General features: G+C 37.8%; 17 protein-coding genes across 24 annotated transcripts; 11 read left to right on the top strand and 6 right to left on the bottom strand.

Annotated features, from left to right (window-relative positions):
* Positions 1-920: 920 nt before the first annotated feature.
* Positions 921-25696, top strand: LOC108605616. 2 transcript variants are annotated; one of them, XM_033294457.1, is made up of 10 exons: positions 921-1082; positions 16606-16791; positions 19139-19351; positions 20940-21758; positions 21985-22164; positions 22238-23102; positions 23735-24229; positions 25010-25111; positions 25189-25347; positions 25408-25696. In XM_033294457.1, the coding sequence occupies exons 1-10, from the start codon at positions 968-970 to the stop codon at positions 25595-25597; spliced, it is 3324 nt and encodes a 1107-aa protein (XP_033150348.1). In that variant the 5' UTR covers positions 921-967; the 3' UTR covers positions 25598-25696. The 2 variants fall into 2 exon arrangements, with proteins under 2 accessions (XP_033150348.1, XP_033150347.1); XM_033294456.1 differs by lacking the exon at positions 23735-24229 and having other exon boundaries at positions 925-1082; positions 25007-25111.
* A 1201-nt stretch (positions 25697-26897) lies between these two features.
* On the top strand, positions 26898-27653 carry LOC108605942 (probable 60S ribosomal protein L37-A). Its single transcript, XM_017995762.1, has 3 exons — positions 26898-27014; positions 27260-27395; positions 27460-27653. The coding sequence occupies exons 1-3, from the start codon at positions 27012-27014 to the stop codon at positions 27600-27602; spliced, it is 282 nt and encodes a 93-aa protein (XP_017851251.1). The 5' UTR covers positions 26898-27011; the 3' UTR covers positions 27603-27653.
* Positions 27654-29121: 1468 nt separating this feature from the next.
* LOC108607190 (O-acyltransferase like protein) lies at positions 29122-38601 on the bottom strand. The gene is made up of 9 exons (XM_017997849.2): positions 37949-38601; positions 33296-33442; positions 32356-32591; positions 31468-31753; positions 31056-31401; positions 30630-30992; positions 30253-30569; positions 30042-30190; positions 29122-29803 (listed from the first exon to the last, which is right to left on the bottom strand). The coding sequence occupies exons 1-9, from the start codon at positions 38382-38384 to the stop codon at positions 29585-29587; spliced, it is 2499 nt and encodes an 832-aa protein (XP_017853338.1). The 5' UTR covers positions 38385-38601; the 3' UTR covers positions 29122-29584.
* Positions 38602-49469: 10868 nt separating this feature from the next.
* On the top strand, positions 49470-52026 carry LOC108606849 (probable cytochrome P450 4s3). Its single transcript, XM_017997346.2, has 4 exons — positions 49470-49710; positions 49769-50225; positions 51023-51732; positions 51792-52026. Exons 1-4 carry the CDS (start codon positions 49560-49562, stop codon positions 51956-51958), a joined length of 1485 nt encoding a protein of 494 aa, XP_017852835.1. The 5' UTR covers positions 49470-49559; the 3' UTR covers positions 51959-52026.
* A 1100-nt stretch (positions 52027-53126) lies between these two features.
* Positions 53127-73567, bottom strand: LOC108606478 (MAP kinase-activating death domain protein). Its single transcript, XM_033294375.1, has 21 exons — positions 73247-73567; positions 72340-72752; positions 71666-72188; positions 70907-71268; positions 70717-70843; positions 69617-69649; positions 68675-68769; positions 67494-68601; positions 67019-67222; positions 66785-66835; positions 66062-66325; positions 63740-64201; positions 63240-63356; positions 62770-63027; positions 62422-62661; positions 62088-62360; positions 61853-62020; positions 58923-58931; positions 55757-55829; positions 55633-55679; positions 53127-54524 (listed from the first exon to the last, which is right to left on the bottom strand). Exons 1-21 carry the CDS (start codon positions 73367-73369, stop codon positions 53667-53669), a joined length of 5808 nt encoding a protein of 1935 aa, XP_033150266.1. The 5' UTR covers positions 73370-73567; the 3' UTR covers positions 53127-53666.
* Positions 70068-70657, top strand: LOC108606479 (tubulin-specific chaperone A). The gene has a single exon (XM_017996615.2). The coding sequence runs from the start codon at positions 70176-70178 to the stop codon at positions 70578-70580; it is 405 nt and encodes a 134-aa protein (XP_017852104.1). The 5' UTR covers positions 70068-70175; the 3' UTR covers positions 70581-70657.
* A 5456-nt stretch (positions 73568-79023) lies between the features above and the next one.
* Positions 79024-81445, bottom strand: LOC108605713 (lipoamide acyltransferase component of branched-chain alpha-keto acid dehydrogenase complex, mitochondrial). The gene is made up of 5 exons (XM_017995507.2): positions 81339-81445; positions 81176-81273; positions 80101-80754; positions 79629-80027; positions 79024-79568 (listed from the first exon to the last, which is right to left on the bottom strand). The coding sequence occupies exons 2-5, from the start codon at positions 81251-81253 to the stop codon at positions 79335-79337; spliced, it is 1365 nt and encodes a 454-aa protein (XP_017850996.1). The 5' UTR covers positions 81254-81273; positions 81339-81445; the 3' UTR covers positions 79024-79334.
* A 283-nt stretch (positions 81446-81728) lies between these two features.
* LOC108607084 (translation machinery-associated protein 16 homolog) lies at positions 81729-82618 on the top strand. Its single transcript, XM_017997706.1, has 3 exons — positions 81729-81789; positions 81850-82222; positions 82281-82618. The coding sequence occupies exons 1-3, from the start codon at positions 81787-81789 to the stop codon at positions 82451-82453; spliced, it is 549 nt and encodes a 182-aa protein (XP_017853195.1). The 5' UTR covers positions 81729-81786; the 3' UTR covers positions 82454-82618.
* Positions 82619-82738: 120 nt separating this feature from the next.
* LOC108607087 (cytochrome c oxidase copper chaperone) lies at positions 82739-83281 on the top strand. Its single transcript, XM_017997710.2, has 2 exons — positions 82739-83047; positions 83107-83281. Exons 1-2 carry the CDS (start codon positions 82920-82922, stop codon positions 83189-83191), a joined length of 213 nt encoding a protein of 70 aa, XP_017853199.1. The 5' UTR covers positions 82739-82919; the 3' UTR covers positions 83192-83281.
* On the bottom strand, positions 83236-84399 carry LOC108607085 (microsomal glutathione S-transferase 1). Of its 2 annotated transcripts, XM_017997707.1 has the most exons (4): positions 84102-84399; positions 84013-84048; positions 83835-83914; positions 83236-83588 (listed from the first exon to the last, which is right to left on the bottom strand). In XM_017997707.1, exons 1-4 carry the CDS (start codon positions 84228-84230, stop codon positions 83336-83338), a joined length of 498 nt encoding a protein of 165 aa, XP_017853196.1. In that variant the 5' UTR covers positions 84231-84399; the 3' UTR covers positions 83236-83335. The 2 variants fall into 2 exon arrangements, with proteins under 2 accessions (XP_017853196.1, XP_017853197.1); XM_017997708.2 differs by lacking the exon at positions 84013-84048 and having other exon boundaries at positions 83336-83588; positions 84102-84389.
* Positions 84400-84467: 68 nt separating this feature from the next.
* Positions 84468-85698, bottom strand: LOC108607086 (microsomal glutathione S-transferase 1). Its single transcript, XM_017997709.2, has 2 exons — positions 85451-85698; positions 84468-84745 (listed from the first exon to the last, which is right to left on the bottom strand). The coding sequence occupies exons 1-2, from the start codon at positions 85675-85677 to the stop codon at positions 84493-84495; spliced, it is 480 nt and encodes a 159-aa protein (XP_017853198.1). The 5' UTR covers positions 85678-85698; the 3' UTR covers positions 84468-84492.
* A 4371-nt stretch (positions 85699-90069) lies between these two features.
* LOC108607146 (lipid storage droplets surface-binding protein 2) lies at positions 90070-93600 on the top strand. 4 transcript variants are annotated; one of them, XM_017997789.2, is made up of 5 exons: positions 90070-90554; positions 91572-92009; positions 92510-92560; positions 92866-93044; positions 93152-93381. In XM_017997789.2, exons 1-5 carry the CDS (start codon positions 90371-90373, stop codon positions 93281-93283), a joined length of 984 nt encoding a protein of 327 aa, XP_017853278.1. In that variant the 5' UTR covers positions 90070-90370; the 3' UTR covers positions 93284-93381. The 4 variants fall into 4 exon arrangements, with proteins under 4 accessions (XP_017853278.1, XP_017853280.1, XP_017853277.1 ...); XM_017997788.2 differs by lacking the exon at positions 92866-93044 and having other exon boundaries at positions 90075-90554; positions 93152-93600; XM_017997791.2 differs by lacking the exons at positions 92510-92560; positions 92866-93044; positions 93152-93381 and adding an exon at positions 92064-92092 and having other exon boundaries at positions 90071-90554.
* A 2717-nt stretch (positions 93601-96317) lies between these two features.
* LOC108606346 (T-complex protein 11-like protein 1) lies at positions 96318-99598 on the bottom strand. The gene is made up of 6 exons (XM_017996393.2): positions 99433-99598; positions 98553-98863; positions 97707-98191; positions 97344-97647; positions 97115-97281; positions 96318-97048 (listed from the first exon to the last, which is right to left on the bottom strand). Exons 2-6 carry the CDS (start codon positions 98813-98815, stop codon positions 96783-96785), a joined length of 1485 nt encoding a protein of 494 aa, XP_017851882.1. The 5' UTR covers positions 98816-98863; positions 99433-99598; the 3' UTR covers positions 96318-96782.
* Positions 99599-100985: 1387 nt separating this feature from the next.
* LOC108605378 (putative vitellogenin receptor) lies at positions 100986-107094 on the top strand. The gene is made up of 5 exons (XM_017995047.1): positions 100986-101169; positions 101297-101689; positions 101802-104399; positions 104464-106697; positions 106756-107094. The coding sequence occupies exons 1-5, from the start codon at positions 100986-100988 to the stop codon at positions 106909-106911; spliced, it is 5565 nt and encodes a 1854-aa protein (XP_017850536.1). The 3' UTR covers positions 106912-107094.
* A 1213-nt stretch (positions 107095-108307) lies between these two features.
* On the top strand, positions 108308-117440 carry LOC108606345 (serine-rich adhesin for platelets). Of its 3 annotated transcripts, XM_017996389.1 has the most exons (8): positions 108308-108473; positions 109264-109713; positions 109801-110532; positions 111867-111995; positions 112057-112749; positions 113271-113831; positions 113898-117261; positions 117326-117440. In XM_017996389.1, exons 3-8 carry the CDS (start codon positions 109861-109863, stop codon positions 117391-117393), a joined length of 5487 nt encoding a protein of 1828 aa, XP_017851878.1. In that variant the 5' UTR covers positions 108308-108473; positions 109264-109713; positions 109801-109860; the 3' UTR covers positions 117394-117440. The 3 variants fall into 3 exon arrangements, with proteins under 3 accessions (XP_017851878.1, XP_017851880.1, XP_017851881.1); XM_017996391.2 differs by lacking the exon at positions 108308-108473 and having other exon boundaries at positions 109216-109713; XM_017996392.2 differs by lacking the exon at positions 108308-108473 and having other exon boundaries at positions 109216-109713; positions 109851-110532.
* Positions 117441-123027: 5587 nt separating this feature from the next.
* Positions 123028-131402, top strand: LOC108605518. Its single transcript, XM_017995267.2, has 5 exons — positions 123028-123724; positions 130059-130188; positions 130250-130590; positions 130646-130811; positions 130868-131402. The coding sequence occupies exons 1-5, from the start codon at positions 123599-123601 to the stop codon at positions 130975-130977; spliced, it is 873 nt and encodes a 290-aa protein (XP_017850756.1). The 5' UTR covers positions 123028-123598; the 3' UTR covers positions 130978-131402.
* A 668-nt stretch (positions 131403-132070) lies between these two features.
* On the top strand, positions 132071-135191 carry LOC108605579 (secretory carrier-associated membrane protein 1). Its single transcript, XM_017995348.2, has 5 exons — positions 132071-132295; positions 132531-132749; positions 133128-133329; positions 133540-133669; positions 133836-135191. The coding sequence occupies exons 1-5, from the start codon at positions 132233-132235 to the stop codon at positions 134242-134244; spliced, it is 1023 nt and encodes a 340-aa protein (XP_017850837.1). The 5' UTR covers positions 132071-132232; the 3' UTR covers positions 134245-135191.
* Positions 135192-139410: the final 4219 nt, after the last annotated feature.

The following is a 139410-nucleotide window of genomic DNA, read 5'->3' on the forward strand; positions in this document are numbered from 1 at the left end:
AATAGATTTTTGGCAGCATTAAAATTCAAGCAGCAAAATCTATTTAAAGCCAAAATTAGGCATAAGCATGCGCGCAGCTCACACACACACACACACACATGCATAGATGGAAAGCCCTAAGCTCTAAGCCAAAAAAAAGCTTTGGCACTTGCCAAAAGCGCAGCAAGTGGCATTGGGCAGCGGCAGCGGCTGCGGCAGAGCCAACACGCATTTGCAGCTGCTGTCGACGTCGCAGTCAACGTCGCTGGCGCTGCTTGCGACGCTTTACAGCTTACAAGACGCACAACGCGACGATTTTAACTTTCAGTTGCTTTCGAGCTGCACAAGACGACGGTTGAGCTTAAAACTAAAATAAATTTATTTTTTTTTTGATAAAACAACACAGAGAGTAAGCGAAAGAGCGAAGAGCGAAGAGCGAAGAGAGAGCGAGCGCATATACGTGAAAAGTGAAAGAAACCGAACTTGAAGATCTGTGCGCGCGCGTGTGTGTGTGTGTGTGTGTGTGTGTGTGTGTGCTCTCTGCTTCGGCTTAAGCGCAACTTGAGCAGCGACTTTGAGTTTAGTTTGTGTGCCGCATGCAAAGCGAACGGAGTTCTTAGCGCAAAGCGACCTCTAGCGCCTGCTCGATGTTTTAAAACGTGTGTGTGTTTTTTTAAACAAACTCTAAATATTAACTATAGTTTTATACGTTACGCGCTTTTAAAAACTTCGCTTGTGGCTTTTTTTTTGCATATTTTTTTTCAATTAAAACTCAAAACACTGCTCAAGTTTTTGTTGCACCTGTTGCGCTTTTCTCAACTCAAAACCTTTTCTATTTTTAGTTATAAATACAAACTTTGCTAACAAATTGTGTGCGCAGCAATTTGCTTAAAATCAATATAAAAAAAACATTACTTAGGCGTTAAATTCACGCCGCAAATTTCTCAAAGTTTTTTTGTGCAACATTCGGAGAACTGCAGGCGACAAAATGCAGCGCACGCAGTCGCCGTTGACGACAACGACGACGACGACGACGACGACGTTAGTCGCGCTGCTGCTGATGCTGCTGCTGGCGCAAGCGCAAACGCAGGCGCAGAATATAGGTGAGTGTGTCAAGCCAAAGAGACGAAACACGAAAACAACAACAACAGTAACAGCAACAGCAACACTAACAATATAAGAAATAAAGATGAAACAACAACAACAACTTTGCTGGCTGGCAAACAACGAAAAATTTTCTCTCGTTTGTGGCTTGGAAGTATTTTGAACTGTCTAACTTTAGCTTTATGCGCTTTGTTTAGCAGTTAGACTTAGGCTTAGACTTATAACTGCAGTTGGTTTTGGTTTATACAAAACTCAATTTGAATGCAATTTTTTATACAAAGGAAATGAAATTGTTTTCAAAACTTACCGCATTGAAAGTTTTTGCAGCAGCTTTAGCTGTAAAGAAAATTTTTAAAAGATTGCTGCTGTAGTAATTTCAAATCAATAAATAAAAGCATAGGCTTTAATTATTAACAAAAGCAAAGGCAACAAAATAATATAAAATTAAATACAATGCTACTGCAATGCTACAAATATTTTATACAATATTTTCAATATATATTGAAAAGAAAAAATTAAATATTAAAAAGTAAACGCGTAAAAATAAAATAAATTCAATATAAACAAATTTAAAGCTTTAAAAATATAAAAGAAATTAAACTTATAAACATATTTAAAATTTTACATGTATAAAATACATATATATACAAATTTTGCTTCATAATAATAATTGAAATAATTCAACTTATAAACAAAATAAAAGTTTTAAAAATATAAACTAAATAAATTTAATAAAAAATTAAGCTTAAGTGCTGCTTAATAATAAAAAAAAATTAAAATAAAAACAAATTTTTAAATTGATTAAATAAATATAATTAAATTGAATAAAAGCAGCTCAATAATAATAATAATAATTTTATGCAATTAAAAAATAAATACGCAAATTTAATATTAAAAAATAGCACTTAATTAAATTAAATTATTTTTTTGTAGCTGCTGCAGCGCATTGAAAATTCGTTTTTAGCTAAATAGTAAACTAAAAACAATTTCCCCACTATAGCATTTATTTTTTTTCGTGTTTCGTTGTTGTTTTTGGGGGCGCACCTTAACAAATTTTTTTGCATACACTTTGCTTATGATTTCCGGTTCTCTTTGAAATGCGAGAGGCGACGCAATGCGATTTGTGCACATGTTTCCCACGCTTATAAAAGCAACAGCAACAGCAACAACAACAATAACAATAACAAAAAGCAGCCAAAGCAAGTTGAGGCGAGTTGGTTGACTCGAGTCCAAGTGCCGGCGCGAGTGGTCAACATGATTATTATATCGGTCAGCAAGCAGCAGCGTTTTGTGCACGTTAATTGCTGCGTGTGACAAAATGGGGAAACAGTTATGGGCGGGGCACGAAGCACGAAGCACGAAGTTGCAACAATGGCAAGAGAACCGCTACAAAGTGCCAAAAAGCCAAAGCGAGTGTTGACTGTAGCTGCAGTGGGCGTGGTCAAAACGGATGTTTGCTTGGGCTTAGCAGCGTCAAAATTAAATGTGTCACAAAAGACTTAGGCAACGAACTTGCTGCACGTGGCAGCACTAGTTGAGCTTGTTGCACGTGGCATGCAGCAGACAATGCCTTGAACTTGAGAACAAAAGCGAGACACTTTTACTGTTAGGCGGCAACTGCATTAGTGGCTGCCACTTAATTGAGCTTGCAACGCACCGTTATGCGCATAGAATTAATTTAAATAACAAAAGCAACAAAACTAAAACTCAAAAAAAAAAAAAAATATATATATAGGGAAAGTTTTTGTCTAACTTACAATTGTTGTTAACAATTGTTGACAAAGAAAAGTAAAAGCGGCAAAGCAAAGAGCTCAAGCTACGCTTTTGTTTAATTAAATTGCTGCCAGCTCCAACATATATATGGCTATATCTATATATCGACCGCATCATCATCATCATCATCATCAGTCATAGCTCGCTTGCATTTGCGGAAGCTTTTGCGCTTAATTGCGACGCTGCGAAAAAAGCAAAAGAAGCAAAATCAAGCATAACCAAAGCTAAGCAAAAATTGTTGCTGGGCTGCTGCAAACGCCCCACCGTTGGGGCGTGGCACTGTGCGCGCATGCGTGCAAATATTATTTTTATTATTATTTCTCGTTGTTGCTTGTGGCTGCTGCGGTAGCTGCTGCGCCCTTACATAACACACAAGGAAGTTGCAACTGGCTTGTGGCATGCAACAGGCGTTGCCACTAACGCACTCGCTTTTAACAATTTATCAATTAAAGCTTGTTGCTGTTTTTTTTTTGCTTTTTTGTGCATTGCAGTCACACTGCCTGTCAAAAGTTTCTTTGCGCAATCGTCCCCTACACACAAATTTACGCAATTTCGACTTAATTAATTTTTTTTTTTTTTTTTGTTTTTTGTTTTTGTCAATCTGCCACAAGTGGCGCACACCTTGGCACGTAGTGTGTGAAGTACTTTAGCCAGTGCATGGGGGAGTATGAAAATGAGTTTTGAAACAGTTTTGGCCTTGCCAGCCAACTGACTTTACAGTCATTTATTTTCAAGTTGCTTTCAAAATTGTTGTAGCTTCAAGTGAAAAGCAAGAGAGAGAGAGAGAGGCACTAAGCTAAGCTCAACAGAAGTCTAAGACTTCAAGTACTTAAAGTATATAATTAATATTTGTTTAGTTATATACAACTTAAATCAATAAGCTTAGTTCAATTAGCGTGTTGAAAGCTGCATTCAATATGAAAACATTAGCAAACAAAATGTTTTATATTGAAAAAGCTTTTAAATTATTTTGAAATTGTTGAAAAATTGCTTAAGCTGCAACGAAATCAAATTTAATACAAATAAATGCGCTTAAAAAAATTAGCTAGAGTTATGTATAATAAAATAATTCTTGCTATATGAAAACTTTACATAAAACTAACAAAAGCAGCAATTTATTTGATTGCTAAATTTCTACAACTAATTGTCTTGCATTAGTTAAATTTTAACAATCAATTGCATTGAAAACTAAAGCATTACGCCAAAGATTTTATATGAATAGCTCAACTAATAAAGCTGATAAATTATATTTAATTATTTTTTACAGCTTTAAAATAAACAGTTTCAATTTAGTTGCTTAAATAAAATAAATCATTTAAATGTTGTAAAAACTAGCCCAAGAAATTTTATAGCACATTTGAAAAATCTGCTTAATAAATTGCAAAGCAATGAAAGCAACAAATTGATTCATTTGAATATCTAAGATTTTATTTGAATATCGTAACTAATAAAGCTAATAATTTATATTTAAATCTTGAAAGCAATTTTTTCTGTAAAATCAACAGTTTTTTGAATAAAATAATTAAATATTATATAAATCAAACAAGCAACTGCTATTTCTATAGCTTTAAAGAAACAGTTGCTTAATAAAAAAAATGTATTATTAAAGAAATCATTTATATTTTTTTAAAAGTATAGCAAAACATTCTTTAGCTTACGCAGTTTAGAGCTAAACTCTTTAATACATTTACAAAACAGTCACCGAAATATTTTCAAATTGCTACAAAGCTTCAATTCAATTCAAAGATGATTCAATGCAATTGACAAGTTTGGCTTATGCAGCGGGTGTGTTTGGCATGCCTCATTTATATTAATATTTATATTTATTATTGCACACACACACACAAAAATAAAAAGTTTTTTTTTTGCTTTTTGTGGGCGCAGCTCATTAAAAAATCTACACGTAATTGGCATACAAATGTCAGCCAGCTGTAATTTTGTTTAAATAAATACACGCACACAAACAAACAAACACAAAGACATGCATTATATTTAAAGAAAATGTGTTTTGATTTGTTGTGTGTGCAACTTTCGCGGGTTTGTTGCCTAAGTCATTCGTTTCTATGTGCGTATGTCTCTGTGTGTGTGTGTGTCGCAGTGAAATGCGTTGAAAGTGAAACTAATGTTTAATAAATAAATGAAATTGTTTGCTATTAGCAGCCAGCGCATTTAAATGGGCAACAACAACAGCAACAACAATTGAAGCAGCATTAATTATGTTAAAGAAAAAGTTGTGTGCGACAGAATTTATGCGCGTTTTTATTTGTTGTAGTTGCTGTTGTAATTTAATTAATTGTAATTAATGTCTGTGTGTATGTCGAAATGGCAGCTGGCTGGCAAATTGTGAATCACAACACGTTTTAGCACTTGCCGCTCGCTATCAATGCCACAAGCTAAACACTTGCATCGAACTCGAAATTGTTATAAATAATTGCCTTTTGTTAATAACTTTAAACGCTGCTGCGTGTTTTTCTCTGTGTGTGTGTGTGTGTGTTGCATTTCGTCACTGGCCTACAAATATATATAAATATATATATGTTGCAATTGCTTGTAATTAATGCAGACAAAACGCTCAACAAATGAGAAAATTGAAGTAGCAAACAAATAAATAAATATAACAATTTTTTCTTTGCTTAATTATGTGCAAGGCAAAGAAAATTTTAAGCAAAGCGTTGCCATTAGTTTGGTTAATAAAATAATTAAATAAACAGCATATAAATATTAAATAATAAAATACTAAAAAATTAAGTAAATAGCAAAGCTTAAGGAAGTTAGTAAAGAATAAAAACATTTTAATATTCAACTTAATGCTTTAATATTTAAATAAATATTAAATAATGTAAAAAATATAAAAAAATATTGTAAAAATTTGTAAAATAATATAAACAAATATAAATAAATATAAAAAAATATAGATATTAATTAATAACAAATATTTAAAAATAAAAATTATAAAAAAATAATGAACATACGCAAATCGCTGTTGTTTGAAAATTAATAATAAAAATTTAAAAAAATATATACAAATATTAATAATATAACATGAAATATGCAAAATTATGTAATAATACAAAAATAATAGATAAATAATAAAAATGTTGATAAGAAATCCAGTTTTCTTGAAGCTTGGTACGTTTTAATGAATTTAATAATTTAAGTTAGTAAGCAAACAAGATATGCATACAAAATACTAATATTTATTTATATTAAAATATTATTTTTACATAGCTTATTTTATTTTTCATGCAATATTTGAAGCGCAACGAATATTTTAATTCAAATTGAAACTGCAATTTTTTATAGTTTTACTTGAAATATTCATATATTATTATTTGCATATATTTCACGCTTTAAAACTATAGCTATAGCTTTAGCTTTAACTATATGCATAGCGATTTCTATTTATTTTTATATTTCAATGCATATTTGAACGCTGCAACTTTTGTTTTGGCACCACTGTGCGCTATGTCTTAAAATGAAAATTGCCATAGCTGCGTCTGTGGCTGGGGCTGGGGCTGGCTGCTGGCATGAAGAACCCATTTGTGTGGATCATAAATGCCCAAGCGCAATTGTAATAACAATAGCAATAACAATTGCCATAGATTATGGCGCCTGAACGCCTTAGCTGCCCAAGAAAAAGCCAAAGCCAAAGCGAACTCAAGCAGGCACAAGCAGATGCAACAAACACACACATGTGTGTGTGTGTGTGTGTGTTGAATGGGCGGCTGCTAATTGCATACATGGGACTGAGGCAGGCACTTGCTGGTTCCGCAACGTTGCAGCAGCAGCAGCAGCAGCAGCAGCAACAGTTGCAGGTTGCACGTTCATTGAACGTGTTTGTTGGCCTGGGCTTATCCCCAAACAATCGGCAATCGGAAGTGATCAGCAAGCTGCATATGAATATGAATATCATCATCATTATCATCAGCAGCAGCAGCAGCAGCAGCATCATCATCATCATCATCATCATCAGCATGTAGCTGTTGTTAATGACGTTGCGCTTTCCACATGCGCCGCCACTTTGGCCAATCAATAACGCTAACGCTCTAGCCTAGCGCAACTTGCAACAGTTTGCTGCCTCTTGCTGTTGCACAGCTGCATAACAAGTTCAAAGATTTGCCTCGACTTTAGACTTTCATAAGATTTCATAATGATGCTAGCAGACTTAGCGGTATACCAAGCACACCAACAACAGCAACAGCAACAGCAACAGCAACAGCAACAACTCGGGCTTATAACAAAGTGAAATTTTTTGTTTTCAACCCACGAAATGCGGCTAAACTGCTTCTAATTGTTGTTGTTGTTGTTGTTGGCTGTTGGGCTTTTATGCAAATGAGCGCAAGAGACGCGCGTTGACAAAAACTTTAATCAAACATATACATATACGCGCAGTCGGGAGAAAGGGCCCTTCGTCACAATTATAACAATGACCAACAATAACATTTGATTTATAATGATTACAGTCGCTTCAAAAGTTTTTATTAGGCGCGTCCGAATTTATTTCTTAGACTTTTAGGGCTTCAAGTTCCGTGGAAAATTTCCAGCAACAAATATTTTCGAGAATTGCTTGTAATAAAAGCAAAAATAATGTTACTAAATTATATAAAAAATATAAGCAATTATATTCTATTCAAAATGAAGTTGGAAAATAAGTTTAAAAAAAGAATTAATTCAAAATAAATGACAGTAAATATTTCATAATATTTTGAGAATTTTTTGTAGTAAATAGAAAAGATAATGCAATATAAGTAAATAAAAAAAATATATAAAATGGTAAAAAAAATATTCCATAAAAAATGTAGTTAAAAAAAATGTAAAAAATTAATTAAAATAAATGACAGTAAATATTTCATAATATTTTACACAAGCAGCAAATATTTTGAGAATTTTTTGAACACATTTAAGTAATAAAATAAAAAAATTTATATATATTTAATTAGTTTGGCAGACAAGACACAAATGAGAAAATATATTAAAAAATGCCAGAATATTTTAAAAACGTTTGCAAATATATTAAGAATTTTTAAAAATAAGCGAAAACTAATTTATGAAAGCTACAATTAAATAATAAAAATTATATTCTTTTTACTTTAAAAGCAAACCAAAATTATAAAACAAGCCACAAAATCAGCTTAATTTTTTATAAACAATACAAACTTTAAGTAACCGTAACTAACTAAGCAAGCAATAAAAAATTTCTCTAAGTTATGCGCATTTTACAAATTTGGTTTGGGAAACTAAATTTAAACTAAATTCAAACTGATTACTAATTTCTAAGGAGTTCTAGTTAAAATAATTAAAACTACTAATGTTTGAGCTTACAAATACTTGAAAATAAGTTTTAAATAAATTTACAGCGCATAGCCAACAGTTTGCTTTGTTATGCTTCGAGCGTCTAAAATAAAAATTTAAATTGAAGTAAAAGTTATGCAAATTAAAAACAATTTTAGCTACAATTGTATGCCTAATATTCCAAATAAAAAATTTCTCTAGCCACCTACGTTTTGTTTTAAGCGATTTTTAGCAACTTTCAGTGTGACAAAGTTGCAAATAATTTAGCAATTTATAATAGAAAAGCATAAAAAAGTGTAAGCTAATAAACTGTTTTTGTTTAATTTAAGCTTAAAATTTATATATTAAAATTTGCTCTAGTTTTAAAAACTTTGCTATTGTTGTTAATGATTACTCAGCCTTTTGCTGAGTGTGCCACATTTAGCTATTTAAATATTTTGTTAGCTTTTATGCAAATTGTTTTCATAATTTACAAACGAACTTTTGTTCTCAACAAAAAGCAGCGAGAAGAAAAAAAAAAAAGCAAGAACAACAATTGTCCAGTTACGAGCTCGCCACAAGCCACAAAAATGCCATAAAAATAAACAAATGAGCAACAACAACAACAAGAACAGCAAAAATTAAAAAGATGCCAGGCCAAGCAGCAACAGCAAATGAAAATCTTCACATAGCATTGAAAAAAAAAAATTAACAACAACAAAGTTGGCAGCAGCGTGTGCAACAAATTAGGCACAAACCAAAAATAAATGCAAAGCAAAAGCAACAACAGCAACAACTGACATAAAATTGCTGCCAGCAACAACAATGCAACGAAAATTAGCAACTGCAAGCAGAACGCACACACACACACACACACACATACAGATGCGCGCACGAGCCGTAAAGCGAGTTGAGCATGCGCAGTGGCTGTGAATTGCTGCTGCTGTGGCTGCTGCTGCTGCTATTGCTGTCGTGCGTGTTGCAGGTGTTTCGCATACAGACGACCGCAGCTTGACTGCTTTTGGGCTCGTCTTGACCCAGTTTGTGTCCACAGCAACAGGCAGCAGAGAAGGACGACAGCAACTGTTCTGGTTGCTGCTGTTGCTGTTGTTGTTGTTATTGTTGCTGCTGCTGCCAACACCTTTCTTTCTACGCTTGCACATTGATTTGTTGGCTTGGCGCGGAATGCGGTCAACTGTTGCTGTTGCTGTTGCTGCTGTTGCTGTTGCTGTTGCCGTTGCTTGGCCTTGCTTTGGTCGTAGCGGCAATCAAGCGTTTCCTTTGCGGCAAAAGTGCCGCAAAATCGTATCGAACCTGTTATAAAATATGTCTCCAGCACATTCTAGACAGCGAGAGAGAGAGAGCGAGCTTGTCAGCATTTGTGGCGCAGCTTGGCTGCAGGTGAAAGATGTTGCTGTTGCTCTTGCTGATGCTGTCATTGTCTGCAGGCATTGTTGCTGTTGCTGTTGCTGTTGCTGGTTCTATGCGGCCGCTTGTCAACGTTTTATGTAACTGTTTAAGCTTGAAAAATTTATTATTGTCTGCGCGCTTTTTGCTGCTGCTTTATTATTGTTGCTGCTTACCGTTATATAAAGTCCAAGTCAACTCCAAGTCTACGCAAGTCAAGACAACATTAACTTCTACGCATGTTTATTTAATACGCTTAACAGCTTTTACACACACACACACACACACATAGAATTCTATATAGTTGCCTTTTTTATGTTGTTGTCTGTTTTTGTTAATGTCTCATTTAATTCGCAATGATGAGCAATTTTGTTAGGTAATTAATGCTGTTAAAAGAGCACAACAGCAACAGCAGCAGCAGCAGCAGCTGCTGGCTTCAGACTTTGAGCGGAAGCGCAAATCAAAAGACTTAGGCAACAAACTAAGCCAGCAGCTGTCTGCAATTGTTTATTAACAATGCCAAACGAAAATAAACTGCGCTCTCAATCTTTTTGCCAGTTAGTGTATAAACAAAATTTTGCGCATAGCAGAGCTTAGAACTTTTTTAACTAGCTAACTGTAATATAAAAATGCCAGCCAATATATAAAATTCAATGCTAAAAATATATATTTAGGCAAAATATTTAAAAATGTAGCACATATATATTAAAAAATAAAAATTGCTGCGCATAATATTTAAAATAAACATATTTATATGTATTAAATCATTTTTAATTCAAATTAAAAAAAAACTAAATTGCTGCGCATAAAATTAAAAAAAAATATACGAATACGTATTAAATCATTTTTAATACAAATTTAGAAAACTAAATTGGTGCGCATAACATTTAAAAAAATATATATTAATACAAAATAAGCAAATTCAATTATTTAATGCAAAACTCAAAATCAATTCAATATTAAAAAATTAAATAGATATGAAAGAAAATGCTAAACAAAAAAAAACTCAAAATCAAATAAATGCGATGCAATTAATGCAATAAAATATTTAATATTAATAAAGAAAATAGATATGAAAGAAAATGCTAAACAAAAAAAAAAATTAGACATTTTAAAAATAGGAATAAAAGCAAAGCGAAACGGCAAACCAAATTAAATAAATGCAACTACAAATATATAAAAATAAAAATGTAGAAAAAATAATGTACATATAAAAAAATAATGCATATCAAAATATAAAAACAAATTTAAAAATTAAAATATTAAATAAATATTAATGCATGTTGCAATAAAAATATAAAAATAATTTAAAGCATATAAAATTTAATTCAAAGTGCACGTACACTAAATAAATAGTTTATTTAGTTATTAAACATAAGGCGCTTAGGCTAAAGCAGCGCATACAAAGTTCCATATATAAAACTTTATTTTTTTAATACTTAGGCTAGTTTTTTTGCAGTTGTTTTTGTTTTTTTTTATGCGCATCTATTGCACATAAAACGCGAGAACAAAACAAAAACGAAACGTAGCGCAAAAAGCAGAAGAAATAGAAACAACTTAGAAGCACTTGCGAAATGCTTTAACAAGCTGACGCTAATTTTTCGTAGCAGACAACAACTGCAACGAGCAACTGCAACAAGCAACAAGCAACAACAACAAGAATGAAAAACTGGGTCGCAGTTGGTGGCAGCCACAAATGAAATTCTCAAAAACCGGCCAAGTGAAGCAAGCGCCAATTTATGTAAATCCAAAACCAATCAGCCTCAAACGGCATACAGAGCAACAAAAGCAACAACAACAACAACAACAACATTATAAACATGATAGGCTAACGGTTTAAGCCGTTTTTAGATATGACAAGTGTGCGTATGTGTGTGTGTCTCTGTATGTGTGTGTGAGTGTCAAAAAGAGCGCAGATGAGCGTGCGAGCGCAAAAACATAGAAAGATTTTCTTTTGAGCAACCAAACTTTGTCTATGAATCATACCAAGCTATAAAAAAAATAAACAAAAAGCAACGAAATACTGTAAAAAAGCAAAGCATCAAAAAGGGAAATGTATGGAGGCCCTTTTTTTGGCTTGTCCAGCGTACGCGCTGCGCTTTTCACTCGCTGCTATCAGTGCAAACAATTGGGTCATCATTAGGCCCAAGACAAATGACTGCTCATCTCTCGCTCTCTCTCTCTCTCTCTCTCTCTCTCTCTCTCTCTTTAGTTGCCATCGCACTTGCACTTTTCAATTTCGTAATTGAAGCGGCAACTTGCGGCAGTCGCCAGAGCGTGGGCGTTGAGCAATCAGCGCATGACGCGACCTGCAATCGCAGCAAGTTCAAACTTCAACTACCACACAGCTTCAACTTCTGCGCTCTCTATCTAACTCTATTGCTATCTCTATCTTACACTGACTGCCTTTAGTGGCACTCCACGCTGTCCAATTAGCATTATGCGCTTCAAAGCGCTGTCAGCTGTCAAGCTCATCAATTTGATTTCTTTATTAGCAACAAAATTTTTAAAAATATTACTAAAATTTTTAAAATCATCTTTATGCAATTTGCACACATATTGCTTATATATAATACAATTTAATTGATTTTAAAATAATTGCTTTAAAATTATATTAAGCTTGGCATTTTTTTTAAATATTTATAAATATTTAATTGAATCTCAATGCATTTTTTTGTACATAAATTACAAAAATTAATTTTTGTTACAAAGCATAATTATTTGCTTTAAAATATATTTCTACATTTTTTTATGTCGCTTAAAAATTTTCAAAATATAAAATATATAAAAAGTTTAATTTTAGTTAGAAAACCTTTTAAAATTCATTTATGCGTCTGATATTGTTAGCATTAAATTTAATTTTGTTTAATACTAAAACTGCAAAAAAAATTTTTATATATTTTTTAATTGTTTATACGCAGTCTATATTTAAATAAAGCTATTTTTTTCACAAAGTGAAAAAGGTCAACGGCTAAAAGAAAATTGCGGCTTGTTTGTTATGCGCCCAACTTTCGACTTAAGCTCAAGTCAAGCAGCGCAATTAGCCAGAAGTTGCTGTTGTCATAGCAATTGTTATTGTTTTTTTTTCTTATTGTTGTTGTTGTTGTTGTTGCTGCACATGTTGCAGTGCATTTAAAATGTAATTAAGGCGTCATACGCAAATTGTTGTCGTCGTGCGAATCGCGAATTGTTTTCGTTTCGAAGTAGAAAGTGCAAATAAATTGTAATTAGAGCAGCAACAAAGTTGCAGTGAAGAAACAAACAAAATGGGGCGTTGGGCGTGGCACAAAGCCAAAGCCAAAGCCACAGGTGTTAAGCCCACAAAGCAGTTGCCAAGTAATTGGAATTTTCTTTGTCAGTCAAGTGAAGGATTAAATAGTGAGCAAGTTGATAGTACAGTAAACACGCTATATGAACAACTTGTGCTGTGCAAGCAACAGTGAAACTTTTGTATAAGAAACTTTTTTGTATCAAAAGGTGCAAAAGAAGAACAAAAAAAAATTGAAGATTGAAGGCAGCTAATTAATTGCATTAAAAACTAAAATAAGGCCTGCGAGCTTATTATTTATTATTACAAATATTTTTTATTTTATTTATTGCAAAATTTAGTTGCATATAAGTTGCTTATATAGAATGCTTACTGTAGATTTTAATGCTTTGTTTAGTTCTAAGCTTTGTAGCCAAATGAAATGCAAGTTTAATTAGTTTGACTTGACATATTATTTAATTTATATTTATTTAAATTTCAAAAATATACTGACTGCATATAAGTTGCTTATATAGAATGTTTACTGTAGCTTTGTATTATTAGAGTTCAAATGCAATTTAAAGAGTTTAACTTGATCTAAACCTAAGTGAGTTCAAGTCGATTTATTAAAATTTTATATATTTTGAATGCTGCGCGCTGGTTCATTGAACTAGTTCCGCAGCCGCTTAGCTAATTGACATACATTAATTCACAGACAATTAACATTTCAGCTGCATTTATCAAAAGTAAAAAAGCAACAACAATGCAACAATTGTTGTAAACACAGCTACGACGCCACTGGCAAAAGGGGGGGTGCTTAAAACTTATTGTTTTGGCTTTGGCCTTGCTGAACTCGCTCAAAAAAAAAAGCTTTCGCTTTTGTTGCTCGCATTTATTTTGGCTATCAACGCAACTGCAACTATTGCTGTCTCTTTCTAACGCTGCAACAACAATGGCCAAGGCGTTGATGGGCAATTTGTTATAACAATAAGAGCAGCAACAACAATGTCCAAGCAAAAATCATAACTGTTGGCATTATTATTATTTTTGTAGCAAATGCATGCCACATGTTGTTGCCGCTGCTGTCAGTGACATTGTGTGTGTATGTGTGTGTGTTGCAAGTGTGTGTGCTATCACTTTCACTTGGCTTTGGCGCATGTAGAAAGCAAATGAAAGCAAAGCAAACAAAACGTAGACGCTGCTGCCAAAGTGGAAGTAAACAAGAGCAACAGCAACAGCAACAGCAACAACAACATGCAACATTGCCCTATGCCTTGCAACTGATATTTTCTGCTTGGCCGCCTGCACAAGCTTTACTTTATTTTTTTTTGGAACTTTTGGAGTTTCAGTTTGAGCGCACAGCGTGGGAGAAATTATTTAGCATGAACTTGATTTCTTAATTTTTTTTTTTTTTTTAAATTTAGCTGAACTAATTTCATTTGTGACGGCGCGGCAACAACTTGCTGCACCGTTATGATGAAATTGCCAAAGCAGCAAGGCACTTGCCACACGGTCCACGCGGCGGCGGCTACAACATGTTGCAGCTGTGTCTGTGGCTTGGAAAGTTGCTGTTGCTGTTGTTGCTCGCGCATTTATGGCAACAGCAACATGCAGCAAGCCAAAGTTGTCTAATGAGCTGCCGCTGTGCAGCAACAACAACAACAACAACAGCAACAACAACAATTGCTTTTTAGCTAGCAGAACAGCACAACACTCTAGGGGGAATGTTAATGTTGCACTTTGGTATGTGCAACAAGCAACAAGCAACAGTCAGCCGCAATTCAGCGCAACATATATATTATATATATATATATATCTATTGCTACTGTGCGGTCAAGCCAATTCAATGATGTTCATGACATGCAAATGCGCCTGGGAAAAAAAAAACTGAACGCCACGAATGTTAAATTATGCTAAAAAAAAAAAAAAAAAAACTGCAATTGGCAACTGCATCAATTGTCAGTTGTGCATTGCTCGTTGCAGCAATTATGCTATAATTAACTTTATTTGATTCTACCACATAAAAAAACAAAATAGCAAAAACTAATTAATGTTCAAACTTCAAACAATTACTGAGCGTGCTTGAGTTCAATTTAATTTATGTGCATATATATTTAATATATTGCTTGCTATATAAATAGCTTTGTTCAAATTGAAATTTAATGTATTAATTACTTTAAGCTTTAATTAAAACAAATGTTCATAAAATAGCAAATGCTTTAAATGTGCTTAAAGCTTGGACGTAAACTTTAAACGATTCAAGCTTTGACTTAATATTATATACAAGTTATTTTTGAGAATTGTTTTATTAAAGAATCCATAAAAATATGTTTTATATAAGAATATGCTTTTACAGAGCTTAAAGCTCATAAATCAAACAGATTTGAGATCTAGCCTTAATTTAATCTAAAGTATAAGTAACTTTTGTTAGTTGTTTTATTAAAGACTAAAGTATATAAATATATTTAGTAGCTTATATAAGAATTTATGCCTTTAAAGAGCTTAAAGCAGATTTGAGTACTTTGATTTTTATTATAATATTTATGCATAGATTTTATGACATACAAAGAGCTTAAAAGATTGCAGTAGCTTGAGCTTTAATTGACTTTAGCTTAAACACACTTAAGCTGCTACTAACTTGAGCATTAATTTGTATAAAGTTTAAGTTTTTATTGTTGTTTTTATATCGAATTATAGCATATAGTTTATAAAACTAAATATGCATTTTAAAGAGCTTAAAACTTGCTTAATTCAAAATATAAAACATTCAAATATTCCCATATATATTTAATTTAATGCATTAAGCTATAAAGCTATATTGAAAAAGCTCATTAAAGCTGCGCTTGATGCAAAATTCAATTTAAAACAACATAATTTGTAAATTTTTAATTCAAAGCAGCCTTAGCCCATTTAGCTGCTTTCAAGCTTATTAAACAAAAACTAACTAAACTTTAAAAATATAAATTGCAATTTGGAGCGTATGCAGCAAAGGCAAAACAAATTGCAGCAGCATCAGCAGCAGCAGCAGCGAAAATTGTTGCACAAGTCGCGGCGGCGAGTTGAAAATGACGTAAAGCGAAGAATGCCGAGCTAAACTGATGCTGGACACACAGATGCTGATGCGATATATATGCATATATGTATATATATAGCTTTGTTGTTGCCTGCGATTGTTTTTCTCACGCTTTGCATTGACAACAACAACAACAACAACAACAACAACAAGTCGCGAGCTGAGAACATTTTGCAATGTTGAATTGTTGGCATTTTTGAGGCGTTTGACGTTAACGCCAAGCAACGTGGCCAACAACAACAACAACAACAATAAAAGAACTGAACTCACAGCTTTATGGCTAAGTGGAACGGAACTTGCTTAATTGCTGCAGTCGATGCCAGTTAGCGACGTTTGCAAGCCCAAAAGCTGCTCAGCAGCGTGTTGGCCAACAAATGTGGTCAGGATAAGCTGAAGCAAGCCAAAGATGCTTTAAGTAATAAACAAAATTTTTAGCCATTCTAGCTATCAATAAAGCAATCAAAGCAACAGAACTTAGGGCTGCATAAATAAATAATTTATAAAGTTTATCAACAAATGTTTGCAGGATAAGCTTAAGCTGCAAGCCACAGCTGCTTGCTTAAGTTATAAATAAAATTGAAGCATCTAAATAAATTAATTAATCAAAGTTTAACATGCTAGCGCCTTAGGCTAGCAATAAAGCAATCAAAGCAACAGAACTTAGAGCTGCATATATAAATAATTAATTAAGTAAAAGCTTATTAATCAAACGACTCAACTTCTAATTCTTCTTTTCTATTTGTTTTTGCAGCTGCTGTTGATGGAGCCTGCAGCTTTCCCGGCTCACCAGCGCACAGCAGCGTGGTCTTCTCTAGCGCAAATCTAACCCAAGGCACTGTCGCCTCCTATAGCTGTGAGCGTGGCTTTGAGCTGCTCGGGCCGGCGAGGCGTGTCTGCGATAAGGCGCAGTGGGTGCCCGAGGGTATTCCATTCTGTGGTAAGTACGCAGTCAAAACAAATGACTTAAGACACAAACTACGCAGACAAATTAGCACCCAAACAAAAATTGCCAATGATACCAAAAAAAAAAAAAAAATTAAAAAAAAAAACTTTCACCATCACGCACGTAAGAATGGAATTCCAAATTTCAAATGCAAAGTTGTCGTGCCGCGTTGCCAAGTCGAAACATGATTAACACACGGCACACAAATTGGGCTAAACTATCTACGTGTGTGTGTGTGTGTGTGTTGAAAGCTGCTGTCACACATACAAAAACACTCGAACATATTAACAATCAATAGCAGTCAAGCTGAGAATTTTACAAAATATATTGACCCACATTTGCGTTTTTTTTTTTTTAGTAGCTTAACTTCGTTCATTGGCCTCTTTTAACGCTTCCCACTTGCCCTCACCCTGTCTCTCTCTCTCTCTCTCTCTCTCTCTCTCTCTCCCTCTCTTTTGCTCTCTTTCGCTTCTGTGTTTGCCTTGTCGACAACAACTTCCGTTTTGTTTGCGCGCCACAAACAGCAACAAAACTAAAACGAAATTTTCAATTTGATTGACAGCAGCCGTTTGCACGCAAATTGAAATGAAATTGAATGTAAAGCAGCTGCTGGCACGAAACTACACAAAAAAATTTGTTAACTGACTTGGCCAGCCAGCTGCAATAAAAAAAAAAGGCCCCCCCAGAGCAGCGGCTAAGCAAAATGTTAGATCAGTTGTGTGGCTTTTATATACAAAATTAGCTCAATGAATTTTCAATTTCAATTACTAAATACTTTTAATTAACAAATAGTTTTTATAACGTACATTTAAATTTATTAATTCATTGCTGGCAGCAAATTTATTTTTGTAGTTTTGGCTAACGCAAAAAACAAAATATGAGGCAATTGAATAAAATGCTGCTTTCAATTTATTTGAGCTAATTTTGAAAAAATCTAATGCACCAAAAATATTTCCAATTTTTTTTTTATATTTTGAACAAATTTTTTTTTATTATAATTTTTATATTTGATAATTTTAGTGAATTTTCCCTTATACAATATCAAGCATTTTATTTTTTTATTAAAAATATATAAACTTATTTGTAGTTACTACATTGCTACAAATAAATGTTACTTAATTGTTTAATTATTTATGCATTTAAATTAGCTACAGCTTTTGTCAAGTTCTTTCAAAAAAAAAAAAACCTTAACGGCTTTTTGTTGTGCTGATTTATTTTCTTTTTTATTTAATTTGTTATTTTAACTGCTTTTGGCCTGACGCTGATTGCAGACAACAACAACAACAACAACAACAGAGCAGACAAATTATGGCTGTTTGGTTGTTGGCTGTGAACTAACTGTTAACCTATAGCCAGCGGCAGGCAGCGGCAAAAGTCCATTGATTCAATTTCAACGTAGCGAGCGCACATGTATTTCTCTTTTTTATTTTTGATTGGTTTTTTTTTTTGGAAAAACAATAATAAGCGTGGCGAGCAGCATGGAGAGCAATTGAGAAGAATTGTAAATAATTGAAATTGAATTAGTGGCAATTAAAAGCATTTGTCACACAGCAGTTAGCCCAGAACGAAAGTGCGAAGTAGAAATTCGAGGGCAAGAAGCTGTAACTGACACCTTACCATGAGCTCTAAGCTGATTGTTGCTGCCGCCAACTTGAATTGCTGCTGCTGCTGCTGCTGCTGCTGCTTGTTGTTGTTGTAGAAAGTCAGCAATGTGCGCGATGCGATCTGTGAGAGAGCGTCATGGCAAGTTGACTGCCTGCCTGACTGCCTTTTTATCCGACAGATGCATCTGATTAATGAATCTCAATGCCGACACACAAATGCGTAGCAATGTAATTAAGCCCAGCTCAAGTAATGAAAGAAAAAGTTATGAGCAAAACAAACCCAAAAAAAAATTCAACAAAAAAATGAAAAACAACGAACACACACAAATTTCACTTTTGCAATTTACTTTGGCCGAAACACAATCAAGACAACAATCACTGATTACCAAATTCTCTACCACAAATTGCCCCAACGAAGGTTAAACCAGCAACAACAACAACAACAACAATTTGACAATTTTCGACGCCACTCAGAACCTTTATTTCATTTTCATTTTTCTTTTTTTTTTTTTTTGGTCTTCTTGTACTAGCCAAGAAGCATGTCAGGGCCACACAATACACTGAGCGTTTTAGCCCTGGCCATTTTGTATTGCAGACCTTCAATGACTTCAATGTGGGAAAATGCGCAACAATGCGACAAAATATAAATTTAAGCACCCCCATTCTCATTCCCATTTGCAAATTTTAAATACTAAAGACTTAACTTTTGTTACGCTTCGTTCTCTCTCTCCCTTCAGTTCTTAATGTGGCCGCTGGCAAGGCGCCTATGCAAATTTCTACAGATGGCGCCGGTGCACCACAAAAGGCCATTGATGGTTCCACCTCAGCGTTCTTTACGCCGGAGACCTGCTCGCTGACCAAGCCGGAACGCTCGCCCTGGTGGTATGTCAATCTATTGGAGCCCTATATGGTGCAGCTGGTGCGCTTGGATTTTGGCAAATCATGTTGTGGTAAGTGTTAAATAATTTCAAATAATATTGCATATTGCTGTACTAAATAATTACTGCATAAAACTATAAGAACTTTGTATAATTACTTGTAATTGCTTTAAAGCTGCAGCGTGTAATTTGTATAAAATTTTTTATGTTACTACATAAAGCTATAAAAAACTTTATATAATTACTTGTAATTACTTCAAAAGTGCAGCAAACAATTTCTATAATTTTTGAATTTGAAGTTTTAGAGCTTATAAAATTTCTAGAAATTCCACATAATAGTAAAATATTTATAGCAGTCTTCGTATTAATTTTTGATTTTATGATTTATAGCCTCATAGAAAATTCAGCTTGCAACTTGTTTTTACATAAAACTTTATAAACTGAGTAGCTTTTTTTTTAGTTAACCCAAAAGCAAAGCGCATTTAAAATAATTAAGCAACAACCCAATATTAGCCTTAAACTACGGCTTAGTACTTAGTGCATGGGATCTCTCAGTACAGTTCATTACACCTTGAGCACCGTAATCAATGACAATGGGTCGAGATATAGGAGAGAGAGACTTAAGCTGAGGCGCCACAAAGCGTGGGCAAAATGCCAAATGCTGCACGAAATTGAAAACTCACCTGACAAGCTCCCAAGCTCTGCTCTAGAGCAGGCCAAAGATTTTTTGTTTTTTTGGCCAGCAGGCAAAGGGTAGCCCAAAGTACGACGGCAAAGGCAAACAACTGTCGGACGAGTAAACAAAACTGAAAGAGCGAAAGAGCAAGAGTTAGTCTCAGTCTCAATCTATGGAGGCCAATGTGATTTTCCCTAATGCTTTCACTTGGCAGCAGCAGCAGCAGCAACAACAACAACAACATCGACAACAACTGTGTGGCTTTAACTTTAGCAAATGTTATGCGATTTTCGTGCGAAGTTTTTTTTTTGTTGTTGTTGTATTTTGGGCGCACTGGCATGGGCAACAAAATTTATGATTACTTTCACTGCCAACTGAACTTGGCTGACCCATGATGACAGCAGCAACAACAACAATTGCAACTGCAACTCGCACAAGGCAATGCCAACAAGTTGTATACCCTAAAGCTATCACAAGTGCTGACTGTCAATTAAAAAAAAATATATGACTAAAGCCAAAATAAATATAGATATAATTCCCATTCAAATAACTTGGATGAGCATATAAATAAAATATTCTAAATATTCTAGACTTTTTTTAAAAGCTGCCAAGGGCTAATTTACAATTATTTTCAATCATAAATAGCAAATAAAGTTAAATATTTGCTTTTGGCTAACTAACAAAAAATTATACATAATAATTTAAATGCATTATTACATTTGTTTGTTCGCTAATTTAATTCATTATATATAAATTTTTTTAATATTATTATTTCTTGCTTGCTGAAATTTTAGATGAATTTGTAACATGTTTTTGTAATATCAATACATTTTTATTTTTATTTTTATTTATTACGCTTAGTACAAAGCAATTTATTTTATAGAGTATTCTCTTAGTCTACTTACCACTTACTCTCCAATCTCACACACTTGTTGCTTATTCCCATCATCAACCGCTTGTTTTTCTCTTCTTTCTTATTCGCAGGCAATAAGCCGGCTACAATTGTGGTGCGTGTGGGCAACAATCGTCCGGATCTGGGCACGAATCCCATATGTAATCGTTTCACTGGTTTGCTGGAGGCGGGACAACCATTGTTTTTGCCCTGCAATCCACCGATGCCAGGTGCCTTTGTCAGCGTACATTTGGAGAATAATACACCGAATCCATTGTCCATATGCGAGGCATTTGTCTACACCGATCAGGCGCTGCCCATTGAGCGCTGTCCCACATTCCGTGATCAGCCACCAGGCGCATTGGCTTCATACAATGGCAAATGTTATATTTTCTATAATCGCCAGCCATTGAATTTCTTGGATGCGCTCAGTTTCTGTCGCTCACGCGGCGGCACACTGATCAGCGAGAGCAATCCGGCGCTGCAGGGCTTCATTAGCTGGGAGCTGTGGCGTCGCCATCGCAGCGATGTTAGCTCACAATACTGGATGGGCGCCGTGCGTGATGGCAGCGATCGCAGCAGCTGGAAGTGGGTGAATGGCGAGGAGTTGACTGTATCGTTTTGGAATCATCCTGGTGGCGATGAGGATTGCGCACGCTTTGACGGCTCCAAGGGCTGGCTGTGGAGCGATACCAATTGCAATACGCTGCTCAATTTCATTTGTCAGCATCAGCCCAAGACCTGCGGCCGTCCTGAGCAGCCACCTAATTCGACAATGATTGCGCTCAATGGTTACGAGGTGGGCGCCCAGATTAAATATAGCTGCGATACGAATCACTTGCTTGTGGGTCCTGCCACGCGCACGTGCTTGGAAACCGGATTTTACAACGAATTCCCGCCTGTTTGTAAATGTAAGTGTAATCGATATATCGATGTTAAATGTAATGTAAATGTAAACGTTTAAGCTAAGATCCTGCAGCTGTTAAGCTCGTGCTTTTCAGCACGATCGATAGGCACAACTATCGCTAAATGCCGATAGCACCGTAGCTTAACATTAACAGTGGCTGTAAAATAATTCCTTGCTGTGTTTACTTCTAACTTTGCAAGTACTTTTGTTAATTAAACTATTTATTACAGATATTGAATGTGGCTTGCCTGCTAGCATTGCCCATGGCTCTTATGGACTGCTTAATGGCACAGTGGGTTACCTCAGCCTGGTCAAGTATGCCTGCGAGGAAGGCTACGAGATGATTGGACGTGCGCTGTTGACTTGCGACTTTGATGAGCGCTGGAACGGACCGCCGCCACGTTGTGAGAGTAAGTTACTGTTGCTTATAAACAATAATAATGTTTATATTTATAATTGTATCTACTAATTCAATAATTTTAGTTGTGGAATGCGACACTTTGCCTGGCAACTACTACAACACCATTATCAGCGCACCCAATGGCACCTACTATGGCTCCAAGGCAGAGATTAGCTGTCCGCCTGGCTATCGCATGGAAGGACCACGCATGCTTAGCTGCCTGGCCACCGGACAATGGAGCAGCGCGCTGCCACGCTGCATTAAGTTGGAACCGTCTACCTTGGCTACACCACCAGCACCTGTGGCCACGCCCTCAACGCCAGCGACACAACCACCACCACCTTACAGACCCAAACTGCCGCTCAGCACAAGTCGCGCACCGCCCGCCTATCGTCCAGCCACCAGCAGCGCCACACCCAGCACAGTGGGCAATTATCCACACACGCCCAGCACGCCACAGGTGGAGATCAATGGCGAAAGCGACTCCGAGGAGGATAACATCAATGTGCCCGTGCCTGGCACAGTACGCGAAGAGTTCCCGCCACGTCGCACTGTGCGTCCCGTGCTCATACCCAAGAAGCCCAGCAGCACGCCCGCTACAAGCAGCAGCTCCAGCACCACGCAGTATGCACCACCGGCGCCAGTATCAACTTATGCACCAACGCCACCACGCACACGTCCCACATCCCACACGCTGGAGACGACCACACGCAATACACAACAGATTATACTCAACTCGCATCCGCAGGATAATGAGATTGCCGATAGTGTTAATATACGTCAAAATCAATCGCCCAATGTTAATGTGCCCTTCGCTGTCGATAATCCCGATCGCAAGGAGACCAAGGAAGCCAAACTCAATCTGGGCGCCATTGTGGCGTTGGGTGCTTTTGGTGGCTTCGTATTTTTGGCTGCGGTTATTACAACGATTGTTATTCTGGTCAGAAGGTAAGTGCGACTGTGTTATCGTAATTGTTATCGACTTGAGCCATATATAAACTGCGTTTGGAAAACTGGGAATGAAACCGTACGAACAGTTATGAAATTAGTGTGAACGATTTAATTGTAGTTTAAATTTATAATTTTGTACACTAGCTAGTTTTTTTAATTCAAATTCTAATATGCACAATTACTGCCTATCGATAATATCGATAATTCGAAATACGGTTTCATTCCTTAAAACGACACTTGTTATCTAAACCACTCTAAACCTATCCGTAATTGTTACTCCCCGCTTTTCAGTGTTGTTTTTTTTACTCTTATTAAGTTTACTTTTATTATACTTTCTGAAAATCTCTATAAAATGCTATACCCCCGGACCTTACACTCATTTACTATCTCCCATGTTGATGCAGCCGCTTGGTCTCTCTCTCTCTCTCTCTCTCTCTTTCGTTCATCTTGCCATACACTTCATACAAATAGCTGTATATAAGAGAAGTAAAAGAGATTTTCTCAGTCGCACACACACACACACACAGACACACACAACGAACAACAAACGCTTTCTCTTTTCTTGTTGTACAACTCTCTTTTTTCGTTTTCGTTTCTCTCTCTCTTCACTTCGGCAAATCATTCGTCAGCACCCCGAACAGCAAACGGCGGCACCTTGCTAAACATTTTACCAATTACCATCATCATCATCAACATCACCAGCAGCAACAACAACAACAACACCAAAGGCAGCAGCAGCGACGCCACAAGAAGCAGCAGGAGCAGCAGCACCATTTGCCACCCAGAGGAGTCGCACCACCGCTGCCGCCGGCACGTCTGCCCAGCTATGCCACAGCAACCGCCACAAGTGCCACCAGCTATGCGTCCACGGCGCAACTGACACGTGGCAGCGGCAAGGGCAGCGGTAGTCGTGGCGGTGGTGGTTTGACTGGTGGCTACCACTTGCGTCTCTTTGGTGATGGCTATGGCAGCATTAGCTCTAGCACACGCTGCGAACCAGCGCCATCGCTCTGGTATAGCGTGCTAGCATTGCCCTTTGATGATCAGAAGCTGGCACGTCGTGAGCTGAGCACCTATGGGCGTGGGTATAGAACACGCGCGGGTCTCTTTAGTAACACGCACATGTAGAAGTATATAGAAGAGAGCGCAGTTTTAGAACTGAGAGAGCACGCAAGCATTAAATGCAAAGCGTCAAGCCAAAGAGCGAAACCAAAATGGAAACGAAACAAATTGAAATGAAATGAAAGTGAAACCAAAACCGTTAACTACCTGCGAATTATAAGAATGGAACCGTGTGCCAAAGATGAGAGCTACGACCAACCAAACTACCTAATAAAACACACACAATCAAACAGCAAACAATCAATAATTATAGCGATAATTATATCGGCCATAGACGCACACACACAAATGTAAGCCGCCATTTTGTAACATATCAACAACAACAACAACAACAACACTACAACAATTAAATACTCGAACACAAACAACAACAACAAAAAACTCTGGAATACACGTTGAATGCGCTGTGGGGGCTGCCTCTTTGCTGTTTATTTCTTCCATTTCATCAATCAGTCAATCAAACAAATCAATCACTCCACACATCAACAACACTCAACGCACACGCTATTCTCTCTTTCTTTGTCTTTGTGCCTGCTGCTGTTGCTCTCTTTAATTTACTATCGCTCTCTTTCTTTCACTCTCTCTCTCTCTCTTTCTTTCTGTCATTTCATTTGTGTAGTTTTGTTGTTTGTTGTGTCGCTAACACTCGCTCGCTCGCATTCTTGTAACTAACCACGCCCTCGTTCTAGTTTGTTCTACATTAGCGCCCACTTTTATTTAAACATTTTGTTATACAACATATAATTAATTTGCTCTATCTCTTTCTTGCTTTACTCAAGCAGAAACCGCACCACGCAACATTATCGTCATCGCGCCTCGCCCGACTGCAACACTGTGGCAAGCTTTGATAGCTCCACCAGCGGATCACGCAATGGCCTCAACAGGTTTGTGTCTCAACTAAATTTAAGGGTTTGCAACTACACTACAGTTAGCTAATCTACGTTTATTCTATATGCTTTAGATACTATCGTCAAGCCTGGGAGAATCTGCATGAGTCCGCCTCCAAGAATAGTTCGCATAATGCGCTGCGCCGTAAGGAAACACTGGATCCGCCCAGCATGACGCGCTCCCGTGACAATCTGCGCGACAACATGCAACGCTCACGTGAAAATCTAGACAGGTGCGTCGCCTTTTCTAACTATGTACCACGCCCATAGCTTATAGCTTTACATTCTTTTAGATGCGGTCGCGATAATTATGGCATGCGCGACAATTCGGAAATGGTTGTTTCGGATGTTTGTTTGAAGGGCGAGAAGAAGCGACATCATCACCATCATCACAAGAGCAGCTCACGCAATGGCGACTATCGTGATCAGTCGGCTGGACGACGTGAACATCACAGGCACAGCGGTGGCGGCGGACACTATTGACCAACCATGATTATAACCATTAGCGTGGAGCAATAGCTAAAGCAAAAGTTCGGGCAGCAAACACAATTAATTGTTTATAAGCGAATGTGTGTGTGTTTATTTTTTTTTAACTATTATTATTATTATTATTGTATGTGTGGGCCAGCGCTTTAGTTTTATGTTTATAGCGAATCCAACAAAACCATTATAAACGTTCATTATAAGCTTTTGCAAGTCAATAGAAGCGCCTACCTTAGCTATATCATATATATATATATATATATATATACTATATGTATTTAGAGTTGATTTTATAGCGCCTCACCCAACGAAGCGTCTCGTCTGCAAAGTTTTTTAGCTAAAGTTTTTTTTAAATTAGTTTATGTAAAAAAAAAACAACAGACGTCTTTTAGTTTTTAAAACCACAAAATCAAATTGAATTTATACAAAGCACCATCTAAAACAAAAAACATACAGTTTCCTTTGCTCTAACCCCCATATAATTTCTCACAGAAAATTATGTGCAACTTGGTTTAGCTTGAGCTATATAAACTTAAGCCAAATCGACTTGTTCATAGTTGCAATTTAGTTATATATTTTATTATGCTAGACAACAGTTTTTCTCCCCACAACAAAACAATAATTCCATGCAATTATTTAAACAAATAAGTTTGTAGTACGCGTGCCATTAAGGGCAACAGTTGCAACAAAATATTTAACAAAACAAAAAGTACATAACTCTTTGCTGCACCCCATAATTAACAATTTTTTCGATATACATATAGTAAATTTTAATTTTTAGCGTGTTTGTTTTGAGTGTGTGTAAAAAAAAACCAATATGCAATATTAATTGTATTTCGTGCATTATTTCCAATGTAAATAATAATAATTTATTTCATAAATAAAACAATTATCATTTTAGCTACAAGAATTTGAATTTTCATTTAAATTTGAACTGCGCGCCAACAATAATAAATTACATACAGGAATTAGCATTTACATTTGAGCTTAACATAGCGCTGAATTTTAAATAGAACAAATATTAGGTTGTCTACAAGAATTTGAACTGCGCGCTAAACCTAACAGCAATCAGCACACTGCGCAATAAACGTGAGGTTGGCTGCGGCTGCATACTTAACATTCACTGCTATTAAAACTATCGCACCGTACCAATGAGCGACATATCGGTTCGCTCTGTCACGAACGCATACTGCATGGCAGCTCTGTGCTGGTATTTTTCCGTAATGAGCAGCACTGCTGTTAAGAACTATGGCACAGTAACAGTGAACAGCATATCGGCTCGCTCTGTTAAGGATCGCTCTGCAACTCTGTGCTGGTATTTTTTTTGGTAAATAAGCAACACTGTCTGTCAGCCGCCTGTCAAACTGACATCTCTCCCGCTCTTTCTTTCTTCTTCGAGCGTTCGCCATACAAGATGGTGCGTTAAAATTTTTTCCACAAATAAAATCGCCAATTATTGTAAACATCCGTGCATAATATTAAATAAAATTAGTAAAAGTGTTAAAAGCAAAGGCTAATGCAAGTGAAATTGAAGAAATTAACTTAATATATGCAGACAGTGTGCGGCAAATAAACAAAAACAAAATTGGCGATTTCATTTGTATTTTTTTTTTGTGTGTTGAAGTCACATATACTAACATATTATTTTTATTGATACTACAGACGAAGGGTACCTCGAGCTTTGGTAAACGCCACAATAAGACGCACACCTTGTGCCGTCGCTGTGGACGTTCTTCCTACCACATCCAGAAGTCCACTTGCGCCCAGTGCGGCTATCCCGCGGCCAAGTTGCGTTCATGTAAGTGACAACAACAACAACGAACATTAATAAGTTGTACTAATTATTGCTGCTTTTCCAACAGACAACTGGTCCGTCAAGGCCAAGAGGAGGAAGACCACTGGCACTGGCCGCATGAGCCACCTGAAGGTTGTCCGCCGCCGTTTCCGCAACGGTTTCCGTGAAGGCACCCAGGCTAAGCCCAAGAAGGCTCCGGCTACCAAATAAGCTAAATGCAAACACTCAACGTTTTACCGTTTTACAACAACATCTATAAAACAATAACAACAAAACATATAAAGTGAAGTTAATAAATTAACTTTTTTTTTCATTAAAAGTGACGAAATACGTGTTATTTTTTTCTTGTGCCTACAACAAGCTGCCGCAACAATAAGTGAACAAATTGAATTTTTTTCTGTGTATTTCCAACGTGTGTGTGCCTGAAAGAGAAGGCGATACTTTTGTTGTGGTATTAGCTTGCAGAGTTGGGAAGATTTGTATGGATTGGAGTAAATAATTTCAAACTACATGGAATATGGACAAGCAAAAGTCCGAATATATCTTCTGCGCAATTGCGTTGCCTGAAAGTGAGCGAGAGAGAGCTAGGTATGTTGTATGCATGAGCCATGAGCACATGTCTGCATGGAAAAGTACAATAATATGTTCCATATAGAGTTGCAAAGCAATGGCTAATAGTATTCAATCAAAAAAAATCTACGATTTGTTTTATATTGTATGTGAAATTCATTTAAAACGTGTTTTTACATACATAAACTCGTACTAATTAGCAAATGCTAATGCAAATGCAGTTACCTCTCCAAAATGAGCAAACACTCATATATTTGTCTACATTGGCAATAGTTCTAATAGCTAATTTGTGTCTTAAGCAATCCATATTCATAATTTGTTTATCTGGACAACTATAAATTGTTTCCCTCTAACCCAGAAATATTGTTTAACTTATTAGTAAGAAGCTGAACATTTTCTTATTAATATTGGTATTCATACTTTAAAGTAAATAACTTAAATCCAGTTCATTTTATATATCTTTTTTTTTTAACATATACATCAAAATAATCAAGTATTGTTAAACTAATAGGCTTACTATACAGAAAGTTCTCCTACTCAATTCAAGGTATTGAAATAATTTTTATAAATGAATCAACTAAGAATTGTTTGTCTTACATTAATCGCAGTCATTTAAAAAATACCCACAAATATGTGTTTATCCTAGATGATTAACAGGGTCAAGCTATATTAAATTATAGTATTGCTTTTTCCATTGACATTGTTTAACAGCCATTGGGATTATATTTTTATTAAACTGCTACTGCTCTTATTTATATACTAAAAGTCTTGTTTAGTTATTATATTGTTTAGAAAATCCTCTAATGCCTTTATGCCATTTAAATTATAAATGCACTAATCGTTCTTATTTACAAATTAGTAAAAGACTCGCTCTTGGTTCTGGTTTTAAACAATTTTAGTTTCGCCTAAAAAATATAATACGAATTTTTGTTGTACAACAATCGAAATTTGCAGCTCGAAAATATGCTGCTATTTTTTTTTTAATTGCTTACCTGTAGGAAAAAGCTTTCTATTATTAAATCTGTTGACTTGTTATTGGTTTCAATTGATTATGGAATTAAATTCTAAAGTTAAATCTATTACCAAATATTTATCAATATGCAGCTCTCGAAAGTAAAAAACACATTTGGTTAAACGTTAACATTGCTCCATGTTTATTAAATTAAATTACATAAAATTAAAAAAAAAAAAAGCATTTCGACCTGGGCTTACAATTAAATATCGCATAGGGTAGTTATACATAATAATGATACATTTTTATTAAACAATATAAAGAGCCACTGCTTTTGAATGGGCAGAGCTCTGTTTATCAAGCAAGATGATTGATTTATCGCACTAGAAAGCAGTGATTGGTTAGGATAGGGTTTGTTTTTGACTTGATTCGGATTCGAATTTGATTCGATCGATCTAACTCACTCTCTATCTAGATGACTAATAATTAAATTTACAATGTATAAAGCGTTTAACTAACAACTAATGGTAAATGTGTAAGCTATAGGGGTAGAGCAGTGGGATTAGGAATGAGGAGTGGCGTGAATTAAATACATATTGTTTACTAAATGCTAAAGACGAAAATGTACAAACATTATTAACATATATAAGCTTTTGATTTTGGTCGCTATTTAATCGGCGTGCGGATGCAAAAGCTTCGTTTGCGTCGTGGCAGTGCCATTTGGCATGGAGCTGGGCGTGCTGCTGGTTTCTATCGCTGGCGTCGTTGACTTCACTGCTGCTGGTGTGCTCCGGATGAGCAGCTTCTTGAGGTTCTGGAAGGGCGCATCGAAGAGCACTGTGAGCGCCACAGAGGCGAGGAATATCGATATAAATTCGTTTGTATCGAGCTGAAAGTAAGAACAGTAAAAAATTATTAAAAATAAAAGTAAAAAAAAGGTATATAAAAGTAATTTTCGAATACATGCATCTTTTTTTCATGTTTTCAACAAAAGTAAGTAGTGTAAAAATAAATGTTTGACTTAAATGATAGAAAATACTTTTGAAGTTTAAGGGACATTACAAAATATAAATAATAAAATTTTTTTCAATAACTTTTGCTAATGCTAAAGCAAACTATATGCTTACAATAATTGAGACAAAATTGTAGTAATGATGTATATGACGCCTTCGGCCCACATTATAGAAAAAGACGGGGAATTGCGTCAGATAAATGGCATAGGACAGCTTGGTAGACACCTGAAAGCCGCGCCAGGCGAACATGCGCGTAAATTTGTCTACAAAAAAATATAAAATAAATTAGTTAAGTTTAAAGTAAAGCGATATTAACAAAAAATACTTGTATAGCCATTGTGCGAAACAAAAACAATCCATGAGAAGAACAGACACCAGGCAATGGGCGCAAAGGCGGCATAAATCGCTGCATGCGTTGAATTGTAAACATAGTTAATGTCACCCATGGGCGCTGGACCTAAGAGTGAGGCCAGCACACAAACCGTAGCCGCCAGCCAGCCCAGACGCAGCTGCAGACTGCTCAGCTGTGCGCCCTGGAATTTACGTAAAACATAGCCAAGCAGTATGCCCATGATATAGACAGTAGAGCGATGTGGCGGAAAGGAGTACATATAGTCGGCAGTGCGGAACAAGCGTTGAATGCTGCAAAGGCATTAAATGTTAAGTACGATTTAAATATATAATATAGCGCGTGTAACTAACTTGGTGCCAAAGTAAATATAGTTGGACAGCTGATTGACAATTGTGGTATAATAACGCGCAGCTGTGCCCACAGTGCAGAGCAGCAACAATGCCAGCAGTCCGCGTCTAGGCCAGCGCCAGAGTGCCAATATAAATATTGGAGCAACAGCAAATAATTCCGTATCAATGCCCAGATGATGCGTATGCGTTAGACACATCTCGCTAAAGCCAAAGTAGTTGTGTATGAAGAGCAGATTGCGCCACCAGTGCTGCTTGCAAATGTCCGCATGATGACCCACAACAAGATTCCATTGCGGTCCCGAGCCCCAAAGCGGCAGCACATAGGTGCAGAAGAGTATCAAGGCGGCCAATGGTGGCACAATGCTGTGGCAACATAAGAGTAAGCATTAGTTTCAGTTAGTTTGGAGCCAGTTGCTATAGACTAACCGCATTAAGCGACTGATGTACTCATTTTTCAGTCGTATGGGCTGCTGCTTCATCAAGCGTCCAAAAAGCGAATAGGAGGTAAGCATGCCGCTAAACAATAGAAACGGATCGGTATAGAGCGAGGCAGCGCGTCCAATAACAGTCCACGGTTGTCCCAGACTCTCCGACATGGCTGTGCGATTGTTATACGGATTAAAGAACATGGCCATGGACTTGTGTGAAAAGATTAGCATCATGGCATTAAGAAAACGTATGCCATGCACGGCTTCGATGTCACCAGGACTGCTGCGTGTGCTAAACAACCAGCGCAGGTTCTTGTCCAGCGAAAAGGCAGTGCACCAAGCATCTAAAGAGATACCAAGAGAGCGCGAGTGTTATGCTGAATAGTTACTGCTGTGTGTGTGTGACTTACTCTGCGGCTGCGTTTTGGTGCAACGATCGTAAATGGTCGAGAGCACGGCTATCGAAAGTATGAGCACAAAGAAGCGCACTGCCCAGGTGGTGTTCCGATCCCAAGGCTGTGCATCACGCACCTGACACATTTGCGGCTCCACACGCACATTGAAGCTAATACCGGTGGCTAACGTTTGATTACGCAGATATTCGGCAACGCTATATTCAACATCGCGATGCGTGCAACCGGATGGCACACAGATGCCCCAGTTGACCAATGAATAGCGCGGCACGCGATGACCAGGCTGCAAAAAAAATTAATCATATGGTAAGTTATGCCAAAAGTTTGTCGCTCAAGTCTGGGTTAATGCCAAAATGGAAACAGTCAATAGACGAGACTTTTCTTTTTTGGGCTACATGTCTTCTTTTTTTTTTTTATTGTGATCTCATTGAGTTCACTGAACTGCGCGTTTAGTTAATAATTAACATACTTTATGTTCATACGCTTATGTTAATTTTTTACAACACTATTTTCGTTATAGCGCACAGCTTTTTGTCAAGTTCAATGTCATGTTTGGGTTGCACCTTATCTACGCTAGAGTGCGTATAAAACTTTTTTTTTGCTTTTTCGCTTGTACTCTTTACTTTCGTTTAGCAGCTGCTTAACAGCAATGCGCGCATGTGTATGTGTATTTATGTTAGTATGCTTTTCAGTATGTCTGCGCTTATGGGTTTGTGTGTGTGTGTGTGTGTGTGTGTGTGATCTCATTGCAAATCTCAGTCACGTGCCGCGCACGATTAAAACTGCATTAAGCTAAGCAGAGACGCAGCTCCAGCTTTGGCCAACGAACTTGAGCGACAAGGTTAGTGGGAAATTTTGTTATTTATTTATTATTTTCTTACTTACATCGTTGAATTCGCTTCTAAATGGTCCATGTGATTGTATGAGCTTAAAGAATGACTGCAAGCGTTTCGATTTATGCGGCAATACTGGCTGCGCATATGCCAAGCAATATTGCCCACGCAGCATATTGTTGTCATCTTCGCCTGGCTGTTGTATGCTAAGGCATTGATCAAAGTCACCCGGCTGATTAATATTGCCATTTAAAATGCCCGAATTGAGTTTACCGCTGGCATCATGCACTGCAAAAGAGAGTGAGAGAGCATTGAAAAAAAAAAAAAAATGGCGCTGCAATTATGAGTGAGCTGACATGCAGTGCTGCTGTAAGTAGCTAAATTGTAGCTAGATCTAAACTTGAAAAGCGACAAAAAGTTTGTAATTTCAATACAAATTTGTCTTTAGCTATTTGTAGCCATTTTACTGTTGGCACTGTTAGCGACCTTGACTGTGATTTCAGCTGCTTGTTATTGCAACTCGTTCTGATTCTAAGCTTCTCCACTTTGGTGCCAAGTTCGCACGCACACACATACAAACATGAGCATGTGTTGCTGTTGCTGCAATTTACTGCAGTTGGCAAAAAAAGCAACAACAACACTTGTTGCATTTTGGCATTGTAGCTGCATGTCAAAGCAAAATGTGGGTAAAGTTCGTAGCTTGACCTTCACTTTAGCCGCACGACAGACACATAAGCATAGCTTACATATCTATGTATGTATGTGTGTGCGTGTGTGTGTGTGTGTTTGCAATTTCAGAACTTGATTATTTGATTCATTTGACTTTGCACTCTTACAATTTGAATTCGTCTGGCGGTCACAAAGTGTTCTCTTCTCGCTGCTCTCGCTCGCTCTTGACCTTGACTCGAATTTGTTTTTGTGGCGGCAGCTGATTACCAGTTACTAACTAACTAACTATTGATGACTTAGGCATAGACATAATAAATACTTACTCTTCAAGGCCCACAGATCAAAGTTGTTCAGTGCATTTAAATAACGTTGCATTTGGGCGCGACAGCGTGGAGATGCATCTGGATTGCGAGCAGCATCAAATGGCTGCGATATGGCGAGAAACCGTTGCCCAATATTGTATAAATAAACTGCAAATAAATGTAAGTGCATAAGTTAGTTATAAGTATGAATACGTGCTCATAAAAACAGGAAGCTTAAGCTGCACTGTTGCCAAGCTAAAGCTTCAAAGATCCGCTGCAGACTTATTGCATAGAAATTGTTTTTGATGAGGCGCCACGTGTAAGAAATCGTCTTGTCGATCAATTCTTTTTTTTATGGCAGGCGTGCGCGTACGCCCCCAACCCCAACCCCAACCCACTTGCCAATTCAACATGCAATACGTCACTTGGCCAACTATAAACTGTTGTGCATATAAACAAATATATATATATATATATATGTATACATATGTATTGGTATATACTTTTTGCACTGTCTGTGCTTTGTTCTTATTAAACATTATAATTATCATTGTTGGCCTGTCGTTGGCGTCGTCGTCGTCGTCGTCGTCGCCGTCGCCGTTCGCTGTCTTTTTGTTTATGCTAAAAGCAAATCGGCAACTTGCTAATTTCGCATTCATTGTGCGTTCAACTGTGCCCCAACGTATGTACATATTCGTCAGTTAGTTAAGCTTCATTACCTGCATCCGTCTTCAAGCTGTCGATTCAGCCAGCCAGCCAGCCAGCAGGCAAGGTCGTGGGGCTGGCGAATATATATCTATGAGCTGCCTGGTGGGGGCAGGCTTGAGGCTAACTTTGGTGGTTTTCAGCTGGGCAGTCCCCAAAGTGTTAAAATGCGTCAGTCAGACATGGCGATAGGCTTAGACTATAGAATGTGCTGGCTGCCGTCATCTATTTTTTATATATACAGTAGCTTCGTTTGCTTTTCCTTTTGCCAATATATACTGTATATATATCTATTCAAAATTGCCTATAAATTCAAACGTGTGTGCAGTAGCAAGAACTAAAATTGAAAATTCACTGATCTTAACTCTTCTTTTGGAACGTATTGTTGTCTCTATGTGTTTGGAATTAAAGATCAGTTACTATGTTGATTGAACAATCTATGCTGCATGTCAATTACTTAGCTTCATTGACAATTCTTTAAACATAAAAAAATACAACAAAAGTTGCTTATGCAAAAAGTATAAATAAATTTGCTTACACAGCTATGTGCTTAAATTATTTAACTTAACTTAACTTTTATGCAAGCCATTAACAGCGCAATTTAAAAAATAAAAGCTGACCTAGTTGACTGAACTGGACTGTCCAGCTGCCTATGCCTAGACACAGATCTGTGTGTGTTAATTTGAATTCGTTTACGAATCCTGTGAGTTATTGCTTGGCAAAACAAAATTCTGGTTTTCATATTGCAAAATTAATTACAGACCGACATTCGTACATGTTTTACATTCCTACATAGCTCTAGAGTTGTGTTAACTTGGCTTAGTATAATTCTTTAAGCTAACGTTCAGCTCAAATTAATTGTTGCCAATTTTTGTTGTTACTTTTTACTTTTTAAATTATTAGCTAGAGTTCATCAGAAATTATATCAAAGCGTAATTAATCATTCGGCTTGCATTTCTAATCAAAAGACTTGTTTTAAAATGCAAATTCAAATAATTGTTAGCGGACTTATTGGAAAAAAGTGATAAATTATGAATGATAATAAGTATAAATCTAGAAATTTTTTGTTAAAATAATTTGTTTCAATAACGTATTAAAAACCAATTGAAGCAAAGATTTTACAGCTTTTATTTTATAAAATATCAGCAATTAAATTTAAAATTGAATACAAATTACCAGTAATTAAAATAATAAAAGTAATTTTAACTGTAATAAATTATAAATCTCCAAAGACTGACTAAATGAAATTACAAATGCAATAAAAAAAAAAAATGAAATAGTGAATGTTAAGTAACTTTTGATATTTTTGAAAAATACTTTATGCAATTTCAATACATAAACAATTAGCTCTAGTTGCAAGTGAGCATAGCAAAGATAATATTATTGTTAACAACAATTGTAACTCTTTGCGCAGATATGATCATGACTGCATGACTTTGCACAATTTGGCGTGTCTTTTATTTATGCTGTAATTGTTGTTGTTGTTGTTGTTGCTATTACTTTACGCCTCGCTATTTGTTGTTGTCAATTAGCGTTGGAACATTTGCCGCATCAAGTTAAACAACACATCGATTTAGTCAAAGATACTACAAACATGCATATATATAGTATATGAGCTTATCTATATGGCCAGCCACTGTGTAGAATTAACAATATTTGCTTAGCAAATTTACAATTTAAACACTTGTTGTTGTTGTTGTTTTAAATTGTGATTGGCAATTGCTTGGGACTCGCTTTAAGCGTTTTATCTTAATGTTGGCCAATAGGGCCATTAACCAATTCACTTAGACAAAGTTATGAACTCTTCATGTCTTTGGGCTAATGATTATTAACGCTGCAGTTTTTTTAATTTTTATTTTCTAGGCTGGGCTTGCTAACTGGTTTTTTATTGAGAATTGCAATAGCGTTGAATTTCAAGCTATGCGAGTTTTAACACATTGCATTCCCCAAATTTTAACCATATAGACGCAAAAACTCTATATTTGTGCATTAAATCTAGGCTAGCAATATATTTTGTACTTTACCCGCATCAATATTTATTTAAATTTAAAATCAAACAACAAGGTCGAACCTTTTAGCAAGAATAAGTGCGCTAAAATTGAAGTTAAAGAAAAGACAAAGAAGCAGCAGAAGTGGGACGAGCGACGAGCTCGCTGGCGGAAGTGGTGAGTGGGTTGAGCTAACCCACGAAATTTGTTTAAACTTTAAATCAGAGCTGTAATGTTTGTTCACCAAATTTGTAAACAAGTTAATGCCCAAAAGTTTAGTTATGTGGCCAAGGCTTAAAAATTACAAGAATTTGGTTAATACCAAAAAGAAAATTAAGTATTAATATTTTAAAAATATTATTACAATATATTCATTTTTTAAAATATTGTTGGCATTGATATTTGAAAGGTTTTTGACAAATTTAAAATTTTTTTTTGAATTTTATGTGCATTGATTTTTATAACTATTTTGATAACAGCTTTTGCTTTGCATTTTAACATGTTTATGTTAACACAAATTGATGTAAACAATTAGCATAGTGCTGTTATGCTTACAGCGCAATGTTAACTAACATATAAGCACACTGTTAAGCCGCTTGTTATCTATAGAGAAAATTTAAAAACTGGTTTCACTTTGGTAATTTATTTATAGTTTTATAGCAACATAATTGTTAACAAATCATTCAACTCCGTGGGCAGTTCTTAGTCCAAGGGTCTTAGCCACAAAACACGTACACACGTTTATAGAAACCCCCCACCCCCATATCGCTCGCCGCAAAGCCAAAGTGTTGTCCACTCTTTGCCCGAAGGTCTCACGCTTTGTCTTTTTTTGGTTTTCGGTTTTTGTGTTTTTATTGCGTACATTCAGTTGAGCTGTAATGCTTAAAGACACATCTCTGTTATGTATACTACCTATGTACCTGATATATCTGCATAACAATTTGTTAACTTATAATCGAGCCAGCGAGCGAGCAAATTGATTTTATTTGAGGCACGCGCAGGGCTTATGCAATAATTCGCCTTTGTGGCCTGTTGAGCAAATAAACGCGGGCAACGGGGGCGTCCAGTATAGTTGAAGTTTAATAACATTAACAGCTATGAATTACAAAATGTTGTTGTTGTTGTTGTTGTTATTGTTGTTATTGTTGCCTCAAGCGTTGCGTGGGTGGCGTGAGAAAGTTTATAATGAAAGATAAGGCAAATCGAATTCAATTGCAAAAAAGTGGCAATTGAAATTCATAAGCATGAGAAATACGAAAGTAATAAACATAGCTCAGTAGATTTTTACGTAAATATGTGTATGTGAAAAATAAACAAATATAAATTATCTGTCAATCCACGTAATTTATACACAATCAATTAATTGTTATAAACAATGCCAAGCATTTTTTATTTATTAGACACACAAATTTCTTATCTGCGGCCATTCAAACCTGTTCTTAAGTCTGCAGAGTAAAATACCAAAGAATTCGCTAACGTGGGCACTAATTTAAGAACAGAGCAAAACATTTTGAATTTTTTACATATTTTGAGCCATGACTTGAGCTTACGATTGAAAATACTTAAAGAATTTGATAATTTTCACTTCTAGAATTTTGATTTAGATTTTTAAAAATGCTTGATTTCAAATAGAAATACTAGTTTAAATATTTTTATAAATAAAAAATTACATTAATACAAATTTGGCAATATAATTCATTTGATATTTTTAAAGAAATTTTGCAAAATATAAAATCAAGTTAAATCAATTATTGTACCAATGACAATATTTATAAAATAATTCTAAAATATTTAAATGTTTTGAAAAAAATAAATTATTGACTAAAATATTGAAATAATTTAAACTATTTAAAGCAATTTGCTACAAAATAGGAAAATAATTCAGCTTGAAATGAATTTCTCATATAATTTTTGATTAAGAACTTTTTACATTGAGTTAAAAAATTAAACACAATTTCTACTTTCTTTTCGAGGCACTTACCACGCTCCTCTGCCTCCTCCTCGGCTGCGGCAGCGGCAGCTTCATCCTCCAGCTTGTCGCTCAGCTGGCGCTGACGCAGCGTAAAGTTGCCAACGCTGCTGCTGCTGCTGCTGCTGTGGAGTTCACTCAAATTGCCTGGCATGAGCATTTCGTGAACCTCCAGCACTGTAGTCGTTGTCTCCAGTTTGAGGCTATAGTTGACTTTATCCTCGAATATGGAGGCAATTTGACTTTCGAGCTTATCGTTGTTCGCATCTTTGCCATCGACGGCGCTGCCTGCGGCAACGGCCAACAGATTGTCACCCAAATTGCAATTGTCCTTTAAACTGCAGGTGGGATTGGCAACGGCGGCGGCGGCGCCAGTGAGCGCTCGACTGCAGCTGGGCAGAGCCAGCGCTAGCGCCAGCAGCAGCAGCAACGCAGCTAAGCAGCGCATAATGCAAAAAGAACTTTAGCCCAAAAAAAGGAAAATTTGCTATGCTATTCAGCTGCAAGGCAGGCACATAATCACGCACTTTCAAAGTAAATAATAATGATGAAAACAAAACACACGCGGCGTATGCGCAACTTGAAAAAAAAATTGTTAAAGGGTCGCGTGTGTGTGTGTGTGTGTGTGGGGGGGGTCTATAGGAACTTAAGCGTTAATTTAAACGACCGCTAAGACGCAACATTCAACGTCAACTGATTGTCCAAATGACGCCAATCCAAGCGAAGACCGCTGCCGCTGCCGCCGTCGCTGCCAATTGACGCCGCCGCCTCGCGCTGTTTGCTGTTCGCGCAGTTCGGCGGTTCGCAGTTCGGCTACAAAATGTAGCTATGTGTGTGTGTGTGTGTGTAACTATGACTCCATCTGTTTAGCTTGTAAGTGTTCGACTCTGTCTTAGCCGCAAAAATCGTATTTCAAAACCAAATGCAAACCGAATTTTGAGCTGCTGCTGTTGTTGTTGTTGTTGCTACTGTTGCTGTTGCTACTGCACATCTCTCATGTTGCTGTTGCTGCTGTTGTTGCTTTGCATTGCGTGCTGCGCATGCGAATCAGAATTGTCAGTTTGTCAAACTGTCTGTCTGTCTGTCTATCAACTGTTTCTACTATTATTATTATTATATTTTTTATTGTTCTCTCCCTGCTTTACACTTTCCCTCAACTATTTTGCACAATTGAATTTTAGTGCGCGCGTTTAACTAAAAACAATTATGTAATTTCGCTGTGAAACGTTTTTATTATTCTAGTTTGTCTGTAATTGCAACTCAAATCAATTTTGATTAGTTAACTATACGTTGCATTAGGTTTTGATTTATATGCCTACAAATTTTTATAGCAGCAATTCGTTTTGGCAGCCAACAGACTTATAATAGTTTAATATATAGCATAAGCAACGCTTAAATTGTGTCTAGCAAGGCTTAAAAATTACAAGAATTTGGTTAATACAAAATTAAAGAAAATTAAGTATTAATATTTTATAAATATTATTACAATATATTCATTTTTTTAAAATATTGTTGGCATTGATATTTTAAAGGTTTTTGTTTAGTACCAACCCTAGCAACTAACTTAACTCAGCTTTGACTCAAGCGATTTGCTTGTGCTTTGCATTTTTGCTAGTTTTAGTTAATTTCGAAAAAAATATTATCCCTAGCAAATTACTAACCGTTGTAACTCAGCTTTAACTCAAGCGATTTGAGCGATTTGCACGCTTGCTGCTATTTTTGTTGTTTCGGCTTAAGTTTTGTATAAAAAACTATCCCTAGCAATTAACTGAACTGATGTAACTCAGCGTAGAGTCAAGCAATTGTTTTGTAATTTGCACTCTTGCTTGTATTTTGCTATATTTAATTAATTTGTACTGCATTTTTTATCAAAAACTATTCCTAGCAATTTGCTAACTGATGTAACTCAGCTTAGACTTAAGCAATTGTCTTGTGCTTAACACTGCGTTTTATTTTGTTATTTTTAATTAAATTTGTATGCATTAGCTTGCATTTTTTATATGAAAAGCTAACCCTAGCAACTAATTAACTCATATAACTTAGCTGCAAGTTAAGCAATTTTCTTGTGTTTTCTACGCTTTTTAATACTTCAGTTACATAATCCAAAATATGCTTTAAAAATGAGCGAAATTTTGCTTGAACAACCCCAAAAGTTAATTGACCTAGACGCAAAGTTCTTGCCACATTTGAATTGCGTTAGTTAAAAGCCAGAAAATCTAACATGTTAAAACGCCATTCAATTGAAATTTAATAGCGCTTTTTACAATGTTGTTGCTGTTGCTGTTGCTGTTCGGCTGTTGATTTGTTATTATTTTTAATATTTATAGTTTTATGCAGTTTCAATGCTTGATAAGCGATTTTGCAACCAAGCACGAGCTGCTTGCTGGCCTGGCCAACAAAAAGTCTACAAATAATTATAGTCAAGCTGTTGGCTGTTGGCTAACAACTTGTTTGTGCTATTGCCTGTTGTTGTTTTTAGATCTTTTAATGTTTTGTTTGCAGACAAAACGACGATTAAATGTTCCGTAGCTGAAACCAAAAAAAAAACACAAAAAACTCAACGCTCAATGATTTTTTTTTGTTTCTTGGCGGGATGACTGATGCATTCAGTGATGTTTGATATATAGAGGTTGGAGGCCCAACAATGGGCCACAGCGCATTCGCATTCTGTGGCAGGTGGCAAGCGACTCGTTGCAAAAGCAAAGCTGCTGCCGCTGCTGCTGGCTAAACTGACGCAAATGCATTGAAAGTGAGCCTGAGATTGCCAATATCAAATTACTCAAGAGTCTCGACTACAACAATTTGCAGCTCGCTTGGCCATAACTAACTGAACTGCCACTAGACTTGATATTCTTGCTGCAAACAGCAAACGGAACCAGCCGCCAGACCAAAAGTCTAACAACAACAACAACAACAACAACAACAACAACAACACATTCTCTTTCGTTAGCAATTGGGTCTACTTCTTTGGCTCTGGCTCTGGCTCTAGCTCTGGCCAAGAAAGAATGTGTGGCAATTGACTGACTGAACGAGTTTTTCGTTGTTGGTTCCGCGGAACCACCAACATTCAAAAGCGTCTCATTAACGTTGCAAGCGTTTGGCGTTCGACGTTGCGCTGCGCTGCGCCGCGTCGCGTTGCATGTTGCACATGTGTGTTTTTCAAGTGGCAACAGCCAATGGTGAATGCAACGGGGCAACCTGCTTGGTGGCTTGGCAGCAGTTGCTTTAGTTGCCGACAGTTGCCCGATTAGGCAAGCGGAGCAGCGCACAGTGGGCTGCAAACGCTTGAAAAGCTAGAACAAAAATTTACAAGCAGCTAAATATTTTATTTATGCATTTATTTGTAATTTAGGCAAAGAAAAATTATAAAAAAAAAGCTTTAAGTAAAATAATAATTATAATAATGGCATAAACTTAAAAAATAATTAAAATTTAAAAATGTTAGAGCCTATAAAAATTAATTAATTAATTAAAATATAAAATAATAATTGTAAAATATTGAAGTATAAATCAAACGTAATTTTCAAAATTAAATTAAAAGCTTAAAAATGCTGCAAAATAGTTTTAGTTTTATAAAAAAAAATTGTTGGCTTAGAAAATTGCTAGAAAATATTATAACAAATTAGCTAATATATTTATTTTATAGAACTATAATTATTATTATACCACAATTATTAATTTCTCTATATTGATTTGCTAGAATTAAATTCAATTAATATGCTTGGCATGCATAAGCTTTGCCCCACTGTGCTTGGCGTTGCCAATTGAAATGTTGCTTGGCTTTTTGGCATTTCGTGCGAAATGCTCAGCTTTTCAAGACTGAAGTTTGTGGCGTGTGTGGCAATCATCGGGCCGTGCCACATCTCAGCTCAGCAAGCAACAATTATATTGGTGACATTTAGTACGCACTCTATTTGATGAATTCTTGTTTGCACAACGTCGAAAGACACCAAAGCGACAAAGCAGACAAAGCACACGCAACAGTTGCAACAAAGCCAAAGCGCTAAAGCAATTTTGAGGCAGGTCAGGCGCTGTTTGTTGTGTTTAAACTAAACTAGTTAAGTATGCAAATGCTTGGGAAAATATATGAAGAGCCCTATATTGACTGCGCAGAGTTATCTAAACAACAAAAGGCCAGAGCAGAGCGGTTGCAAATGCAACGTTTAAGCGGCGTGAAAACATCAAAAAACTAAACAACAAAATAGGCTTGACAATAAGTATAGCATGCGTTAGTTTATTCAAGCCCAAGTTGCTTAAATGTTTCAAAAAAAATTGTGAGTTTATGTTTTTGGCTGTTGGATTAATTGCTGATTTATTTATGGCTAGAGCAAAAAGTGAAGGAATTAAAAAGCATTTATAAATATTTATGCAATTTTTGTATTTAACAGCTAAGTAGAAAAGAAGAGGGATAGATGTAGAGACAGAGAAAGAGAGACAGAGAGAGAAAGATGCAAAAGTTCATTTAATTATTGACATTTTAAAATGTAAGTATAAAAAAAAAATGAATATAATATTTATTTATTACAATAAATATGCTCAAAGACAACATTAATTAAGATTAAGTTTAGATAAAAGTAATGTTTAATTTAATATTTATTTGGATTTATTTAATATTTGCAGAATAAGCTGGACATAGAGCAAGAGAGAGAGAGAGATGCAAAAGTTTATTTGAATATAATATATTTATTAATTATATTAAGGTTTAATTTAATTTATTATTTAATTGAATTTATTTAAGTATTGTAAAATAAGCTGAGCAATGAGAGATTATATAATTTAAAATATTGTTTAGCAGAAGCTTCCCCCATAATTAAAACTAATTGCCATTTAGCACAAATGAATTGTTTCTTAAAAGTTGCAATTGGCATTTTGAAAAACCAATTTGTAAAATTGTAAAAAGCTTACAGTAGTCTTAGTCTTAGCCTTAGTCTTAGCCTTAGCCTCTGCCTTGCCTGTTTAGCAGTTAAAGCTGGCTAACTATTGTTATTAACAAGTTTTATGCAAGCCCAAAGCTTATCTCAGCTTGATGGTCATGGGCGCATTGATAAAGCGCGCTTTAAGCATAAATAGCTGCATTTGAGACGCACACACACACACACACATGCACACACAGACATAAACGAGAGCTTGGGAATGCGACAGCTGCTGCAATGCCACCCAAAGTTGCTCGCCTAAGTCTTTTGTTATTGTTGCTGCTGCTCATCGAAAACGAAAGTTCGTTAATGCTGCACAATTTGTATGCGTAAATATAAAAATTGTTGTTTTTTTTGTTTGCTGTGTTGATTGCATTGAATTTTTTCTTTTTTTTTTTTTTTTTGGCTTGCCCTTGGCAATTGTAACCCATTTTCAACAACTGTGCGGACAGACAGACGCTGCAACAAGTTTACATGTGGAATTTTAACTAGTTGTTGTTGTTGTTGTTGTCGTTGTTATTATTATTGTGATTGTGATTGTTTGTTATGCGTTATTTATGGTTGGCTGCATTTTTTGTTCGAAGGGCAAATCAAATGCAGCCCACTGTGCATTTGTCTTTTGTCTTAATTAAAACATAATACGCAACTAATGCCTAATGCGCAATTAAATTTAATTAAGCATCAGAATTTTCCAGCTTTTTATATCCATTTGCTTGACTTGCTTTAATGTGCACTTAATTTTTTTTTGCTTACACTTTGTTTATAAAACATTAAAGTGTGACTCAAGCTAAACAATAAATTCTCTACCCTTAACCCTCTCAACTTGTTTGGCGCATTGAACTGTTTTATGGCCCAAGCGGCAGTTAAGACTTTGCTAAATACATGCTACAGTCTAAGCTAATTACCAGCGACAATTAAGTATGTATTTTAAATGTTAATTAGAACTACTTATCACACAAAGTCTTTTTTTTTTGTAAAACAATTGAATATTTAATGTTGTTTAAGTCAGAGCCTTATTATATAATTTTCATCATTTTTGGTTAGCTACAAAAATTAATAAACTAAAAAAAATATATATAATATTTTTAATTAGCATAAATTTTAGTAGCTTACTAAACTTACTAAAACAATTAAATACTTAATTCCGTTTGCACATTTTGTTTAAGTCAATTAACTTATTATATCATTTTTTATTTTTTAGTTAAGTAAAAAAATTAATTAACCAAACAAAATATATATATAGTATTTTTAATTAGCATACACTTAGCAGCTAACAAAGTTGTTAATTCAGCAAAAATTTATAAACTTAAGACTTAAGGCACAAACTTAGCAATGAGTTGCTAATAATTTAACATTTTTTAATTGCAATTTGAAATAAAATAATAATTAAGTGCTACAATTTGTACAATTTGTATTTAAACAAAGTATATACAAAAAATTAGAATTATTTAAGCAAATTTAAATTAATTTTTAATTTGCACAAAATGAAAGCTACAAATTATATTGTAAAATGCCCTTTGCTTGCTTTAGCATAGACAAAAATTTTTATTTGCTTGCTGGCTTTTTGTTTAAAACAAAACCTGTTCAATTAACAGGCGGCTATTGTCACCTCTCTGGGCTTTCACAGCTTTTGTTGTTAGCCATAATTGAAGTTAGTTTGAAGAACAAGGAAACACGCAATTGGTCAAGTACAAGCTAAAGAGCCAATGGCTATAAAAAAAAAAAATAAAAAAAAATTATTTATTTAAATTGTACATTTGTTGTTAGAATCTTTTTTGGCAGTAGCAACAACTTAAATGCCATAAAAAAAAAAAACAACGATTTATGATGTGCAAGTGTCTGGTCGTCTGTCCGTCTGTGTTTTAGCCAAAAATTAAACGCCAAGCTAGTTAGCCATGCTGCCAAGTTCAAGGCACCAATAAACAATGTGTGCGTTGTTTACAATTCAACAACAAAAACAAATACTACGCATAGTAAAGAATTTATTTAGCAGGCTTTTAATTTTTTTTTTTTTGTTTAGCTTAGTGCCCATTACTTTATGCAAATATTGAAAATACAAACGAACCTTTCATTTTGCAATTTAAATTTGTTACTAAAATTATTTTTAATTAGTTTCAAATATACATTTATTTATGTCTGCGGGGCCTGACCTTTATGTTAAGTTCATTGAGTTCTTTAGGCTCTTGGAATCGCGCGTGTGCCTCTTACGCTTTATTAATCATAAGTATAATTATATTGCCATAATTGTTGTTGTTGCTGGAATTTTATGCTGAGCCAAGATTTTCAAAAATTATTTGGTTCCTCAAACATGAAATAAAACATAAACGTTTTGAATGGTTTTTTAAAGTTAGCTGAACTCGCATATGGCAGCTGCTTAAATTAAATTAAGACAAGTTAACATGGCGTTTTTCACTTAACTATTTATAATTAATTTAATGCAGTTTAAGAATCATTAGAAAATGTTAGACATTTTTAAGCTTAGCGCGTTTTTGATTAAATAAAATATCAGCCTGAAGGCCTTTGTTGCTCTGGCTATACCAATTGTACCATATAATTTAATTCTAGGCTACAATAAAAATAAATTAATTAAATAAAATATATGCATATTTTTTTCATTCCATTAAAAGTGCAAACAATAAATAAATATAGCTCAAATAAATCTCAGCAGCTTCCCACTTTAGGCAGCTCTATTAATATTTAGCCGTCCTTCAGCTACTGTACATAGCAAATATTTAGTTACACACCCAACAACAAAAATATGAAGCATAAATAAATAAAAAAAAGATTAACAGCTAAGTAATGGCAAAGTGCGGAACTAAGCGGCAATAAAGCTTCAATGGGGCGTGTCTGGGCGGTGTCAATAAAGAAACCAAAGGTTGATGACAAACTTTTAGACGAATTCAGTTTATGTGCATAGAGCTTGACGATCAAAGTGGCAATAATTATGGCCAAGAGGAACTTTAGTAACAGTTGTGAAATACATTTATTTTTTTTTCAATTTGTTGCACTATACGCTTAATTAATTGCCTAATTTCTCAGGCTGCACTAATTAATGCTTTGTTTTATTTCTCAGAATTTCTCAGCATGCTAATCACAATAAACAAATGCTGTATATTTAAATTTTAATTGCACATTTTATAGCTTATTTGTTTACTTATTTGTTTTTAAGCTCAACCATAACCTAACCTAACCCAACCCAATTGCATTGATATAAAGTTTTATAAAAAACAATTTCATTGCATGGCTCATTTGTTATTTCTGTCTGCTCAAACATTTGCATAGATAATTGTTTACTAAATTGTTGTTGTTATTAGTTTTAGTAGCAGTTAGTCTGCTTTAAACAGGTTATGCGCATGCACCTTGCACAGTGGGCCCGAAGAGTGCATTTGATATTAATAATATTGCAATTTATATTTTGCAAAAGTAACTTAATGTATAAGAACAAATATATAGGAACTAAGCTAATAATAATCAAATAAATAATACCAAATTTTAATTATCACTTTTTTTTTAGGATTTTATTTTTGCTTAGATAAATATGCTTAAAGTTTTTACTAGATTAAATATTATTTTTAGTTTACTGCCATTTGACAATTATTTAACTTATTATGTGCAAATATTTACGCATTTAAAACAAGTCTAAGCTTTTAAATTAATTTATTATGTGCTGTAATATTTATGCATTTAAAATATTTGTCTAAGCTATGTGCATTTTATTTTATTGCCAAAGCGTTTTGATTATTTTAGTTAAGCTTAGTCTTAAATTTATGTTCAAAATTCTTAGTATGTTCTTTTGCTATTTTTATTGCTTTTGTACCACTGTGCCTGTGACACATGGCGTAGGTGTTTTTCAGGTTTGATTGGACCTTGCACATCGAGCGCAGCTTTGGCTGTCGCCAGCTCCAAATACAAAACAGCTCTCGGCTTATAAGTCCAAGCCTGTTGCACATCTCTCTCTCTCTTTCTCTCTCTTTCTCTCCCTCTCTTTCTGTTTGTATTCCCAGTATGCTGCAGCTGCATTTTGCGCTTTTCAGCGATTTTCTTTTGCTGTTTTTAGCTTTTGCTTGGACTTGGTATGCCAAGGTCAAGATGCCAATGCAATGATGATGAGCATTGTGATTTAAATGCGAGTTAACAATTTTTCCCAACATTTCTTGACATTCAGACAGAATCTGCTGCACTCAGCTTTGGCCGCCAAGCTATGTACATTTTATTAATAATATAAAATTAAAAAAAAATATATAGGAGTGTCAACAAATGAATTTATTATTATTTAAGCATGTACAAGTGCGTAATAGTTGGGAAGTAGCCCACCCAAAATTGGCCCACATAACACTTGGGCAATGGACTGACGACTGATGGACTGACAGTTGATAGACACACGTGCTGACCAAACTGACCACTGACATTGACCTGCAATAGGCGCGGACTTTGTTCAATACGCAAATTGTTGACGTCAATTCAAGCGAGTTCTCTTTACCGTTAGGCCACCTATATAAAGAGATAGGCAAACAATTTCTTTATTAGAAGCTGAAAGAAATGTATAATAATAATGTTTGTTACTCAGTGCGATGCACTAAATAAATTTAAAGGGGAGGGGGGGGCTTAAGTGAATTTATAAACATTTAATTATATTTTAGTGCATTTATTTAGCTCCTAACTTTCTATAAAGTTACATTAATGTTAGCCCCTTTTAACTACGCCAGTGCTTTAACTTACAAATTGCATTAGCATAACAAGAAATCAACTATTTCTATCAAAAGGCGTTGCTAAACATAGGTAGCTGTCTATTGAACCGGTTTATGTTAAGTAAATAAAAGATTCTTTTACTTTAAGATGCACAGTGGTATGCTAGGTGATAGAAATTGTTGAAATTTCAGTTAGTTTTTTAGCCAGAACTCGGCATGAGCATTAGTTAACGTATTTATTATTGATATATTATTTTATTTTTAACTCCTTTATTATTGACATCAAATTTTTTGTATTAAATTTTTATTTTTAACATTATTACAAACATTTTGTATAGACTACGCTTAAAGCAGCGATATGCAAAAATCTTAAAGCTATGCTGATTATCTGAGTAATTTTATTCAAATTTTCGAGCGCCTAAAAGTTTGCTATACAACAAAAGTTAAAAGCCCAAGCTTGTTAGACTTAAAAATTAAACTAAATTGACAAAGCCTATATTTAAATATCAGCATATATATTAAATGACTTGCAGTTTGCGTTGCTTTGCGGCTTATCAACTCAATCTTATTTATTGATTCATAACCTACGCTAGGCAACTGAAAACAAAGTTCAACAATTATAAGCTCACTCGTAAAGACAATAACAATAATACTTTCTTATCAGCTATTGGCACAGTTCTGTCTTATCATCAGCATATATTATTTAATAATTAGAAGAGCTTGACATTGATATTCTATGAGCAAAATATAAATAAAAGCTATAAATAGTTTTTTTTTGTTTGGCAAAAATTTAATAAATAAACAAGTTGAGACTTTTGCTTTTAAAATTTAAATAAATTTCACAATCCAGGTTTTTTTTTTGTTTTTTATTATTTTCACGCGTATTTTTCTAAATATTTGCATATATTTAGGTCAATTGTCTATGCATGCTAATTAATAAGTGTTTTAATTTATTTATTATTTTTTGTGCGTCATCTAATGCAAATTTTCAATGCTAACTTATTGTAGAAACTTGTCTTATTAGCTATGCTGTGTAGTCTGTCTCTCTCTCTCTCTTCAGCGCTCTCTTTCTTCCACTGCTCAATGCAGCGCATTGTAAATTGTTTTTGTATAAATTGCAGTAATTTGTACTAGTTTATAAAATGCTACCTTCAGTAACAAGCTAACCATAAATAGAATATATGTATAACTGACCTACTTGGGCTGGAGCGTATGCGAATTGCCGAGAAAGATGATTAAAAATAAAATAAATTGATTATTTTATGCAACTACACAAATTAATATTTATGTCACATTGAAATAAAATTAATTTTGCGCTGAACACTTTTTAAAAAATAAATAGAATAATAATGCAGGCAGCCAAAATTATAGTAAATAATATATATTATAATTTTAAAAAAAATATAAAGTGAAACGCAAAAAATACATAGAATAAAAACTAAAGTTTGCAAAATAATAATAAATTTTATATCAGCCATACAAATGTTACATCAGCAAAATTTTTAAAGAAATATTGAATATAAAAATAAATCGAGTAAAGTAAGAAAAATACAGAAAAAGACAAACGACAGCTGAGATTAAAAAAAAAATTAAAAAACAGCTTATAGTAAATTAAAATGATTTTAAAATAAATACATAAAGCAAAAGTCAAAATAGAATATAAAAGATTGTTTCTGGTTTAAATAGTAAACAAAAATAAACAATCTTGAATATAATTAGGTGATTCAAAAATCTCAATAAACAAGATGACTTTTGAAAAAATTGTTTACTAGCCTGGCGAGCAACTTTATCTTTATAGCGGCTCTTAGTAGCGCATGCAGCATTCGTTTATGGCCGTAACTGCGACTGCGCTGCAGGCAGCTTGATCAGCAATATTGCTTAAAGTTTTTGCGTAGTTTAGTTGACTAAAACATCAAGCGGTGTGCAGTTGATGTTTACGCGAGCATAAACAACAAATAGTTGCTGTTTTTTTTTTCTTTATATTTTTTTTTTATGGTGATTAACTGACTGTTGTTGTGAACTATGAACAGCTTGGCTTTGTTTGCATTTGCAGTTTGGGCCATATTTTTGCGCTACTTGCCGCAAATATTTCAATTTCTGCGGCTGCTGAAGTTCAGCAAGACGCTGCCAGGACCAACGGTGGGCGAACTAATTGAAAATGTTAAAAAGGGTGGTAAGTTGTTCAAAGTGTGCAATTTATGCACAAATTTCATAATTTGTTTTATTCACAGAGGTGCTCAATTGGCTGAAGCAGCTGCGTCAGCAGCATGGTCCTGTTTTTCGCATTTGGTTTGGCAAGGATCTGATGGTGTTCTTTACCTCGCCTGAGGATATCAAACAGCTGCTAAGCAACAATGCGCTCATCTACAAGTCTAAGAACTATCAGATTTTGGAGCCTTGGCTGGGCAAGGGGCTGCTCACCAATGGCGGCGAGTCGTGGCATCGCAGGCGCAAGCTGCTTACGCCGGGATTTCATTTTCGCATACTCAGCGAGTTCAAGGAGCCCATGGAGGAGAACTGCCGCATTCTGGTGAGTCGCCTGCGTGAACATGCGACCAATGGCGAAGCCTTCGATATTTATCCCTACATCACGCTCTTTGCTCTGGATGCCATTTGTGAAACGGCCATGGGCATCAAGAAGCACGCGCAGATGCAAAGCGAATCCGAATATGTGCAGGCGGTCAAGACGTAAGTAGAGAGACTCCACTGTAGCTTAACTTAAGTATAAAGCTGATAACGGCTTTAGATTCAAATCCAAATGATTTATAACAAAATTAGTTAACAACAATTTAATATAGATAAATTAATCTGATTAAATTCAATTGCGCACACTTAAGCACATAATTTATTGCAGACAGTGTATGAATTGTTTCAATTCAATTTTAATGCTAATAAGTAGTATAATTAGGCAAGCCCAAAAGACTCAAAGAATAAGTTTATGACATTAATAATTAAAAACTGCAATCAATTTAGCTGCATATTAAATTAAATTGTGGATTTTACTTAAGAACATTTCATTTTAAATTTAAATTGTGGATTTTATTTAAGAACATTTAATTTAGAATTTAAAAAATATTCGTATAGAATTAAATTGTGGATTTTACTTGAGAGCATTTTAGTATTTAAAAATTATAATTCAAGAGCTGCAAATAAGAAATTATTTTTTTATTAAATTTAATTACAAAGCGCTGCAGATAAGAAATTATTTTTTATTAAATTAAATTACTTATTAAGCAAATTAAAAACATTTAATTTAGCATTTAAAAATTATAAGTCAAAAATTGCAGTCACTGCAAATAAGAATTTATATTTTATTTCCTTACTAATGACTAAAAACGGTAGAAGCAAAATTTTTAAAATTAATTAAACTAAATATTTGTATAAATAGAATTGTGAATAACCAAAGCAGATGCGTGTTAGGCTTAGTTTTTAATAGTTAAATGCTTATTATTCTAATTATAATACTTTCGATTTGTCTTCTTCAGCATCTGTCATATATTGCACAAGCAGAGCTTCAGCTTCTGGCAGCGCCTGAACTTTGTCTTCAATCTAACTGCCAAGGGACGCGAACGCAATGCGGCATTGAGTGTGCTGCATGGCGAGACGGATCGTGTGATACGCCAGCGTCGTGAGCAGCTGTTGCAGCAGCAGCAGCGGCAGGCGGAGCAGAATGATGATGATGATGATGATGTGGGTGGCAAGCGGCGTTTGGCGTTCTTGGACATGTTGCTGCAGTCACAATTGGACGGCGTCGAGCTAAGTGATCGCGATATACGCGAGGAAGTGGATACATTTATGTTCGAGGGACATGATACGACCAGCTCGGCCATAGCTTTTGCTATTTACGAGCTGTCCCGGCATGCTGAAGTGCAGCAGCGTGTGTATGAGGAGGCGCTGGAGCTGCAGGGACGCGAAAAGGAGTCGATGCCTTATTTGGAGGCGGTTATCAAGGAAACGCTGCGTTTATATCCTTCAGTGCCGTTTTTCTCACGCGTCGCGCTGGAGGATTTGCAGGTGGGCAGCATAACTGTGCCCAAGGGTGCATCGGTTAGTCATTTGATTTATATGCTGCATCGCGATCCGCAAAGCTTTCCAGATCCCGAACGCTTTGACCCCGATCGCTTCTATTTAAACGAAAAGCAACTGCATCCTTTTGCTTTTGCTGCCTTTAGCGCTGGACCACGCAATTGCATAGGTACCCCAACCCCACCCAACCCACTGTATAGCTGTTTGTCTAATTTGCATTTTTTATAGGTCAAAAGTTTGCCATGCTGGAGCTCAAGTGCACGCTTTCAATGCTGCTGCGTCATTATGAATTCTTGCCAGCTCCTGGTCATCAGCCCATTACCTTGGCTGAGTTGGTGATGAAGAGCGGCAATGGTGTCATGGTGCGCATTAAGTCGCGCCCACTGACCCACTAAGCAACATACTCCCCTCCCTTATCTTTTAAGAGCACTGCTAAATATAGTTCAAACAAAAAAAAAAAAAAGAAAAACAAGCGATTTGATTTTGCATTAGTTTCAAAACAAAGCGAAAGTAAGTAGCCTTAGCTAATTCCAAGCATTTCATCAGCTCATTATATTAACTCACATTTACTCACAGGCTGCAAATTCGTTCAGTCTACAGAAGGCAATTAGTCATCTAGGAATTTCGACTTCATCGACTTGGAATTTTTGTTCAGTGTCACAAATTGAATCACAATTCGGAGCAAGCATTTGAATAGACTCATTGAATCATCACATTACTGAGAGCTTAAGAGATTTTCTGACAGATTTCCAAAGGACATATCAAGATCGTTCTTCCAGTAGCTGATTAAAAAGCGTATCATAAAGTTGTGCAACAGACAGCAGTAGGCGTGGCAGTCTTCATATAAGGTATATATATTTATAATTAATTGAATCAGTCATGTGCGTTTGTCATTGTTGCCAAAATTGACTGCAGCCAACTTGAGTATGCACTTTTCGCTACAATTTTATTGCAGTGTAGCTTTAGCTATTGCAAAATTCAAACAACTTGTTTATAGCTAATAAAAGCTTATCAAAGCCACGAGCGCAAAACTATTTAAAGCATCAAAACCAAAACAAAAAATTGCCAAAAGCGTCATCGTGACTTGGCAACAAACCAGGCGGCCGAAAAATAAAAACAACTTTAGTTTATAGTTTTGTTGTTTTATATTTTGGTTTCCGTTTCATGCTGGAGCTATGGAAAATACAATAATTATACAGTGTGTATAATAAATATATGCATGTAGTTTTAGTTGTAGCTGTGACGTTTCACAAATATAATGTTATAATATATTGTTGTTCTCTTTCGATTGTTAACATTTAAAGCCAACGTTTGGGTTTTAGCAACAACGCAAAAAACAACTGTATTTATATATATAAGTATATAGTTTAATATAATAAACATTTATAGATATTGCTGATCCAACTTGAAGCTGTTGGTGCTTCACTGCTTAATGTTCCCTGACAATTCCTTAACGTTCTTTTAACACTAAACAAATATAAGCTGTTCATATTTGTATATATATATATATATATATATATAGTAACTATAATAGTAAGCATTAACTAACTAACTAGATTGCCTTCAATTGTTTGTGTGTGTGTGTGAATTTGTATTTTGTGCCCAGGTTTTTATTTATACATTCATTGCCTACTATATACAGTGGCTAGCTTGCTATATATAATATTGATATGATAGCTTAATTATAGCAAAACAAGCGCTGCAAATACTGCAAATAAAATATTGAAATTGAAATTGAAATTGAAATTCGCAGCGCTTGTTGAATCAATAAACTATTTAGTTACATATTTCAATGCTTGCAGCGCATATTTAAGTTTTAACAATTAATTATTGTTTGGACATTTAAAAGCAGCTAAGTTAACAATTAACACAAGCTAGAATCAATTTCAAGCTAACTATGGTATATAGTGTAGGAACAATAAATAGCTGCGCTGCCGCAAAAGGAACTTAACTAAGGATAACACAAGCTTATAGCCAAGGTATGCAAATGGTGCGACAGACGTCGCGTCTTTGCGCTGCCGGATGCGGCGCCTCGCCATTGGGACCGCCGCCGCCATCGTCGTCGCCGCCGCCGCCACTAAATTTGAAGAACGAACTTCTTCGTCAGTGCTTGCGATGTGCCTGAGGCGAGGTGCCAGCACCAGTGCCAGCTGCTAGACTAGCACTGGCGCCGCCGCCCGACTCTGGCAAGGATTGCAACGCAGCGGACACGCTGCCGTAGCTAGCGCGCTGCTGTGTAAACAATTGTTGTTGGGTTTGGGTTTGCGATTGCTGTGCTGCTGCTGCTTGTGGTTGCTGCTGCTGGACGCTTTGTGCTACTGTCAATGTGGAGGCGCGTGCTAGTCGCTTGGGTATAACAAACTTGGGCGGCGGCTGTGGCGTATACTGCGGTGGCGTTGAGTTGGCCGAAGCTTGACGCACAAAGCTGCGTGTGGGCTGCACCTGAACTGAACCACTGCGTGCAATGGCGCCCGTGCGTGGCGGTATGGCTGGCGGTGGTCCAGGCGGTGCTGCGCTGCGTACTTTGGGCGGTGGCGAGCTAATGCTGGCCAAGCTTTCAGTTGAAGGTTGTGAGGGCACGCGTGGCGGCAGCTGCGGCAGCTGTCCATGCGCTGAGCTAACAACAGTTGCTGTTGTTGTTGCGGCTGCTGTTGTTGCTGCTGCTGCTGCTGCTGCTGCTGCTGCTGGCAGCTTTGCCAGCGGCTGCACTGTGGACATTGTTATGGTTGGCTTCTGCATTGGCACAGTATGTTTAATAGTTATGTTGCCACTTTGCTGTCTGCTGCTGCTGCCGCTGCTTGTTGTTGTTGCTGCTGCTGTCGTTTGTTGCTTTTGCTTTTGTTTTTGCTGCGCATGTATATCTTGAATTTGTGGCGTTATTACTACCGGATTTTTCTTCTGATCCTGTCCAGCGGCGACATAGCTGAAGACGCACAGCACCGAGTAGCATATTTGATCCGACTATACATGGCGTATACGTTATTATTAGTAATCAAGCGTTGCTGTTCTTGTTTTTGGTGTATAAAGTTTTTCATTTTGCTGGTGACTTACAACAATTAACAAGCTAACAAAACTACATGCAAGTGGCACAAAATGAGAGCATGAAACGCATAACTAATAAACAATTAAATTATAATTTAAAAATTATAATTATGTATAGCTAGCATGGGTTAATGTTAATGAGTTGTTTTTTATGTTTTTTTTTTTTTTTTTATAGCAATCAATTGAATTTTATTCAAAATTTATTTCAAATCAAATGAGACACTGTTGCTGTTGTTGTTGTGTTTTGTTTTGTACACAGACACGCATAACAAACTAATATAAAATATATAGTTATATAAATTGTAAATTTATTTACAATCAAAATAAATATTTTCACTAATTTAATGCACATTTTCGATAAGCATATTTGAAACTGTTGCTGTTGTGGCTCCTGTTGTTGCTGCTGCATGCTGTTCCAATTCCAGTGTTTCCCTTGTTGTTGTTGTTGTTGACATTTTATCCTTTTCATTCAGATGACATATATAGGCAAATTGCACGCTTGTAACACGATGAAAGGCCAACACAATTGCTGAAGCCTAAATTTTGTTTCATTTGCACGTTTTTTCATACACAGTGTTGGTGAATTTGTGGAATGATTTGATTGTTGTTGTGTGTTGGTTGTTGGTGTAAAATATTGTTGTTGATGAAATGGTAGGTGTTGGTGTGTAGTGATTGGTGATTGGAGTGTTTGCAGTCATGTTGTTGTTGTTGTTGTTGTTGTTGTTATTGTTATTATTGTTGTAGTCATCATACATCATACATAGTAATGTTTATTTGACATGTAAACAAACAAATTGGCGGCAAAGAACGAAACGAAACGAAAGGAAAGAAAAGAAACGCCAAAAATCAAACATATATATATAGTTATTATACAAAATATTTAAATCTTATGTACACTGGTGCACTTTATATATACAATGGGTGTAACATACATATATTGCCTCTATATATATATATGTGTGTGTGGAACAAATTTAAATGATGCAGTTGCAATATTGAGTGTATAAAAAAATAAAAATCAACTTACCATGCTCGATTGATATTTACGCTGTATTAGATTGCGAGTTTTGGGATCTAAAATGTGGTAGAGAGCATATAAAGACGTTGCACAACACTGGCTAACTGCATATACAATATAGAGTGGCACTTACTATACTCCTCCAGTACGAATATGCCGCCTTTTTGTGTAAAACACTTGCGTATGTGATCCAAACGCACAAAAAACTGTAAAAAACATTTTATTTAGTTTCAAAATTGAATATATCGTTTTTTATATTGCGCATTTAACGTAAAACGTAAAACCTTAACGGTAACATAAGAAATGTTATGCAAAAACGACTAGAAAAGAAATCATTAAAGTATCATTGTTTAAATTATAAAAGAAAAATGCTTATGTATAGTTTTTATATAGTAACAATAATTTTGGTTTGATTCATATTTCATGTTTCGTATGCCGTACGTAGTAACTGTAATTTGTAGTTGTAGTAGTATGTGTGCGTGCGTGTGTCAAGTGTGTGCGTGAGTGTTGTTAACAAACACTAACATTCAAAATTTCGATGCATGCAATGCGAAAATAAATAGTTAGAAAAATTATGAATGGTAGTCACACAACAAAAAGCTAAGCGCTACGCATAAGCCATGCTACGAAACTACTGCAAGTGCCATAGCAGCCAGTTATACAACAAACGTTAAGATTTTATAGCAACTAGCAACAAGTGTTGGTAAGCAGAGAGCAAACAAAATTAGACATAGGTATTATTAAATCAAAAGTTTTTGTAAACCAAAGTATTGTTTATAAAACAAGAATTAAAACACTTTTATTATTTTTTCTTCTTTTTTTTTTTTTTGCATTATATTTTGTTGACAAACTTAAGTAAAATTTAATTTTTCTGTTTTTCTATATATATATATATATTATATATATATATTTTTAAATATCTTAGTTAAATGCTCTCCCATATGTATATATATTTTGATTTTATATATAATATTTGCTCAGTATTATGTTCTAATTAGTACTTGTGAGATGGTCATTTTTATATATATTTTATAATTTTTTATGTATATATACGTTTATTTTTTTTAAGCTAACATGGGAAATAGCACTAGTTCAATGGCGGGGTGGGGGGGTCTCAATTTAATTTTGCACTAATACCAAAAATAGGAATACAATTAAATCAAAAATACAACTAGGCAAGTTTGTATGTATGTGTGTGAGCAGGAGGAGAGAGTGTACGTGTGTGTGCTTAGCTTATAAAAAAAAGGTCAAATTAAATTTATTTATGATTTTTAATATGAAATAAGTCTATTTATATTTTGTATGCATTTTTGCTGTGGGTTTAGCATTTTAATTCTTAGCAGGGCTTTTAACAGTAGAGATAGAGAGCGAGAGACAGAGAGAAAGACATAAAGAGCAGTAAAACGAGATAGCATGAGTATTGGCATTTTAATGAAAGTTGTTAATGTTTTTTTTTACTTTAATTGAGGAGCGTTGATATTTGTTGGTTCACTGTGAATTTTGAGAGGGTTCTGCTTATATAATTTTAGGGAGTTTTGGTATTTTTTTTAATAGTAACAACATGCTTGCACTAACATTGTTAACAGCATAAAAAGTTAATTAATTTTTAGGCAAAGGCAGCTATATATTAATTTTTTTTCTGTAAATCAGTAAACCTATTTTGATTTTTAAATAAAATAACGAAACTTGAAACGTCGAAACTTAAAAAAATATAGTCAGACAGTTAACGTTTAGATTGAAGACAGTTAGAGACAGATAGAGAGAGAGAGAGAGCGAGGAATAGAGAAAGACGGATAGTTAGAGAGTTAGTGTAATTTAGCAAACAGAAAAAAGTTTTACATAGTCAAGCGCTAATGAGTTTTTATTTGAATATTTTCATTTATATTTTTGCAAGTAACAAATTTTGTTTCGGTTTTTAATTTCAATTTAGTTCCTGTTTTTCAGGAGTTACTTTTTGTTTTTGGTAAAAATTTTAATTATTTTAAACTACAAACTACAATTTTTGCGTTCAGAACTTTTGCTAAACGTATAAGACTACACAAGCATAAATTAAAAACCATAAAAAAATGAAATTAAAACAAAAATTTGTTGTCTCTACAAAACGTCAAAGAAAACTAAATAAATAAATGATAGAAATTCTCGTTGTACAGTTTGTGTGTGTGTGAGGTTGTTGTGTGTAAGTGTGTGTGTGTGCCAAACATAGCTAAGCTACCAATTCGATTTTTAGTTTGAACTACATGCCGTTCAGTTAAAAATAATGCATTAATAACAATATACATGGTAACAAAACAATCGTTCCCATTGTTATCGATATCACAGCTGCATGAACGATTGTGCAAATTGAGAAACGCTCAAATCCCAACTAATTTGGGTTTAACAGCTATAACAGCAATGAGCACAACTACAAGACTTTTACTACAAACTAGATTATATTCAACTAAGTATGTATATCGATTATTTTTTTTTTTAGATAATTTGTGATATTCAGTTCTGTATGTGTGTGTGTGTGAGTGGAGTCTGAATTTTTGTGAGTCACATTCGAAAGAAATTGCGTTAACTAGTGCCGAGAAATGAAAATTAAATAAATACATTTGAAAAATGTTGAACTAACTTAAAGTTATTGGCAAGTATGTGTGTGTGTGTGTGTTTGTGTGTGTCTGTGTATGTGAGGGGGCAACATTTGGGCCTGCCTTTTGCTGCCTAGCCTTTGCTACTGTACAAGCTGTGTTATCGTTATCGATAACCAAAAGTACGTGCCCCCATAAATATGTAAATATGTTAGTAATAGTATATTTTGGTTTTTGTACGTTTAATTGAATTTATTTTTATAACACACACATTGAACATAATGAAAACAGAAAACAAATATGAAACGCATGGAGTTGAAACAACAACAATAGTTAATAGCGCTGCTTCAATTTCCACAACAAAATTCAAACTTAAAATCAACCATTCAACCAACAGTTTAACAAATTAAAACAATATCATATACATATATGTATACTCTTTGTATTTCTATATAGTATATATATATTATTTGTTTCAATTTAGAATTCAATACCAACTACAAACTGTAACTTGTTTTTTTTTTTTGCCTACTAATTTTTTTTTTTTTTTTAATGTAGTGTTTGAAAATCAAGTGTTTCGGTAACATAAATACAAATGTATGAATGTGATAAATGAAATAATAATTTTGTTTTTAGTAACGCAAATGGGGTTTTTTGTAACAGGGTTTAAAGAACAATAGTTGCTTATAAATTTAATTTCAAATATAACAAGAAATTTGTTCATTGCAATACCTCGAAATCCTTTTTTGCCACGACATACGATATATATCGTTTAACACATCGTATACGCATAATTTTTTATTAGTTTTATTTTTGATTTTGGGTTTCAGAATTTATTTTTTTGTTTTTTTTTAACCAATCAGTGGAATTTTTTTTGTCGTTAGGTTTTTCGTTTTATTTCGTTTCGATCGTACGGAACGTGTGAGAGTAGTCCACAAAATGGAAGAGGAGCAAACGGTGCAGCGTTCCGCGTACGACAGAAAATATTAAACAAACAACAAAGAAAATTATAAAAAGAAAGTTGAAAAAACGCTTGATTGATTTATATATAATTTTTGTATTTCTGTTTGAACTTTTAGTAGTTTTTTTTTTTACTCGAAGTAGAAACGATATGAAATGTGGTTGTTGTTGTGTTTTGAGTCCATGTAAGAATTGATATATTGTTAAGAGACGGGACACTTTAAATATTGGGAATAGCTAAGATATACTTATATTTATTAATAATTGTTTTATTTTTTTATTTGTTGTATTGGCTGTAGTTGTTGTTGTAGTTGTGGCTTATTATTTATACAGTTAAAGTTTTTAAAAAACAATATGATAGTGGAAAAAAAGACAAAATATAGCTACAAATATAAGAAAACTCTTTAAAAATAAATCAAGAGCAGTAAAAAGCTAACAGACGTTGAAGAAAGTTTGCTCCAGAGCTGAGCAAGTATAAGAAGAGACAGAGAGAGAGAGAGAGAGAGAGAAACAGAGAGTGAGACAGAAGACAGCAGAGAAGAGAGACTAAATATAAGCCAAACCAAAAGAATAAGATAATGCTTCAAAGTAATCGAAATAAATAATTATTAAATTACGCCAGAGTTGACATAAACAATAATTTGCAAATATACACACAAGGACCATCTCAAAAGTGACCAGCTTAGAAATATGCACACAAAAATTATATCAATTTACAATTTTTGCTTTCGGTTTTGTTTTATTTTCATTTTACTGTCTGTAAATTGAAAAGCTTTGCTTGGCAAACTTAAAACTAAATTAAAATTAAATTAAAACAAAAATAAAATTGGCATTCGACATAACCACACTTTACAAGGAGAGACCTAACGCTACTTTGCGCTCAGCGATTTAATTCCTGTAGTTAAAATAAATATTTACAGGCAAGGCACATTATAAGAAATATATAGAAATATTATAACAATTTAAAAAACAAATAAAGTAAACCTAATAAAATACTTAAATAGTCCTGTATATAGCGTTTAAAATTCATTTCGTAAGGTTTTGTTTTTTATTTATTAAAATCGTAGATAAATAGTGAAAATTGTAAATGATATTAATGAGTTTTCATTTTTTTTTTTTGTTTTGTAACTAATGTTTACGCTTACAAAAAGTTAAGTAAATAAAGCAAAGAAAAATCTCAAATATTTTTGATTATGATAAAAATTTGAAATCGTAATCATAAGTTGGAAATAAGAGTCTAAAAAAATTTGTGTGTATGTGTATATATATTTTTTTAATTGGTTAGTTAAATAAAATAGAAAGAAAGAGAGAGAAGGAGTATAATGAATATAGGCATTCAGTACATTCACTAGCACAATATATGGGTATGGTATTTATGGAATGTTTATTGCTTTTATCAAAGTTATTATTAAATTGATTAAATTTGATTTTTTTTTTTGCTTTTTTCATGTACTTTTTTTCTTATATAAAGATATACATATTGGTGTAAAAGGCTTAAACAAAAATATCGCAAAACCTTATTTTTTGAGTTATGTAGAAAAATTGATTTAGATAAATGAACACTTAAGTTAACGTAAACTTTAATTTCATTATACTGTGGTTAATTATATGTTGTCATAGAGGTTAAAAGTGGATTGGAAATTAAAAAATGAAAACAAAATCAAAATGTATTTATATATAATCTCATATATATATATGATAATACTACAGATTTAGCCTGCCATATATACGTAAAGTAATTAATGTAGTTACGGATTGAGTACAAGTACGTATAGTTTACAAACAAAAAAATATATATGTATTTATAGTCAGAGCTAGTATTTTGGGATATATGGACTAAACTTAGTATAAGTATAAGCTTGAACTAGCGCACAGTAGTCTGTCCGGTAAATAAACCAGACTAGGCTGGTCTGTCGTTAGTTGCACTTAACATAGTTACAGAGAAAGAGAGCGAGAGCGAGATAGAGTGAAAACAGAAAGAGCGAGCTAGATAGAAATAGAGACCTATATTTTATTTGGTGAGTGACAAACTGTAAAATAAAATTTAAAAATTATTGAGAAGGTCCTTGTATTTTTTCATAATTTAATAAATTTACGTTGTACTTTTTTTTTATCAACAGTCTTTACTATGCAAGAATATCTAAGATTAAAAATTATTATATAATTATAACTTAGGCACAAAAGTAAATTAAGTAAATGAAAGAAACCAATTTGATAAATCAAAGTATAGATATAGTTGGGAGATAAAAAAAACAAAAACAAAGTATGTATCGTAGTACGCCCAAAGGAAAAGATAGAGTATTCATTGAGTATGTATAGATGCCGAATTTTTACTGTACTTTTTTTATGTGGTGGAAAAACAAATATTTTGACGTTAAACTTGGCTTGAAGCCGCAAAAAACAAGTTGAAGATGATAAGGTTATCGATAAATCGATAGGCGGCCAGAGTATGAGGTTCACAATTATCTATGCTGGGGCTTTTTTTTTTTTGTTAAATGTCGTTTAGTGTCTTAGACAGGGCCGTAGTTAAGAATGGCTTTCAATTTTATAGTAGATGCCAGAGAGTTTTTTATACAAAAAACGCTGTGTTCGCTGCGTTACTGTATACGCGTGTTTGTGTGTGTGTTCGCTGTGTATATGTGTATGTGTGTGTGTGTGTGTAGTAGTAGTAGATTTTGAGCTATAGAAGCCCTGGCACTTACCTTGCTATTGGAGAATAACAAACCGACACCCTCAAGACAGACCTGCAGCAATCCTCCCTCGCCTGTATTCATATCCTGCACTGGAAACTCACCACCCAATTCGGGCACATTTGTGGGCGTGCCACCGCGCTCCATAGCCTCCTTAATGCAATTATACAGCTCCTTGCACTACTCAACAAACAAAACAAAAAGCCCTTTAAGCAAAAAGCCACTTCAATTGCTTCCAAGTGCTAACCTTGCGTGTATAATATTTATGCAGCTGCGTTTGTCCGCCATTGCGACGCCAGAGACACAACAGCTTGGTCTTTGGTGAATAAGTCATATTCACCAGACGCTCGTACCACCAGCGCTCCACGATAGTGCCGTCCACCGAGCGCAGCACCAAGCCATCGTCTCGCACCTCCATAAAACGCAACGGACCATTCACATCGATGCCCTGATGTACAGTGAAGCTTTGACGATGCAAGAGACGTGAGCCCAACGGCTTCAGATCGATATCGTTGCCATTCTATGTAAGATTAACCAATCGATTAGTCGCATGGTGTAACTTGCCGATTAGATAGCCTTACCAAATTATTTATTTGATCGACTACATTGTGCACCTCTTGCGAATAAACGAGTCCAATGTGAGACTTTCCAAGCAGACGGCGTATTTTGCGTCTAATTTCATCCTTGGTGACATTCAACATAACCAATATTGCTGTTAAATTATACAGCATAGTGCTCAATAGTCGATCCTCGTCGTGTTCCAAGCGCTTGCGTTCCGATTCACTCAAAGATTTGTAACGTTCCATCATTTCAATGGGTCCCTGTTTGAATCGGGAAAACACAACAATACAATATATTTTTAAAATAATCTATTCGATTCGATTTTGTTAATACCAATTCTTATAATTTCTTCTGCTTTTCAGACCTACCTGATCCATGCCAATCATATCACGCTCCTGACTAACCGCATCCAAGAAAGCATCCTCCCAGAACTGCATTTGATTCCACAAATTGAGACGATCCTTGCCGAGCAAACCCTCGAATAGATAAACACGCGGACTATCCGGCGATGGTGAAGACGAGGTATTTATCAAATGTCCGCCCGTATAACGAAAACCAGCGCTAAGCGTCGATTTGCCCGACCATAAATTCCCAGTGCTCTTCTTCGAATCTTTCGATGTGGTAGTCTGTAAAATTTGTTTGGGAGCAGCAAGCAGATTAGTAAAAAAAAACCCCATAAAGGGTCAGCGGGTAATGGGTGCATGGAATACTCCGAGGTTGGTTGGATGGGCCAGGGCCAGGGCCAGGGCCAGGGCCAGTTAATTTTACTATATGAACAATGCTGGTGGTCTAAAGATTGGTCTGAGGTCGGTCTCGTTGCTTAAAGTTCATCACTTACATTTTCATATTCGGTGTCTGAGACAGTGGAACGGCAGCTGGAGGGCATGCGTACGCTCAGACTGCCAGCTGGTAGCAGATCGCTGACCACAGAGAGCGCACCCGTGGAGCCAGCAGCCTATGGGGAATTACATACGATAGGATATATGTATGTGAATATATATATACTATAAGTGTTGTTTGGGAGTATTAGCTTTATAGACACGCTTTATATATTCTTGATTGTTGATTGTTGATTAGACATTGAGTGAAGAGGTGGCGTGACTTTGGCAATGGCGAGGCCCAAATATAAATATGCATTATATACGAACTGACAAGCGCGCACTACACAGACTACAATAGTATATAATATTATATAGTTATATATATATATATATATATATATGTATGTATATACAACGATTACGGTTACAAGCGTTGCTTACTAAATGTAATGCATGTAATATGACGACAAGCTATGACAATGGGAGTAATTATTAACTTTTATTGCATGCCACTTACATCCGAATCGAATGACGTTAGCATATTCTTCAAGGCACTTCGCTTCTGCGACAACATATCCTTAAACATCTCCGTTGTCGACTGCCCATCCTGACTGTCCGCCGAGGACAGACGACGCTGAGCCGCTGTTGTGGGCAATGCCGTGTGCGTTGAGCTCTTGCGTGATTCTTGCGGCGATGCCCATTCACTGCCCAGTCCCGAATGCGAGCCATTTGGACTGCTGGGTGAGCGCAGATTCTCACGACTGCCCAACGGACTGGCTGCATGGCTGGACAACAGGCTGGAGGACATGTCGCTGCCTTCGTTTATCTCCTTGCTCCAGTAATGTGTGTGCGCCACCTCCATTAGCTGAAACACTGAGGCCATGCCGCCCAGACCGAAATTCCCAAAGGTCACATCCAAGCCACCAGCTATGGCCTGCACGCACTTCAGCATACCCTTCCACACGGGCTTCGTTATGCACTGTAAGTAAATTCAATTATTAATAATCAATTTATTTCAACAACTACTTATAACAAATTACCAATCTTATAATTTATTAACAATAAACTAATTACTACTAGTAATCAAAACAATCTATGTACAATGTATCTATACTCCATATTCAGGAAAGAGGGTTCTGACTTTAGAATAATTTTCTTTATCATATAGTAGTTTGCCTCACGGTTATAGCCTATATCAGTAGTAAATTACTAAGAAGTTACAACCTGGCCATTATAATTCGTATGTATCTCAGTCGTAGAGTAATAAGCTAGCCAACTGAAGCCAGTGTAAGGATCTAGTGATTTGAAAATTTGTTTTCCTAAACTCTACAAAACATTATGCATAGATATCTTTACCTAAAGGTTCATTACTTTTAACTCGAGCAGAACGCTAAGAATTTATTTAGTCAAAGTTGTGTATGACAATGAGAGACTGTCAAATTATCTTTACTTAAAATGCATATTGGAGTCATTGTTCGTTTCATATGATTGTGTGCTTGCAAATTAGATATCATATATGTGTTTATAGTTTTAGAGTGCAATTTGATTCTTAATTTGCTAATGTCTTAGAGAAGCGCAAACGGCTCGCGTAGAGATGCACATGCATTGTGTAAGCTCGTAACTGCAGTATAGATGAGTAGATGGTTCCAGCATAGCTGAGCATCATGGCGTCTAGCTCGCGCATCGCGCTGACAGTGTGATGTGGTTTTGCTATAATAATTATGTGCGGGGTATGAATAACTTATGTTGCGTGTATTTTCTGTGAGAAATTGCTCTTATAATGAGGAATTAATCTATAGATATAGCATACTCTTTCTACTGACACTTCTCGGTATTGTATATACGTGGCAATATAAGACACACATTGGTAATAACATCTAGGTTTACTTCGTGGGTAAAGGTGCACTACATTATATAATAATAGTAAATGTACTCGAGGCTAGGTGATCAGTGAAGCCTTCCTAAAACGTTGGTACTCTAGAAAAGTTGTCCAGCTAAAGAGAACACGTTCGCTAGGGCGTAATACCACGCTCAAATCAAATAATAATTGACGCATTCGGTGCCGTATTAGTCTCTTTGTGTCCAATAGTAATTATATCTCACTATTGACTTGATCGTGCGATATGAGATTTCTCTGACTCATCTCAAATATCTTAACGGCATATTTAGTGTAAGAGGCCAGCGCGCCAACCCTTCACGGCAGCGGCATCTGGTTGGTTATAACGATCTGGCAGAAATGAGTCGTTGAGTTCGCACGTTGTTTTATCGGGACGCGGCAGAGGAGTCAGGGTCTTAGTGGTTTCACTGGACTGACGTGCGGCATCTCGCTACTTCTCTGAGGTCTCGACGCTGGTCACCGCGAAAGAAGTGTCGCAATAAGCGGTGTGCGCGAAATCGCAGGCATCGCCTTGCGACCGGAGATCAAGAGTCTCAATAGACCACAATTTGGTTTTGTGGGTTGTCGCCCTCTCTTATTACGCAGGCGCTTACGATGGTGTAATTGACAACTTGTGCGTTTTTTGTGTGATCCTCTTAGCTCAAACCAGTTGCGTTATTTACATTTAGTCAGCTTCTATTGTTATTGTTGATGTGCTTCTCTGTGCGCAAACATGACTGAGAACTATATTGGGTCGGTCGTGCTGAAGGAAAGTAGCCAAGCAAACTCCAATACTAACAATAACATAGATAGTACAAGCTATATTATTAAGCGCACTTTGTTTAGAATAACAAAAGCAACAAAAAGTGGTTACAGGTCCGCAAGACACTGTGAGGAAATAGAGGACGTATTCGTATGGCCTTATCACAGTTCGCCAGGCGGCGCTCTCTAGACCGGGTGCACTTGCTTCTGCGTTGCAAGCTGTGAATTGGATGCATTCTGTCCTGGACCCTGATTTTGTGTAACAACTGCGCCATGCTCGTCCAGCTTAATGATGCCCTTCTTGGTGGCCGCCTCCTTGGCCGTTTTGGTCAAATCACCCAATGTGGACTTGCCGACATAGGTGAGATCTTCAAATGTATTTTTGCTTACGCCTGCCGCCTGCTTGGACACTTCTAGCGCCTGTTTGGAGGCTTCACCTGCCGCTTTCTTTGCACTTAGCGTAAACTGTTGAATTGTTAATGCATAAACATAAGATTGTTGTCTTTAATTTAAAGCAATTTCTAAAAAAAACCATGGACTACCATTTAAAAAAACAGCGCTGAGTGCAGATGTTGGGCAACTAAGATTTACACTAAAAGTTGAACTACGGCTAGCCGTTGTTTAAAACAAATTTGCAAACAAAAATAAAATATTTTAAAATTAAAAATAAATTCAAACCTTTTTAATAATTTTTAATTCAACCAACACTTTAGAAGTTTGTTAAAAAAAACCTTTTAAAGCTTGCAAATTTATTTATACAATATAATATTTTATGCTTTTGCTATATCTACGATGGCAATGCGATGTGAACTGAGGCGTAAGCGTGGGAACTCTATGGAAAGTTCTTAAGCATAAGCTTCCGTATGGTTGATCTTTTGAATTGGTTACTGTATATTTATGTTCTTTGTGTATTTGTGTACCAACCTTTTCAAAGGTATGACGCATTTTGTCATCGAGATCTTCGTCCAGTGCATGCTATACTTAGTTAGTTATGCATTTATTTTTGGTACGTGCGCGTTTTTATTTGTTTTTAATATTTTGAAATTTTTTGTTTTTTGGGTTAAATAAAGCATACCCAAAATATAAAGTTTTGCACGACAAGAAGTACACAACATTGAGTTGGATGCATTTGAAGTTGGAGTTTCAGTTCGAGCTTACCTTGTCCACATGTGCCAGGATGCCTTCCTGACTGCTCTGCCGTGTTGTCTCCCGCACCAGCTCCTTGGCATGCGATGCGAAATTCTCAAAGAGCGAACTCTGCGAGCTCTGGCGTCCTGGACTGCTCGAGCTGGAGCCAGAGCTGCCGGTACGTGCCAGAATATTTGTCACGCTCGGTTGTTTCACAGGCGGTGTTAAAGGAGGCTGTAAGTAAGTAATTGATTATTTAAATATTTTTATAAGCAAGTAAACTTATTCATTAGAAAATTTGTAGAGAATTTTAAATTATTGTAAATTTAATTTTAACAAATCTTTTCAAAATGAAATAAAATTAAATTAAGAGAAGAAAAGCGAAAAACATTGTATTTGTATTACATTAAATAAGAGAATACAAATTCAAGGAGTTATAAAAGTTAAGTCAACAGAATATATTAAATTGTTATTCAATACAACAAATATTTAACTTTTAACTTACTGGTATTTTCTTTTCAGTGCGTTCCAGTTCGCTTGTGTTTTTCTGCAATTTATTGTTGGCCACGGTCTTGCCAGTTGCTGTGGAAGCCGCATCCGACTCGGCTTCGAGGCTGGCCATTTTAATCGTCGCCTCTAGGCGCATGGCCAGCGGTGTGGCCAACTCAAAGGCTGGCTGCGAGCCTGTGGTGGCCGTTGCCTTGGCTTGAAAGTCGAATTCGGAGTCGCGATTGAAGCTGGGCGAACTCAGGTCGGAGCGACTGGAGGAGGAGGAGACTGGCGAATCGGCGCGCTCTTCGTCCTCTTTGCTGGTGGCCTGGTGACCTGCCTGGCCCTCGGGATACTGCAGCTTACTGGGCGGATGATAAACCAGAGCCGGATCCAGATTGGAAGACAGAGTCTGCGGCACCACATGCGGTCGATTGTAGGAGCCGAAAACGTCGTGCAAGCTGGGCGACAAATCCGAGGAAGCCATCTCCGAAACGAAATCACTGAGCGAGCTATACGATGAGCTGCTGCTGTCGGCGCCCTCCGAGTCCGAGCCGCTCTCATCTGTCGGCTGGCACTCGAGCTGCTTCAGCGAGCGCAGCGCCCCGTTTAGCGAGCTGCCATCGTCCCATACCGAGAAGCGTATGGGCGTTAAGGAGTGTGCAAACCATTTGGGCTTATCGCCCACCTGCATGGGATCCATGACACCCGTCTGCACGCGCAGGAATGCCACATTCGTGGGCGTCAAGGACCATTCGGCCAGGAACTCCACCGCCTGCGTGCGCGCAAACTGATTGAGGAACACCGAGGCACGCGGACGCGAGCGCAGAAAACTGTTTATCTGAAAAGCGACCACCGGACGTGGATATAAGCGCAGCGTTCGCGTATGCTCCGCAAAATTCGCCAAGGTATTCTGGGCATTGAAGAAGCGCACCATGGCGACACGCGTGGCCACATCCACCGAATCGACATCGGTGCCATAAACAAATGGATTCAGCGCCGGTGAATTCATTGGACTCGCCTGGCGACTCATCATTAAAGCACCTTGGGCTGAGACGGAGTTCCGTTGACTTGCCTGCGCCGAATGCGGCGGAGTAGTCAACGACAAACGCACCTGGGAGACACTAAAGAACAGAGCGAAGAATGCGCGTAAGTTTTTCCATTCCATATATAACCATTCGATTTCGATAGACTTACCCTAGTAGCGGTGGTTCCTGTAAACTATCCCGTACCGATGGCAACAGTTGCTGTGAGGAGACAGCTTGATTGTTAGCTGACATGGAAGTCAGCGCCTGTAGATGCACATTAGATTAAAAAAAAAAGATTTTACTAACTTATAGCCAGTTGTATGTGTTTGGAGTAGCTGCAACTTAAACAGAACTAACTATCGAAAAATTTGTATTTATTATATGTATATAAACTATGTACGCTAGTTAATTGTTAACTCAGGTCTGCATTAAAAGTTTGTTTTTGGGTTAAAGTATAAGCATATGAATCGATATATGACATGCAGACACAACAATAGAGAGCGACTACATAGAAGTGAAGAAAGACAGAGACAGAGACATGAAGTTACTACTATGAGCTATGGACATAAATGGAACTTAAATGTAGTCTAGAGAAGCTTTTGGAATTAGAAGAGCTAGTTCTTGAACTAAAGTTCAGTTCAGAACAGAATTTGAAATGAAAGTATTCCAAATTATTAAATTTTGAAGAAGATAATGGAAGAAGAATGGAAGAATATTACTACTTTGCTTTATAAATATTTAAGCAGAGAAATCTCGAATGCTATTAAACAAACTAGAGAATGAAACTTTAACTTTTAGCTAAGAGTCCTAATGGAAGAATTGGAGAATTTAGTTTTATACAACATTTATACATTTAACAATGAATAGTAGTAATGAAGCTAACAATAATGTTTTTGTTATGTTGACTGACATTGCATGCTGTTCAGATTATATATATATATAGTTAGTTAGTTAGTTATATAGTTAGGTTAGTTTAGAGTATAGCAGTATGTTTAATTCTTTTTTTTAGGCCGGCACTTCATATAGCGGTACTTAGTTGTTAATTAATTAAACTCAAAACCAAAAAGTAAATGGAAATACGTTATGCATTTTTAATGTGAACGATATTTACACCAAGTCCAGCTTCATCCATAAGTTGCATAGCCTGCAGTTGTTGTTGTTGTAGTAGTAGTAGTTGTTGTAGTTGTGATCAAGAGTATAATAAATTCGTTTAACAGATAGTTAATGCATGAGAGAGTGTTAAGAGTTATAATAGCAGTAGTTAGCATAGAGAAAAGAGCACAGAAGAAGTTGATGAATTGAAATAGCAGAAAATCAGAAAATCATAATGTAAAAAACAGTAAGCATTGTATACATTTATAATATATGAGCAAAGCAATAATTAATGTATATTATTGTTATATATTTGTAATTAGACAATTATCAAGACGTAGTGTAGACTCGCATATGGGTTAACTCTTGTGCGCTTACATATATTTTTTCTCATTTGAGTGCTTTAAATAGAAAACTTAATTTGATTCGTTTGCTTGAGTAAACGGCGCACAGATTGTCAAATATTTATACTAAGCTATATTCAATTGGCTTTAGTTACTGTTCAGTTTGTACGTTCTTTATACAGATACGTGCTCTATATATATTAAATATATAGCTAAGCAAAACAGCTACACACAATGTCTGGCACAACCCAAAGCCATAGACGCTGCTTGGAAGACGCTTTTGGTGGTCAGAGGACAATGGATCCACGGCTCGATCAGCTGGTCGTGTATAGTTCAGTGTTGGAGCACTTGCTACAACAGAAGCTACACTATGAGCGCGACCGGGACTTGGAGCTGTTGCGTCTCGAGCGTTTCAAGTGCGAGGGCATGCAAACTGCCCGCTTAAGGATACAACAGCGTGTGGTTAAACGAGTCCAGGGTATGCTGCCAGACATTGTATTTAAATTGCGCAATGAGCATGACAGACTCGAGAAATTTATGCAGCGAGAGTCGCAGCTAAAGCTAATCAATGAGAGTTTATATGACAAGAGCTCGCAGCTTTTGCATGCCTGCAAACAAAATCTCAAACAGACGCTCTAAATATTCTAAAACTCTCTCTCGCTCTCCCTCTCTCTCTCAAAATTTTAAAACGCCTAACAAGCAAACAAACCAAACTAGCTGACAAATATTCTTCTGCTCCATGAAACTCACACGCACAACTTTCAGCTTTGCTTACCTGCTTTAGATGGTTTTTCAATATGGTACCCTCGGGTTCGGGCAGCGGTGGTATTTCATCATAGCCGCCAGTCGGTGGTGTCAGCTTTGTCGAATCCAAATCCACCACCCATATATCATCCGGCAGCCTGGTATTCAAATGGCATATTTAGTATTTTTATAGAATTACTTAACGCGCCACTTGAACCCACCTAAAATTCTTTTTGTATATCAAAAACGAAGCAGGCACACCTATAACAAATGGCGTTGGAGCCAGCAGCAGCTGCTCCGCACAACTCAAACAGGTGGGCAGCAGCGGTATAACGGGGAACATGTACTCCAATGGATATAGCATTGTGACAAATGCCATGACCGACATGGACAGGGCATTATAGTCGCGTGATTGAAAGAGCACCTTGTTCTCCAGCATTATCAGTGTCCATACCTTTAGGCAGGTTTCCACGCCCAGCAGCTCCAGCGGCAAGTGCAGCGGAAAGTCCACCAATGAGAAACGCGTATGATCGGGCAATGCAAATAGCAACGGCTCATGCACAGTGGGTGACAACACCTCCACCTAAGCCGGGAAAGCAAAGAGGGGATTGTTGAGCATAAAATTCGAAGCAACTATCGAGCTTGAGTGGATGTTGAATGAAATATTTTAATAAATCTAACAATTAGCATAACTATTTAGAGCTGTTAGTTTTCTATCGACGATTTTAAATCGCCTTTAGAATAATTTAAAAGAAACTTGGCTATTGAGCTTAGTGAAGATAGATTTGAAAATGCAACGATTTCCAGAGATAAGAATCTTATATTTAAATAACAGTCCAATTAGAAAACTGAAAAGCTTCACTGAAGCTAAGAGATTTTCTTTAACTGAAAAAGCGACGAATTCAAACTTATGAGATTTAAATGCACTTAAACTAAAATTTTACTTTATTTCTAGCTTATGGACTTAGGGGCAAACTTACCTCGACTCGCGTGGAGCCTGGCACCGGCACGGGCGTGGAGAGTAAGCGCAGAATCCAAGTCTCGATCTCACGCACATCGTGCAAGACAATGGAGGGTGTCGCCTCGCTGACATGTCCCGTCAGCACGGTCCAGACATTATCGCGATTGATCTTTTGGGAGGCGCCGACACGCTTCGGCGATGAGGACTCATTGCAGGCATCGATCAGTTTCTTCAGAATGAACAGACATTCGCGAAACGTGGTGAAGAACGGATGATGCGAGATAATGCAGAGCGAGGTCAACGACTGATTGCGTAGCTTGGTGCGTTTGCGTGAAGCGCGTGGCGATGGCGAATGACTGCCACCGGATTCGGAGTCCGCCGAGGGTGCCATGAGTCCCAGCTTGGGCACAGCATTGGGCTGCTGCTGCTGCTGCTGTTGAGCTTGGGATGTTTGATGTGCATGCAGACGCTGCTGATCGGAGTCACGACGCGAGGTGAGTTCACGATCCGAATCGCTGGGCGCTACGTTACTTCTGTAGTCGCTAGAAGTAGTTAAGAGGCCGTAACTATTATGGAAATGGGTTTGTAAAATATATATGGTTATGGTTAGATAACAAGCCGTTGGTTAATCCTTTTTTATTTCTATTCTTTTCTTCCAAGCAAAAAGCGAAAGCAAAAGCACACAACACTTGCCTGCTAAAAGCGGAATCGGAGCTGCGTTCCATGCTCTTGCGCCAGGACTCGCGTCGAAATGCAGACGAGCGACGACCACGTGCTCCACCACCACCAGCCAAATGACCAGCTGGCGCACCATTGCCACCACGCTCCGCTGCTGCTGCCGCCGCCGCTGCATTCGCCGCAGCCGCTGCACTCGAGCAGGGTCGCTCAATGGGCCGATAGAAGTTCACACAGATGCCATAGCGTGTCTTGCCCGAATCCTTGTCGGTCAGCGCGAACACAAACGATGTCATGTCGCGTATGGCGGAGCCAGTGCGTCGCGGTCCCACGCTGGTGCAGCCCTCGGGCTGACAGAAGTAAACCATGTCCAATGGCAACGGAAAGTCCGCATGATCTGAGGGTGGATAGCGACGCAGTAGGTCAGGCACCTGAAAATCGAAAGACAACAATTATAAATAAATAAAATAAATGTGCAAACAAAATAGTTAATTCAATTTACAAATATGTTACTCATTTTAAATTAAGCACAATTATTTTGAATTATTTAAAATATAAAAATATATGCAACAATTTGTATTGCTACTTAAATTAATTGTAATAAGTAGTTTATTGATTGAAAGATATTTATAAAATTATCTTTAATTTACTGTTAAATAAATATATATATATATATATATATATGTATTTAATATTATTTAAACATTTTATATTATATATTATATTGAAATTGTTTAATTGAGTTCAATAATTTGGCTTAGCTTTTGTTAATTTTTGCAAATAATTAATAGCTTTGCAAATAATTTGAATGCATATGACTACAATTTATTTATAATTATTTGCATATGCATAACTCCAAGCATTTTTCAATGTACTTATTATTCAACTTTAATGCTTTTCACTTCAGATCAAATACTCAACGCACCTGCACTGGTGGCGCCTTGCTCGCTGGCATGCCCTTGGGCATGGGTGGCGTGGTATGGGCGCCCACAATGGCCATATAATCCACTAGCCTTGGACATAACGAGGCACGCTGCTGATCCGACATCTTGACTGGCGTCGCTGTCGCTGTCGCTGCTGCGTGTCTGTAAGCGCATAAAAAAGAATATAAAGTTAAGTTAGGGATTAAAGCTAAGTCGCAACGCCCTTCGAGAGATATTTGTGTGTGTGTGTGTTGTGTAGTGTAGTGTAGTGTAGTGCTAATTGGATTTACTAGCTGAAGTGCCTGCCAGGGCAACAGGCAATGGCCATGGCCAAAAGCGCTCTCCAGTTACAGTAATTAGTCAGCTAAGTGGCAGAGACCGCAGCAGCTGTAACTCGAGTGTGTCCTAAGGTTAACTAGTTGTAATAGCAGTGGCCAGCCAGAGCTACTGTTTGCCATAATTAACTAGTCATAGACATTTAAGCTATTGTTAAGCTTATTGTTCAAGTATGAAAAGCTGACTGTAGCAAAAGCTTTGAATTGAATTAATGCTTAGCTAAGTTGAAATCGCAGGCTTGGAATTAAATGCAGCTCAACTTATAAATAGTAGCAAACAATGTTTTATAGTTTACTTAAATTTACAATTTAATTCGCATTAATAGCTGCATTGATAAACAAATTCAATTTTAAATTACATTCGAATAGTTTGAATTGAAAGCATATTTTATAAATGTTTTAGATGATTTAATTTACAAATAGTTCATTTTACAAACAATTGTTTTATAGCTTAAACGCTTTACAATTTATGAATCATTAATAGCTGTAATTCTTTATAGTTATCAATTTAATTTTCGATTTAAAACGTTTGATTAAATGCTGCAATTTTTAAGCCAAACAAACCAACTGCATTTATCGACAAAATGCGCTCAATCATGCCACTTGCCACATGCTGCACACATAAAGTCAAAACTTTTAATGCTATTAAAAGCCACACAAAGCGCCAAGAGTTTGCCTTGCCGCCTTTTTAGCTTTTATATGAAAGCACTTAAAAGGCTTTGCACCCTTTTTTCTGCTGCTGCTGCTGCTGCTGCTGCTGCTGATTCGTTCAATTAAAAGTTTTCAAAAGCAAATAATTAATATGCATACATTAATGCGAGCGCAACTTTTTGCATTTATATTTAAAGCGAACACAAACACACACTAAATACAATTACAGCTCTGGCTATAATTCAATGAACTGCGGTTCGGGCACAGGCCAATTCAATTAGCATTTTGAAAGCTGCTGCCAATATGAAATCAAAGTCACTGCCCGCGCTGATGACGATGTCCTTGTGGCAAAGCCAAAACCAGAGTCGGAGCTGTGGCAGTGACAGTGTTAAGCTAAATTTAAATCGCCAGCGCATTGACGTCATGGCGCAGGAATTTTCATTTCATTTATGTAAGTTGCATTGGCATGCCAAAGACGCGAGAAAGCCTTGAAAGCCCGGCAAGGATTTCAAGGATAACAAGCAGCGCATGTCTGACAAACTAAACTCAAACTCAAACTACGAGTTACAACAAACAAACAATTTCTGCATTCAGATTTAGTTTTTATTTATTTTCTAGCTGCGCTTGGGCTTGGGCTTGTTTGCTAAGCATGCCAAGGTTGCAGCAGCTTTACTGCATTAAGCAGATAAAATAGCTGAGTGTGGCATGCCGCAGGCGATATTGTGCCATGCAGCGTGCGGTGGCGGCGGCGGCGGCGCGCGTGGGTGGATGAAAAACTTTTAGCGCAACCAATTTGCTGTTGCGCTTATTATACGCCAAACGCGCTGCCGTCAGTTTAAGGACAACGTCAACACCAACACCAACAGCAGCAGCAAAGGCAACGCCAACGCCAACGCAATTGAAGCTGCCCAGCATGACATCAGTGTGACGACCATGCCACATGCCGCATGCCCCATCCAGACTTGCTGCTACGCATTTCAATTGTCGACACCAGCACTTGGTGAGTTTGGTTTAAAAATAGCTCAGAGCTCAGAGCAAATACTATCAATAAGCTTGTTATGAAATCATCCAGAGTATATATGTATATAGTAAACAGGATATCCACAGCATATTTTTATCTATAAGGCAATAAAGGGATTCGCATACAAAAGGCTGCGCTGCTGCACAAAAATACACTGAGAAAAACTGAATTAAATTAAAAATATATATGAATTCTTATTAAACATTTAATAGTAAAACAAATTATTAATAAATGCTGCTTTTGATAAACGAATTGTAATAAAATAAAACAAATATATAACAATTTATAGCATACAAAATTTAATATTAAATGCTACTTTTAATAAACGAATTCATAGCTTTACCTAGCAAATCCAAGCTCATATTTACTAAAGAACCCATTACTTAAGCTTAAAAGCAGCCTTAGGATATTTTTTTTTCAAATTTTGCTCGCCTTTGTAGCAGCTTTACTTAAATCTTCTTAGTACTACTGCCAAGTTGCATAAGCAGTAAAGCTGCAGGCTCTGCTTCTTTTTCTTCTTTAACTACTTCCACTCAAGTAGTTATGAATGCAAACAGTAAACAATAACAACAATAAACGTAAGCATAGCAATAAAAACAAAAGGCCGACAGCGATTTAAAAAGAAGCACAAGAAGTAATTGTAGTGTAGCTAGCGAATGGTGAATGGTGTAAATGGAGTAGGCGAGTGAACTGAGCAGCAATTAAGCGTGAAACTATGGTAATGTTTAAGAGTTGTAAATTATGGCAAAAATTACTGAATAGCTATATTTATATATGTATATTTGTAGCTAAATCTTTAAGCAAAATGCTATGTTTGTTGACTATGTTATGTTTTAAATTTAAGCTACAGACAACCACATATGTATGTATGTGTTTTTGTCTATAGGTGCATTTATTTTCTTTTATGCAGTTTGCGCTGTTGTCTGTTAGCTGAAGTGCAGGCAGCGCCGAGAAGTAGGCAATGCTAAATCAACCACAAGTGCTGGACTGCCATCAAAGCTCAAAAACCCGCTGGGCCACTTACACACACACACACACATACACAATATGTAGAAGTGTATGCGTGACTTGAAGCAAAGTCTCTCGGGCGTCGCTTTTCAATTAATTTGACGCCATGTATATATATATATATCTATATATATATATATATATATACAATACATACATATATATGTCTGTCTAGTTGAAGTCCAAGTGGAGTGAATGACTTGGCTCTTGCTGTTGTTGTTTTTGCTAATTTTTTTATACCAACTTTTATACGTTCCCAGCTAGCATACATATGTAAATATGTATGTAGTAAAAAAAATCAATAAAAGGCTCGTCCAATTGCATTGCGTTATGCTTTATGTTGTCCAAAAGACAAGGACACATCGAGGTTAGCTTTAGCTAAGCTAAGCTAAGCGTATAAGAGCGCAAGCGAAATCGAAAGAGCAACATCAAAAGCCAAGCCAGCAAGCAAACGAACGAGCGAGCAACATCATCAAGGCCACAAAATGTGCTGCTATTTTCAAAAGCTAACAATGCTTATCAAATACACACACACACATACAATGCATATATAAACAAAAGCAGCAGCAAATTTAATTAATGACTAAGTGGACTACAAACGTTAAAAATTCATACGCAAATTACTATAAAGCAACAACTACGCTCAAAACTGTGCTACAAAAACAACAACGTTTGCCTTCCAAAAACTGTAGCCAAAAATATGAAAACAACAACAAGCCGAGCTGTGCCCTGAGGTGAGCTTGTGGCTTGTGGTGAGGGTGAGGTGAGTTTAGCTGAGCCGAGATGAAGTTGACAAGGCTAAACAGCAGCAGAGCACCGAAATGTACAATGGACTACACACACACACAAACACACAAGCATATACATACATATATGTATATACATAAGTACGCAGCGGACAAACGCGTACGCAACAAGGTCACTGGAAAAATCGTTAAGCAGCAGCAGCAAATACAACAACAACAACAAGAGCAACGAAACTGTCGATACTTTTGGGACTGAACGCGTGATATGGAACTGTGGTAAGCTTTGCTAATAAGTTAACAATATGTATGTATATACAGACAACAATTTATTTGCTAGCTGAGTGCTATCTAATGTGCATTTATTTAGCGTTAAATTAATTTTATTATTTATATCAGGCAATTAAGCGCAAACTGCTTTTATACTAAGTTAGTATTAATTTAGTGTAATATAGAATTTTTATTTTTATTAAGCTTTTGGTAATATTTTTCAATCGTTTTGCAGCCACTGTGCAAGCTACAAACGTTTATTATCTTGAAAATGCTTGACGAAAATAATCAAACAGCAAAAAAAAACGGTAAATTTCAGCAGCAGCAGAGCGCTGTTGCGTCGTGTCACGTCACGCTTACAACTCCATTCTGTCGCTCTCTCTCTCTCTCTCCCTCTTTACGCACATAAATACATACAAATGCTCAATTAGTGAATTGCATACAAATATACACACACACACAAAAAAAAAACAGTAATGTTCGTATAACTTACTTACCAAATTAAGTTATTTACAGCTGTTGTTTTATTTTAATAAATTTTATTATTGTTATTGCTGTTGACGTTCACGTGTAGTGCGTCAACTGATTTAGTTAAATTGTTGCGCTGCATTGAACTTTAAAAAATCAAAAACCTCAAAAAAATATATTTTACTATTATTTACACACACGCTCGCGTCAGCTTTTTGTTTGTTTTCATCGATGTTAATGTATATTTCAATTTATTAACTTATTTGTTCAACTTTTGTAGCGCTGTCCGTTGTGCAAACTTCTTCGCTGCGCGCTCTGTTGTAACTGTTTGAGCAATTCATCCAAATAGATCCTACAAATTCCAACTGGCAGGCACGCTTGACAGTTGCTACAAGTGCGAGCGAGAGGCAAACAGCTAAACATTCCCAGGCACAGTGGGCAACACTGCAATGTGGTGAAAATGTATGGCTAGTGTTGAAATTTGTATGCGCGCGCACTGCCCAACGAATGTGAGTTTCCAATTCCTTTACACATTCATTGTGGCTACGGCTGGAAAGCTCTTTGGAGTTATTTCCAGGCCGCACTTGTTGGATTCTTCTTGCGTGTAGAGCGCATGTCAACATTGGTGCCCAGCCACGTGCGTTCCAAGGCAATGAGAATACTCACCACCAAGGCTCCCCTTGCACTGCAATCTGAAGCCTTTGTGGCCACAGAAACCGTTAAATTGAGTTAAACAACACGCGCAAAATTAAGCTAATGGATTTATTTAGCGCAACAGCTACAAAATACATGCGTATTATACATCAAAACCTTTTGCTTGATTAAATCACTCACTAAAAAAATGGTGGCGGATTTATTATTTTTAATTAAAGCTATGAGTTTATTGAATCCTATATAATTTGAAATTGTAGAAATTTCGTAAGACTTCTTACTATTCAATTTAAAATTTTGCATACATTTAAATAGAATACTGAATTTTACAAAATATGTAACATAAAATATTCCATAACTGGAAATCTACAATAAATTGTATTAGATTAATATTTAAGCCAAATAGAAAAGGTTTAAATTCATTCTTTTCGCAACAGCTTTTGTATTGTTCCATTTCATGTATATATAGCTTTCTCTTTCTTTCTTTCTTCTCTCCCTTTCGTTTTAAAGCTTACGTTTAGATATACAACAATTCATAATTTACTTTAACCATCGTATGTTTTTTATTTGACAATCATATATACAAAATATATATATTATTTTTTAAAAATATGCAGTGAATACAGTTGAACTGTAAACAGCATTATAAAATATATACCACATGTATAATCATAATTTGTTTATAAATGCAATCAACAAAGTGCAAACAATAAAAGGAAGCTTGAGGGTAGGGGATCTGTTTGGCCAGCCAAGTACACCAGAGCTTAAAGCTAAATGTGACGACAGCATAAATCCTTGAGTCTGTCGTCAATCTATAAATGCACAATTCTGGTTGAGGGGAAACGGCGGCGTCTGGGCTGACCAAGCAATAAATTTTTTTAGTTTTTGTTTTTTTGTAAATAAATGCAACAGTAAAGCCTCGTTATGTTAGCTGCTCGGCTGCTTAGTGCAGCAGGAAGAGCGCTGGCTGCTCCAGATGCTGTTTCCAGACGTTGGAGAAACTGGCCATGGTAACGCCATCGATGACACGATGATCAGCAGACCAGCTCACACTCATAATATGCGCCTTGATCAGCTCATCCTTGTCATTGAAGCGTGGCACAGGCTTGGTGCGTCCCATGGCACCAATAGCCACCTGCGGCGCCATAATGCAAGGATGCGTATAAGTGCCACCCACCTGCAATGCAAGCATAATATTAATAAGAATTTTAAATTCAATTCAAGCCAAAGGCCTTACTATGCCTATATTGGAAAGGGAGAAGGTGCCGTCCGCAAAGTCTGCGGGCGTCAAGGTGCCTTTGCGTCCACGCTCCACCAGCGCCTGCAGATCCTTGGCAATTTGTATGATATTCTTCGACTGACAATTCTTCACATTTGGCACCACCAGTCCCTGAGGTGTGTCTATGGCCACGCTAATATTGTGTGCACCCTTATAGATCAAAGATTCGCTCGCCAAGTCCAAAGTGCTGTTGACTATGGGAAATTTGCTCAGGGCAATGCTGGCGGCCTTAATGCAGAATGGCATAAATGTAAGCTTGGGTACGCCTTGCTCTTGGGCAGCTGCTTGCAGTTTAGTGCGGAACTTCATTAGCTCGGACATGTCTATCTCATCGCTGTAGGCAAAGTGCGGAATTTTCTGTGAGCATAAAGACAAAGCATGTTAATAAACAATAATATACAACAATAATTTAATTTAGTTTAATGCTTACCAAAGACTCTGTCATAGCCTTGAGCATGGACTTGCGCACACCCTTGAGCACCTCTACACGATCAGCGGCAGTGGGAGCAGCAGGCGCTGCTGCAGTTGTTGGCTGCTTGACCACATTGCTGGGATGCGGCACATTGGTGCCAGCTGGTACTTGGCCCAAGTACTCCAAGATGTCACCTTTCAATACGCGTCCATTTCTGCCCGTGGAAGGCACCTGCGTCAGGTCCAGATTATGCTCCTTCGCTAGGCGCCTAACTGCAGGCGTTGCTGGCGTTATAAGACGTCCATTTGTAGGTGCTGCTGCCGCCTGGCTGCTCGCTGGCGACTTTTCATCATCTGAACTATCACTGCTGCTGCTGCTATCTTCATCGCCCTCCTCATCTTCAACTTCAAATTCCAGCAAAGGTTTGCCCACCAGCGCTAGCTCATCAATGGTGTGAAAGATTTTGGTTATTTTGCCATCATAGCGACTGGTGATGGTCACCGAAGCCTTGTCCGATTGCACCTCGCAGAGATTGTCAAACTGTTCCACTTTGTCGCCCACTTTGACAAACCATTCCTTGACAGTTACTTCACGAATGCCCTCACCAATGTCGCTCAGATTAAAGTTAACCTTCTTCTCCAGTGTGGGTGTCCAGTGCAAACAACGCGTAAGCTGTAAGTTTTAAAATTTTATATTATATATCATTTGAAATTCATTACAAGCAACATTGCTACGCAATTTAAAAACAAATAATTTAATATTCTTACGTTGAGACCTATTAATTCCTTAATAACTTTTTAAATTAAATTTGTGATCATTTTAAAAACGCAAATATAGCAAAATTATTTGAGTTCCCGTGCCAAACAAACAAACACAACATGCGCGCTCTCTCTTTCTTACACACCTGTTGCTAGCAACACAAACATACCACACATGCATAGCTAAGATATTGCCTTCTCGCTTGCACTCACTTTGCGCACTTGCGATTACATAATATAATTCCTAAAGAACTTTACAACGCTGTTGCTTATGTTAGTCGTATTAACTTTTAGCTTGTTTTTTTTTTTAATTTAAATTAATTTCATTTACTTACACTGCTTGCTGGCAGTTGGCGACAGTTCTTTAGCAACCAAAGCGTGTTGGCATTTCGTAGCAAATGTGCTGTGGCCATAGTTTACAGTTAGATATTGCCTGTCAAATATTATTTAATATGCAATAGTCCAATGTCAATTGATTTTGAGTGTGTATATTAATACCTTGTTGTTTAATGTTGCTAAAAATCTATACGCCAACGCGTTGTTAGACCCCCAAACGACCGCCTTTATCAAAGCGATTGCAATTAGAGTTTGTTTTTTGTTTTTGTATTTGCCAGCTGTTAGACAGGTGGTGTGATCAGTTACACTAGCGCCATCTCTTGACAAAAAAAAAAAAAACGATCAACGATAAGCTGCGATTGTTATGTCTTAGCAATAGTTTGCATAAAATAGCTAAAGCCGTAACTTTACTTGAAAATATATCAAAATAGTTTTATTTTTTTAAACCAATTTTTACGTTAAGTCTTCATTCTGACTTTTTAAATTTCTATAACGGACTTGTAGACAGTTAATGGCAACTCTGCCTGACAGAGCAGCAACTCTAACATATGCTGATAACATTATGCTATCTTAACAGCTGTTCAAAACAAAAACAACGTGGTCGGCGAAAATGGTAAGTTGCTGGCTAAATGTTTACGGTTTTTTTTTATATTTATAAACAATTTAATTGCAGACGAATTTGCGCAAAGAACTAGAGAAATGCAAGCATCCCAACAGTCGCAAAACCAAGGCGCTGGGCAAGAAGGCACGCCGCCAGAACAACAAACACAAAGGGCGCCTTGGACATGCGATCAAGAGTAACATTATGGGTGAGAAACTAAGCTGGTTCCTGGGTCAAATAGAGGAGGGACGGACTACACCGCTTACACCACAAGAGTTCGAGGATATGATAACGTTATATCTGCAGCGTTTTGATGAGGAACTGGCGCAAATAGCGCTAAAACAGTCCATAGGCAAGAATCGCGCTAACCAGCATGCGGCGCGTCAGGATGTTATTAAAATAACGTTGGAAAGAGAACGCAATGAATATGAAAGCGGTGGCATGGGTAAATTGCTTAGTTTATAATACAAAGATCAATTTTTAACTGTTTATATGCTTAACAGAAATACTTAATCTTTGCGATGCGGAGAAGCTTAAAATGTTATTTGATTGGGATGGTAGTGCCCTGAGTGTGCAGCATTTAAAATTGGATTTGGTGTCACAGAATATGTTGCGGCGTCTCAAGCAGCAGCCAACAACAAGCAGCAAGGCAGCAGAGGAAATGGAAACAGCATAAAGTTCAAATTATATGAAATAAATATGGTTAACATAAAGTAAGTTTAAATATTATTTTTCCAACTATCGAGATTGCAATCTATCGACTGTTAACTGAACAGCTGTGCTTTTAATCAACGCTGCTCGTAGTAATACAAAATAAAGCTAGAAATCGGCTAAACTAAAATCTAATAATGTTTGACATAGAAAAACGGCGAGATGATAGCTTTTTATTATACCTAAGGTTTTGGACTAGGGTAATTCTAGCCAAAAACTGGCTTATTAGGCAGTACTGACTGTTAACAGCAAGCATGCGTTTATATAAATGTGTGTGTGTGAACTTGAAATTGTGCCGATAAATACATAGAATATTTGTGGTGAAATATCAAACAATTTAAAGCTTGATAAACTATATTACATAAACAAAACTGCAGAGCAGAAACAAATAAATTTAAATCACAGCTAGTCAAAAAATATAAACAAATACAATGGGCAGCAATACATCAAAGGCGGTAGTAGAGACTGCAGCAATTCCAACTACAGGCGCTGGCGGTGAGAAACCCAAATGCAAAGCCTGCTGCGCTTGTCCCGAGACCAAGCGTGTACGTGATGCATGGTAAGATGACGCAACATGTTTTTAGCAACTAGAAACTAATTATTTACTTATTGCTGCAGCATCGTGGAGAACGGCGAGGAAAACTGCACGGCGCTCATTGAGGCGCATAAGAAATGCATGCGCGAAGCGGGCTTTCAAATCTAAAGGACCCAAGCAGCTGCTCCATCAGCAATTTAGTCACATGTTGCTTATATTATAGTTATTTTTTTTGTGTTTGTTTACTATCTCAAAGCTAATTATAGTTAATTTAAAGCCAAAATCGTGTATTTAAAATCTGTAAACTACTTATTAGATGAAACTAAGCGTGCGTAAGGCAACTACGGCGGCCATATAGAACGTAATCAGCATCATGGTGGCAAAGGCTATAATACGCGCAGGCTGCGGAACTGGATAAACAGCATAGACCAGCGTATGTAGTATGCGTGCTACGGCTGCCACACGGAACAGATTGCATGCCACTGCTTCAGTTGGATTTGTGCAGATATATATCAAGGACATGATAAAGTACGGCAGTATGTTCTCCATATCATTGCGATGCGCTCTGCAAGCAAATGGAAATGATTGTGAATACAAGATGATAGATATAATTCAATTTCTTGAATGAGCTCATTCATCTAGTCATTTTTTAGACAGTCGTTCATTGTTCTTCAACAGTTTAGTGCAGTATGATTAAGCAAACCTGTTAAGCAGCTATATTTTATAATTGTATAAGCATCTGCATTGCTGCTGAACAATGGACATATTGATTGACCAGTTGGTTAATTTAAGTTATTCTATGCAAACTAACCTGCGCACACGCTCGACATGTGGATCATCAAACTGCACTTCGATGTTCTTGAAAAACAAATCCTCCTCATTGGGAAATATCTGCAATATGTGTATATGTGGCATAAGCTTTAGTGTTCTGTCTACTATATACACATGTGTATGCATGCTATGGTCATGATTTAATGAGTCCTTTTTACCTTGCGTCGCAATGCCAGCGGCAGTAAACCAAGCAGCTGTGGAATTTGTCGTGTTTATGCGTTTTCAATGAATTTTAAGCACAATTTACCTTGTAGCGAAAACGTTGCAACGCTGTCAGCAGCGACATTAAAAGCATTTTCACCACCAGCACTGTGGCCCAAAATATATAGCAACAGAATACAGGATTCTCTAGTGTAAGTAGCTCCTGGTTCAACATCTTGCTATGCGTGTGTGCCTCTAAAGCGAACTTGTGCAAATGAAACTTGGACTCCAATTAAGCAAGCAGACAACAAAACAACATTTGTTTATAACTACTGCTAGCGACTACTTTGCCGTCAAACTGGCCAAACTGGTTACACATAAAAAAATTTTATAGCAGCGGCTAAGACTAGGTAACTTGGGCGCACGTTAAGAATATTAAGTGCGTGCTTCTACTAAAAAAAAAATATTTTTGGTTTTGCATTTTGCTTCTTTCTTCTCTAGATGTACTTGGCAACGCAAATCATCACATAGATCGCCTCAAAGATCACAATGCCAAAGTTGATAAAGAAGCAGATGGCACGGATTGGCTGCGGCAACGGAATCACAGCATAGACTATAGTATGCAACAGCCTTGCCGCAGCCCCAATGCGTATCAGCAACGAGGCAGTCAATGCGTGAGGTCCGCATGCCACATAAGCCAGAGATACCAGCATGAAGGGCAATATGTTCTCCAGATCGTTGCGATGGGCGCTATAAAATTCAATTTAAATATTAATTAAATCATTTAAGTGAGCAAGACTAAAAGAAAATAGTTGCTTAAAATTTTTAATTTTTTGTTAACATGTAGTAGTAGAATTTGTGCTATTTTGCAATTGTTACTTTTGTTTTGTTAATTATTGATTACTTATAATTTGTAAGTTTTTAAACGATTTTAAAGCAGAATTTATTTTATTTGTAGCTGAATTATGTTAAAAACAAGTCAAAAATAAATGCTATATTTTTAAAATATTTAGTTTTTATTGATGACCAAGTGTTGTTATTTAAATTTGCAAACAATTTTTAAACACGCCCAAATTGTATCAGTTTTAATCGAACTATGATTAAAATCTTATAGAAATTGGGCAGATTTGAAAAGATTTTATATCTTACAAATTCAATAAATAAAATCAAAGCTCAACATTTTTATTCCGAAAAGAAAAGAGCATACAAGCGCTATTTATTCATATTGATTTTTTAAATTCAATAAATAAAGTTCCTTATATTCTCATACTGTTGTAAAGAAAAGAACAAATATGCCGCTTTTATTTATATTGATTTTTTTTTTAAAGAATGCAAGTTGCTTACTTGAATTATTTTTGACATTTGACAATATTTTTTGATGAAAATAAAATAAATATATATTTTTATAATTGAATTTAAATTGTTTTTAGCATAATCATTCAATTAAATACCCACCGTCTAACGCGCTCCACATTTTGATCATGGAATCGCACCTCGGTGGTGCGCATCATGCGTAAATCCTCGGGATTGGCAACCGTTTTGGTTTTCATCCGTTGACGAGCCGTCAGCAAGGACATTAGCAACATTTTCAATATCAACAAACTGCTCCAGAACATATAGCAACAAAAAACAGGATTCGATTTGCTCAGCAATGAAGCGACTGCCACCGTATCGTTATTCATGTTATACAAGCGATATCCTAGCACAGACTGTACAAAACACACAACAAGGTCCTTCGATTCTAGCGGAACGCAGCAAGAAGACAGCTGCTAAAATTCACACTACTGACCTGGTCTAATACAGATATTAATTGTACATAAGTTTATTAATTATTTACTAGTAGGCTGTACTCGCTAAGAGCCCCCGTTATAAAATGGAAACTAATAAGGATCAGCTGTCCACATGTCGTCGCTTCTTTAGCTCATGTCTTAAGCACATTAAATTGGTTCGCATTAAAAATTTTTGCAGTGACAGGCATCCGAAAATAAAATATCAAGGTCAAGTTTTGGCAAACAACATCGAATATATGTATAAACATATTTACACACATATAAAAAAATAAATAAACAAACAAAAAAATCTATAGATTAACATAATAGCGTATATCATATATTCAAATAGAAACGGAAGCGGCAGAATAAAAGCTAAAATATTCAGACAATCTGCACTTAAGCTGCAAATAAAAGCAATTCAAAAGTGAGGTTAGAGACAGCATTTGGCACTACTATTTGCATTTAAAATGTTGTACACTTAAAACTTCAAAGATTCTAGAAAAAGTATACTTAAAAAATTATGTAGTTTAGTACGTAAAAATTAAAGAAAACTTCATGTGAGGTTAGGCACGAATTAACAATATTCGTAGTGCTTTATTATTATTCGTATTTTATAACTTAAACATTGTTGATTTAACATAAAACTATAAAGCAAGCAGAGATTGTAGCTTTAAAGCTTAAACAATATATATATAGTTATAAACAAAATTGCAGTGAGCAAAACTTTATCAACTAGCAATTAAATTTCAGCGTAATCTTAGGCGAGGGTAAAGCATAATCTCAAAGTCCAGCTCAGTCGGCAATAAATCGAAGATTCTCGCCGCATACATATGTATATTATATAGTATAAATATATATATTTTTTTAAGTACACCTGTACTTGGCAGAGTTTAGGCAAGGCGCTGGTCTTCAGTTCCACAATGCTTTTATTTATTTTCTAAATTTAGTCAAAGAGTATAAAAAAAATGAAAAGAATTTAAAAACAATTTTGTTGGCTGCCCAAATATGAAACTTGCGTTGGCTCTTTGCACAAGAAATTTACTCGCCCCAAGCAGCAGCAGCAGCAGCAGCAAAAGAAGAAGAAGGAGAGGGAGCAGCAGCAGTGGGGGGAAGAGAAGAGAGCAAGAGCGAGCGTCATTAGCAGCGATGAGACTACGACAGCCAAGCGACAAGACACGTCGTGTGTTCAAAGTCCAAAGTGTCTGGTTTACTTTATTTTCTTGGTTATTTTTTGTTTTCTTGTGGCTTTTGGACTTGCTACTCTTGTGGTCTGCCTTATGACGAATTTCGTTTAACAGCCTAGACAGCTGTCAAACAGACTACAGGGCATAAAAGATACAAATGTAGCTTAAAGATACATTTTTATATACGCAGAACATGCAATATGCAAAATTGATGCATGTTCTTGAAGCTAAGCTCAGTGCCTTAATTAGCTGCTCATACATTAGCTCATTAGAAAAGTCTTGAGTTTATTTTAAGCCCAATCACCAATACGACAACTCCACAGAGCTGTAAAAAAAAAAAAAAAAAAACCCTACAAAGACTCATTCAACTTAAGCATGAAAGTACAAGTACAAAGTCCGAATTTGTCATTATGTTAAAATTGAGTTTGCTTGATTACACGCTGAAAAGTTTTTATTAGATAGTAGTAGGTGCAAAGTATATATATAGCTATCGTATACATTTATATATAGACATACATATATTTTCCGTATAATTTATGGCTTTGCACATTTTGATAATGAGCAGCAAAGCTTAAAGCTTAGAGTTTATGCATAGAAAATAAATCAAAATAGATTATTATTAGTAGCTGCTTATATCGTATATAGTACATATAGTAGGTGATAAGCTAGCCATGTCATGTCAATAGCCGACAAGGCGTTGTTGTTAAAGATATAAAGCATTAAGTTAAGATACAAGCGCATTAGCATTAATATTTTATAACTAAATGAGTTTCGGATGTGTATCAAAGCAGCAAGACTAATTTCTTTGTTAATACTTTAGTCAGATCTTATCACAATTGCCATTTACAACTGTCGAGAGTCTAGCGTTTCGACTTTGCACAGTTTCTAAGAAAATGAATTGTTTGAAAACAGTTTCTACATCATTTGCTAGTAACTGTAACCGCTGTAAACATAATAATCTGCCAACAATAGTCTCAAGTGATTTACAACATACTAAAAATTGGAACGCAGTAATGTAACTGAGATTACAGCGGCTCAAAGTCGACTAAAAGTCGCCAGCCATATAGGTAGTATATACATATGTATTATCGAAATTCCTGCATATTACTTTTTATGATATAGAGTAATCTTTTGGCCAAGCTCTGATAACTCAAATGGCTTTACAACTCAACGACACATATACTATACATATATTTATATTTATATTTATCAGAGAGTGTGACGACAAACGTCTTGAACTTTGTAGCAATCTTTGATATTTGTTCAGTTAATTGGGGGTGGGTGGCCAGCGTTTTATTAAAGCGACCACGCATTTAGTGGATGATTGGACTCTCGGCACTTGTCTGGATTTTGGGCACTTATCAACTGTGACTGTGACTCTGTCAGCTACAGACCCCAGACAGTATTACAGACATTAAAAAGCCTTGATTTTTATACACTATCATAAAAAATGGGCACGACGCATTTCAGGGGCATAAATAAAACGCTTAAAACAATGATTTTTGTAATTTAAAGCAAGTAACGAAATTTCTAGGGATTTTTAGCAGCTACAGAAATATTGAAAACAGACTTGCGTATAGAAAAAATATTAAAATATAATAACTCTGCACGTATTAATTAATCATAACTTTACAGCTTGTTTAATATTTTATTTAACATGAGAGAACTCTTTATATTTAATATATGCATGCAGATAAATATTTATATTACTTATATATAAGGTAAATAAGGCCGATAACTTAAGTCTAAAGGCAAGTTCACATGAATTCCCAATTTATAATGAACTAATAAAATATTATAATACTAAAAACCCATTGCTATTGGCATCGAAATACCCACAAAAGTTATTTACCATTTAATATAAACTTGTAGCTAGTATAAATATCAATCATTCGTTTGTTATTTAGTCAGCAGCTTGGCGTTGGACTTTGACACAGCGCTGGGGCATTACATAGAATCAAGTAAACATTACGTAGCTATAGATACGTAACTATAGATACGTAGCTATATACAAATATATATATTATATATTATATATATATATAGATTTCATTGGAAGTGTGGCGCCATCAATAAATGACAACGACGTGCCTCTGTTGACACGATCCTGACTTATCTCTTAAGCTAGACAGAGCAGCAGGCACTCTAGGACACTGGGGGTCAAAGGTCTTCCCGTTGCTATTGATAAGCACAGCATTATTATATTTAATAATACAAAATCTTTTGTACTTTTATTTTTTGAAGCTACATGACATAGCATGTCTGATAATCTAGTTGTCAAGCATTATTTTTTTTTTTCATTGTTGTATTAATTGAATTTTGTTTTTTGTGCTTCGGCAATTATGCAAATGTCAATTGAAATTGAAATTGCAGTCGCAGTTGGGAATCTGCTGCGTTGCTTCAAGCCTATTGAAAATGCAAATAAATATTTAATTTGATTATACCAATTTCGAAACGTCATATATACACTCATGTTGAAATTAAATTCAAGTCCAAAGTAACAATGCGACACTTATTAAATCATAAACAACCATAACAATAACAGTGCATTGAAGCTGTATGCGCAGAAGTCAAAAGAATTGTCTAGATATAAAAAGAATTGCTGTGAGAAAAGCAAAGAAATTTATGCAAAAGTGTGAAAAAATTCCTAAAGCTATATACTTTTTTTATTTGTGAAATAATTGGAATAATTGTATGTGTGTTACATTTTTTTTATTATGCCCAATTGTTTGCTTACAGAGTTTTTCTAACATACGCTTTAACGTTTTTGTGTTTTTTTTTTGTTTTTGTATTATTTATTTAACCAAACATGCAAATCTTTTGAGTTTGAACCCCATTTGCATTTACTTTTAAGCCTCACTGTCCGCCCCACTGGAATTGTCGCCTAGCACGTGATAGTAAATACTTAGCACTATGTAATAGTAATATGTAAATAGTTTAGCTTTATCTCTCGTTTTTGTAATGAGCATGCGGCATTATGATGTGAAAAGCTAAACAACGCTTTCAGCCATTGTATGTGCCCTTATGCCTTACCAAACAGCTGAGTTTATCAGTTGCCTGCGCATGCGCTTCGGTGCTGCTGGGTTCGGGCCGGCCAGCCCTCATAATAAACCAGCTGCGCAGCCAGCGAACAAGTCAGAAGCGCGTTGAGTGTCGTAGCGAGTAGACGTCTGTCGTTGGAGCAAATAGAGTGTGTGCCAAAAAAATAAAACATAAGAAAGAGAAGAGAGCGAGACAGAGCGTTTGTTAATATTTGTACGCATACACACACACATATTATATATTTTTTTCTTGAGTGCCACATAAAGTATAAACGTCAAAAGTGCGGTGCGAAGCGAAAGAAAAGCATAAAATAAAAACTAAAGCAGCATTTAAAAAGTGAAAAGCAAGCACGCAAGAGAACAGACAGTCAAACAAACATGGCCAGTGTGGAGCAGCAAAACGGCAATAGTAAACCAAATAATAGCGTGCAAGAATCAACAGAGCCGCCCAAGGATGCCAAGGATCTGTTGCCGCATCTAGAGTCGCTGGAGCGCATTATCAAATTGCCTGTGGTGAATGCGGCTTGGGATAAATCACAGGATGTCTATGGCAAAGTGAAGGGTAAGCCGAAAAAGAAAAAAAAAACTGCACTCTTAACATGTGCAAGCAGTGTGTGTGTGAGTGTGTGCATTTATGTGCATGTGTGAGTAGTGCAGTCGGCGCCATTTGTCGCCCGCCTGGGCAGGGGAGCATTGAACTCGTTGCGCTGCTTGCAGTTAGCGCTGACTGCGCTGCAGTTAGCGGCGGCAAGACAACAGAAAAAAAAATAAGAAACCGTTGATTTTCATGCAGAGAGCACACGCTGTCTAGCAGCGCCATTTTGGAGTGCAAAAGCCAGCGCGAATTCGCCGCAAAAGTTGAGCTTGTAAAAAAATATTTTATTAATTGTTTGCCAATTAAATTCAATTGACAGCAGCAGCAGCAACAAGAACAACAGCAGCCATGACCTGCCGTTATAAGAAGTCGAACAGAACAGAACACACACACACTTATACACACACCTCTCGCAGCTTGTGACGCAGCGCAGTGCAAAGTACGAAAATTAAAATGTGAAATTTACATAACTTGCCAATGTGTGTGTGTTCGCATGTGTGTGTGTGTGTGGTTAGGTACACATTTGCCTATGAATAACTCAGCCAAAGTGCAAAATAATAGTCAGCGGCGCAGTCAATAGGGGGCGCTAGTGTTTGTCGCTGGAAAGAAGCTCAACAAGTGTAAACTTAGCTGCCGTAAATGAATCAACAAAAATGATTTATATGATTCGACTTTCGACTTGTTTGCGTTAGAATATGTACAATACACACATGTATATGACGCTGACTAAATAAGCGCAACTATCAAAGTCTAAATGCACATCCATACATCCATACATATTTTTTTGCCGGGGGACAGTCAACTGCGCAGTTGCTTATCAATTAGACAGAGGCGATAAGTGAGTGTGTGTGTGTGCTATAGCAGTTAGCTTTTGTAGAGTGTCGGCGGGAAGTGAGAGTGTGACTGTTATAATTGTATCTTGCTGGAATGTTCTTTTCTCATATGCCATCTCTTTTTCTCTCTCTATCTCTTTCTCTCCGTTAGGCAAGAATCGCGTCTTTAGCTGGGCTTTAAATGCCGCCGAAGATTGCGTTGCTCGCGCTGTGACCACCGCAGCGCCAATTGTGAATCGCTTGGATCGTCCCATTGCCTATGTGGATCAGACTTTGGTCAAGGGCATTGAGCAGCTGGAGGTGAAAGCGCCTATTATTAAGGATACGCCACAGGAGATTTATACACAGGCCAAGAACAAAGTTATCGATGTGGTGCAGCCGCACATTGAGCGTGTGGTGAAATTCAAGGCAGCGGGACAGCAGAAGGCAGCTTCGCTTAAGGATCTGGCCTGGCAGAAGGCCAACGAGGTCTTGGCCACACAGTACGGCAGTCTGGCGGTTAACGGCGTGGATACTACCACAGCTCTGGCCGAACGTCTGCTGGAATATTATTTCCCAAAGTGTGATTCCGATGTGGAGGAGGATAATGGTGAGTTTTGTACCCTTTATAATAAGATAAAATAAATTGCAAGGTTACTTACAGTTGTTGGTATTTGATAAATGGAATTGGTTAAGAAAGAGAAGCAATTCGAATAATTTAAACATTAACTATGAAAATAAATTTATGAAAAGACTGAAATACAAGCATATGAAATAAGTACAATTTTTTTGTTATTCAAAATTACATTTTTGTACATTTAAAAATATAATAAAAGCTCAAATATCTTTTTACATTTGAATTTATAAATATATTTTAAAAAGAAAAACCATAAAATGGTTGTACAAATCAGATCCACAAATCAAGTGCTCACTGTACCTCGCACATTTCGCATTCGCCAACATGTCATAAACTCTAGACCAGCTTTCTTTATTTTTTGGGCTGATTCCAAGAACAAAACACAAGAAACAGATCTGTTTGTTATTTTTTGTTTCTTTTTGTATAAACACAAGGTATCTAAATATAAATCGTAAATATTTTTAATTCCTCAGATGATAAACAAAATGCTGTCGTGCGAAATGGCAAAAGTGCTGAGAGTGACAGTAAGTTTTGTTTTCTTGTTCAATTTAATATCAGCATGTTACTAATACAACACCAAGTACACTAAATCTAACCTCAAAATTCAAAAAAATATTTACGATTAGTTTTGATGTTTAACAAAAAGTGATTTTTTAGTGAGGGTTACAAAAATTTAAGTTATTTGAACAAACTCCCCAATAATTCGCTCTTGTTGCTTTTCCTTTGCTAACCAAATGCATGTAGTATTGACTAATAACACTATTTCTCTTCTCTCTCTCTCTCTCTCTTTCATTTGCTGCACTTTTGCATATACTTTGTACACTTGTAGTTATTGTTATTGGGGAGCAGCAGCACGACTATGATCAGGAGCTTGACACTAGATTCTTAGTAGCCGCCTCAACGGTATTTCTATCCATGTCCCTGAAAATCATAACTGAAATTGTTGATTACGTTAGAAGAAATCCAGAGATCATAGGCATTATCGATAGGGAAATCAACAAATTAATGGTAAGCGTAAGGCATTAAAACACACACACAAAAGTAAAAGCAAATAATTGGCGATTGTGACAATTAATACTAATTAATATATATTTGTTTTTTATTTGTTATTGTAGTGCCAGTTCCCGCCAGCGAGGACCCTGTATTACACACAGTACAGACAGTCGGACGTCTATCCAACAAGATCTCGCGTCGCGTCTATAGAAATGTCTCCAGACAGATCAAGCAGGTGCAACAGGGCAACATAAACGACTATTTAAGCTCATTAATTGCGGCATTGAAGCTGCATCAGTACATCAACTTCATCAATTCATCCATGGGCACAAATGTGGAGCAGTCGACATTAGCGAGTGATAACCAAGCCAAGCCCAGCAATAGCAGCAACAATGTTAAAAGCAAAACAACAACGCCAGCCCCATCGCCAGCAGCTGCAGCGACTACAACAACAACAACTGCGTCCAGTGGCCAATAAGTTAACAACATGTATGCCAGCTGCAAACAATTTTTTTTAATAATATCTTTGGCAATTTTTTTTTTAATTTGTACAAAAAAAATAAGCGTGGCAAAGCTCTAAAAAAAAGAAAGTTATGTCGATTATATTTTTTTTTGCTTTTAGTCTGTAGTCCTCACACACACATACACACATACATTTGCAAAAAATTTTCTATTCATTCACACTGCCACACACACACATACACATACCTATATATTTAGCTATATAAGATGTAGTCGTACTAAGTTAAAAAAAAAAACAATTTTTTTTGCAAATTCTTTAGCTGTGCTAAATTTTATTAAACATAAACCTTTCCCCTCCTACAAAAACAAATGTGCCACGCCTACATTGCATGAGAAAACAATAACTAAACTACATATATATGCATATTATACATATATAAATATATATTAATATAAATTTGTAATATTAACCTAAAATTTAATCATAATGAATTATGCTTTAAAAATGGAAAAATATCTTTATTAATAAATCAAAAACAAAGAGTACTAATTACATGAATAATAAAACTGAAAAAAAACTACATATATAAGTGAAATTTTCATACACTTTATCATCCATACGTATCTTGGCCGGGCTTTAAATACAATTAGACATGCGGCATTACGTAGAACCCGATTCCACATTCAATTTTCCAATCACGTTATATATGATAACACTCCACTTCAAGGTTCCGCTAGAAAGTGCGGTTAGTAAGCAAGACACTTGAAGTGTACTTTGTTTTTATTATGTATTAACTATATACACGCATTTCTTATCAAAGTATACAAGTCATTTTATTTCTGTGTGTCTTGATGAAGTCTTTAATAAAGCACTTGTCAGGGAATTTCAACATAATAAAGATTATGCGAATCATTCATGAGAAATATGCTTGGGGGCACATTTATTAATTCTTAAATATGGAAAGTACATTTCCATAAATCTTAAATAAAATATTAGCATGTTAAACAATAATAAAGCCATGCATTAAATGAGATATTTTCCATTTATTTTATCTGCTATAATTTCTAGTTTTCGTATAATCTTTATGAGCAGCATTGTAAAATATATTATATATCTCTAATCTCTATGAGCAGCATATTGACCCCATTTATATGACAATTAATAGCATAGCTACATATTTTTTATGTTGAATTTTGTTGTTGTTGTCTTTATATAGGCTCGTGATTAAATTGCACGGTTCGATTGCGTTTTTTTTCTTATCAACTCAACTGGAACTGGAACTGTGTACTGGCAAATCACCTTAGGTATGATCTGTTTTTTTTTTTTTGTTTTTTTTTTCGTGTTAAACGTAGGGCCTATTTATAGCGTGGGGCCTTAGATAAGAACAAGGCAACGAGGCAAAGAAATGCGAAGAATTTGCAAGACATAACCACACATACTATGGGGCATACGTATACTATATATGGAGATGCAAAAGTTGATGATAATGATGGCGTTAATGGCGGCAAAAAGTAATTATGGGTTTCCTTTTCATTTCGCTTTCGCTCATTTGTATGCCCGACAGCCAAAAGGGTTCGTTTTAGGCCCCAGACATACTTGGGATACGCAGACAAAATTAAAAGACCAAGTCAGCAAGAAAGAGAGAGAGAGATGGATTGCACAAATTAAATATTTATGCAGTTTCTTTTGCTGGTTGAGCAAGTTTTTCAGTTTGTGTGCTTGCCACAAAAACCACAAATAAGCTTTTTGTTATGCCTCAATTCGGACTTTGGCTTGTACCAATGGCAAATAAGGTGTTGATCTATGAATGACGACGAACCGCAGAAAACTCAAAACTAGAAACTAGGGCCCCAGTTGGCAACGACGGCGACAGCGCAGATTTCTTATCAGCAGCAGCAAGAAAACAAACGTACAAAAAAGAAACATCAAATAAAACAGAATTCTCGACAATCGGAATCATATAATTCATTTTTTAAGTGCATTGAAGGCAGAGGCGATAAAGCATCAAGCATTTGTCAGCGCTGTGGTGTGAGCGAGATAGCGCTAAACGCACACTGTGTGTTTTGTGAGTGTGTGTGTGTTTGTGTGCATGGGCGTTAGGCGCAACGGAAGAGGGCGTGGCAGCCTATACAACGTCGAGTGCCAAAGTACAACCAAGTGGCGTGATTATTATAAATGCTTATTTTAATGTTGTTATTGTTGTATTATTATTTCATTCTGAGTACTGATCTGGTTCTCATTTTATTTATTTGTAATTATTGCAACTGCATTTGGGCAGCGATAAGGAAGCAACTCTCAGTTTCTGTTGGTTTGAACCCAAAGTCAAAGTCTAGCCAAAATAGACACTACACTGCAGAATATATGATATAATTAATTAATTATATATTATAACTGCTAATTGTGCTTACATATTTTTTAAAATAATTTTTAATTCAATTAAGTGTTGCAGCGTTAAGTCAAGCAGCTTTTGTCAGCGCAGCCAAGCAGTTGATCACAGCAAGCAGCACAATTTAAAGGCTGACAAGAAGCTAAGCGCTCTAGCTCTGCAGCCTTAAAAAAGCAAAGTAAATAAAATGTTTTTTTTCTAACTATTTCTTTGTTTATTTGATTGAATTTGTATAAGTAAAAGTAACTAGTTTAAAAGTATATATTTATATATAATATGTATGTATGTAACGGCTAGACGAACATTTCAAATGCCTTAAGCACATTTTAAAAACCATTTCGTTAAATCATTGTAAAACACTTGGTTAAAACAATAGAACCATAAACTAAATTATAACTGAATTATTATTATTGTATGCAGTTTTTTCATAAACTAAATTCAAGTTTTTATATACTATTATTGTTTGTAGTTTTTCGTTCATAAGTGTGACTTAAATATTACGGTTAATACATCAGTTTTTCTGTTATTAGTTTTATTTAGTAAATATTTATAGGATTATCTTAAGGTTTAAATTAAAGGATGACGAAAAATGCTGCAGCTGCCAGTTGTAATATTGAAGAACAGTAGGCGCGTACTGGGCGTGCTTCATAGCCCCCTTTTTCACATATGTATGTATACTTATCACAGTACGCCCAGTAGATGCACCACACAGATGGCCACAAGCTCGTGTGGACTCGTATCACGTTTTGCCATAAATTTTATGAGTTTCACTTATCGTTTTCCGTATTTTGGCCTATTTTTGCTATTAAAGCACTGATTACATTGAGCTTTTTTGTCAAACACACAATTCGAATTGTTATTGTTGTTTTCCCAGCAGCTACAGTCCCCAGCAAGCACAGAGATTTTATGGCTTTGCAGTCTGCGCCGCCGCAGCCAGATTGGAAGCATTGCTAGCCGCTGCAGCCTCAGCTGCCGGCTCCACGTTACTATTGGGCTGCAGCAGCTGCATGAAGTGTTCCCCGAATACGGCATGATTGTAGGAGACGAGACGCCGGAACGAGGCAATAAATGCAACCAGCTCCTCGCCAAAGTCAGTAAAGCCCGCAGGTGGCGGCGGTATGTTGCCATTGGAACGCAGTGCAACACGCACAAAGCCATCCAGACGCTTGGCTAGATGAGCAAATTAATTAATGCGTTAGCTAAGTGCTTAGGCAATAGCATTTATTCAAAACTTACCCATTAAACTGCGCACTGGCGATGTTTTGTTGCACAGTTGTAGCACCTGGGCCTTGAGCTGCTCCTGCTGCGCATCATTGAGTGGCGACTGTTGCTCCTTAACAAGAGACTCGTTGATAAAAGCGCGTATTTGTTCATAGCAGTTGTCGATGGCAGCGCTTATATGACTGCAAGTAACATGCTTAATTTAATATACAAACTATAGAAGTAATTGAGAATGAAAACCTACTCCTGTTGCTTCACATGTTGCATGAGTATGTCCAGCTGTTGCGCCAGTTGGATGCGATTCTCACGTCGCTGCGAAATGACTGGCACACTCTGTGCTATGGAAATCAGCGAAGCGCAGAGTATAAGACGCTGAGCGCGCCAGCTTAAGCCCTCGAAGCGTTCCTTATCGATGCGCAGCAGCTCGGGGAAGTCCTTGTCTGCCGGATAGTCAAGCAGCTGCATAAAAGCATTGTAAATAATATCATCCTGACTATTGCAGCCAGCCCGATGACGTTGCAGCCAATCCTCAGTGGCAGGAAAGCCAGCTAAAAGTAATTACTCTAATTCATAATTGATTCATTTGTTAATTTGTTGTACTAATTACCATTGCCATGAAACTCTCTTAGATAAGTGCTGAACTTTTGCTTTTCATACTGTACCGAATTGGCTGCAATATCGCTGCGTGCCAAGGACAATAAGAAGTTGGCCATATCCAGTTTCATCAGCGACATAGTCTCTAGTATGCCACGAAATGTATCCACCACATCTTCAATCTCACGCAGCTTGGCCACAGCATCATCCCTTGCTGGACAGCATAGATTCGCCAGTAAGTTGATGACAAAATTAGCATAAGCTCTGAAATCCAAGGTTCCACGTTCCGCCTGCTGTTGTATGAGCTGCTCATCCAGCGCTGCATTAATGCGTCCCATTACGCTCGCATTCTTGGCGGACAGCAGCTGTGGGAAGTCCTCTTTGATTTCGCCCAGCAGACGTATAGCCTGATCGTATGCCGGGGGCTCCCGATTCAGTTGCTCACGCAACAAGTCCCAGAAAGCCTTATGCACCATCGTCTTGATAAGTCCCTCCAGACTGTAATAAATTTTAAAGAAACATATATTAAATTAAGAATTAAATAATTCCTATTCTTATGTATGTATATTTTATTGGCTAAAATGTTTTGCATATATTTTATAATATATATTTATATTATGTATGTATTTATATTTTTTATATATTTTTCAAGATATTTCTTGAACATTTCTCAAAGCATTTAAATTATTGTTTGAATTGATTTTATTTAAAATTAAAAGTGAACTGACTGAATCATCAGTCAATCAGCTTCTAGAAGCTACCAGTGCTTTGGACAAAGCAAAGCTTCGAGAAATTTCCCCACGCATATAAACAAAAGAGCTGGCGCGAGAAAGAGAGAGAGCGCATATGCTTGACTCACCTATCCATTGGCGGTTTGTATGGCTCCAATTTGAATTCCGGATTGAGTGCAATTTCATGGGCCAACTCCATATTCTTCAGATTCTTGAACATGCTTGCAACCTCATCCATGGTTACAATTTTGGGTGGACTGCCATCCACACTGGGCAGGATAAAACGTGATAAGCTATCCGTAGACCCTTCACTATCCGTGCGTATACGATCAGCATTATCCAGCTGATTGCCTGGTTGTTGTTGTTGTTGTTCGTTGTCTTTGTTATCCATTTTAGACTTCACTGCTTCACTTGGCAATTTCCTCAATTAACAGTTTAGCTGTAAAAGTATTAAATGAAAATTTTCAATGTATTTCCGGAATCAAGCTATTGTTGTTCAAGTTCAGCTTCAGCTTTGGATAAAATGCGTCTTAAAAAAATAATGCAATTGTATGCATGTGTGTGAGATGACAAAGAAACAAAGAAAGGCACAACCACCTTGCATGTAACACACACACAATGCATACTTGTAATTACATAAATTTATATAAAATTTATTCACATTTTCTTTTTAAACATGTTGCAATTTATTTATTCTTCAGCGTTGACACAGTTTCCAAAATTAACTTGGAAAATTGCACAATACACACACACACAGAGAGCGAAGCTGCGACATAAACAAAGAAACAGCAATAAAGCAACATATGAAAACAGAAATGAAACAATTATTTTCTATTGCGCAGCAGCTGAGCTGCAGCCATCTCTTTCTCTCTCAGTCTCTTTGTGTACATACATATGTGCAATGCTTGGGAAATTGTGAAATGAATACAAGGACAGTGATTGGGGTGGCTATATGATAAATATAGCTTGGCACAATTATTAAATCTACATTCACTTTTTTAGCCTTACCACATGCAACACACTTTTTTTCCACTTGCACCGAAAATTTTTTTTTCAATTTCTTTGTTTTTTTTTTTTGTCAATTAATTTATTAACACATATTTTATTTAGTTTACACTAAACGGCTGGTTGGTGCCAAAAACAACGTCCTCTGCGTTTACGAAACAATAATGTACTGTAATTAAATTTACAAAGCTTGTTGTGTTTTGGTTTGCATCCGAAGTAGTGCTGACAATTTAGTCAATTTCACGTCAGATTTAGCTAGAAATCGAAAGCGTTAAAAGACAAAATGTTAATAAAAATATCGATATCATATCGCATTGAATATCATATCGTTTTATATTTAAAATAACGCCAAGCAAGTCTGCCAAAATCCACACACTGCGTTACAAATTAAAAGGGTACATATAGAATTAACAGATGGCGCCCAAATTAAGAAATCCAGCAAATCGTGAACCCACCTGGATCACCGACTCGTGCAACTTTGTATCAAATATCATATCAGATACAATGAAAGATTTAAACGACGATAGTCTCGTTAAATTAACAAGAACTGAGCGCAAGATGCTCGTCAAACTGGAAGCGGTTTGGCTAAACAAATATAATGGAAACGAACGTTTGCCAGAAGCACAATCTTTGGTAATAGCGAAGAAACCACCGCGCAAGCGTCGCGCTGCGGTACTTAATCCAGCTGCTGCCAAGAAGCGTGCGGCGCGGGATAAACAAATACCTGATGATCCTAGCAGCGTAACTGATGATGATAATGTAATATATCGGCTTAATGTGTCCCGGCTAAGGCCACATTGGCGATTCCGCGTTTTTGATTTGAAAATGACGGGGCTGCAGTACAAACAAAAAAACGAATTGTTATTGCCATTAATAAATTGGAATTCGCTCGAAGAAATTATGCTATTGCCAGAAGAAGAGGGTACGGCCTTATTGCAACAACGTTTCGATGAGATGGTTGCAGTCACCGCAGCTCAACAAGAACAAGAAGATGAAGATGGAGATGGAGATTAAGCTTATTAAACATGTCAATAATTTTTCCATGTTCTAAAAATAGTACATTTATCAGTTCTTATATGTATTTTATGTTATGTTCCATACATAAGTTGCGTTACAATAATCCTTATAATGTTAATACAAGTTAAACATATAAAATAAATAGAACATATGTTAGTCGACTTATTACAATTAAGTTTTCAATTGTTTGCAACACTGGTATGTAACCTAACGGCATTTCTGCGAAAGGTGAATTTGCCAATTAGACTGATCTGTCTTTCAGTTCATTTTGTGCATTCTACCTTGCATAGTGTCCGTTTAAGTGTCGGTTAATTTATTACGTCTATAATTGTTAAATGTTTAGCTTGTTATAATTAAATAAGAATAAGAGTGTCTGGTAAAACCAGCAGCGCTTGCTCTGCAATTATTAAAACAAATGTAAGTTTTCGCAAGCAAATTGCAAGTGCGCCAAATTCAACATAACCTCAAAAAATGCAACAATGCACGTGTGCGCAACTTTAATTTTTGCAGGGCCGCAAACCTAAAATTGCGGACAGAGCATGTGCGAACACAGTGGACTGGAAGCGGCGGCAGCCACAGCTGGCGGACGCTTTTGTGCCTGTGCGCGGGAGTGTTGCTCATTTGCGGTGCGTCTTTTGCCGCCGCGACGGGATCAACGCACACGCGGTGCCATGCAGAACAATTCCAATGCAGAGACGGAAGCTGCATCTTACAGGCGAAGATGTGCGACGGACGTAGCGACTGCACTGACAACTCGGATGAATTGGACTGCGGCAAGACCAAATATTCAAATTAGAAAGCAACAGTAAACTTAACCTAATTTTTTGGTATTTTTTCTTTCTTCATTTAGACTACAAGCGTTGCCAGGGACCGCATTGGTTCCCGTGTGCTCAGCCACACGGTGCCTGCCTGGCAAAGGAACTAATATGCAACGGCATTGATAATTGCGTCAATGGCGAGGACGAGCGAAACTGCCCTGGACGCTCCAGCAGTTATTTGCAACGCAACTGCAGCAGCCATACTGAGTACATGTGTCAGGATCGTAGCTGCATACCATTGGACTTTGTGTGCGACGGCAAAGCTGATTGTGCGGACAATTCGGATGAGACTGCAGGCTGCAAGCAATCAACGAGCAGCTGCACCAATGGACACCTCTGTGCCAATGGACGCTGCCTGCAACGCAAGCAGTGGGTTTGCGATGGCGTCGATGATTGTGGCGACAATAGCGATGAGCGCGAGTGTGGTTAGTCAAATGTCAAATAGCGTCTTAGAGCTGAGATCGTGTCTTGCTATTCTATCTAGATCTCAATGAAATTCAGTTAGGATTCAGCTTTAATTCGTAATTTTTTTTGCAGATAAATTTTGCCAACCGAGTTTGGGTAAATTTATGTGTCGCAATCGCTCGCAATGTTTGTCACTGGATAAGGTATGCGATGGCCAGACACAGTGCAGCGATGGCTCCGACGAGAGCGAAACTTGCCACGCGAAACCCGACTGCAGCACCAAGACTTGTCCCACTGGTTCCACATGCCACATGCTGCCCAACAGCGGACCCGAATGCTATTGCCCCAAAGGTTTTCGCATGGCCAAGTATATGCAACGCTGCGAGGATATAGACGAGTGTCAGGAGCAGGAGGAGGACGAATCTCAGCAGCAGTGCAGTCAACGTTGTGAGAATACATCGGGTAGCTATCGCTGTTCCTGCGATGCGGGCTATGAGCTGAATCCAAGCGACAATCGCACTTGCCAGGTGCAGCAGGAGCATGTGCCGCTGCTGCTCTATACCACGCAGGTGGCAGTGATGGGCATGCAGCTGGACAGATCACTGCGTCCGCATGTCTATGGCGTTGCAAGCAATTTAAGCAAAGTGATAGGCGTTGCCTACGATGGCGATCACATCTATTGGACGAATATACAAAACGAAGCCGAGAGCATTGTGCGTGCCAAAGGCGATGGCTCACTAGCCGAAATCCTGCTAACCTCCGGACTCGATGCGCCCGAAGATTTGGCCGTAGACTGGCTGACACACAATATTTATTTCACCGATAATGTCATGCAACATATTGCGGTATGCAGCGCAGATGCGCTAAGCTGTGCTCCACTCGTCACAGAGGATGTACAGCAGCCGCGCAGCTTGGCGTTGTGGCCACAGCGCGGACTTATGTTCTGGACGGATTGGGGTGTTAAGCCGATGATCGGACGCGCTGCCATGGACGGACGCCAGGCGCATGCCATTGTCAACGATAATATCCACTGGCCCAATGGCATTGCCCTGGACATGCATCAGGATCGCATCTACTGGGTGGACGGCAAGTTGGGCAGCCTGCAGAGCGTGCGCAGCGACGGCAGCGCCAGGCGCAGCGTGCTGGAAGGCTTACTCAAGCATCCCTACGGCTTGGCCATATTCGAGGATCAGCTGTACTGGTCGGACTGGCATACCAAGAGCTTGCACGCGTGCCATAAGCATACGGGCAAGAATCATCGCGTGCTCGTGCGTGATCGCACCATTTATGCTGTGCACGTTTATCATCCTGCCAAGCAGCCGAGACTAGCGCATGCTTGTGAGAGCGCACGCTGTTCGCATCTGTGTTTGTTGTCGGAACCATCGCTGGGTGGCTACAGTTGCGCTTGTCCAGCCGGCATGCTGCTGGCGCCGGATCAGCGTCGCTGCCTGCAGCAGCAGAAGCGTCAGCGTCTATTCATTGGCGCTGGCCAGCAGCTGCTCGAGCTGGAGCACACCACCTTTGGTCGCCATTTGGTGAGCGCTTCGCACAGCTTGCCCTGCTATATACACGAGCTGCTCTACAATCCGCTGAACAATTCGCTCTTCATAGCCGATAATCTACAGCATGTTATATTTGTTTTCGATTTGCTAGCGACTGGAGCAGAGCCGGCTCTGCAGCCCTTGGTGCAGCACAATTTGGGCAACATCAGCGGCATGGCCTTGGATAGCCAGGCGCAGAATCTCTACTGGACGGATGCAGAGCGTAATGTCATCGAAGTTTATTCGCTGCGCACGCATCAACGCGCCTTGGTGCGTTTCTTTTCGGGCGGAGAGCAGCCCATTGGACTAAGTGTAATGCCCCAAGCGGGCTTCCTCTTTGTGGCATTGAAAGCTCGTCGGTATACGCATATCGATCGTTTGCCCTTGACTGGGCGTGGCCCGCAGCTGCATGTCTTCGAGCAGGAGCTGGGCGATGATGATATTAAATTCATTGCCGATACCGATGGACATACGCTCTATTGGTCCGACAGCGATACGGGACGCATTAGCTATACAAACTATATGAAGACGCAGGCTCAACTGTTTCGCGCCAAGCTGCGACGTCCTTACTCCTTGGCCTTGCTGCAGCAGGATTTGTTCTGGACAGAGATTGGCACACCGTCGATCTTTTGGACGCACAAACATAATATTGGACTGCGCAAACGCTTTGAACTGGAGCCCAATGTTGCCGGCGCCAGCGTTAGCTCCGGCCTCTTCAGTGGCGCGTCCGGAATCTTCAGGCATACGCTGCCCGCACGCTTGGTGCTTGCCGGCAGCAGCAGTTTACCCAGTGCCGCAACGACTCCTGCACATGCTTGCGTGGTGCACAATGGCGGCTGCTCGCACATCTGCGTTAGCGCTGGCCAGGATCACAGCGCTTGTCTTTGTCCGGCGGGTTATGTCTACAGCGATGCCAGCAATCGCACCTGCACTGAATCTCTGGACTGCGAGTTTCGTTGTCGCGACTCTGGCGAGTGTTTGACCAGCGCTCATCGCTGCAATGCTCATCAGGATTGCCTGGACAATTCGGATGAGCTCGATTGCGCGACAACAAAGCGCTTAAGGTTTCGCTGTGCTCTCCAAGAGTTTGCCTGCCACGATGGTGAGCTTTGCCTGGAGCGACGCAAACGCTGCGATGGTCACAAGGATTGTCATGATAATTCGGATGAGCTGCACTGCTCGCAATTTGGTGAGTTGCCGCTACAGTGGCACTTAATTATTATAATGCAATTGAATTTGAAATTTGTTTTCAGATCGCAGCAAGCTTTGCCATCAGATGCAGCATGCCTGTGACAATGGCAAGTGCGTGGACTCGAGCGTTTGGTGTGATGGTCAGGACGACTGCGGCGACAACTCGGACGAGCAGCGCTGCTTGGCAACGGAGACGCATTGCACTGTGGGGCAATTTCAATGCAGCAGCGGCTCATGCATTGCCAGCAGCTGGGAGTGCGATGGTAAAATCGATTGCAGCGATGCCAGCGATGAGCACGACAAATGCGGACGGAAACAGTGTGCGCCGAATATGCATCGTTGCCTGCTCGGCCAGTGCTTGGATGCCAAATTAGTTTGCGATGGGCACAACGACTGCGGCGATCAATCCGACGAGCTCAATTGCAGCGAACAACCAAAGCTGGACATAAGCTGTGGCGATCAGTATCAGTGCAGCAGCAATTTGCGGATTTGTCTGCCGGTGACGGCGCGCTGCAATGGCAGCGCTGAATGTCCGCGCGGCGAGGATGAGGCCGACTGTGGCGAAATGTGCAGCATCTATGAGTTCAAGTGTCGCAGCATTGGGCAGTGCATACGCCAGGAGTTCCGCTGCGACGGCGAACGCGACTGTGACGATGGCAGCGATGAGCAGCACTGCGAGCAGCGCAATGCAACGACGGCGGCGCAGTCTTGGGCAAGTCAAGGACGCGCCTGTACCTCGCAGCAGTTCGATTGCCATGATGGCGAATGTGTGGATCTGTCGCGTGTCTGCAATGGCTTCGCCGACTGCAGCAATGGCCATGACGAGGGTGCGCAATGCGAGAGCGCTTGCCGTCCGCCGCAGCTCTGCCAGCACAAGTGTCAGGCAACGCCCGCCGGCGCCATCTGTAGCTGCAATCCAGGCTATCGTCTGGACAGCGATCAGCGCAGCTGTGTGGATATTGACGAGTGCGCCGCACAGCCAACGGAACAAGCCTGCGCTCAGCTCTGCGAGAACACGCCCGGCAGCTATCACTGCCAATGCTATCCGGATTTTATGTTGCGCCAAGATCGCACAAGCTGCAAGAGCATTGAAGCGCGCGCTGCCCTGCTATTCAGCAGCTACGATGAGCTGCGCAACATGACGGAGGAGCCGGTTAGCCTGCAGTTGGCCTGGCAGGCCAATGATACTGCCATCAGCGGCTTTGATGTCGACTTGCATCGTCAGCGCGGCTATTTTAGCAGCAGCGAACAGCAAGTGCTTTATCAAATGGATTTGGAGCAGCGCACGCCACGCGCCGCCTTGAGATTGAGCAATCCCAGCAAGCTTGCTGTCGAGTGGACAACGGGCAATGTGTATGTCATAAGCGGCAGCGCAGCCACCGAGCTGCGCGTCTGCAACTTTGCAGCGAAAATGTGCGCGCGACTGCTGCAGCTGACGCAGCCGCATCTGACGCTCCAAGCGCTGGCAGTGGATGCCTTGAATGCGCGCATGTTCTATGCTGCCAAACGCAGTGAGAGCTATCAGCAGCCCAGCAGTCAGATCTATATGGCGCGTCTGGATGGCAGTCGTCGCGAGCTGATGCTGCGCAAGCAGCGCAGCTATGTCACAGCGCTGGCTGTGGACACGCATCAGCAGCTGCTGTACTTCACCGATCTGCACAGTCGCACGCTGGAGGTGCTCAGCTATAAGTCACGCAGCGGCGGCTTGCAGCGCCAGGCGTATGTGATGCTGCAGAAGAGCAATGCAGTGATGCACCCCACGGGCTTGAGCGTCTACGAGAATCATGCTTATATAGTTAACATGGGCTCCAAGGAGGCTGTGCGTTGTCAGCTCTATGCGCAGCGGCTATGCACTTCGATTAATCTGAATGTGTTAAATGCACAGCATATTGTTGTTGCCGGCATCTCGAGACAGCCGCTGGCAGCTGCGAATCCTTGTCAGCATGCCCACTGTGCTGGCATGTGCGTGTTGGCCGCCTATGGCTATGAGTGTCTCTGTGGCGATGTCATTACACCCGAGAGTCAGGCTTGTCCGGCTGGTAGTACTAGTGAACTCAACATGCCCAGCTTTGGCGCTGACTCTTCCAGTTCGAGCTCGTCTTCGTTTTGGCTCTTTGGCTTATTTGTTATATTTGGACTTGTAGCCGCTGGCTTTGGGTACATGTACTATCAGTGGCGACAGCGTGGTCATCATCGCGATCTCAACATTAACCTGCATTTCCAGAATCCGCTGGCCACGCTGCTCAATACCAAGCTCCAAGTGGGTACGACGGAACTCCCGCTCCAAGACACCAGAGTGCGTATTACCTCTACTAGCTTAACAAATTAAATACATTTGCTTATTGAATTTGCAGGCAGGTAACTTACCAACGGTGGTCGGAGATGGAGCAACAGGAGCAGGAGCAGGCGGCTCCCTGCCAAGCATCCTGGAGCATCTTGAAACACCTAGCGATCATGGCAGCCCCGCAGGAGACTACAACGATGATGTACATGCACGACTTGTGCCATAGATAATTGTATAGATAATTTTTTATTTATTTTTGTATAATTTAAAAATGATCTAACAAACACAGCTTAATTATTTACGTTGGATCATTTTCAAATTTCGCGCCATTCCACAGTTTCTGCTTCAGTTAAGCGTGTCATTTAAACTGTTAAGCTTGCTTAGCATTATTTATAAAGTTTATACATAATATTGCATATTAAATTATTAAAAGCTTACAATGTGTACAATAAATACATTATTTATTTGTAATTTATTACAAATTTAATGATCGTACAATTCAACAATTTTCTGCTATCGAAATGAATTCACTGTTAACTCATTTGGTACTGTAAGCTTTTATTAACAGCCGTGTTGAATAACATAAAAGTTTCTAAGCACGTGAGCTTTTATTAATAACAGTTAATCGTTAGTTAACTGTCTTATTAGTTATTGCACAGAATGCTCTTGTTTTATAAGCTTTTAATAGCTTTTTTTCGTTCGATAGGGCCTTGCTCGATTTTTGATATCAAGTAATCGAGCTGCGCCTTGGGAGCAAATTAACAGCGACTTTACACACTAGAGCTTGGAAAAGTTTGTTACCAACCATCGATGATTTAAAATTCGATGTTGGAAACCATCGATGTTTCCGATATTTGAAAATAAAATCAACGATACATTGCGAAGTTTTAAAATACAAATTTAAAAAAATTTCAATAAATTATAACAATTTTTATATCACAGCCCTTTCATAGGAACAATTTTATAAATAAATATGTGATATAAAATATATATACATATATAGATATATATAATAAAGAAAATCACCAAGGCAATAAGAGCCTTCCGACATATACATATATATATATATATAAATTATAATTTGTATTTACAAACAATAGCTTATCAACTACTGAAGGTTTGGGCGGGATCAATTTGCCTGCTTTACTAAATAAACGGATATATCTTTTCATTTAAGCACAAGGTGTGGGACTATGACCAAAAGATCGTTGCAGAGTAACTTACTTACAAGATATTTGTCCATAATAACTTCATTCATTTTATGCCTCTCACACCACCACAATATAAAATCACGCTCCTTTCTGTACACAATAAATGTATAAGAATACTTAGGTTATAATAACAAAAAAAATTAAGGTAATATTGAAATCGCTTACTAAACGTTCTTACCAAGTTGCTTAGTTTTTAAAAAAGGTAAGCATTGGTTACTAAGCAAACTTATCAAAACATCGATGTTTTCAAATCAAACATCGATGTAATCGGAGTCAACGTCGATGTTGAAAATACAACATCGATGATTGAAATTCTTTGATACATCGATATATCGTCGATGCATCGATGTATCGTGCAGGCTCTAATGCAAGAGTGTTGGTCAGCAAAACAAATGCTCTAAAATTGTTCGCAGTACTTCGCAGAATTTTTTGCGTTTCCTGTGCAATTAAACGTAAATAGTGAACATCTGCACTTAAAGACATGCCAGATGGTACTTTTATATCAATTGCACTTGCCATTTGACAACAAACCTTTATTGGCCTAAGCCAATGTAATATGTGCGCTGTGTAAGAGAAGGTCAGAAAAATGAACATACAAATGTAGATGCATACATATATGTGCTTGTGTGTGTGTGTGCGCGTGTGTGTACTAGTCGCTGGTGCATAAGCAAGTGCGTGTGTGAGTGTGCGAGTGTCTGCCGTTGCGTATGTATTAAGAAAATAAAAGTGAAAAAAACGAACTTGCAGACCGATTAACCACTTATTCGAAAGTGCACAGTAAGCCTTGTTAATACTTATAAAGCAATAAAAACCCATCTATGTATGCGCATAATGCCGATGTGTGTATATGTGCGCGCATTGTATATACATATAAATGTACAAACTTGTAAATTGCTACAGTAACAACAACCAAAAAAACTGTGTGGCAAAATGACGTGTTTGCGCTAGTGTTGCCACTGACAACAGTCCAGGCTATCGCGCAGGGCTGTCAACGCGCGTGTGTGTACTAGTATTAAACGCACTGATGCAAAAATTTGGAAATGGCGCTTCTTTTAATTATTAAACCCCACCGAAAATAGTGCCTATTAATATTTTAAGCCCAGTCCAGACGACCACTGCCACTGAAATAGCTTTCAAAGCGCCCAGTTAGTGTTTGCGTGTGCTAAAATGCAAAAGAATAAGATAAATAACATTGGCAAAAATCAGCAATTAGAGATGAGCGCATGCTAAGTAGCGTACATCTCTATTGCGTATTTGCCTGCCTGCCGTATTGTGAATGGCAGCAACTGGCAACAGATTTTTTTTCGACAAGTTAATTTCATATATTTTCAACGATATTATTGTTGTTTCTAATTGTTAAATTATAGAAGAAGGAACGCTGTGAACTATAGTGTGCAGACGGCAATAATTTAAATGAAAACATACTAAGAATTTGCATTGCGAAAAGCAAACGTCTTGCGAAAAATCAACAACAGCTGCAACCACTGTGCTAAGTAATATTTGTTGAATTAACAAAATACAAATACAACAATAACAACCTTAAGTCTATAAGTGTCTGTGAGAAAAATAGAAAAGTTACACTCGACAATAATTCAGTGCGATAGCAGCGACATCAAGAAGCAACTTTTCAGCGAAAAAAATCACCTATATGCGTAGTAACTGAACGCGCCACAGCGAGAGAGATAGAGAGACAAAGCGAGACAGAGGAGTGCAGCAGCGGTACCCTTTTGGGGGGTACGAGCAGCGCCTGGCAACGGCAGTAGCAGCACGCATCGTCCTTTGGCAGCAGCAGCAGAAGATTAACTATTCCTGTGCTGGTGAGTGTGTGTAGATCAGTCGGATCAGTTTTGTTTAGTTTGCCTTATTTGAATTATTATGATTATAAATGATAATGATTGTTGCAGGTTTTGTTAACCAATTTGAATGGCATTTCGTTGTTTGTTTGTTGTTATAGACCACATACGATGAACAATGAACAAATTGGTGTACCATCAATATCATCGACTTCAGCAGCAACTGGTGGCGCTTTAAGTTCCCAGGAGCAGCTTCTCAAAGCCATATCAATAGGCCACGATGCAGGCATCAACAATGCCACCAATGATGATGAGGATGCAAACATTGCGACATTGAATTCAAACAAAATACAAGCTGTTGTACCGGATACACCAATTGTCTCCATAGCGGGTGGGACGCTCAGTGAGAGCACCTCGACCACTACATCAACAAAAACAACGCCGACGCCCTATCCTCAGGAGCAGCTGACTACTTTGATGTCGCACAATGTAAAGCAGGAACAACATCCTACCAATAATAATGACGACCGTAAACAGAGCCCCGACTCAGTCAGCAATCATAACACCAGCTGCAACAACAATGCCAATGTTGATGCTAGCCCGAATCAGGCCGCGGCTACCGAGGCCGCCTTTGCCAATACCGCCACCAGTACCGGGACTGCCAGGAGTAGGATCGCGAGTACGCATCCCAATCTAAAGCTATCGCCATTGCTGAGCAAATCTGGTCAGCCGGCACCCGAGGTGATTGCCGCAGCGACTGCATTGCATCAAAGACGCGGCGCCACCACCAAGGGGAAGACCCAAGACGACCAAAATGTTGGCAAGCGTCAAAAGAAGAAAAAGGTTAGTTGTCTTTACCACTAACGAAATGTAAAATGTCTCATTGATGAGCTTAAATTTTATATTTCTTGTACATGATCATCACAAATGTTTGCTACGTTTTCTACACTAGTCTTTATATTTCAATGAATTTTCACTGAAAACTATTAAATTATTATTATTGACATACATACAATACATAAATATGTATGTATATTCACATACATATATACATACATACATCCATCCATATGTATGCTTATCATTTGCTGAAAGTCGCACGTCATATCGCAGTGTTAAATTTTGAATTACATATCCAATAAAATCATCGGCGCAAACATTCTATAAATATCGACATCGTTTACTCACTCACTCACACACGCACGCACACACACAAACACACATACCAAATGTTTTTTCTGTGCATATGTGTATTTTGTACAATTATACTCGAAAGTTATTTACTCATATATTTCGTTGTTTATCTATTGATCATATTTGTACATATGCATGTACTTTGTATCGTTTTGTAAATTGACAATAAAATTTATTAATATATGAAAGTGCACTAATTTCAACATTGTATACAATTTTTACGATTGTAGTGAAGTGTTAAATTTTTCAAAATACAAACTGTCGCTTTCAGTGTTGCAAAGCGCAGCTGAATTAACCGTTATGCTCTTCTTGATATTCAGCAAATAAGCCTACATGAGCTCAAAATATGCGCATTTTAATATACTCTACACCATATACATACATGACAAACTGAAGAGCGCATTATAAGAGTCGCATATGCCGACGCCTTGTACTGCCCACTTTTCGGGAATTGTTCCGTTAGTTGTCAGCCATTAATCCTTTTCTATGCATGTGTGTGCGTGTGGTTGTCGTTTTAGTTCTGGACAGAGATCGACAGCGGTCGAGTGTGTGAACTTGCGCATAAATAATTTCATAAACTTTTTATCATTTGAAGCGAGTAAACCGCAGTTAACTGTAGTTTTGGTTTTCTTTTTATCAGAGAACGATTTGTTTTTGTGGTTGGCCCGGCGCATACAAGTAAACCGCACACGCAGTATTTAATTTTGTTTAATTATTGTATGTATTTATTTTAGCCAGCATAGACATACATAGAAACAAATAACGTGTATATCTATGTGTAAATATATAAAAAGTGAGGGCATTGAGCTAAAATTGTTTAGTCTCCAACTTCAGTTTCAAACTGCAGCTCCCGTTGCTTTTTTACGTAGAAACACACACACACACACACACACACACGCATGCAAAAATATTTGCGTTGTTTTGTTAGATTGAGGTTAAGTGCATGTGTTTCGTTTAATAATATTGTAATCTCTGCTTGACAGACAAAGTACGATGCTTGGGAGGACAGCGATTTTAATGATCTCGACGATGCTTCATTGAAGAAGCTGCTCGAGGAAGCTTATTGGTATCGCAATCCTGGCGATAGAAAAAACAAAAGCGAGCGTTTTTTGGTAAGCGAAAAAGTCAAACGTTTTGTATTGCAGCTACTAATTTGTTATTGTTATTGTTTAGCAAATGCTCAAAAAGGCTGAGTACGACGAGGAGAACTCTTATCGTGCCATCAAAACCTGTTTAAGCGCAACGCACAACAGCAGCAACAATAACAACAGCAGCAGCACCAGCACCACTGCTGGTAACAACTACAGCAGCAGCTATCATCGCAGCGCATCTGCTGCACAGCGTCATAAGCAGGGTGGCTCCTTGCAGGATCTAGTGGAGGCGGCACATCGCAGTGAACTGGCCACTACATCGGCGGCTGCAGCAGCAGCAGCAGCGTCCGTAACCCAGCGCTTCAACTGTGATTATCAGCTAGGCGGCAACCGGTCCAATCGACGCCAGCAGCAGCATCAACAATTACTGCAACAACAGCGTATAAGAATAAACAACAACAATAATAATAATCATCACCAACATCATCATCACCACCACAGCAGCAGCAGTAGCAACAACAACTCATCTGTGTCAGCGCGACAACGCGAGGGCGGCAGTCTGCCAAGTAGCGTTAACTTGGAGTCTATCAGCATGGATGGCAAGCTAAAGCAGTCGCTGGGCGGCGAACATGCATCCACAGCAAGCGGCCATGGCCACGGTAAGGGCAGCTCCAGCAGCTTGCCCACACAGCTCAGCGAGGCTCAAATGAGCTTGATCAGCACACAGTTCGATATGGATGAGGATGATACAGCTGCCAACGATCAAATGTTGGAGGTACGTCCTTAAACTTATAGATTTTAGATTTATAACAAGCAGAGTGCTAATTCATTTGTTGTAAAGCCAATCTGCTTTAATTCTTAGTTAGACTTGGAAGAAATCCAACTTAAAGTTCATTATTTATAATGTGCGGTTGAGATGTATAACAAAATGACTGCAAAATCAATAATTTCTCTTAAAGCCCAAATTCTTCATTTTGAGCTAATACTAGAGAAGACCTTATCCAAATTATATTAATTAAAAGGCAGCTTATCTACTTCATATTAAATCCACACGGCAGTTTATTAATAATCAAGCTTAATAATTTCCTAAACTATTCAATATAATTGAACTCAACGAATATTCAGATTTCGCTTTACTCGTTATTTGTTACTCGCTACTTCTGTTTTCTCAATCGCTGCGCATGTGAATAAACATTCTCCAATTCGCTTGCCATATAGTACACTGAACAGAGATCGCATATCCATAAATAAATAAACATATTTTCTTTCTACTTGCTTTATGCAATCTTAATTTAGGAGTCAGATGTCAGTAAGAAGCTTAAACTGTTATCTAATGCCAACAATCCCTCCATGAGCTTTAAAACAGAGAAGCTGTTCAACCAGCAAATGCAGTTGCCCGAGTCCAACAAGGACTCTGGTGGTGCTGCCGTTCAAGAGTTCCTAATTGATGATCCGTTGACCTTCTCTATGCTGGAAATATCCGCTAAGAATCAGCAGCTGCAGCAGCAGCTACAACAGCAGCTGATGCAACAGCAGCAGATGCAACCACAATATTTTCCGGCAGGACCGATGAATGCTGCTGCCTCTGGCATCGGCGGGCAGTTCACGATCACCATGGATGAGCAAAGACGCCGCATCGATCCCGGCTATGTGTCGCTCAATGACAGCTACACCGCCTGTTCGTCCGTCTATGGAGCCCCCAGCTGCTCCAATGCCAATTCCAGCGAGGCTGCTTCAAAAGCATCGAGCTGCGGCAACAGCGCCGATAGTGATCTGCGTCCGGCCAAGATGGGCCGCATGATGTCCGCCGCTGCGGCGGCTGCTGTCGCTGCCTCACATGGCGCCAAAGCCACTTCGGTAAGTCCAAACACAGTCAGTCCAAAGTGTTTTTCAACTTACATTTTTGCTCTCTTTGCTCTGCAGCGACAGTTCGATGAGAACGGCAATGCTCTGAGCGATGCCAGCCTCGCCTCAAGCAGCAGCAGCAGTGGCGCCAATCAGTTCCAAACTTTAATCAGCAACTCCATGGCCGCTGGCTCCAACTCCGGCCAGCTGCAGCGTTCAAACGGCATCTCAACGCAGCTCGCAAGTGGCTCGACAACGGCAATGGCAGCGGCTGCTGTTGCTGCCTCGCTCAACAGCCAACTGCAGCAGGGACCGATGATGGCTGGAGCTCTGATGGCGGCCCATGGGCAGACGAAGCTCAAGTTGAAGAAAAAGTCGCAGCAGGAGCGCAACACAACCACCGTTGATGTCATGTCGGTGGCTGGCTATCGTGGCAACGATCCCATCGAGCAGTTGGTCAAGTATATTGAGAACGAGGAGAAGAATGGCATGCAACAGCAGAAGAAGAAGGAGCGCAAGCAGAAGCAGAGCAAGCTAAAGAAATGCAATTCGCTCGAGGAGCTGCGCAGCTGTGCCAAAATGGAGGTCGATGAGCTGAAACACCAGTCGGCGACCACAGATCAGATGATGCGGAACAGCAAGAAGAATGGCAACGGCAACAGCAGCAGCAGCAATGGGAAACATAACTCGGCCTCTGTGGCAGACATTAGCAAGAATTGCAACAAGGAGCAGCAGCAGCAGCAACAACAACAACAACAACCAGCAGCGCAACCAGCGACTGGACGCAAGAGCGAGCGTCGCTCTTGGGGCACCGAAGAACTGCAGTATCTGGGCGAGCCGCTGAGCGCAGTGGTCAAGCCCGCTGCCACCGCTGCCTGGGCCGAGTGCGCTGCGGCTGAGTTGAGCGCTCATCCCATAGTGCCAATGCCCTTGCCGCTCTCCGAGCTGGAGGCTCTCAACACGGTGCTCTGCGAGACGGCCGAGTTCCATGTGGTCACCAAGAAGAAGAAACCAAAGAAACAGCGCGCCGTCACCATGGACGATGCAGCTGTCGCAGCTGCCGCTCACACCGGCGGCAACTTGCAGCGCATGCAACAGATTACCAAGTCCGCCTCCTCGAACATGATGTCCCAACGTCTGCGTGGCAGCATTGACTATTACAATAATGGCAACCACTATGCAGTGAAGCAGCCGCCGCAGCAGCAGCAATACCAACAGCAGCAGCAGCACCAACAACAACAGCAGCAGCAACATCAACAGCAGTCAACTGCTGCTCAGGATAATTCACGCCGCAAGTCAACATCGTCCATGCCGCCGTCGGAGAAGTCCGATTCCAGTGATCTCGACTCAGTGCACTCGCTGCCAATACAGACCGGCAAGAAGAAGAGCAACAACAAGCGCACTGTTGCTCCAGTCAAGCACAACAGTAACACCAACAGCCACAACAAAACCAACAGCAACTCGTCGCCGCCTGCTCCCATTTCCTATGCCGACATAGCACGCAACAAGCTCGAGGCTTTGGCCAATGCTGGCGATGACTTGGACACTGGACACAATGAGGTGCTGCCGCTGCCAGAGGCGAAGCCCAAGTTGAAGGCCAAGCAGCGTCCAGACTTTCCCGAGTTGCCAGGCGCCACCGTCGTCATCGCCACTGCAGCCGCCGCCGCCGCCGCCACTAGCAGCAGCAGCAGCAGCATCAGTTACTCCCAGAGTCTGAATGCCACGCCGCCCAGCAGCGGCAGCAGCGATGCAGAGACTACACCAGAGACAACGCCCAGCGTTACTGTAACGCCCACAACAGCAACAGCAACTGCTCCAACAACCACATCGACCTCCAGCAACACAAACATTGTCACCACAGCCAATGTTGCCACCAGCACCAACTCAGCTCCGCCGCCAGCGCTGCAAAAGTCACGCAGTGTGGAGCATGATGCCAGCGGTTATAGTTTCAACAGCAGCAATCTTGATCTGCAGTATCCGGCGCTGGAGAAGACTGTGAAGCGGCACAGCGCCAGCAATGTATCGCTGCCCGCCAGCAACTCTGCCCTGAGCTTCAATTTTGCCGCCGCCGCACGTCAGCTGACGGACAAGTCTAGTCTGGATGCCACTAGCAGCTCCACGTCGAGCAGCAAGCTGAGCCTCAGCAGCGCCAGCACTAGCAGCGGCAGTAGCAGCAGCAGCATCAAGTCCAAATCAGCCAGCAAGGAGCTGTCGCCTAGCGCCAGCAGCAAGAAGGACAAGCCAGTGATAAAGCCTAGTCAGGAGCTGGAGGAGCAGGCGCCGCCACCGCCAGCGCCAGCCAAGGTAACCGCTGCCACACAAACTGACAGCGCCAAGAAGTATTGCAGCAGCAACAGCGGCGCCAGCAGCAGCGCCAACAGCAGCAGCAGCAGCGGTTCAATGTCCTTGGGCTCTGGGCCAAGACCTGCTGTCATTATACTCAATGATGATCGCGACTCGGCGCTGGGCAGGCTCAACAACGAGTTCATCTTTGGCGACTTTAACGAGGACGAACTGAAGCTGTTCGACGATGCCGGCGAGAAGGACAAAGCTAAGGATAAGAAACAGGCGGAGGACAAGCCTTCCAGCGTCAGCAAGCCCAGCAGCTCATCCGACAGTGCCAGCGCCAACTCCAGCGTCAGCGCTAGCACCTCGGAGCAGCAGCTAAATGATTCGGGCGCTGCCTCGGATGTGGTCAACAGTTCGGCCTGCTTGGATATGCTGATGATCTCAGGGCAGGCGGCACAGTCGTCGCCCAATACCGCCAACAACTCATCCACATCCTCGAGCGCCTCCAACTCGACCAGTGTCTCCACCTCCTCCAGCAGCTCCACGCTCAGCAACATCAGCTGCACCGAAACGATCAAACAGCTGGTCAATCAGTCCAGCGACAGTGGCATCTACGCCCAGCAGCAGCAGCAGCACCAGCCCAGCAGTCGCTCCAACAGCGTCCAGAATCTGCACATCAAAGATCAGGTCAATCACTTTCTGCGCAAGGCCAACAGCACCCAAAGCAGCTGCAGCAGCATGGATGAGCCGTTGCCGCAGCTGGAAACCTGCAATGACATCGAGGCTGCCATCATAGCCGCAGCTCGTGCCGCCGCCGCCGCCGCACGCAGCAGCAGCTGCAGTCGCAGCAATTCACAGGAGCAGAAACAGGAGGAACCAAAAGTAGCGCAGCCGAAGGCCAAGCCGAAGTCGCAGCAGGCGTCGCCGGCCAAATTGAAGTCAACGCGGCCAGCGATCTTGATGACCTACAGTAATGCAGACGCTGCCGAGGATGAGGCGGAGCTCAGTGAGCTTAGCTTTGTGGCGGAGCTCAAGTCGGAGCCGCCCGTGTGCGAACCAAATCGAATTCCAACTCCGCCGCCGATGCCGCCGAACGCCATGCGCCAAGCTCTCATGGATAACTCGGAGCTTATCGTGGAATACATCAGCAGCTGTAAGTGAAATCGAATGAACACTATGTGGTGGGTTAACTCATCATCATCCATTTGTCTTTACAGCCTGGAATGCCATAGTCAACAGTAAATATGTGACCTTCTACTGCGAGCAGGAGGAGCAAACAATATAAGCGAAGAAGAAGCTGCTGGAATTAATTTGATGAGTCTCGCCAAAAAATAAAAGCATATATATTAAGTTATATATATATATATATATATATATATATATATATATTTATTAAACATACGTAAACATTACAATCGAAACGATGCGAAATATAAAATGAAATGCACAGGAAACAAAACAAATAAGAAATAAACAAAAAACGTAGAAAACAGTTTCGAATTCGTTGCTTTGAGCAGCTTTTCCTCTTTCTATATATATATATATACACTACATATATATATATATATATATATATATATAATATATCTGTCTGTTTACACATATAATAAGCTATATGTTTGTATACTTCTAATATTTACTATAATACGCTTTCTAAGCTTATATTATACGATAAATATTGATCACCACTGGAAGCCTCAGAGATATCAATAAATAAACAAACTACACACACACGAATACACACACACACACACATAAATATACTATTAACAAGTGTAAGCAAATTATTGTTTTAGTTATTAAAGTTATGAGAGGGGATTTGCCCTCCAAACATAACTGCAAGATGCAAATGAACTTAAAAGAAAGTAGAAAGTGTCGAACGCATTGTGCGCATCGATCGCCAAGCTTCGTACATTAAATATATTTGTAATTGATGTATACCCTACTAGTATAAACAATAAGTAATGCACTATGCTAATTATTAACTATATATACTTTTTGCTTTGGTTTTCTGTTAGGCAAAAGAGAGAGATAGAGAGAGAACGAACGCACGCGCGAGCGAGAGAGAGAGAAAGTGTTTTATTGTTAATCGCTTTAGCGCTTCAAACATTAAGCAACGTTTATTTATTTAGCACTTAAAACGCATTTTTGATTAATTCTATCTAATATATAAATACTATTTTTTTTTCGTGTTTTTTTTTTCATTTAATATTTTGCTGGCCAAGTTGAAATAATTTCGCTTAGCATAAGTCAATAAATAAGCAAGAATGTAATAATTAGACTAAAGACAACAACAAACTGATAAATGAATGAAACTCGAGTTTTGGGTCTGTGTGTGTGTGTATGTAAATACAAGAGTTGCGTTTATATATTTATATTTTAAACATAAATAAGTGTAAGCTAAAGTAAAAAAGAAAAAAACAAATAACAGCGGCCATAAGCCGTACGAGAAGTTAACTAAGTACTAAAAATAAAACTAAAATTAAATAAAAAAAACTCACACACTTCCCTCCTCAGTCGACGAAAGCAGTTCTAAAAGGTTTTTTAAACTTGAGAATAAAAAATGAAATATATAACTTGCAACACACAAATCACAGCAACTCAATATATAAAAATTAATAGACTATATGTGGTAGACTTAGCAGCAGCATACTTTTTTTTTATATGTATATGCATACAATAAATATTAAAGCAAAAAGTTTAAATAATGTATATGTAGACTAAGCTGAAATAATGTTAAAAAACAAAACGCATGTCGAAAATGAAAATGAGCTCTAAAACATCATGAAATTATTTAAATACAATTATTAAGATTAATACAAAGCATATAAACTAAACAAGTGCAACAACAATGCGTGTAAGGGTTCATAAACTTTATTAATTGTTGTACATTTTCGAATTAAGTCAAAGTCAAATAAATTGCTAGTAAACAAATCTATGCATGCATCTCTCTCACACACATTGCAAACAATATATAGCGCCAGCTCTGTCAAGTTGGACGTCGATTCGCACATAGCCCAAAACAACAAATACAAAATACTATATTAATGCAAATATACAATATAAAAATAATAAAAACCAAGACAACTCTCGTTTTATGTATAAGTATGCGCTATACTGTAAGCATAGATGTGTTTATTATTATTATATGTGTGTGTAAGTAGCATTAGTTATATAATTAATAATAACGATTATAATAATCAACTAAATATTCACATTAATACGTGTGTATATTTCTTATTAACGACTTTCCAGTTGCGAGTGTCTTTAACAAAATAAAACAAAACAAACAAGAAAAGCAAAGAAATATGAAAATTCTGTGCACTACCGCAAAAGCTGAACGCTGTGTCACTCACTTAACCATACAGGGCATTTCTATTCCTGCTAGTTTTTTGTTTTGGAATTTATTATTATTAATCATTATGTGACTCGAGCTTCAGACCAAAGTAACATTATTAAACACACATGCAAACATATATGATACACATACATATGCATACACACACAATACACATGCAAGTAAAATATTTTTTAAAAATTTACCTATTAATATGTTTTATAGTTAAAAACGAAACTGCATTATTTCCGTCTTGTATGCACCTGTTAATTTGGTATAACGCTAAATCTAAATCTAAATTCTATGAAAACGAGCGAGACAGAAGAGGCGAGCATAGCCTCAAGGATAGAGAAAGCAGCGCCAGACTATAACCATACATATACTATGTTAACCGAAAGACAGCTAGAGCATTAGACTGAGAGAGCAATGTCTGCACATGCAAATATAAGCATATATATGTATATATATTTATGTGGCCAGCACCCACACCAAGCTATAATAATTTAAGAAAATAGTTTTAAGGGTGTATGAGAGGGTGTTTGACATTGAAATCGTAACTCTTAATCTATATATTTATAAATGTATACTTCTACTACTTACTAACTAAAAACTACTAACTACTACAATTACAATTAAAATCTACAATAACAATTGATACGAGCCCTACTAGGCGTTTAGTCCCTTTTCCCAAAAAGTAAATTTAACTTTAATACAAACCAACAAAACATAACAATATTTGTACATGCAAGAAAAAACAAAAACCAAGTGAAACTAAATGAAAAACAAAAACAAAATAATGCAAATGCACTTAGAATTTAAAAATATGAAACCAACTGTATGTGTTTTCGATCATAACTCAAACAGTTTGCATACATTGTATATGTAGCTGAGACCATTTGAGAACAGCAGCGTATTTCACGATGAAACACAAAAACTAAGAAAGAAAAAAAAAGAACAAAACAATTTAAGAAAATTATTTGTAGAAAAAACTGCAAAAGAAACGCAAATATTTAAAGTAAAGTACTTCATTGAAAATTGTGTTTAAATTATAATTAAACTGAGAATGTGTAACTCAATGGCAAATCGAATAAAAGAAATGACAAAATCCATAAGCTATAGCTTTTAATTAGTTTTGCATTAAAACATTTTCAAGTTCTAACGACATGTTTATCTTTTGCTATTCACATGTTCGAGTTTGAGTGGTAATCGCAGCACTCCACAATCGATTGTTATCGAACTTCAGTGCAGGAGCGCGTTGCTTTGAAATTGAAATTCAAACTAATGCTGCCTCATTGCTTACAGTTATAGTTGCAGTTCAGCTAATTTATTATTGTTTTTAACATGTTTAAGCAATTTCTCTACTTTACGATTTATTTGGCGCCTGCATGTTGTGAAAATTTTCATGACAACAACTTTGTCACACGCTCTTTTTGACTTGTCGACTTTCATGTACAAGGGTCTCCCTGTGGGTCAACAGACACACACAACACACATGTGTATGTACATATGTACATATATGTATGTCGATGTGCGGTTGATGAAGGTGTGATGCGACGACGACGTTTTCGTTGACCGTTGCGTTAGCGGCAGCGGTCACCTGTTACTTTCACTGCTGATATCGCAACAGCGAACACGTTTTATGTTTGTCCATGGGCAAACAATGGCAAAGTTATTAAAATTACAAAAACGCGTCAGGGCAGATAGGAGATATACACATGTACACATGGAATGTGTGGCGCAAAGCATTGCCGCTTTACCTTATCCAATAATCGCATAAATTAGCGATTCTCTTTGCAACAATCAGCGGAAGTCTTTTCACTTGACGCCGCTCTCACTTTCGTTGCTGCTGTCAAATATTTAATAATTTGTGCTAAAATGTGAATTAAATGCCCCCGTCGCATACATAATAACTAGCAACTGGCCAAAATAGCAGTCAACAGCGACAAAAGCATCAACATGTATTACAAACTAGACGCTGTGGAATGCAAGTGGAATGCAAAAAGAAAACGAAGTATGGACAAATTGACAAATGGACAGACGGGCGGGCGGCCAGTTTGACTGACAGCAGTAATTGAGAATTGCCTCTACTGTGTATATTTTTGTTGTTACTTATCTAGGTAATTCACACACACACATGCATACACATACTGCTACAGATTACGGTCGCCTTTGCCTGTTGCTGTGTTGTCGTCGTCGTCGAGAGCGCGCCCAAAAATGCAATTGAGAAAAAACCCACGCAATAACAAAAACCCAAAATAGACGCAGCAATAAAGCTGATGAAAAAACAACTACTACAATACGGCATGCCAATGCCAAACACAGACACACACACACACGCACATGCATGCATATGTACATATGTATGTGTGTTTGTCTGTAGACATACCACTTGCTGTGCTGTTGTTGTTTACCTGCGCCAAATGATGCCAGCGACTTGAACGTCGACAGCGCAGTCGCAGCATCTCTTACTGCAGTGCAAACAGCTGCAGCGCCATTGCATTTTTGGGCGTGCACTGAAAGAAAAGCGAAGCGAAGATAATCAGATAATAAAGATAATTGAAAAATGCATGTATGTATAACATGAAGAGAAATATTAGTGAGTTAATTATTTCAAGCTACACCAATTAAAGGGCAGTTTTTATTTATTTTTTTTTATTTTATATATATATATACATATTTATTTTATTTGTTCATAATATTGTTTATCTATTATTAATAAATTGCAATTATTTTCAATTATTACATAGAATCAGTTTATTATCAATTTGATTTTATGTGCATACATACATATGTTTATATATTTAACTGTTTATCGACATATTATTGTGTTCAATAATATGAATATTTGTTGTATACATAATAGTTTTAAATTAATTTCAATTTGATGAAGCAACGCTTTTTGTTATTTCTTTTTATCTTCTCGTTATGCATATATTTTATTACTATTGTGCTCAATAATGAAGCTATTTCTTTTTTGTATTTTTAATGTTTTTAAAATGAGACAAATGTGACAAGATTAACATATTAACAATTATAATTTTATGCAGAAACTCCACTTATATGTACATATAAAAATACTGCACTTATTACTGTTCTATTAAGCCATACAAATAGTCTTTGTATTTATTATCAACTTAATCTAATAACTTCATTCTTAATTGCTTAACTTTTCGCTCTGTGCATCCTGTAGTTCACTCCTGCCTTTGTCTTTCCACATACCAAAGTAGCTAAACAAGAAAAATATCAACAGGCTTCAGCAAAGCAACAACAGAGTGGACAACAACAACGATGAAAATAGTCGTACTGCACTTTATTGTTGTTGTTTTTTTTTTTTTTTTGTGAGTTTCTTCTCGTTTTTCAGCAGACATTTATTTTTGTTTGTTTTGTGGTCTTATCCAGCGGCAGCAGGTAGAGCAGCCAGGCACGATTGCATTTTAAGCGCTGTCGCTGTCTCAGTCGACGTCAGCGTCGACGTTGCGCTCAAGCTGGCTTTGACTCGGCTCGGCTCGGCGCGGCGGCTCTGTGATCAGAGCTGGAACTACCAACTTGGCGTTGCTTTGGCTTTGGCTTTAGCTGTTCATTACGCTAGTGAACGTTGTCTTGAGCGCAGTTTGTCGTTGTCGTTTGTCGCAGTAACAACGTCTCAACGTGCGCATTTTGTGTGTAGCCCGAGATTCTCGTCCAGAGTTCGTGTGTGTGCGTGTGTGTGAGTGAGAGTGTGAGTGTATTGTCGGCTACTGCTGTCTCCTTCCCGTTTGCTGTGCGCCGACGGACGCGCTGCTTGCTTAATTATTATACACGTATTTTTTTCGAGTTGTTTTTTTCTGTGTCGCTGCCGCCGCCAGCAAGAAACTGGTTGCTGTGGAATAAGAAGCAACCAGCAGAAGCTAGCAAAGCAGCTAGCTGTGAAAAAAGAGGCGCAAGAAGAAGCACAGAACGCAGAGAGAAGAGCTGGCCAAAGAACGACCGCAATAACAAAAACAACAACCACTAAACAACTGTATTTTTGTGTTGCTGAATAATTTGTTGTACAGCAAATCGCCAAAGCCACAAAAACAACAAACGAAAAACGACAACAGTAACAAACAGCTGTAAGAAGAAGAAGTAACAGTTTCAAATCAAAAATACGCAAGGACCAAGGAGAGTTAACGCAATGCCCTGCTCCGCCGTAACGCTATCAATAGCGACAATCTGCGCGATTATCGCGACAGCTCTGCTCGCGATCGCCTTCTCCACAGACAATTGGCTGCACTATGAAGTCAGACGTAATCAGATACAGGTTAGTGTTAAACCGTCAACAACTGACTGTCTATCTATCTATCTATCCACCCCTACGCCCCCCCCCTTGACTTTAGCAGATATCACTGCACATCTCTCAGTTGTGCATTGTATTACGAGAATCTGCGTATTTGTCTCACCCACGCGTAGAAGCAAACAAAGACAAACGACAATAGCAACAAATCAGCAAATCAAGGTCTCGAATAAGTTAAGAGCAGCATAAATTTCAAATTGCTACACACATGCAAAAGATAATGTCGAAATCAACTGATTTGTGAGATTTGCGTTTTTAACAAAAGTCTATTGTTATCTTATTTGACTAAAAAGCGCATTAAATTATTTTAACAGAGCTTAAAATGCTAATATCAATATTGCTTCAGGATTTAAGTTGCAACGTGGTTACACAAATTACATGCAGGCTGAGCGGAGCTAACAGTTTTTGTTTAGAATATGCGCAGCCTAATTCCACTGTGCCTGTGACGCTGACGCTGGCGGCGACGCCGACGCTATGTTACCAGTAACAACTGAGGCGCGTGTGGTTGCTTATGAAGAAATAAGGGCATGGCACAGCAAGCAACAGCAGCAGCAGCAGCATGTGAAAAGAAGAAAGGTCGAAAGCAAACAGCCAATAGTAGTAGTAGTAGTAGCAGCAGCTCAACAGAAGAAGAAGTAGCAACTGAAGAATGCGCTGAAGAGGGGAGCAAAGGTAGTAGAGACGATTGGGGGCCGTTCGTTGGCCGTTAACGCTAAAACTTTCTACGCGAACGCTTAGCCAAGCCAAGCGATGCGGCTGCGCAACAAAAGATGAAGACGACGTCGACGAAGGCAGAAAGAAGCAGCAACAGAGCCAAACAGTTTCTCATTTTGCATGTAATAAACACGCAACACAACAACAAAAGCAACAACAGCAACTGCCGCCTCTTATTTGTAGGTGCAACAATGCGGTGAGGGAGAGCGCCTTAGGTATTTAAGCATTTCGGCTATTATGCTCAGAGAGCCAGAGCAAGCTTTAAGCGCGCGCTTGCGCTTGTGTTAGAGAGAGAGAGAGAGAGAGAGAGAGAGAGAGCGAGAGCGAGAGCGAGAGCGAGCGAGCGAGAGACAGCGCGCACATACCGCGCATACCAAAGCAAAAGTTAACTGAACAAAAAAAATATTTGCACGTTTTTGACTTTGGTGTTTGATTTTTACTTTGGCACTCTGTGGCTGCCAGCAAAGGTTAAGCCAAAGCAACAGCAACAATTGAAAGAAGTTTTCAAAAGAGTGCTGCCAACTCGTTTTCGTTTTGCACTGACACTGACGGCGCAGCTGACGTTAACTGCGCTGCTTTTGAAAAACGCAGGCAGAGTGTGTGGCATGTAATTAAGATTTTCATTTGCCCTGCTTATCCATAACGAATCTATTGTTCTGCCACGAAATGTTCAACGTATAAAAGAAAATTGTAAGTACTGATGGAAAATGCATTCGCTGCGCTACAATTTATTTTTGAAAACACCGACAATATATTCAGCATTATCAGCAGCGCAGCAGCTGACAGGTGGCAATCGTGTTGGCGTGACTAATGAATTCTAAATCTACCGATATATGTATATACATATGCATGTTTGCATGTGTGTGTGTGTCTGTGTGCATACCTGAAGGTGCTAATGCGATTTTGTACCTGTTTTCAAAATGTGTTTTTTGAAAAATTATTATGAGAACATTCATCATGTTTTTCTAGTTTTCAAGCAGCACAGTTATTCAAGCTTAAGCTTAACACATTAACTTGGAAATTTACATAAAATTATTCACATAATTAAACAAGATAAGAACACAAAATTATGTGCTGAAAATTGTTTTTCCCAGAACTTTTTCTTTTAGGCGATTACTGTTATCAGTGCTAATAGATAGCTGGCGGTCTTGCTCTCGCTCTCTCCTGCTGTCTACAATTTATGCAGAGTTCAAGCGCAGCGCTCAAAACAAGAACCACAGCTTAAGAAGCTAAACAACTAAGCAGTGCTTGTGTGTGTGCTCTCTCTCTCTCTACGTGGCTCTCTCTCTCTCTCTGTAGCTCTCTTTTGCTTACTTATCGCTGATAGCCGCTATGGCCGCTGTGGCGAAGTAAAAATTTGTATTTATAAATCGCTAAAGCCCAAAGCCATTTGGCTAAGGAATGGCTAAGCACAGAGTCTGGTGGGGTGGGTTGGGGGGCACGTGATTTGTAAGGCGGGGTTAGCTGGGGGGTACTCTATAAGTTGCAAACTGGTTTTGAGTTTTCACTCGTTTCACGTTTTCAAGTAGAGCTCAAAATTGGTATGCGTTAGCCGCCTTGCCTGGTCAGTACCTCCCCCCGCGCCTCCTCCCCCCATTCTACTGTTTACTCCCTACCGTTGGCTGCACTGTAAGCAAGCGGACAAGCCCTAAGTCCGTCAGTTGTGTGTACTTCAGCAATATTTGTGTTTTCATTTATTTGTCATTTTGTATTTGGTTTTTTGTTGTTGTTTAAATCAATTGGTTCGTTGGCTTATGTTGTTCACAAAAGAGAAAACCCTTCTGTGGCAACTGTTGGAGTTAGTTTTCCTTTTGCTGTTTGCTTTTCGCCTTGTTTTGAAGAAATGAAAAGCTGCTTATTGCCGCTTATTGTTGTTGCTATTGCCATTTCCCCATCTGGCTCTGTTGTAGTTTTTACCATTTTCGTCTTTGGCTCCATTGAATGAATTTCGTGTTGTAAATTTACGCTTAGTAAGCGCTTTGATTTGTCAAGAGAGTTGCTGAACGAACGAACACAGATGTTAATTTGCGACGGTAAAATAAATTAATTAAAAGTTGCAGCTACTGCTTGGCCAAATTACTCATACGACCCAGCGACCGCGATTGCAAGAGCAGAAGATTTCTTTTTGCTTATTTTCTGCTGTTGTTTACAAATTACATGCAGTCAGTCATACAGTCATTATTTATTATTGTAGCGTCAGTTTCTATATTTTAATAGCTGACATCATGTGAAATTCCAAATCGGTATATTCATGGCTTAAACGAGAATCTATATTAGCATAAAGTGAATTGCAATTGTTTGACTCAATCAGTAACTGTTTATAAATAAAATACACAAGTAAACATAGCAAAGAATTTGGAGATTCTTCGATTATACTTTCAAGCAGTTAAGCGTGAGATTTCAAACGCTTTCGCTTCCTCAAAAACTTCATTGACAAACAAAAAAAGAAGAAGAATGCTTGATAAGCATGAATTTGTTGCTTCTTCCGCATTTAAAGCACATTTGCTTAATTTATATTATTAAACACCAAAAGTCTAAAGTACAAATCACACAACAAGAAAAACTAAATTCCAATTGTTGCCAAGTCAATGACGTGCTCCCACGACCTGGCTATAAATTGTCTAAATTCTTGGCCAACGCTACAAATTTAAATTGTCAACAAAAGTGAAGGCGAGGCTTGAATAAAAATAAATTATTTATTAGCTGACGCATGCCACAGCTGGAAGCTTGCACTATTTAAATACTAGAGACTCGACTCTCTGGTCAAGGAGTGTCAACAAAGTGGAGCACTCAAGTTCATCATAGCTAGAGCTTTTCTTATTTTAAATTGCATGACAAAGTCACTCACACTTGCTTTGGAGCCGCACACCAACAAATTTATATAAAGTGCGTTTGTATGTCGCATAATTTAGCAATTTGGCATTTTAATGAGCTTTGGCCTTCCCATGAAGCTAACAATAGCTCCGGCAGTGCTTTATGCATCCTGCATCTGTCTACCATATATAACTGCCATATATATCTTTCGTTCTTTATCTATGGCTAAGCTCTGATCCAGTTTTAGATCTGCACATTTGCTGACGATTGGCTAATCACCAACATCCGCCGCCGCCGCCGCCGCCGCTGTCTGAAAGTCAATGCATTGGCTCTGGTACGTGGCATGCAAGGTGGGTTAGGGGTTGGCTGGGGGGCGGGCGGAGTTTTGTGCACATGTTGTCTAAACCCGTTTGGACTTGTGCTCTGGTCATAAAAATACTTGTGGCTTTTTTTTTTGTTAAGGAGGCAAGAAGAAGAAGCAGAGTAACTATGCAGCTGGCGCAAAAAGTCTTTTGTGTCTATGATCTTTGGATAGAGTTTAAAGTACAGACACTTATGTATTTTTAAAGGGGGAGATACAGATCCAGATAAACAGCTACATATGTAGCTTTAATTTGGTTGCAAGTGCCAACTGTTGAAATATTTTCTTAAGCTAACTTATATTTTGAGCGTCTTATATTTTTATATTTTTAAGAGGCATTTCAAATTCCATTTGAATGATTTTCTTAAACATATTTTCATCTTTTTCTTCTCTTTAATGTGAGAATTTCGTGTTGCATTTTTCAATCAAGTAATATTTTTTAAGCCCCCCTCCCGCCATTTAGCCTAAACTGAATGTTTATTTCTTTAACCACGTTTTCCACCAAAAATTTCATCGCTCGTTTCGTTTCATTTGATGTTGCTCAGCAGACACTCAAATATCCAAAAATTTGAAATGTCAGCACGTTTCACACGTTTGAAATTCTATTTTGTGTTTTTTTTTTGGTTTCGAGCTAAGCTGGGCTTGGATTTGGGGTTCGGCGGGTAAAAAGGTAACAAAAATGTTAATCAGCTGAAGTCAAGTAAAAGCCAAAGAGTCAAAAAGCCAAAAGAGAAAAGTGTCTTGTCGCAACTTGTTCAAAATGAAAAAAAAAAGCGCTAAACGTGTTTTATTTTATGTCCGGTACTTAAATAACAATACGCGAGCTCAAAGAAAACTTTACAAATTGCTTATCGACCGGGGTGGAGTGGGGGAGAAGAAGGGGAAGTTCTCATATTGAAAACTGCATACGGAACCAAAGTGTGAGCCAACTGAACGAACTTATGTAAATTAGTTGGAAAAAAAAGGTTTTTCGCTTACGCAATCTGCTTGGAACTGGGTTTGGGTTTGGCCCACCTAAAGAAAAGTGGAAAAAATAACAAGAAGTAGGAGGCAGAGTAAAAACCAATATGCAGCCCAGACTTGGAGCTTGGGGCATTTACTACCCTTTTCTCTTCTCTCTTTCCCTCGCTGTCTCTTATGAAATTTTTGACGCGCTTCGCTTGCTGCGAGACTTTGTCCAGTTTTTTTGTTTCTCGTTTTCGTTTGTGTTTTGTTTTTTTTTGGGTGATTTCTGGTCTTTTATTAGCGCATTGCGTTCCCACTCGCCACAGCCAACGGATTAATTTTGTAACTTTCTTATGAAAGTCGCAGCAATTAAGGGCCCTTTCTCTCCCTTTTCCTCTCCTCTTGTTGTACGCAAGCAGCGTTTGTCATAGCTCTGTAACTCGCTTAATTTGCGGCCACTTGCAACATACATTGCACACACGGACGGACGGACAAACGGTCGAACAAACGGACGGGGTGGAGTTCTTCAGGGCATTAGAAAACCATTGAGCCATAAAAAACAAGACAAGACAAGACAAGACAACTTGTTAGCTTGTTGGCTTGGGCTCTCCTGGCTAATGACGATTGGACATGCCCAGCTAATTATAATTATAAGTAGTTAAGTCGCAGTCGGAGCGAGGAAAGCGGACGCGAAGGTCATTCGAAAGTCTTCCGTAGAGGTAGAAAACGAAAGCTAAACGCAATCCTTTTGATTGATTTCGAAGCCAACAGACCGAAAGCCAAATATGTACTACGCAATTGAAAAAAATCAATAGATCACATTAGATCACACACACTCTATAATGATGAATAATGAATGACAATAAAATCTCTGTTGTGATCTCGAAATGGAAACATTTTTTTCCCATTTAACTTGACAATGGGCAACCTTCAATTGTTAACAACGTACGCCTCTGAGAGCGAGAACTTGGAAACGTGTTCATCTTGCCACTTGATCTGATAAGTTACTAAATACTACACGCACACTCATACTCCTACGTTTAGATACATAACTTATAGTATGTACATCCGTATATCATTAAGACGAAAGATGACCGGATGATGATGATCGACACACACACACTCTGATAATAATAATTGTAGCCGACGTAGTTGTTTGTAGTTTGTACACAGCGAGAAAAGTGGTTTTCAATTTCAAACTGGTATTAGACTGTAGTTCAAACTATTTCTTACAGTGTGTAGCTATCGAAATCTTTTGTTTGTTTGAGAGAGACGCCCACACAAAAAGGGGAACTGGTTTATTGGCAGCTGTCGTCAGAGTCGATTTGAATATTGTTGTAAATAAAGCTGCTGGCAATGAATCGCCTTGATATGTTTCGTTTGCATCGCTGGAATTCAATTCTAACGTTAATCTTTCGAGAAGGCTAAAGTGTTATAACCCCTTTTGTCATTTTGTCTTTTTTGCAGGCCTTCTCCGCTAAGCATTCCGATGCCGAATCACTGCTGCATAATCTGAATGTGAAGTACTATTACTATACGAGAACTCGTGGACTATTCCGCATCTGCTATCCCAAGGAGCGACCACCGGCAACTGCAGGTAATAAAAATAAAACAATAAGCGTACCTCATACTCATATTCTTATTCTCTTTTCTGCTAGTGCCAACTTATCTGTCACCCATTGAAACCCACTGCTCGAACATTGATTACTTTCCGCAAGTGGAGGATGATAAGATCTCCAATGAGGATGCCACATCACGTCTACATTTGGCACGCTCCTGCATTGCGCTCTTCATTTTGAGCTTTGTCACTATCTTTTGTGCTTTCTGGACGGGACTCTCTGGTTGTTGGAAACGTTCCTCTGGCGCCATTACAGCCACTTCGATACTGCTCTTGGTCACTTGTCTGTTAGCAGCTGGCGCCATGGGACTTTGGCATACGGTTGAGTTCTTTGAAAAGGAGAAAGTTGTCGGCGAGGATTACTTCCAGCAATGGAATACGGTGCGTACTTTGTCTTCATTGTTGTCAACTTCAAATTACTCTATTTTTGCAACAGGTGCTGCGTGACAATACAAAGATTGTCTATGATTGGTCCTATATTGTGGCCTGGACCGGCATTGGCACTTGTCTACTGTCTGCCATCTTGCTATCCGGTGCTGCTGTCTGTCTGCGCAATGAGCGCGAGAAGGAGGAGCAACTGAATCTGCAGTATCTTATGCCTGGTAAGCTTACTGCATTTATTTAATTATTGTTCAATCTAATTTTCCATTTCTTTCAGTTTACTCGCAAAAGCAGCCACCTTATCCTCCCTATGCCAACTATGCTCAGCCTCAAATATATCCGGGTCCCTATTACCATGGCTCACAATACGGACCGTACAACTATTAACTGGCGTAACGAACGTGCATAACGAACGCGAAAGCGAATCAACGCAATCAATAAAAATAATTATCATTTGGGAGCTCACCACAATCAAAACAAAAAAGACATATGATTAATAATATTTAAGCAGTGCAAGCATTAGTGGTTAAGGTCGACTCTCTCCCAGTTTTCAACGGTCACCTTTGCCGTATGCAGAGCTTGTCCGGTTCTAAAGCTTCCCTTGCATACACAAAATAAACAACAAAAAACACACATGCGCATACACATTTGTAATACAATTTTAAATTTAAATATTTTTTTTTTGACAAAATGTAGCTTGTAATTTTTTTTAGCACCGTAATAATAACATTAGTTTGTCTTGAGTCAAAATGCGTCAAAGTTTTTGGAGTGCGATATGTTTCTGCAAATAATCATAGAACATAAAACAAAAACAGAATTAAAAGTTGTACCTACAAACATATAGGCAAACAAAAAACAAGAGAGAGAAAGAGAAACAATAAAGATTTAATTTATTGTAGCATGTAACGTACATGTAGCTTACATTATATTATGATAACTATACAAATAATAATTATAAAAATAACTATACAATAATTATAATCTCCGTAAGCATAAAATTTTGTATATGTTTTTGAATGTAATTGAGCATTATTTTACAAATGCGCAGCAAGCGTTAATTTGTCTTCCAAGTACATATACTATAGTGCATGTGCAAGTACTTAAATAAATAAAAAAGTTTCGTACGTTATAAATAAAGAAATTCAACTGGTGATTTTTTTTGAAAAGAAAAATTACGTTATAAGCGCTCGATTGCCGGCACTTGAGCCGGCACAATCAAATACAACTTAGTGGCGGTCGAGCGATAAGTCGATTGATAACTTTTTTGAATGACTGTTAAGCTTTACATTTACTGCCCTTGTTCTTGTTAATCAAACTTATTTCATTATATATTTAATTGTTGAGCTCTTATAAATCCAGGATGGAAATTGTGCAAAAATGTGTCCAAGTTGTGTGCTGAAATATGTTGCAAGCAAAATTACAGAGCTTACAGTATCTGCAATATTCGCATTGCGGTGAACTCATTGCGGTCAACACACTGTCATCCATGCGGTGCTTAAAACGAGAAAAGTATTCCGACAAATCGTCATCTCAAAAGCAAAAAGCAAAAGAAAAGGGCCAGCAAAAAGTATATTCTGGCGAAAAACTGCATAGGACGGAGTAACACAACAACTAGAAGAATAACAGTATCGATTATAAGACAATGTCCGGCAACGGTTTCGACGAAAATCCTTTTGGCGAGCCCAATCTGGATAATCCGTTTGCGGTAAGCTGACAACAAAAATTTCTGCTGATGAAAAGCTACATACCAATGCACATATACACACACATACATACATAGTGTATGAGAGTGTATGCGTTGTAGGTGCACCGACGACAGCACATCGATGTATATATATATATACATATATACATGTGTGTGTGTGTATGAGTGTGTGATGCCGCCTACACTTTGCCAAGTTGGTACTAATGTGAATAATTTGATATCGTTTTCTGATTAGGATCCCGCCATACAGCAGGCGACACGCATGTCAACCAATGTCTCGCTGGAAGACTACAATCCCTTTGAGGAGCAGGCGAAGCCGCAACTGCAAATCAATTCAACCAATACGGCGGCCGTTGTCCAGCCACTCTCACAGAACATTCCGCCCCCGCAGCCCAGCTCAATGGGCGCCTCAGCCCCCAGTACCAGCATACAAATTACCTCGGAGGAGCTGCAGGTAAGCGCAACAGCTGTAGAAAAAAAATCCAGACCAGGGCTGTCGCTGAGCTTGATTGCTTGTGCTCCAGTTAGCTCGCATTACAGTCGTTCTATGTGCGGTTGTTGCATTGCTGTGGCTGCTGTTGTTGTTGTTGCTCTTGTTGCTGTTGCTGTAGCTTTTGATGTGGCTGTTGTTGCCACAACGACACCACAAAGGCGTGCACTGTCTCTCCCGAACGCATGTGTGGGCGTTTATTGAATGACACCCACACAAACAGAGGCACAGACACAGACTCACGCACACACGCAAACATGCAAGCTGCTGATAAGGGGCATTGTCTGTTTGAGTCTGTAAACAAACCATGCATTTATGTATTTTGGAATTTTTAAATTATAGCGCCGCCAGGAGGAATTGGATCGCAAAGCAGCCGAATTGGATAGACGTGAGCAGCAGCTGCAAGGCAATGTGCCACAGTTAAACAATTGGCCACCATTGCCGGACAACTTTTGCGTCAAGCCGTGCTTCTATCAGGACTTTGAAGTCGAGATACCGCCAGAGTTTCAGCGCTTGGTTAAGCACTTGTATTACATTTGGATGTGTAAGCATTATACCATTTATTAGCGTCGCATTAGTTTTTATTGTATTGAGAGACGCCAAGGCTGATAAGATTCTTACACACTGTGGCATTAGTCATAGCCAAAGTCATTCGACTCATATGTATACCATATACACAATCAATCAGCTGAAAGTGTTTCCAAAAATCTTTGTTTTCGAATATGATATGATAAATATGATTCTTTGCTTGCAGTCTACACGCTCACGCTCTGCGCCAATATAATTGGAGGACTTATTTTGCTTTTCTACGCACATAAAATATCTAACCTATTCTTGGCCATATTCTACACAGTGCTCTTCACGCCTGCCTCCTATGTTTGCTGGTAAGCTCGGCTCGGCTCGCCCGCCTTATGCAAATATATCGACCTTTCACCATTGCTAACTGTTAAACTTTCTTTTCATGCTGCTGCTGCTGCTGTTACTGTTGTTGTTACTCTCTGCTGTTACTGCTGCTGTCTTTGTCTTGCTGGTGTCTCTGGTGCCGTTTAGGTTTCGGCCAGCTTATAAGGCATTCCGCAATGATTCGAGCTTCAACTTTATGGTCTTCTTCTTTGTATACTTCTTTCAAACTATTTACACGGTGGTGCAAGCCGTTGGGTTTGAGGACTACGGCTACTGCGGCTTTATCACGGCCATCTCACAGTTTGAAAGCTCAGCATCGGGCATTATTGTGGGTTTGCTGCTGTTGATAATTGCCTTTTGCTTTGCCATCACTGCGGGCGCCAATGTGCTGATGATAATGAAGATCCATTCGATCTATCGCAGCACCGGTGCCAGCATGGACAAGGCAAAGGCTGAGTTTACCACAGAATTTCTACGCAATCAGCATGTACAGGAGGCGGCCTCTTCAGCTGTCAGCTCGGCTGTGAATTCACAATTCAATAATAGCAGATACTAAACAATCTACAAACCAACAATAACAACAATACCAAGCAATAGCCAACAACAGCAAGCAACAATAATTAATAAATAAATCAACCAATCAACCAACCAAGCAAACACATAAAGAGACAAGCACAGAAAGCACATAGTGGAGCACATGGAGCAGGAGCCAAGTCAAGTACTCAACAAAATCAGCTGTTTTACGCGTTTAATCATCGACATGCATACACACACATATATAATCTATACATTAATTATAATAGCAAGGCTTAAAAGCGTAACTAAACAAGAAGAAAAAAGAAAAAACTAATTGCTTTTTGCATAAGATAATTCCTAAAATGCCGTCGTCCTTATTACTAAAAATAACATTTGTAATAATTATATATACAATTTACTGCTATTATATACATTATGTGTATATTATACTATATAAAATATTTACTAAATCGGAATCTTAAACCAAAACTATACAAAACGGCACACGTTGCCTTCAACGGCCAAAGGCAAATCTGGCCTAGAGATAAAGCATTTGACAAAATGCCAGGCAAATTTACAATAATCATGCAAACATTTATATAATACACACACACAAACACATAAACATAAAAACGCAGCAAGAATAGCTTGATGAATTAGTTCTATATTTTTTTTCGCAAGTGTCCTAAGAAATTACTAATTTATGAATTAAACAAAAATATATATATATATATATGCTTAAGCTGAGATTGTCGCATAGAAATGATTGTGGTCTGCAATCTAAATCCAGTTGATCTAACAAATACGACTTGTATGTATAATATGTAATAATGATAACGCAGCTATGGATTATGATAAATGCTGCGGCTGCTGATAATAATGTTTTCTAGTTCTCTAAGCAAACATTTATGATATACGCATAACACACATCCACATAAAAAAAAAAGAAACACACACACACACACTCATGCATAACCACATCTAAATGTATTTAAAGCATAAATTATAAAAAGCAACTTTTATCTTTAGAGCAAATGTGCAAACACAAACGCTGAGCATAGTCCATATTTTGTGTTATTATATTAAATTCAATTATATTTGCTGTTGTCCAACTTTCCGTACTTGTAACTGTGACCCCAAACTACCTGCCTTCCCACCCCCTCTTCCCGCAATCTTGTGCACGTCAACGTAAACACATTTAATGTCGTATCGTGTATTTTGTAATTGTAATTGTTATACATACATATTATAAATATATATATATATATATATATACATATACATATATCTATATGAAGACATCATATAATATATATGCTATGCGATTATTATTTAAAAATTATGTTTATACTATTCCTTGTTAGATGTCCAGATAATTTTCCATTCCTTTTATTTTTGTTGTTGTTTTGCTTGCGTACATACAATTATTTTTGTAAAGTTTTTGTTTATCTAACCACACACACAAACAAACAAACAAAGATTGTATTATTGTTTATTGTGAAATTTAAGCGAAATCCATTATGAATTAATTCAAATAAACATCAATATTTATAGACGTAAATTGTTATTTAATTATTCTAGACTGGAATTTATTCTAATAAAGTCTAAAGTCTTGCAATTGGCAACAATAATAATAGGCAAAGTTTGAGCTGCAATCGACATTCTGAAACTCTGTAAATGGAAACTTTATTCAATGCAAGCAACATTGAATTGAACTAATAGACGGTTATTCAATTTGTTTGCACAGAGTCCGCACACTTTTATTTGCTGACATGGCTTAAATATTTTCAGCTTGTATAAATATTTGCACCTTTAACTTTGCTATGCATAGACAGGTGTGCGGTCCAAGTGTCGTCATCAGCAGCGCCTTGGGTCGCATATAAACCGCAGGGCGTCTGGCTCTGAGAGCGCTCGTTAAAAACGTTGAAATGCAAATTTCGTTTGAATGCGAATGCGAAATTAAATCAGCAGCAAATGATTGTAGTCTACACCAGCTAAACTTAAGCCAGCCAGCCAGCCACCCCCGCCAAGCTATTACCAAGACGAAATGGAAAAACTATTTGAAAACAAGCATGCATTCAAGTTGGAAGCAGCCAACTTATTGATACACTTTGCCTAGAGAGCAGTCGAGGCAATAATTAATCTGATCTGCGTCAATCGTTTGTCTTGCTGATCAAGCACATATATACTTTATGCTGTCTGCCACGCCTACATATGCATTTTACATACCTTTGCAATGTCAAAGTGTATACAACGAAAACGCATAAAATGTTACGCATACGCATACTATATGACAGGTGTCTATGTGTGTGTGCAGTAGAGTGCAAAATCTGTAAAGCGCTGGCAACTGTGTGGCATGTGGCATAACTGTCAGCTCGAAGCTCTTCATCAGTAACGCTGCTCCAGCTGACTCATTGCCACACGTTGCGCATACGACCCGTGCAACGTTACACAGAGACCAGCATTTATGTTTGTATATTTGTTTACAGTCGTCTTATGCATAGAACTGATAAATGCTGCCATGGGCATAGCCAAGGGGGGTTACCATTAGTACGTTACTTTAAATCATAATTGGGAAACGCCTATGGTTAAAGCTTAGCGAAGTCTAAATAAATCGAGACAAAATTAATTATTTCCAAATGGAATTAAGTACAAAAGCTGCTATAACTTGTTTCAGAATATAAATATTTTCAATAAATGAAACTTGGGTAAAAAAATTCAAGTATTTTCTCAATTAAACAATGATTTTAACTGAACGAAGCATAAGATTGGACATACAACTTTTCTGGACATACGAAGCGTCGAGCTAAGTACACTAATAATGATAACTTGGAAGCTATAACAGTATATCAATCAAATCACAGCCAGAGATGCAGTTCATCAATCTCTGTCTCTTTCTGCAGCAATAACCAATGATGCGGCACTGTGAATAGCTTACGTATTTTTTCCCGCAGCCTTTGTATGCATTTATGTTCGCCTGGTACTGTGCCTGGTAGACTTGTAAAATAATAATAACAAAGTATTCTATTTGCTTGACGACTACATTATTACAGTTAAATGTTATCATGCCATCATTGCCTGAAATGTCAAATTATATTAGAAATAACTTATTTGCTTTTTATATTCTCAGCATGATGGAACGAGGAATGGAAATATGTAATACATATATGTAAGTTGTATAAATGAAAATTACATCTAACTTTTGAAGGTTGAAGGAATAATAGCTGACAACAAGCAATGCTGATAGAGTTGAATTGACATCAATAAAAAAAGTTGCATTTTTAATTATAGTATTAAAACTGTCAAAAAGATGCACCAAAGCCAAACAAACTTAAAAAGCGTGCAAGTTCTTACTATTGGTTGGCCCATTACTTTCATTTAAACACATTTGTGTATGAAAGTCGTAAAAGAAAATTTCGTATAAGTTTTATGTACAATAATACGTTTGGCAGGGGCGACTTCGGCAATTTGCTTTGGTTTGTAAGGACTTTGTAATCAAACACTGGAAACGAGCTACAAAAAATCGCTTACCTTTGGTTACTCATGAGGACTAACGGTATTTCGGCGTTAAATTGAATAGCCGCAAACTGCCAGAGATAATTAACAATGCTGAATTGAAGCTTAGCGCTATCTTTTTATTAATAGACTTACTTTTCACACGTCTTAACTTGGCTTGACACTTAACGCTTTAGGCAATGATTATGTGAAATAAATATGCATATGTTTAATATTTAATTGAACGTGCATTTACTACATTAGACTTAGTGAGTTTTTACGAAGATCTAATAAAATAAAAAAAAATTATTTATAACATTTTTAATATGCCACGTGCGCTTTGAAATCTTTTTATTGATGTATCATATATCCCGAATCGCTCAAAATTAAGTCAAATAAGACTTAAATTTAATATTTATTTTCAATTTTTAACCAGCATGTTATTTTTTACATTATCGAAAATCTTAGATTTACTTTAGATAAGGCTTATTAAGAAGCAACTTAGCCAAGACAACAACCTATAGCGTTGGTCTACCACGTGAAAAAAAAACGTTGCATACTACCAAGGGCAGCTACTTAGCAAGGGCATTCCTCTAGAGAAATTTGGCCATAGGACGGATCAAGGCCCATGAAAATTATATTTTGTTATCTAATTGTCCAAATGCTCTGTATCTTCGTAATCACAAAGACTATCCGGATGTCCCGGTAATTTTTGATGGGTTTGTTGCGGAAAATATAAATAATAACAAATACTTAAGATATTGATTAATTAACATTTATTTATATATGCGTGTAATAACGTAAATAGATTTATTACAAGATTTTTTTTTAATATTTTCCAGAATTCGCACCTTAATGTTCATCATCATACTTGACTACGCTCATGAACGTTGCTCATACGTACAGCGTGTATACAAGCTCAGGCTTATACAGGGTGTTTCAAATGAGTCTGAATAACAGTCATGCACACTTTTATGTACTTACAAAACGTTTTTATATATTTTAAGTCAAGTTATCTGTAGTATATGCTTGAGTTTGTAACTGAATTTGATTTGAACACCCTGTATGCTCTAAATAATTGCTAAGCGAACTCATATGTTCAAGTGCTGGTCGTCGTTAGCGGCAAATCCCTTGTCGCACTTGAGCTTGTGTCCAATGGTCACGTGTTGCAGCTGGAGGACAGCGAAACACACTCAGTCAACCAATCAGTCACTGACTCACTCAGTTAGACAGTCAGTCCGTCAGTCCGCTCACCAGTCAGTGCAGTTGCTAGCGTAGCGTTAATTGCTGATGACGATTTGCTATTGATTGCAGTTTACGTTGCTCGCGTGCAAAGGACCTGACATGAACAGGCCTTAATGGCTGCCGTAACGAAATAAAAAAGCATAAAAAATAAGTGGACAAATTAAAGTTGGGCGCAACCAACGTTTATATACACTTTGACTAGAACATCGCAGCAAACACAGCCATACACTCACAAACACATACACACAAAACAGCTAACGAGTCAAAGCTCGTTTTCGCTGTAGCGTCAGCAGCGACGCCGCCTCCTGCGTGAGCAGCGACGTTTGTATGACGCGTCAGCAAGCGCTCCCCGCTGTCTATATTCAAAATTAGAATGTGAATAACTCCTAAGTTATTAAGCCGAACTTTCTAAAATTTTCGGCATCGGTCAATACCATAACCATTTTTCCATTTTTTACAAAAATGT

Source organism: Drosophila busckii, chromosome X (assembly GCF_011750605.1).
Source record: "Drosophila busckii strain San Diego stock center, stock number 13000-0081.31 chromosome X, ASM1175060v1, whole genome shotgun sequence".
In the NCBI taxonomy this organism is placed as follows: domain Eukaryota; kingdom Metazoa; phylum Arthropoda; class Insecta; order Diptera; family Drosophilidae; genus Drosophila; species Drosophila busckii.

What these genes read in the sequence shown, in the direction of transcription:
- LOC108605616 (XM_033294457.1), top strand. Translation starts at nt 968, where the DNA reads ATGCAGCGCACGCAGTCGCCGTTGACGACAACGACGACGACGACGACG. An exon ending in AACGCAGGCGCAGAATATAG is followed by an intron (nt 1,083 to 16,605) that starts GTGAGTGTGTCA and finishes TTGTTTTTGCAG; the next exon opens with CTGCTGTTGATGGAGCCTGC. An exon ending in CTCTTTAGTAACACGCACAT is followed by an intron (nt 24,230 to 25,009) that starts GTAGAAGTATAT and finishes TTACTCAAGCAG; the next exon opens with AAACCGCACCACGCAACATT.
- LOC108605942 (XM_017995762.1), top strand. An exon ending in CGCGGCCAAGTTGCGTTCAT is followed by an intron (nt 27,396 to 27,459) that starts GTAAGTGACAAC and finishes CTTTTCCAACAG; the next exon opens with ACAACTGGTCCGTCAAGGCC.
- LOC108607190 (XM_017997849.2), bottom strand. Translation starts at nt 38,384, where the DNA reads ATGCGCTGCTTAGCTGCGTTGCTGCTGCTGCTGGCGCTAGCGCTGGCT. An exon ending in CACCAAAACGCAGCCGCAGA is followed by an intron (nt 31,402 to 31,467) that starts GTAAGTCACACA and finishes GTATCTCTTTAG; the next exon opens with ATGCTTGGTGCACTGCCTTT. An exon ending in TACATCAGTCGCTTAATGCG is followed by an intron (nt 30,993 to 31,055) that starts GTTAGTCTATAG and finishes ATGTTGCCACAG; the next exon opens with CATTGTGCCACCATTGGCCG.
- LOC108606849 (XM_017997346.2), top strand. Translation starts at nt 49,560, where the DNA reads ATGAACAGCTTGGCTTTGTTTGCATTTGCAGTTTGGGCCATATTTTTG. An exon ending in TATGTGCAGGCGGTCAAGAC is followed by an intron (nt 50,226 to 51,022) that starts GTAAGTAGAGAG and finishes TGTCTTCTTCAG; the next exon opens with CATCTGTCATATATTGCACA. An exon ending in TGGACCACGCAATTGCATAG is followed by an intron (nt 51,733 to 51,791) that starts GTACCCCAACCC and finishes CATTTTTTATAG; the next exon opens with GTCAAAAGTTTGCCATGCTG.
- LOC108606479 (XM_017996615.2), top strand. Translation starts at nt 70,176, where the DNA reads ATGTCTGGCACAACCCAAAGCCATAGACGCTGCTTGGAAGACGCTTTT.
- LOC108606478 (XM_033294375.1), bottom strand. Translation starts at nt 73,369, where the DNA reads ATGTCGGATCAGCAGCGTGCCTCGTTATGTCCAAGGCTAGTGGATTAT. An exon ending in CAGACACCGAATATGAAAAT is followed by an intron (nt 63,028 to 63,239) that starts GTAAGTGATGAA and finishes CAAATTTTACAG; the next exon opens with ACTACCACATCGAAAGATTC. An exon ending in TCGATCAAATAAATAATTTG is followed by an intron (nt 62,361 to 62,421) that starts GTAAGGCTATCT and finishes AATCTTACATAG; the next exon opens with AATGGCAACGATATCGATCT.
- LOC108605713 (XM_017995507.2), bottom strand. Translation starts at nt 81,253, where the DNA reads ATGGCCACAGCACATTTGCTACGAAATGCCAACACGCTTTGGTTGCTA. An exon ending in GCCAACTGCCAGCAAGCAGT is followed by an intron (nt 80,755 to 81,175) that starts GTAAGTAAATGA and finishes TAAAACTTACAG; the next exon opens with CTTACGCGTTGTTTGCACTG. An exon ending in CCCTTTCCAATATAGGCATA is followed by an intron (nt 79,569 to 79,628) that starts GTAAGGCCTTTG and finishes CTTGCATTGCAG; the next exon opens with GTGGGTGGCACTTATACGCA.
- LOC108607084 (XM_017997706.1), top strand. An exon ending in ATATGAAAGCGGTGGCATGG is followed by an intron (nt 82,223 to 82,280) that starts GTAAATTGCTTA and finishes TATGCTTAACAG; the next exon opens with AAATACTTAATCTTTGCGAT.
- LOC108607087 (XM_017997710.2), top strand. Translation starts at nt 82,920, where the DNA reads ATGGGCAGCAATACATCAAAGGCGGTAGTAGAGACTGCAGCAATTCCA. An exon ending in AAGCGTGTACGTGATGCATG is followed by an intron (nt 83,048 to 83,106) that starts GTAAGATGACGC and finishes TTATTGCTGCAG; the next exon opens with CATCGTGGAGAACGGCGAGG.
- LOC108607085 (XM_017997707.1), bottom strand. Translation starts at nt 84,230, where the DNA reads ATGTTGAACCAGGAGCTACTTACACTAGAGAATCCTGTATTCTGTTGC. An exon ending in CGCTGGCATTGCGACGCAAG is followed by an intron (nt 83,915 to 84,012) that starts GTAAAAAGGACT and finishes CACATATTGCAG; the next exon opens with ATATTTCCCAATGAGGAGGA. An exon ending in CATGTCGAGCGTGTGCGCAG is followed by an intron (nt 83,589 to 83,834) that starts GTTAGTTTGCAT and finishes ATTTGCTTGCAG; the next exon opens with AGCGCATCGCAATGATATGG.
- LOC108607086 (XM_017997709.2), bottom strand. Translation starts at nt 85,677, where the DNA reads ATGAATAACGATACGGTGGCAGTCGCTTCATTGCTGAGCAAATCGAAT. An exon ending in AATGTGGAGCGCGTTAGACG is followed by an intron (nt 84,746 to 85,450) that starts GTGGGTATTTAA and finishes TGAATTTTATAG; the next exon opens with CGCCCATCGCAACGATCTGG.
- LOC108607146 (XM_017997788.2), top strand. Translation starts at nt 90,371, where the DNA reads ATGGCCAGTGTGGAGCAGCAAAACGGCAATAGTAAACCAAATAATAGC. An exon ending in TGTCTATGGCAAAGTGAAGG is followed by an intron (nt 90,555 to 91,571) that starts GTAAGCCGAAAA and finishes TCTCTCCGTTAG; the next exon opens with GCAAGAATCGCGTCTTTAGC. An exon ending in CGATGTGGAGGAGGATAATG is followed by an intron (nt 92,010 to 92,509) that starts GTGAGTTTTGTA and finishes TTAATTCCTCAG; the next exon opens with ATGATAAACAAAATGCTGTC.
- LOC108606346 (XM_017996393.2), bottom strand. Translation starts at nt 98,815, where the DNA reads ATGGATAACAAAGACAACGAACAACAACAACAACAACCAGGCAATCAG. An exon ending in TACAAACCGCCAATGGATAG is followed by an intron (nt 98,192 to 98,552) that starts GTGAGTCAAGCA and finishes AATTTATTACAG; the next exon opens with TCTGGAGGGACTTATCAAGA. An exon ending in AAGAGAGTTTCATGGCAATG is followed by an intron (nt 97,648 to 97,706) that starts GTAATTAGTACA and finishes AATTACTTTTAG; the next exon opens with CTGGCTTTCCTGCCACTGAG.
- LOC108605378 (XM_017995047.1), top strand. Translation starts at nt 100,986, where the DNA reads ATGTGCGAACACAGTGGACTGGAAGCGGCGGCAGCCACAGCTGGCGGA. An exon ending in TGCATCTTACAGGCGAAGAT is followed by an intron (nt 101,170 to 101,296) that starts GTGCGACGGACG and finishes TTCTTCATTTAG; the next exon opens with ACTACAAGCGTTGCCAGGGA. An exon ending in GCTGCACTGCTCGCAATTTG is followed by an intron (nt 104,400 to 104,463) that starts GTGAGTTGCCGC and finishes ATTTGTTTTCAG; the next exon opens with ATCGCAGCAAGCTTTGCCAT.
- LOC108606345 (XM_017996389.1), top strand. Translation starts at nt 109,861, where the DNA reads ATGAACAATGAACAAATTGGTGTACCATCAATATCATCGACTTCAGCA. An exon ending in AGCGTCAAAAGAAGAAAAAG is followed by an intron (nt 110,533 to 111,866) that starts GTTAGTTGTCTT and finishes TCTGCTTGACAG; the next exon opens with ACAAAGTACGATGCTTGGGA. An exon ending in CCAACGATCAAATGTTGGAG is followed by an intron (nt 112,750 to 113,270) that starts GTACGTCCTTAA and finishes ATCTTAATTTAG; the next exon opens with GAGTCAGATGTCAGTAAGAA.
- LOC108605518 (XM_017995267.2), top strand. Translation starts at nt 123,599, where the DNA reads ATGCCCTGCTCCGCCGTAACGCTATCAATAGCGACAATCTGCGCGATT. An exon ending in TCAGACGTAATCAGATACAG is followed by an intron (nt 123,725 to 130,058) that starts GTTAGTGTTAAA and finishes TCTTTTTTGCAG; the next exon opens with GCCTTCTCCGCTAAGCATTC. An exon ending in TCTGCAGTATCTTATGCCTG is followed by an intron (nt 130,812 to 130,867) that starts GTAAGCTTACTG and finishes CATTTCTTTCAG; the next exon opens with TTTACTCGCAAAAGCAGCCA.
- LOC108605579 (XM_017995348.2), top strand. Translation starts at nt 132,233, where the DNA reads ATGTCCGGCAACGGTTTCGACGAAAATCCTTTTGGCGAGCCCAATCTG. An exon ending in CTTGTATTACATTTGGATGT is followed by an intron (nt 133,330 to 133,539) that starts GTAAGCATTATA and finishes CTTTGCTTGCAG; the next exon opens with TCTACACGCTCACGCTCTGC. An exon ending in CCTGCCTCCTATGTTTGCTG is followed by an intron (nt 133,670 to 133,835) that starts GTAAGCTCGGCT and finishes GGTGCCGTTTAG; the next exon opens with GTTTCGGCCAGCTTATAAGG.